We start from the raw sequence: 144179 nt of genomic DNA, 5'->3' as shown, positions 1-144179 counted from the left end.
AACCTTTAACAGAAAATCCACCCATGAAAACTGAACAAAGCTCAAGGCTGGCCCCTGAACAGAAGCTAAAAAAAAACCAGTTCATCTCCATCACCGTCAAAAGGTCACTACTCAGCAAAAATGCCGCAAGACCACAGGCTTGCATCAATCTCAAATCTCAAGCAAAGAAATCGTCATTTCATCTGTCACTACTGTTGTAAACTTGGGCACACCAAACCCTTCTGCTAAAAACTCAGAAATGACTATCTCAGGTAGCATTCAAATCGGGTGTTGCGTAAGGTGTTGTCCAACACCACGTCCAACCCTGCAGTAAAAACTTCTTACACTAAGAAAATTTGGGTACCAAAAACTGATACACGATGAAATGTAGTATATACCTCGTCAAAAACTAACATTTCATGTGCATGGTACTTTGACAGTGGGTGTTCTCGGCACATGACTGGTCCAAAAGAACACCTCATTGATTATCTTGAAGTAAAAAGTTGACGTGTGACCTATGTAGGTGGTGCTAAAGGGAGAATCGTAGGCAAAGTACCCTGAATGTTGATGGGCTTCCTGAACTCCACAATGTGTTACATGTTGAAGGACTTAACTCAAACTTAATCAGCATAAGTCAACTTTGCGATGATGATTTACATGTTAGGTTCAAAAAAAATAATTGTGAAGTTTTTACTAACGAAAATGTTTGTGTAATTTCAGGAACACGGTCTGCTGATAATTGCTATCTGTTGGGAAAAGGTGATGATTGCCGAAGTGCCAAGATAAGTGATCTGGACCTATGGCATCAGAAACTTGGACATGTGAACTTTAAGACCTTGAAGAATCTGATTAAGTTTGAAGTTGTAAGAGGTATGACTAATTTGTGCTCAGGTAATGCATATGTCTGTGGACCATGTCAGAAAGGTAAACAAACTCGTGTTGCACATCTTGTGCTGCCACACTTTGGGACAACACGGTGCCTGGAACTCTTGCACATGGATCTAATGTGTCCAATGGATGTTGAAAGTCTGGGTGGTAAGAAATATTCGTTTGTATGCGTTGATGATTTTTCGCGTTTTACGTGCGTAAGTTTCCTTAGAGAAAAATCTGATACATTCGATATTTTTAAAAAATTGTATGCTAAGATAACCAATCTGTATGATATGAAGGTGGTTAAAATCAGAACTGATCATGGTAAAGAGTTCGAAAATGCTCATTTTATTTCTTTATGTGACAAAAAGGGTATCACCCATGAATTCTCAGCTCCGAAGACGCCCCAACAGAACAGGATAGCTGAAAGGAAAAATAGAATACTTCAACAAATGGCTCGGGTCATGCTAAGTTCCAAGAATGTGTCAAAACGTTTTTGGCCAGAAGCATTAAATACAGCCTGACATATTTCTAACCGAGTATTCCTAAGGAATGGATCCACTATGACCTCCTATGAAATCATCATGGGGAGAAAACCAAATCTAAAATACTTTCATGTCTTTGGCTGTGTTTTCTATGTGTTAAATGATCGAGACCATCTTGCAAAATTCGACTCTAAAAGTGATAAGTGTCTATTATTGACCAACAGCCGAACGACCAGTTTAAGCTCGGGAAATTTCCAGCAAGGCGAATTTGATCGTTTCAATTTCAGAATCAGTACAATAACTTTCCAAACGATCATATTCTTGTGTTTAACGTATATATCATTGTTATGGCCTATGAATACAACATCTTGAAGATCAAACAAGGGCTTTTGAAGTGGATTAAAAGCATGGGCAGTTAGCATGAAGAAATTTGCTAATTGAGAGAACAAGCCCTTGTGTGAGGATACATTTGTGAAGTACACTGTAAAGGATAAATTTCTCAAACGCAATCACTCACACATATACAAGAGAGTTGAACTTCAAATATTAGATGAGTGAGTCTTCACACAAAGATATTAAAGATTATGTTTGTAGTCTTGGCATAAGTGACGTTAAACATTATCCGGATTATGAAGTTGCGGCCTACAATCGAGAGTGTGTTAGGAGTTTCAATTAGGCAAGACATAAGTCTAAGTTGAAATAGGTTTGTACAAGGTGTTGTATAAATCAAAGTCTTCTAATGGATCATTCCCAAGGGAAAGAAGGGGTGATGTAGGAGTTGTTAATTTCTGAACATCCATAAATAAATTCGTGTCTATTTATTTATTGTATTTACTTATCATTTTCATTATTTTAAAGATGCATTGTTCAAGCATTTTATGTGTTCTTCAAATACCAAAATATTGTATACCAAGTGTTTGATAAAATGCTTCAACAAAATATTTTTACTAGTTCAATTTGCATATATTATAAATGATTTACAAAATCTTTAATTAGTTTCTACGAAGGATTATTTCGAGTGTATTCCGCTCGGTTTGAAAACCAAACTCGATTTAATTAATTGGTGTTCAAATTTTCAAGAACAAGCTATAGTAGCTTTTAAAAACAACTATTTTTGAAAGAGTCAATTCACCCACCTTCTTGGAAGGGGATCGGTTACGTGCCCAGAAGAGCAACAAAAGTTTCAAAATTTTGTTTTTAACAAGCAAACCGAGCACCTCTAGTTGTGTATAGCAAATAACATAAAACACAAAAATATCATACATAGTGTGTTAAGAAATGTACCTATCAATCACAAAAATTGATCATTGGCTCCAACTAAATTGTAAACAACCTAGCTCTTGAAGGTAGACAATCTACAAGCTTCTCCTTGCTCTTGGACTCCTTCTTTCAAAATTAGGTCCACCACCAACTATGAAGATCCCCTCTAATTTTGCGCTAGAAAAATTAGGGAATTTTTCTTTTGAGAAGAGTATGCATTCCTCAACAATTGAAGAAGCAAAAATGTAAAGGAGAATGAATAAAAAAATTCAGCCAAAGCCTGAAAGGAAAGAAGGAAGGAAATTTTCTTGGTGCTTGAAAAAGTGATAAAGTGCATGAGCATGCCATGCATTGTTTAATGAAAAAATTGCCTTCAACCCTTCACCTCCCTTGCATGCTTTTTATTTGGGCTTTTAGCAATTACGAAGCTCATGGACTTTTGTTTAAATATCTCAAACATATTTGAGACCATTTAAACTTTACTTGATTTTTAGTTGAATAATAATTTCCAATTGGGCTCTACAATGCCCAATGTTATTTCATTAATTCAACACTTGAATTAATTTAATTATTTTGACTCTACTAGGTCCACTAGTGTTTAATTAATTCAACACTTGAATTAATTTAATTTAGTCCATAATAATATTTATGAAGAATCACAATTTCAAATACATTATTTACTTGAGCCATATTTTAATTTAAGAACACTTCCACAAAATTAAAAGTTACATTCCTCATAATCCTCTTATAGAAGTCATACTTCTATTTTTCTTTGCGCTTATAAACTCCTTTATAAGTCGTTCAATACATTGAACTATTTTCCTTATCAACGGGATCTAAAAAGTTAGCACTTGTGAGACCCTCAAAGGTTAAATGATACAACTAGTCGTGGATTCACATATCAACGTGATTTGGACTAAACATGTCCTTATATGAACACACTCCAGTTGCTTCATTCTTATTTATCAACTCCTTGATAATAAGAACGTCAGAACTCAAGTCTGATAGTACCCAACCAATCATGTTTAACGCCTAGTAGCATCGCTTACATGTTTCTCTAGGTATCAAATAATAGTGCCTGCAAGAACCAATCCATTATGGTTAACGTACAGTACGGTCCCTTCATCTCATATATCCCGACCGATTCGACAACTATTGTTATATCTAGAGTTGCCAAGGAATCAATACTATGTGTCATGTCGTAGTTGCATCGATGATGTAATCTAAGAAACCCCTTTTTTAATTACCACCAATACTCTGATCAGAGATTTCAAACTACATGCACATGAGATCACATAGGATATCCATACCCTAAGGTAAGCGGTGAATCCCCGACTACAATGCATCGACTCAAATATGTTTCGACAAACATCCAACCTTGCCACCTGATGACCCCATAAGAGTCGGTAAACATGTCAAAGTATAATGCTATAATGTAGAGTCTCGATGTTGTCTCGGGTCATAAGGACTAATGATGTACAACCATAAGCTAGGACGTTTCCACTCGATAAGTAAGAACCACTTGGAAAGTCCTTTATGGAGGGTTGTTCAATGCACTCTACAAAGAGCACCTATCTGCATGTTCGGACATCACAATGTCCACTACCAATGAAATATGGTACTCACATCGCAGATATTAGTCTCAAACTCGAGCGGCCTTTATCCTTCTTAGCGTCGGCTGAATCGACTAGGAACAGTTTAGAATATACAGTATTGTAAATATGAGTTTCATGATACTCATCATATGAGCATTTCATATTTTTTCTACTATTTGTATATTCAAGGACTTTATCTATGTAACTAGCATGGGTATACAGATAAAAATGTGCCAAAACAATAATTTCAAATATTATTAAAATAAAGATTGTTTATACATAGAGTTTCAACATGGACCATCGGCCAACACTTGGCTCGACGGGCACCTACTCTAACACTTCTAAAATCTTTCCTGATCCCAACAAGTGGTATCAGAGTAGGTTGTTCTTGAAAAGAACATTTAAACCGAATTTTATGCATAAAATTCGTATTTCCAGATTTTTCTAATATATGTGTACGAGTTGAATTTTCGGACAGCTTGCAGCAACCTTGGGAAAAATGGCATAACTCTTTGCTCGGGTGTCCAAATGACAAACCGTTTTTTGCATTGGAAACTAGAATCCTAGAGGTTAGCAGCGGTATTAAATTTTCATTTATGTCATGTTCGAGGAAAATCAGTTTATTCTTCAAAGGCAGACCATGTGTAATGTGGCAAAAAACAAGGCATGGACCAAAGTTGATGCTTTTGTCAAAAAAAAAAAAGGCTCAAAGATGTTGCACTCATCAAGAAAAAGGCAATTACATTCAAATTTCAGTCACACTTCTTCAAGAAAACTCGGTACTCTCTCTCCAAGTTTTATTTATTCTCCGAGTAAAATGCCGATTAAATATTCTATATTATGCTAGCTTGGTTAGATATTCTATATTATCCATGGGTTTAAGGGGCCTTGATGGTTCGGTGAAGGGGGCAGCCACAACAGTGCTTGGGTAGAGGCCTTGACTTGCCATGAATCGACGCTAAGAAGAGATCACGACATGCTGGAGTCATGGCTCGATGAGGAAAAGCAAAGCACGAGCCCTAGGAAACCATGTGGTGCAAGCGCGCGGCTTGATGATAAAAGGAAGGCGTGTGCAGGCTGTAAGCTTGAACTAGGGGGCTCGGTAGGGTCCTAGACAAGGGCTAGAGGATTGGCTCAGGGAGGGTTAGACGCTGGTGGTCCAGTGGTTCTGCGAACCGTGGGAAGGGAGGCTAGGGCGCACGGCTTTGATTAGGGTTGGGGGTTGGTGCGCTGGTCAAGGATGGTTCAGGTAGGGTCCAAGAGGGTCTAGGCAAGGTCTGGTCCATGTTGCTCAAGTTTTTGGGAAAGCACGGTTTAGGAATATAGGATGTGTTCGAAAAAGGCTAGGGGAAGGAAGGTGGTTCGAACCATGATTCACAGGGGTTGGTTCATGATTCAAGGGGTAGTTTAGGAATGAAAAGCGTATGTTTAAAATTTGGGAAAAAATGTTAAGTTTTTAATTTATTCAAGTTTAAAATGCTTTACGGTTTAGTTATTAAGTCAATAAATCGAAAAACTCGGGTTTACGTGTAAGAAAAATATTAGAAGTCAAATTTAAGCTTATATGATGCTATGTGATAGGTTCAAGTCAATAAAAGTAAGAAAAAGTCAAATTTGGAAAGTTCGAGGTCCTGGGATAAAATGGTCATTTTATGTCCCGGGTAGTAGGGAAGGTCTGGCAGTGTCTCGAAGAATCATAATACATGCTAAATGATATTTTAAATATTAACGGTTAAGATATGATATTTTCTGCTATATGCAAAGGCTATACGATTTTTCCTGAAAAATGATATTTTACGAGTTTGAAGGATAAGATATTTTATGAATAAAAAGAAAGAAAAATATTTTGAAGAATGTGAATTGACTGTGACAAATATGATATGATATGCTTGGGATATCGTGACGTAAAAGGCCCCAGAGAGAGCCTGGCGATTGTATTTCCATATTTGGAAACGATCCAGTGACGAGAATTACTGGCGCTCCGCCCCATGTACTTGTTGAGCTAAAACTGATCAGTCGACCAGATGATGATACGATTATAGCTAATCTTTTTTAAGGATCAAACATCACCCAAAATTATATACGATGTTGGAAAGTTTTACAATTTAATGATTTATTATTTATTTACTCTTATAAATTTATGCTAGCTTATTTTAAATAAAAATATGATTTTAAGTCATGTGCCTATATATGTATTATTTGCTACGTATGATTATAACGTGCTGAATTATTAGACTCGTTAGGTTTGTATGGTTGCAGGTGAGGACGATTTTGAGGGAGGTACTGACGTTTGAGTGGATCGAGTCCGACAGTACACTCCCGAGGGACTTCATTTTACGCACTTACTAGTATTTAAAGTTTTTACGTAAATATTTTGAGGATTATTTATTTAGAGATTTATACTTTATTTTGAAGTCTAGTTTTGGATTATTTTAAAAATTGGCATATGATTTTGGTGGTTGACGATTTATGAAATTTCATGCATTTAGGATTTTTAATGATCGAGTTATTTAAATGAGTGTCTCTAATTTTATGATTGCAAAAAAAAATAGTAAGATTTTAAAGTTAAAAAGTAAGGACTTTTCAAAACTGTTTTAAAATTTTAATCAGATTTGAAACGGTTTGATATTTGAATAGTAGAAAGATTACTGCTCGAGCTTTTCTTGCACACTAAATCTCCTATAAAAATAAAATAAAATTTTATGCTCGAATAAATCGTAAGTGCACAAGTCAAGTTACAATATAATATACAAATTACGACTATCGTTCCCACAAAGATTGATTAGACAAATTCAATTTAAACACAATTCTTTAGTTAACTAAAACGGAAATTGGATTAATTAATATATTAAATAGAAGGTCAAATAAAATAATTTAACAAACATAATATAAATAAAATTAATAAACAAACAATTGTTAAGATCTTGGTTCACATGTCCTTAAATCTTTTCTAATGATTGAATTTCAATTATTAAGTCATGCTTTTGACAAATTCCCTAGTCTATCAATATACTTTATCAAGCTATATTGATCTAATTAATAAAATACAATAACCAAGTGTCTTGGTGTTATTTAACAATTTCAATCGCATTGACGAACCATGTAATTCTCTAGCTTTCGACCTATTAGACTATGAGCATCAACATGTATCCAACCTCATATGTCTATGCAGTTTGTAGATCTATAAATTATTTTATTATATCATGTTATAAAATCTCCTCTCATTTTCAATAATATCACTTAAAATTCTTCGAAGTGATCATACTGCAAAGTTGCAAAAAACATCAACAACATAATCAAATATACTTAAACCAAATTCAATCTTCAAAAAGAATTCACAACATAAATGTTAGGGGATGGATCCCCTTAATCCCAACTAAAGAAAAGAGAAAAGAATAAAAATGCTTATTATGTTCTTGTTCTTCGATTAAGTCCTCTTGCTCTCCTCCTTCTTCTTGATTTTCCCGCTTTCTTCTGTGCCCATCTGATATCTCAAAATCCACCTCCAAAAACGTGTATAAAGGCTGATATCTTTTATTTCAATCCAAAAATCCATCACAGAAGAAAATAAATCGTCCAGCTTAATTTTCCATATTGCATCGCGCTGGGGCTGGAAAAAACACCCGTCCTAGCATGACCTACTTGCATTTTCTTTCATTGAGGCAATCTGGGGAGGTCAAAATCACCCACCCTAGCGTGAGCGAGGCGCACTGGAGAGGGTGAAAACATAAGCCCTAGCGCTAGGTCCTCGTGGATGCGCGCGGGGTCGTGTGTTTTTACCTGCCTTAGTACGCCCTTCTCGTACTTTTGCCAATAATTTCCTTCTTTTTAGCAAGTCCACCTACCAATTAGCCGAAACATGTGATGGGCAAGCAATATGCATAAATAATGATTATAACAGATAAAAATTTAGACTCGGTACCCTAAACTTATTGGATAATGGATTAAATAACATAATAAAATATGCAAAAACAACACCTATCAATTACCCAAGTGTATTGAGAGTAGTCATCTACTATTATTAAACTTGTACCTCATTCCCCCATGATCTTCACTGTTGTTGGCCCAAATAGGTCCATATGCAGTAAATGCAAACATTTGGTGGAGGAGTTACACCCTTTGCTTTTAAGATGGATCTTACTTGCTTGCCTAATTGACATTCAGTGCAAATATTTTGTTTAATGAAAATACATTTGGGCGAATCGGGGACCAGGCCTTGGTTACATAGATTTGCAATAAATTAAAAAATTTAGATGATTCGACATTTTGTGCCACATTCAATGCTTATCATTATTAATAGCAACAAAACATATGAGGGAGGGAAGATTATCTTTCCAACTTATTTTGTAAGTGTTTTGTTCTCTTAATCCAGTTAACATAATATTACCACCAATAGATTTTACAGTGCAAGGTGTCGGTGAAATTCAATAGAGTAACTATTATCAAATAACCAGCTAATGCTAATTAAATTCGATCACAAATTTTCAACTAATAGTACATCTTTAATAACGACTTTACTACGGAAAATCTTAACATTACCTAAGGTTTTACCTTTAGAATTATCACCAAATGTGAATTTTGGTTCTTACATTCAGTGACTTATGACAGTAGTTTTTGTTGTCGATCATGTGCTTTAGGAATTCATTGTATAGGTAATAGGTTGACTCTTCAACCATTTTGTCTTGTGTGCATGTTAACAGACATAAAATACTTTTGGTACCCATATATATATATATATATATATATATATATATATATATATATATATATATATATATATATATATATATATATTTTATGATGAAACAAGGGTTTTTAAACAGTCATAGTTTGTTTTAAGAAGTTATCACTAAGATTTTAGATTTAAGCAGTGATAAGTCCTAATCGAAGTAGATTTGTACAAGGGTTGTACCAATCAAAATCTTTAGTACTCTTCTTCCTACATGAATGAAGAGGTGAACATTTAGTTGTTATCTCCAAACATCCATAAAATTGTGTTCCCTTTACTTGCGCATTTACTTATGTCGACCTGTCTATTTATCTAGCCGTTTTGTTAATCAAATGCTTGGAATGAATATATATGCTATATCACTAGTCTAGTCGGACTGTTTCCACACTCATAATTCTTTTTAACATTTCAGTTCAATCTAGTCGTTCAAGAAAAATTTTTAAAAACTAAAATCTATTAATGCTTGCTCAAACTAAGTTATGCGATCAGCTAAAAAGAATTAAAGTGTGGAAAGAGCTCAAGACAAAAAGTGAACAAATAAACATAATGTAAAATAATATAAGTAAATGACAAAAGGTATAAAGAGCCGAGAGTTTGTTTCTAGAATTTTGCAGACAAAGGTTATAAATCTATCTTTCTTCTATTTCTAGAAGGATTCAACTAGAAGATTTTAATATTACAATCATTGTACAAAATTCACTTCAACTCGTTTCAACAACCCTGTTGAGCTTAAACTCCTAGTTATTATACAAAAACTTCGATGTGTTTGTTAGGATCGATTGATATGAGTAACGTGTTTAGAAGGGGGGGTTGAATAAATATTTTTAGATTTTGAATTTTTTGAGTATGAGTCAGTTTTACGAGGAACTGATCTTGAGATTTTGTATGTCTATTTCGATTAGTTAACTAATAATAGTGCAAAATTGAACTGAAGGATGAATTGAATATTTTGGTTAGTGTACTGTAATAACTGAATGAACCATAGATTTTAACACACGGATTTTTATGGATGTTCAGAGACTTTAAATACTCCTCCGACACCCATTATATCTCAATGATAAGTTTTTCAGTAAAAGGTTTTGATTGATTACAACAAGCTAATACCATTTCATTTGGACTTATATAATGACAACAATTGTCAGTGGATTACTAAGTAGCTCTAATAAGTAGCCAGAGTGCTAAGAATAAATACAATGAAGTAAGAGCTAAATTGTGGGATTTGTAAATTGAATAAACTTGAGAGTGAATCACAACTGACTGATAGTTGTTCGTTCACGGTGTGTTAATCTCTTCTTCAATATAATTTATCAGCTATATACAGTCTTCGATTCAAACGGTCACATTGAATTCATTTAATGATTAATATCAGTTGAATCGTCATTTAGTCCATATAGATGACTTTTTCTGACAGATGTACGATGTATCATACTGGTATGCTTCATCTATTCTGCTTTGGTACGAACTGTCAGTTTGTCTGCTGAGATTTAAATTTTTACTAATGACGTGACTTAACTGATCAGGATTTAAACTGGTCGACTGATTAGTTTAGCCGGACCACATCAACTCTAACTGATGTCTTATTTCAGTTCCAGTTTAGTTTTGCAAAGTCTTTAGTTCTGATCTTCAGTCTGTTTAAAGCATTCGAATCATCAGTTTTACGACTTATTTATACTGAAAGGACTTAAGTCTATTTAATCCAGTTCTTAATTCATTTCAGTCCGATAAGTCTTCTACTTTTGGAATAAGCATGGTAGAAAAGTTAAACTTATTTCTTGGATTGCAAATTATGCAAATACATTATGGTATTTTTCCATGTCAAAGCAAATATTCGAAAATTTTGATTAAGAAATTTGCAAATGAAAGCACTAAACAACTGAAGACGCCTATAGGTTCAAGTGAAAAACTGTGTAAGGATGATGTTGCTGAAGGTGTTGACAGCACCCTCTACCACATAATTATTGTTAGCCTTTTTGTATTTGACAGCTAGTCATCACGATATCATATTTAGTGTTTGTTTGTGTGCTGGGTACCAAGAAAATCCGAAGATCTCGCACTTAAAATCTGTTAAGTGTATCCTATGATACATAGCCAGAACCACAAATTTACTTTTGTGGTACACTCAAGAAACCAACACCAACTTAGTGGGATTTTCTGATGCTGATTGGGCTAGATATTTAGATGATATAAACTGCCCTATGGGAAGATGTTTCTATCTTGTAAAAAAATTAGTTTCATGGTATAGTAACAAGCAAAGTTGGGTGTCACTTTCAATTGTTGAATCTGAATATGTGGTAGTTGGAAATTGTTGTTCTCAACTTCTACGGATAAATCAAATGGTAGAAGTCTGTGGCCTTAAGAGTGAGACTCCCATTATGTACTGTGACAATTCAAGCGCAATTGACATTTCAAAATATCCTGTACGAAAATCTCGAACAAAAAACATTGATATAAGATATCATTTTATTCGAGATTTAGTAGATAAATATTTGATTTGTATGGAATTTGTTGGGACTAATAACCAATTGACAGACATATTCATAGAAGCATTAGACTTCGATACATTCTCAAATCTTAGAAATTCTCTCAGTATGTGTGCATTCTAAATCACTCACAGATGTTTCCTTGGATGTTACAACATCTAAGACAACATCTAGCATGCATGTCCATTTTTAGTAAATTAGGCATTCTGCGTTTTAATTCATTTTGTTATATGTGATATTTGCACTATGCTGGCTAATTTTTTGATGTGCTTCCAATTTCTTTGTTCTATTTGAAACGACATACATGGTCATGATATGTGCTCTGACTAAGCTGCTAAGTAGTTGAGGGATGTTTGTGTAGTGCCTAAATTCAGTACACATATAACTCATGCATTTATATAATTGTAAATAAATTATTTAAGTTAAATGGAGTTTTAGCCATGCATGATTTATTTAAATGCATTATTTTAAATTAATTATGTTTATGTGATGCACGTTAAAATGTTTTTCGAGTTTCATGTTTCAGGCGATTACTCGAAGCGGGATCGAGGAAAAGAGATCGGTGACGATTTTGGCGATTTTAAAGGTGGCATTTTATTTTAAGTAGAGGTTGGGGCATTTTAACCAATCTATTTAGTTGTTAGTAATTTAAAGCCTAATTTATTTATTTAGTAAATTAAGAGTTTGAAACTGATAGGATAGGTTCTCGTAATAATAGTGTTTAGAAGGGGGGGTTGAATAAAGACTCACACTTAAAAATGTTCTTTAACAATATTTGAGTTCAGTTTGGTGACAAACTGAATCTCGGAATCTTGTTGTCAATAACAATCAGTTAAACTAGAATTGTTGCGGAAAGTAACTGATTGAAAGATAGAATACGAAACTGAAATAAATATGCAAGAGTTGTTTCTGGATGTTCGGAGAATTTAATTACTCCTATGTCACCCCTTTTATCACAAGGATAGGATATTCACTAAAAGACTTTGATCAAGTACAACACTTGTACAGACCCACTTCAGTTTGAACTTACAACTGCCAAAACTGAAACTCTTAGTTCTACACAATATTTTCAGTACGTAACTGATATTAGCACAATTGAGTCTAACAACTTTTAGAGAGTGCTAATAAGCTCAGATTGTAGCCTTGATTGCTACGAATAATTCAAATGAGAGTGAGCTGAGATTTTGACAGAGTAACAGCAAGCTTTAATATTGAATGATCGTCTCTGCTTTATCTGCTGTTCTTCAGTTATATTTATACTTTTTTTTCAACGGTAACTTTGATATGTATTTAAATTCTAGTATCCGTTGATTGCCACTTCATCATTCCTTGGGCAATGTTCTCTTCATTGATTGTGATATGGCGTCTTAATTTCAATAGCCGAAACACATTGTTCTATGCTGTAATGATTGAAGTGCGAAGTTCTTGTAATCTGTTATGTCTCCTTTGTTCTTTCCCAAGACGTCTTCAGTTGAGAAACTGATCAGTTGATCAGTTTGCCTTATATCATTGTATCAACTTGCTTCAGTTGCCGAATTTGCTTGTGCGCATCAGTTGATTCATATTTTGTTAATCGATTGATTTATGTTTTGTCAAACTCCAGAATCTAGTTTCCAACAATTTCCCTCTTTATAATGTTTGACAAAACCAAGTGATTTAAGATCAAATAACTGAGCTCTTTGTAGATTACACAACTGAATTATTAAATAACTGGGTTCCTTGTAGATAACATAACATCTGAGAATATAATATCTGGATTCCTTGTAGATAAATAAAATCTGAGAATATAATATCTGGATTCCTTGTAGATAATATAAAATCTGATCATATAAATATTCTGATTAAATCTTCTTCAGCTGCTTTGTCCTTCCCCCTTTTTGTCAAACATCTCCATTTTGTCTGACAGCTTTCGAACGTCAATGGATAGAAGTTTTACATCTGCTGAGAGACTTGAGGCGACATTGTGAAGGAAGTTTGAAGCGATGCTATTCGATTAGAAACAGAGGTTTCCAGTCGCTCAACTCTCTGACTGATTACATTCTGAGTTGTACAGAATGAGCTAACTAGCCCATTCTTCATTTCTTGCACAGTCCTACTAAGAGAGTCCATGTTGGCTTGAAGATTGTTTAGTTTTGCTGAGTCTAATTCAATCTAAGAATCCAATTTGACAGTATGCGACAGCTGTTCGAGTTGAATTTTCTTGATTTCAGCTAGCATCTGCTGCATACTGTACTGTATGTTCTGAATTTCTTCAAGAACAGTATCCATTTCTGTGGATTGAATTGGATGTTGCTGACTGGGCGTTTCTGAATGCTTGGATGATTGTCCAAAAAGAACTAATGCTTGATTAGTTTCCATTGTTCCAACCGTAGACTGAGCTGGAATGTTTTCTTGAATTTGAGATGATGATGGTTGATTTTGATCAAATATGTGTCTGTCTGGCTGAATGATGGATATGGGTTGTTCATGCATAGATACTTCCTGTGTAGGATTAACTGAACTTTGTTCTTGCTCTTTTGATTTAGTGAGCAACTGACTTTCTTCATGTTCAGCAGTTTCTTGGTCTGATGGTTTTGCTTGTTCGTCAGTTTGAACAACTTGTTCAGCAGAACTTTCTGACTGAACTGGTGCTTCAGTTTGAGCTTTGTCCGCTGTAGTTATTTCTTTTTCTGATTTTTGGGTTGGTACTTCAGTTTGAGCAGATATAAATGTTTCATCAACGAGTGATTCAGTTGGTGCTTCAGACGATATCTTAATATCTTGCTGTGTTTGTTCAGCTGAATGAGTAACTGAGTCATACTGAGCTTCTAAGGCAACAGCTTGAATGATTTCATCGATGTTTGCCAAGGATAGTTCTTCTTCAGAATATAACTGTGTTCTGTCTGAGAGGATTTAGGTATTTCCTGAACTGGCTTTTCAGTTGACTGTTGTGGAGATGGTTCTTTTTGTGGAGAGAAAGATAAATCTTTTTCAGTATTTGAGTTGAAGGGTTTTTCATGAATAACTAGTTCCTGATCTTCTTCCCAAAATCTTATTTCCCTTTGCAGGCTACTAAGATCTGCGTCCAGTTGAGTGAACACAGCTCTATCATTGTATGCAATTGGACGGTAGTTGGACTTCAGCTGTGCTATCATTCTTGCTAGCTTTTTGACGCGAATCTGATCAAAGAAGTATTTCTGCCTTTCTAATGCTTATGAAATTGTAGCAGCTTTGACTACTTTCATCACGATTGTTTCTAGTTTGATGAACTTTTTCATTTGAGATCTATGCTTCAGTTCTTTGGCAAAGATTTCTGTTCTGAAACTTTTCCAACAATCAAAAGATTTTAATTGTGATGTGGCAAATGCATTGACCTGTTCCCAAACAAGGTCAATGTGTGTTTGAATGGCATTGGATGGCCGGGGTTCTTCAACTAGCTGTCATTTTCCTTTGTCAGTTGAAAGAGTGTGAAGAAGATCCATTCCTGAGTGTGTTGAATGCACTGGTTCCCTTAATATTATACCTTTAGATCTGGCCCTAGGCAAGATGGTAGGGTGATTTACAAGGGTTAATGGGGCTTTAACCTTAGCTGTTGTCTTGGCTTTGGTAACTGGTTCATCAGGTGAGAGTATCTGCAAAGGTATGGCTTGAATGGGTTGTTGATCAGCTGATTGGATAACTTCCATTGTTGTTGTTGTTTTGGTTCTTTTAGTCCTTGGTCTTTTGACAAGCCTAGGTGAAGGAGTTTTCTCTGCGTCTGATTCACTGAGAATCAGTTTCCTTTTTGCTGTTTTGACCTTCTTGACTGGTGATGGCTCAACTTCCAGTTTGGCTTTTGATTGCAAGATGTTTTTGGCAGTAAAGACTTTGAATTTTGATGATATTTCAGCATTTTCAGCTACTAAACCCTTTAGTTTTAACAGATAACTGATTTGGATAGCAAAGCCACATGATTGTTTGGATGACTTGAGCATATTCTTCAAGATGTTAAACAGAATATATCTCCAATTTACTTTCTTTTCACTCATGATTATGGTCATTACCTGGAATTTTTCGAGTGTAAGAGCAGCATAAGAACCGGCTTTTGCTAATATTCCCTTTGCTACGATATCAGCTAGCAACTGAATTTCTGGTTTCAGTACCTTCTTTGGATCGGAAACCTTGATTTTTCGTCCATCAGCAGATAATCGAGACTGCATTTCTTCAATGTCCTGAGTTTTTATTTCAGAAAAATTTACATATCCTTCAGTTGGTAAAGAAAAGATTTCTCCGAAAGATTCCTCAGAAAGACGTAGTAGCTGATCATTGATAGTCACAGATATAGTGTCATTATTAGTGATAAATCCTTTCCTGTAGAAATCATTGACCTCTTTGAGATATATCTTCTGGGAAGATTGTCCTAAGAACATCCTGAGATCTGTCGACTCAAGCTTTAGAAATACATTCTTAACATCTGCTTCTTGAATCGATAGAGCCGAGTTAAAATCGATGACCATTGTATTTAATATGTGAGCAGGAGTTTGAGTCGCCATTGAAAGCTGAATGATTTCCTGTAGAAACGAAAAATATAGATTTCCTTTGAAAAGTGAGGATAATCGTGATTGTAAGGAAGACGAACTGAATCAAAGCGGGTAAAGTACTTTTGTTTGTGACTGTTTGAATTATCGGACACGTGTCAGTCCAGGAAAATTTTGAGTAAAAAAAATGTGTGTACGTGTGCTGTAAGCGTGTGTACAATTTTGAGCGGTTAAAAATGTGTCCACGTTATAAACTGAAATTCATCATGATTTGGCAGACAGTCACGTCATTTGATTTGGAATATGATAGGTTTAATTAGGTAACTTATATGAGAAGATTAGTGGAATTAGCAACTGAACGATCAGTTAGTGAGGCTGAGTCCTTTCAGTTGAGAATACACTAACAACTGTCTTCTCAGTTAACCTCTTAAACCACCATTCCCCCTAAATAGATGCGTTAAAAAAAATAAAGTCGATTAAACCAAGAATATTTATAAAATAAGAAAACTTAGCCTCAGGTAATGGTTTTGTGAAGATGTCAGCTGCTTGCTGTTCAGTTGAGATATATTCTAGCCAAATATCCTTTTTTAATGCATGATCCCTGATGAAGTGATGCCTGACATCTATATGTTTGGTCCTTGAGTGAAGAACTGGATTGTAGGTGATGGCAATTGTGCTGGTATTATCACAAAATATGGGTGATTCTGTTGATGTTACTCCATAATCCTTCAGTTGTTGCTGAATCCAGATCAGTTGTGTACAACAGCTACCAGCAGCAAGATATTCTGCTTCTGTTGTTGAGGTAGCTATGGATGTCTGCTTCTTGCTGAACCAAGAGTTCAGTCTATCTCCTAAGAATTGACAAGATCCACTTGTACTTTTACGATCAAGCTTACATCCTGCATAATCTGCATCTGAGTATCCAACTAAATTGAAGGTGGAGTCTTTGGAATACCATAGTCCAACATTTTGTGTATCCTTAAGATATCTCAAAATTCTTTTGGCAGCTGAGAAATGTGATTGCTTAGGGTTTGCTTGAAATCTGGCACACATACAGACAGCAAAAACAATATCAGGGCGACTGACTGTTAGGTATAGCAGTGAACCTATTAACCCTCTGTATAATGTCGCCTCTACTGATATTCCTCCTTCGTCAGTGTCTAATTTAACTGATGAGCTCATGAGAGTTGTTGCGGCTGAACATGATTCCATACCAAATTTCTTTAGCAGCTCCTTTGTATATTTTGTTTGACTAATGAATATGCCAGTTTCCAGTTGCTTGACTTGCAGTCCAAGAAAGAATGTCAGTTCACCCATCATACTCGTTTCAAACTTATCCTGTATTAACTTAGCAAACTTTTCACACAATTTGGGGTTAGTTGACCCAAAAATTATATCATCAACATAAATCTGAACTAATAAGATATGATTATTTTTAGTAAATTTGAACAAGGTCTTATCAACTGATCCAACTAAAAAGTCATGATCAGTTAGGAATTTTGAAAGAGTTTCGTACCAAGCCCTGGGAGCTTGTTTAAGACCATATAATGCTTTGTTCAAATAGTACACATGATCAGGAAATTTGTGGTTTACAAAACCTGGAGGTTGTTCGACATATACTTCTTCTTGTAATTGACCGTTTAGGAATGCACTTTTCACATCCATCTGATAAACTTTGAAGTTTTTGTAAGATGCATAAGCAAGAAATATTCTGATTGCTTCCAATCTTGCAACTGGAGCATATGTCTCATCATAGTCAATTCCTTCTTCTTGCCTATATCCTTGTGCTACTAGTCTAGCTTTGTTGCATATAACTGAGCCATCCTCATTTAGCTTATTCCTGTACACCCATTTTGTTCCTATAATGGTTTTTGAATTTGGTCTTGGAACTAAGTTCCAGACGTTATTGTGAGTGAACTTATTCAGCTCTTCTTGCATAGCATTTACCCAGTTAGGATCAGCAAGAGCTTCATCAGTTTTCTTTGGTTCCAGTTGTGAGACAAAGGCTGAGTGAAGAAATAAATTTAACATTTGATTGCGAGTTCTTACAGGATCAGATGGATTTCCTATTACTAGATGAGGTGGATGTGACTTTTTCCATCTGTATTCTGTATTTGTTGCATCAGCAACTTCTTCAGTTGGCATCTGAGTGCAATTTTCAGCTTCAGTTAATGTCTCAACAGCTGGTATTTGAATGCTATCAGTTTCCTTTAATAACTGATTGTTGTCATTGACTTCCTACTCATTTAATTGATCTAAAATCTCTGGTTCTGGTGTTTGGAAGATGTCTTGATTGTTATGACTTTCATCTTTATCATCATCGTCCAAACTTATATCTGTCAATCGATCAGCTAGCTCAACTTGATCAGTTGGCTTATCAGTTAGTACAGTTTCATCAAAATTAACATGCGCAGATTCTTCAACATTTAAAGTTTTCTTATTAAAGACTCTCTAAGCTATACTAACTGATGAATATCCAAGGAAAATTCCTTCTGCGGATTTGGCATCAAATGCCTTTAAGTAATTTTTACCATTATCATGAATAAAGCATCTACAGCCAAATATTTTGAAATATGTGATTATACTTTTTCTTCCTTGCCAGATCTCATATGGTGTTTTCATATGATTCTTATTAATCATCGATCTGTTCTGAGTATAACACGCAGTGTTTACTGCCTCTGCCCAAAATCTTTGATAAATCCCAGAATCAGCAAGCATTGTTCTAGCAGCTTCTTTTAGGGTCCGATTTCTTCTCTCAGCTACACCGTTTTGCTGAGGAGTTCTTGCTGCTGAGAGCTCATGCTTGATTCCAGCATTTTCTAGAAAACTTGAAAGTGTTTGATTGATGAATTCAGTTCCTCGATCAGATCTGATTCGATCAATTCCAACTGATTTTTCATTTAAAAGTCTTTTGAAGAGTTTAATCAGTTGTGCAGCCGTATGGTCTTTGGATTTTAGAAATATAACCCAAGTAAATCTTGAAAAATCATCTACGACCACCAGGGTGTATTTAATTCTCCCTAAGCTCATGACTGGAATTGGACCGAAGAGATCCATGTGCAATAGTTCTAAGCATCGGGATGAAGATTTACAGCCCTTGTTTTTGAAAGAAGATCGTACTTGTTTTCCATACTGACATGCTGAGCAAAGTTTTTCTTTTGAAAAATTTATTTTGGGCAAACCAGTTACAAGTTCATGTTTACTCAGATAAGCAATGGATTTAAAGTTTAAATGATTTAATCTTTTATGCCATAACCAGTTTTGAGATGAATTTGAAGCAATGAAGCAAACTGGTGCATGAGGCTGTTCATTCCAACTGACTTTATATGTGTTTCCACATCGTTTGCCAGTTAGTATGATTTCATCAGTTGATGTTTTAACTGAGCATGAGTTTTTATCAAATTGTACCAAAAATCCATTGTCGCATAACTGACTTATACTAATCAAGTTATACTTTAGATTTTCTACCAATAAAACATCTTTAATAGTAAAGTTACCATGGATAATCTTACCCTTACCCACGGTTTTACCTTTGGAATTATCTCCGAAACTGATGTTTAGACCACTATATTTGGTCAGTTGAGATAGCATACTTGCATCTCCTGTCATATGTCGTGAGCAACCGCTGTCCAAATACCATATTGAATTTTTATTTGTACCTGTTACCTGCAAGCACATACATAATATTATTTGGTACCCATATCTATTTGGGTCCACGACTTATTAGTCCCTTTGGAATCCATACTTGGATTAGTCTAACTGTCTTTCCAGTAGCTGTGTTCCAAATTGTTTTTCTCGGCTTCTGTGTGTTAGGTGTGTGTTGTACAGATGACACAATATGCATTTTGGCTTGGTTCGACTGACTGTTTAGTCTGTATCTTTTTTGGACTGGTTTGCAGTTGTGATAATTCGAATAGTTATTTGAACGATTCCTTCCAAACCTTTTTGATGACTGACTTACTGAGTCAGTAGAGATTTTTGGACTGTAACCAACTCCATGTCTTTTGCCCTTATACATATTCTCAATGGATTGTTCATTCATTTTGCTAGGCTCAAATTTTTCTTGATCTACTGTTGATCTGACAAATTGAATGTACTTTCCTTTGTTTATTGTCAACTGTGGTTGTGTATCTTTTGAAAATGTTTCTCCTTGAATACTAAACCCTAAACCAGTTTTGTCAGAAACTGATTTTTGAGAATTATGCATCTCATTCAATGCAGTAGACGACTTATTCCAAGATTGAATGAGTTCAGTCTGTTTTGAATTTTCAAGGATCAATTTCTGGATCAGTGACTGATCTTTCTTTCTCTCCGCTTTTAGCTCAGCAATTTCCCTTCTTAGACTCAACTCATCAACTGATTCATCAGTTTTGGTTTTGTTGTCTATGGGATCATTTTTCTTTGATTTCATTTCCTCAAATGATGATGCAAGTTTCTGGTACTCATTTACCATATCATGCAATGTCAAAATGAGTTCTTCTCTTGTAAAATCAATTGAACTAAAATCAAATACCTGTTGACTTGTAGATTCTGCTTCATCGTCATTTGCCATTAGACATTTGACTTCCTCTTCATCACTTGAGCTATATGAGCTTTCTGGTTCTGATTCGTCACTATCAGTTTCTGCCCATTTGGATTTGTTCTCTTCAGCTAATAGAACTTCGTATTTCTTTCTGTTGGTTTTCTTATCATCTCTGGGCCTTCTCTTATGCTCATATGGTTTCTTTATTCTGTCAGTTGATCCTTGACTATCCTTTTTAGGTTTAGGACAGTCTGCAATGTAATGACCTGTTTTTTCACAATTGTAGCAAGCATTTGTTTCTTCTTTTGAATTATTTTTCTGGTATTGCTTCTGAAAGTTTCCTAGGTTCTTTCTCATGAACCTCCCGAACTTTTTGATGAATAATGACATTGCATCATTGCTTAACTGATCAGCAGATTTCTCAGCTGAACTGTTTGATTCAGTTCTGACAGCTGCTAAAGCAGTTGTAGTTGTAGGAGTAGATGGTTCTCCTTCTTTGTTCTGCAATTCAGATTCATAAGCTTTTAAATCAGCAAACAGTTCATGAATTTCGATCTGGTTCAAGTCTTTTGATTCTCTCATAGCCATAGTTTTGACTTCCCATTCCTTTGGAAGACCTCTCATTACTTTTAATGCAACCTCTTTGTTAGTATGCACTTTTCCGAGTGCATTTAATTCATTTACAATACTGTTCACCCTTTCATCATACTCATTCATTGACTCTCCAACCTTCATTTTGATATTGTCAAATTTCTGGACAGCAACAGATAGTTTATTTTCTTTTGTTTGGTCATTTCCTTCATATAACTGAATCAACTTCTCCCAAATTTCTTTTGTTGTTTTGCACATCTTTATTTTGTTGAAGGTTGCTTTATCCAGTGTTTTGTATAGAGTATCTTTGTCCATGTCAAGATTGGCTTTTCTTTTGTCCTCAGTTGTCCACTCTTCTCTGGGTTTCTGAATTCTCTGTGGCGCCCCTTCAGTTATGGCTATTGCTGTGTTTGTTTTCAGAATCTTCATGGGTCCATCTGTTATGACAAACCACATATCATCATCTTGTGCAGCTAAGTGAGCCTGCATTCTGATTTTCTAGTCATCAAAATCTTCTCTTGAGAACATAAGAATTTTATTGAAAGAAGTCATGCTAACAGATTTATAGATCAGAAGTATTCAAAAACAAGATTCAACTGCTCTGATACCACTTGATAGGATCGGTTCTCGTAATAAGAGTGTTTAGAAGGGGGGTTGAATAAACACTCACACTTAAAAATTTTCTTTAACAATATTTGAGTTCAGTTTGGTGACAAACTGAATCTCGGAATCTTGTTGGTCAATAACAATCAGTTAAACTAGAATAGTTTCGGAAAGTAACTGATTGAAAGATAGAATACGAAACTGAAAGAAATATGCAAGAGTTGTTTCTGGATGTTCAGAGAATTTAATTACTCCTACGTCACCCCTTCTATCACAAGGATATGATATTCACTAAATGACTTTGATCAAGTACAACACTTGTACAGACCCACTTCAGTTTGGACTTACAACTGCCAAAACTGAAACTCTTAGTTCTACACAATATTTTCAGTACGTAACTGATATTAGCACAATTGAGTCTAACAACTTTTAGAGAGTGCTAATAAGCTCAGATTGTAGCCTTGATTGCTACGAATAATTCAAATGAGAGTGAGCTGAGATTTTGACAGAGTAACAGCAAGCTTTAAGATTGAATGATCGTCTCTGTTTTATCTGTTGTTCTTCAGTTATATTTATACTTCTTTTTCAACGGTAACTTTGATATGTATTTAAATTCTAGTATCCGTTGATTGCCACTTCATCATTCCTTGGGCAATGTTCTCTTCATTGATTGTGATACGGCGTCTTAATTTCAATAGCCGAAACACATTGTTCTATGCTGTAATGATTGAAGTGCGAAGTTCTTGTAATCTGTTATGTCTCCTTTGTTCTTTCCCAAGACGTCTTCAGTTGAGAAACTGATCAGTTGATCAGTTTGCCTTATATCATTGTATCAACTTGCTTCAGTTGCCGAATTTGCTTGTGCGCATCAGTTGATTCATATTTTGTTAATCGATTGATTTATATTTTGTCAAACTCCAAAATCTAGTTTCGAACAGAAACTTTTAAAATTAGCACTTTTGTGTGTTTTAATTTAAATTAGAGATTTTGTTAAAGTTGAGGGAGAGTTAGTATTTTTTTTTAAAATTTGTTGCTAATTAATAATTAAGCAAATTTTACTCTCCCTAATTTACTAATCACACGCACACACACTTTTACACACACTAAAAAGCGCCTAAACACACACACACTCACCTTACCATTCAGATTTTTATTTTGAGAGAGCAAAAACTAGGGTTCTTACTCCTAGAAGCAGCCGCCCACTTCCCCATTAAATTCCCAGCAATTTTCGTGTGTTTTCTTCAAAGATTTTAGCGCCACGTTCGTCCCAGATCAATCCTCACGTCATCTCCGTTTCGGTATCGTCGTCACGGTATTTCTAATCATCAAAAGTACGTATATTCTGTTATTTCTGCATCGATCTCTTCATATTATGTGTCGTGTTATTTTTATGCGTAAAATTTTATGTATGACGTTCGTCGTTTGAGCAGAAAATAGTTTGGATTAGTTTTGAAATATTTTTAGATCTGAAAACTCATTTTTACTGTCTTTTTAAACACTGTGATTTTTCGGTCGTGATTCTGGGAAAAAGTTGAACTCGAAAATTGTAGAACTTTTTGATACCTTCGATTTGACAGTAAATTCAAAATATTTGGATTACAATTGAGTGAGTTTTGGCGTTTTTCGTGGGACTGCTCAAACTACGTTTTCAGAATATTATGCATTGATGTGTTCTTGAGATTTTATGGTTGCAGGCTTCGTTGGAGATCGACGGGTGATCGTTGCTGTGTCTAGGTATGCTTAGTATGATGTTGGGATGTTATTTAATATGTCATTTAGTGTCGATAGGCACTCGAATGCATTAGAGGTCGTAGGAAACAAGTTGGTGTCAATTGCCACGTTTTTGAATTGTATGTGTCGTAGGTTGGACGTCGTTGCTTTGGGTGTTGTGCGAAGTGGGTTCGATGTTATGGCATGCTAGAATGGGTCTCGGGATGTGTGTTCATGGTCCGTACAATTGAGTCTAGAATGATAAGTATTGCATGTATTGAAATTTCGTGAGTTTGTACTTCCCGCAGGTACATGGACCTTGGCACGGGGTCCGTGCCTTCGTTTTCTTGTTGGTGCCATTTTTGCGAGCCTACACGGATCCCCACGCGGACCAGGGCACGGGGTCCGTGCCTTTCCCCTTTTTCTGCATGACAAGTTTTACCGAGTCTACACGGACCCGGAGCCTGACCTGGGCACGAGGTCCGTGTCCCTTCTTCTTCCCGAGTATTCGTTTTTGCGCCCCTACCCGGACCCCTACCCGGACCCATGCACGGGGTCCGTGTACTCCATATTTTTGGGAAAATCTTATTTTGTCTTGGAGTTTCATGTCTTGGGTTAGTACGATGATTTAAATGAGGTCAAGTCCCGAGTGTTATAGAATTTCTTAAGTTATTTATTGAATTCGGTGGTGAGTACGAATACCTACATCTAAGTTATGCACGGGGTCCGTGTACTCCATATTTTTGGGAAAATCTTATTTTGTCTTGGAGTTTCATGTCTTGGGTTAGTGCGATGATTTAAATGAGGTCAAGTCCCGAGTGTTATAGAATTTCTTAAGTTATTTATTGAATTCGGTGGTGAGTACGAATACCTACGTCTAAGTTATGCAAGTTAAGTGTTGAGTTCATGATTAGTATGTTGCAGCAGCGACCCCAAGCGAGATCCAACGAATCCCTCAACGCCAAGTAAATATGTTGACGTGCAAAAGAAAATATTTCAAGTTTTTGAGGTATGCTAATTTTCTTGTGACCAAATTATGAATGAGTTTGGAAGTCGGTGAACATGGCCAAGGACCTCTCCACCCCATTAAATTATGAACGGGTTTAGATCAGGATTGGAAAGCATTAAATTATGAACGGGGATCAATCCGCTCGTTAAATTATGAACGGGGATCCCATGTATGTGGCAGTGGATACGGCCCTGTCAGGACAGTACTGTTGTTTAGTCTGATCAGGCGAATTATGTTATGGGTCACTTGCTTTGAAATATCCTCTACGCAAAATGATGAAGCTATGTATGGTTAAGTATGTTCAAGTATGCAAGCATATTTAAGAAAAGTTTATGTTGATGGCACGTCTAAGTATGTATGTACGATGTTCAGTTTTTAATATGCAAGTTCAAGTTTAAGTATGTACGTTCTATTTTAAAGTTGTATGTGGATTTATTACGTGGTACTAGTTATCTCCAGTTTATACGTGTTGAGTCTTTAGACTCACTAGACTTGATCGATGCAGGTGAGGATGTTTATGAGGAGACGGGAGGTAGGGACCAAGGAACAGGCTTGGACTGAGCGGAAGGCTAAACCCGAGGATCGCCATGTTTTTTTTAGTCTTTATGAAAATGTTCAAATACTGTTGTCAAACTCTATTTTAGATCTTTGTTGACAGGTATAATTCATTTTATCGAATTTTGAATGCTCACGTTTTTATTTAAGAAAATTTTTAATTCTTCCTCAAATTTTAGTAGTAAAAAGTACTGTACGTTATAGTTTGTGTACCCCATGATCTTGTCTCATGTGAAAAGTGACTTGAGTAGATTGAGCAATTAAATAAAAAATAATAAGAAAGAAACGATTTTGGTTTGTATCAGAAGAAAAAGAGTGAAAAATCTTTACTAAAAGAGTCCAATGAAGACAATTATTTTAGTGTAGGAGCTACCTCTTATAAATAAATAAAAAACAGTAATCATAACAGAATATTAAACGTCCACTACTCGTTTTTCTTGAAAAGTACTAGAATTATTTTATTTTAAAGCTTCGGCCGAACATATATATGTATGTACATATATATATTTATATATATATATATATATATATATATATATATATATATATATATATATATATATATATATATATATATATATATATATATATATATACATACATACATAAATAACTTTGCACCATTTTACAAATAAAACAACCAACTATATTTGAAAATTCAAAACAAAGAACTTCAAAACATAAAATCGTAAATCGTCAACCAAACCTAAACTTAGCGATATTTCAAAATAACCTATCTCTAGCATCCTCTCCAAAACCACTCACAAGCATCATAAAAGTCGTAAAATCTTTATCGTAAACATAAATTATAAACTTAATATAAATGCGGAAAACTAGCGCTGGTCCTTGGGTTGTGTGCACTTTCAGTCCAGTAAGATAACCATCAAGTTCCTCAACAACATCAATATCATGCTTACATGCATCGATCACGTCTAGTGAGTCTAATGACTCAGCAAACCATAATCTTGGTAACAAGTAATATATATACATCCGCATGCAACAACGAAAATATTTTTACTGAAAATAACTTTCATTAACATGCATAAACATAAACATTTTCTTTTCACCATAAACATTTCTTTTTCATCATATACGTCTATGTTTTCCTTTTTATTGAATTCGGATCGTTAATAGTAACTTTCCTATCAGCTGAATGTCGATGGATCCATCTACGTGTAATAACAGTACTGGGTGGCGGGGTGTAATGCCCGAGACTTAATTATTGAAATCAGACGTGATTAATTGACATGATTAAGGTTATAAGAACTCAAATGACGAGGCTGGGCGTCGTTGCATGGTTAGCCAAGAATTTGGACAGAACCTTCGGCGCTCGAGCGGTAGAAAAAGACCGCCCGAGCGCCAATGCACCATAATTACAGAATTTGGGCAGAATGTATGGCGCCCGAGCGGTAGAATGTTACCGCCCGAGCGCCATTGGATAACAAGCTAAGCATCCGGACAGAAAGTGCCGCGCTCGAGCGGTACTTTCTTACCGCCCGAGCGCGAGACGTGGAATGCAAAGAGTGTGCCATTTGCTTTCATGCATATAACGGTTATATATATATATATATATATATATATATATATATATATATATATATATATATATATATACACACATGCAAAAACAAATCCTTCAGAAGAAAAAGGAAATCGAGGGAAACGCTTTGAAGTTCTGAGGTTCGAAATTAATTTGCGAAGAATCCGTTCGTCTGATTTTGAATCCGACTTCGGTACTGTGTTCCTATCAACGCAGACTACAACTGGACGAGTTTTGTTACGTTTAGACAAGATTTGAATTTATGATATTGTCAGAATTGAATATGATTCAGATATGGTGTTTCTGTTACCGTAGACACTGTATAATTGAAGTCAGATTGAAGAACAGACTGTTTCTGTAATTGTTATGATTTTTGAAAGATATTGACTGAGATTCTATATCAGAATTGTGTTAGTATTCAGATTAAGAATTGTATTGACACAGATTATGAGTTCCAGTAGTATATTTGTGATGTTCAGATTGACGGGGTTATTCAGATTGTATTGTTATGCCGTCGAAACATCAGTAGATTGATATTGATCAGATTCAGATATGATTTCGATTAGATTGTGATATTATTGATATGACTCAGATTGTATCTTGTTCAGACATTGATCAGATTGTATACTAAATTGAGTATTGATCAGAACATATTGTATATTGAGTTATTCACTGATGCAATGTATTCGATATTGTCATTTCAGATTCGAGATGGACAGACTTGAATACAGGTCATCGTCTTCGTCAGACAGGGACGATAAAGGTATAATTCATGTGATATTTGGAAAGACATAACTCAAATCAGATCTCATTTGAGTTTTTCAATAAAATCACATACTTGATTATTGTTTGTCTTCTGATATGATTATGATTTGTTTATAGAATTTATATTCAAATCTTTTGAAATGAGCATGCTTTGTTTACAGATTGTTATAGATTGCATTTGAGATAGGAAAGTTTGACAGATAGTCAGACTTCTAGACGTTCGGTGTATCGTACGTAGGAGCAGACACCCTCCTATTGTAGATTACTCGATACAGCTCAGACCGAAGTCTAGGAATAAGACGTACAGTCACCCCGATTGGGAGGGTAGGTGACAGCCATTGACGTCTTATTCACACCGGGATCCCTAGAGTTATAGTGGAGTCGAGTCTAGACATGATTTGACTAGAATTGCATGCGTTTATGGATGTGGTTTCATAGACTATGAAACCCATTGTTATTGCTTTCAGTTATGATAGCATGTTTTTATGATTTGATTTGAGTAGCATGTTTAACTGATTTGTGTTGCATGCTTATTTTGAGTTGATTTCATATATTATAAAATCTATTGTTTTTAAGTTTATTCATGATAGAATATTTTGTGATTTACTTTATGTATATGCATGTTTACCATGTTTTATACTGGGATTTATTCTCACCGGAGTTATCCGGCTGTTGTCTTGTTTTGTATGTGTGCATGACAACAGGTGGGACAAGATCGGGGTCGGAAGATGATGAGAGGAGATGAGTTTAGCGTGGTGATTCCAGACTTGGATATAGATAGGTTTTATTACTAGAACTTTAGTAGTTGAACCTTAGATTAATTAAAAGACTGTTGTACATTATTGTACTTTTATACAGATATGTATATTATTTAGATGCCGTTACCTTCCGCATTTATATTTTAAAAGAAAAATTTTTAGACCCTGTTTATCAGAACTGATAATTAAATCCCAACAATGATTAAGAAAAAGATCAGCGTTCGGGTCCCCACAACAGGTGGTATCAGAGCGGATAGATCCTTTAGATTGAGATAGTCAGAACTGATAGATCCTTTAGACTGGGATAGATTGAAATAAAAGAGAATGAGCGAGGTAGATTGAGTTTTCTTTCCTTGTATGTGATTGCTAACATGAGAATTATTTCAATGTTGACTTACATTGTGTGTGCTAGCATGATTTACTGCTTTCCCTATTACATGTTTGTTGTTATCTGAGTTGATTGCAGCATGTAATTGTTAAGTCTGGATCAGAACCGAGTCTGAAAAAGAGGTATATGATCAGAGGAGGGCTGAGACAGATTGTATAGATTGTGTACTAATCTGTTTGATATTCAGATATACCGCCTCGAAGAATTTCAGAAAAGGGCAGTACTTCGTCTGAACAGAGAGATGTATCAGAAACTCAGTTAGAAGAAAAGATGAAAGAATTTGAGTTATTACAGCCGCCGGTTCTGAATGGTACCGAGACATCTGAAGATTGTCAGAACTGGTTTGATGATATAGAAATCTTGTTCGAATTACTTGACTGTATAGATGAACAGAGGGTTAAAATGGTGCCTTATCAGTTACGAGAAGCCGCCAGGAGTTGGTGGATTACCAGTAGAAGAATGTGGGCATAGAGAGGTACAGTGATGTCGTGGGAAATATTCAGAACTGAATTCTATCGAATATTTTTCTCAGCTTCGTACCGAGAGGACAAGAAATTAGAGTTTGAGAATTTGAGCCAAGGGCAGCTGAATATTGACCAATATATTGCTAAATTCTCTACTCTACTGCATTTTGCTCCTTATTTAGCTGGAAATGATGAAGCTGTAGTGAATCAGTTCATCAGAGGGCTGAATTCGGAGATAGTTGCATTTATGAATTTGCAACGACCTTACCATTTTTCTGACATCCTGAGTAGAGCAAAGAGAGCTGAGGCGAGTCTGATTAGACAATTGACAAGGTTGTGTGTGAAGCCACTTCAGGCACAGCAATCCCCTCTTCGTTATGATCGCGGCAGTACGAGTAGGAAGCAAGATTTGCTGAAAGCTCGGAAGAAGCCATTCAAGAAGTTAGGAAGTGGTTCCTCGAGTTCCAGTAGTTCTAGTCCGAGCTATACTGGAGTGTATTGCAGGAGTTGCGGAGGGAGACATTTCACCGAGCAATGCCAGGGAGTGACTGGTAGATGTAATATTTGAGGACATCCGGGACTCTTTGCTAAAGTCTGTCCCCAGAAGCGTTCCCGAAGATTGTAGGGAACAGAGTTCAACTGAAAACACAAATCCAGAATTCACAATAGGTACTATTCTTTATGATCTATTGCATATGTATTGATATATACTAATGCATTTGTTAAGAATACCTTTGACTGAGTTGCATGGAAATATGCTGTATCTGTGGGATTTATATGTACTGTAGTATTGATGTCCTTACTTGTAAGGAAACTGTTACTATCAGAGATTTCTGATATGTTGTATGCTACAGTAAGATGAGAATGAAATCGAGATAGAGTATAGTGTACTGGTGTTTTTTGATTTGAACGCATTATTGATATTTGTATGCTAAACCAGTACAGACATATGGTAGAATTTGTTCCAGAAATGGTAAGATTCGGATCAGAGATGACTGATCAGTGGAGATACCACAGTAAGGATTATAGATTTTAATTCCTTTGATATCTGTATTGTATATGACTCGATTAATACAGAAAGGAGCAGATTGCATCCTTATGTATTCAGTAGACCCACTGAAATCGAGCCTAGCATTGGCAGATTTGCCAGGGATAGACGAGTTGGCTAATGTTTGCCTAGATAAGATTTCAGATCTGTAAATAGATTTCAGAATTGAAAGGAGATCAGGTATGGATTGTATACAGAAATTATTCAGATAAGAATTCCGTTTGAAGCAGATTGTATTCAGAGTAGGGGATATCTGAAATTAGTATACAGATTGATTTTGATACAATTGATATTGTGATCAGTGACTGATCAGATACCGATATCAGAAAGATCAGAAAGTCAGAAATGTCAGAATTGTCAGAGCTTGATATTATATGAGTTGACAGATTATCTGATACAATTGTGTCTTAAACTGCTTGAGAATTATTGCTTCTAGATCAGTATTTTATACATATTGTATTGTTTGGGGAGCATATAATATTTGCAGATGAGATATAGCAGTTGATCAGAATGGCATGAAGATCTGCTTGATTTGCCAGAATCGATAGTATTGTTAGAACTTACAATCCTATATATTTACTAGATTAGTATAGATTATTTTTATTCTGAATCAGTATTGATACAGATTTTATGAACCGTTGAGAGTATAAACAGTTCAGCTTGTATCAGAAATGAATTCGAGAATTTCAGCAGTTCAGAAACGTGATCAGAGTGGTCAGAACAGTATTTCGATAATCAGAGCAGAGTATCGGTCATAGAAACAGATATGTGATTTTGTATTTTGTATTAGACTAATTGTGTTATGATATCAGAATGTTTCAGAGTTGTATAACAGAATTGATATTTATAATCAGAGTCGAATACCAAGTAGATATTTTTCTTTAAATTTTATTATTAACTGATTTGTTTATATCGAATAGTTTGAATCTGAAATTACAGATAGTGTCAGAAATGCATTGTAGTGGATTCAGTGTTCATTTTGCTGACTGAGAATGTATGAGATTCGAACAGACATGTATGATATAGACAGATTAGATCAGTCGTGACAGAATTTGTACAGAAATGTTGGCAGAAATTGTACTGATATGTCTGAATCGCTAACAGAGAAAACAGAAAGAAAGAAATCAGAAGATTTATTACAGACTTAGTATATTTTTGATTCGACATGGGGAGTATATTTCGATGAATTTCGTAATAAGATTATCCCAATATTTTCCAGATTGTGATATAATATGATTATGATTGACAGATTGTTCAATCTATATCTATTAGTTTGTACAAGATGATGTACAAACAGAACCAAATGACACAGATTGATGTCAGAACATAGTCAGAGTGACTAGAATGTAGAAGTAGACTATATCAGATTGTGATTTTGATTAAGTTTACAATTATGGCAGATCATACCATAAGTTATTTTGCAGATTATTTACAGATTGACAGACAGTCAGAGTGTATTATTCAGATATTGGAAGATATCCAAAGAAATGAAGTGCTGGATGTTAGCACTAGATGATATGACATATTGTCATTATGTGAATTATTGTATAATTATAGCTATCAGATTATCAGATGAGTAATGAGATAGTTACAGACAAGATATTATACAGTGAATACTACAGAATTCTTTTGCAGAGAAGGCAGAAAAGAATGAATATAGATCAGATTTGACAGATTTATTATGCCAACGTCGGATGATGACGGTTGGTAGGGGAATGATATCCTTGATTTGAGGATAATAGATTGATAATAGCTGATAGTACTGATATGTCGTGAGCTATAGATTGGTCTATACGGATGTTGTATAGCCAGTATTACAAGATTGATTTTGTCAGAGTTATTTCGAGAGATAGAATCTAATATAAGATTAAGATTTCAGAAGAAAGTTATTGAGATGAGTTCTGATTTAAACTCTGTTATCCATTTCTTCTGATATATCTGAATTGATTACTTGCGAGTTCGAGGACGAACTCAGACCTAAGAGGGGGAGAAATGTAATGCCCGAGACTTAATTATTGAAATCAAACGTGATTAATTGACATGATTAAGGTTATAAGAACTCACATGACGAGGCCGGGCGTCGTTGCATGGTTAGCCAAGAATTTGGACAGAACCTTCGGCACTCGAGCGGTAGAAAAAGACCGCCCGAGCGCCAATGCACCATAATTACAGAATTTGGGCAGAATGTATGGCGCCCGAGCGGTAGAATGTTACCGCCCGAGCGCCATTGGATAACAAGCTAAGCATCCGAACAGAAAGTGCCGCGCTCGAGCGGTACTTTCTTACCGCCCGAGCGCGAGACGTGGAATGCAAAGAGTGTGCCATTTGCTTTCATGCATGTCACGGTTATATATATATATATATATATATATATATATATATATATATATAGACTATGAAACCCATTGTTATTGCTTTCAGTTATGATAGCATGTTTTTATGATTTGATTTGAGTAGCATGTTTAACTGATTTGTGTTGCATGCTTATTTTGAGTTGATTTCATAGATTATAAAATCTATTGTTTTTAAGTTTATTCATGATAGAATATTTTGTGATTTATTTATGTATATGCATGTTTACCATGTTTTATACTGGGATTTATTCTCACCGAAGTTATCCGGCTGTTGTCTTGTTTTGTATGTGTTCATGACAATAGGTGGGACAAGATCGGGGTCAGAAGATGATGAGAGGAGATGAGTTTAGCGTGGTGATTCCGGACTTGGATATAGATAGGTTTTATTACTAGAACTTTAGTAGTTGAACCTTAGATTAATTAAAAGACTGTTGTACATTATTGTACTTTTATACAGATATGTATATTATTTAGATACTGTTACCTTCCGCATTTATATTTTAAAAGAAAAATTTTTAGACCCTGTTTATCAGAACTGATAATTAAATCCCAACAATGATTAAGAAAAAGATCAGCGTCCGGGTCCCCACACGGGGACATAATAGCTCCTTGCCCTTACATATCATCATAAAAATCGTATCATCATAATCATCGTATTAATCACAATTATGTCACCTCCTCCAACGTTTGATATTTTCATCACTTATAAAAATTCGTGCACATATATCATTTTTCTTTTAAACCAAGCACACAACCCATCTTTTAGCTTTAACGTTTCATCCTAAAATTTCATAAACATTTAAAATAAAAATTACAGCATTCAGGACACTGTCATGACTTCTACTATTTTTAGGTGTAAAATGATCGTTTTATCCCTAGACTTAGAATTTCTCGACTTTGACTTTTCTTACTTTCATTGACTCTAAATCATCCCAAATAATTATTTAAGATTAAATTAAATTTCTAATATTTTTATTTAGTTTAAATTTGAGGCTTTATATTTAATTTCATATTTATTAATTCGCAAGACGTTTAATTCTCAAATTAATTCAAACTTTAATATTAAATCCCAAATTTTAAACATTGACTTTTTATACCAAAATTACACCCTCGTGAACCATGAATCGACCCCCGTAGACCATGGTTCGACCCCTTAGCGAAATAACTTAAGCAACCGAACCCTAGCTCTAATTTCCTCAAGCCGTCTCGCGATTTCCTCGAGCCATGCCCGAGCCACCTCGAGCCAAACTCTGACCAGACCAACTATGGACCCAAGTGACCAGCCCTGACCCCTTGAAACAGCCCCTAGCCCACACCACAATTTCCTGCATGTGAGTCGCGATCGATAGTGAAATAACAACATCTAACTCGACGAGGACTACTCACCCGAGCCCGAACCCTCATGACCCTCACTGGACCACCTTGGGACCTAGTTTGGACCCCCTGGCCAAGTCGTGGCCCTTCAAACAGCTATTGTCATGGGAACGCATGGGTGAGATTCCTAACTCGCTCGGACTCTTCCTTAGACACTGTGCGTGAGTCCTAGCCATGCTAGGACTCTTCCTCACACCCAACCACGTCCAGCCTGAGCCTTGGTCAAGCACTAGTCGAGCCACACGTTAAGTTTCCCCCTAGCTGACCCTAACTCATGAATCTTCAATAATTTCATGCAAGCTTCCTCCCAACCCGTGCAGCCCTTGTCTAAGCTTGTCTAGGTCCTTAAACCATCTTAAACTCGACCCTTTTTATTGTCCTAGGATGGCAGCCCCTTTATGCAACACATACATGAGTTTTGAATCATCAAAGCATGAGTTATATGCATGTATGTCCATAAAAATGAAAATAAAACTTGTGCAACATATTTTTCATGCAAAGTTAAAAGAATATACATAATATGGTGTGACAGATGTTTGAAAGAAAGTTAAGGCGTGACTTTGCGTAATTACGCACGAAAACGTTTTGGTGATGGGAAGAATGGAGACGTAGAAACCCTAGGCTGATTTTTCTCTTCAAACCTCATGAGTTTTTCCTTCAAATTTTCATGTTGTGTGTGCTTGGTGTGGCCAAAGAGTCTTGCAATTTTAAGAGAGGAGGGGCGTGTATTGTGTGGGGATAGGAGTAAGGTTTAGGATATTTATTTTAATTAAAACCCATGGTGCAAGTTTGGGCCCATTAACCTATTATACTAGGCCCATTAAGCCCATTGAGTAATAATTAAAATATTTTGTTTAGGAAAGTTTGTGAAATTATTAGCCAAGTTATCAAAAATTCATTTTTTCGTCAAAAATCGAATATCGTTTAAAACACGTCTTGGCGTATTAAATCACCTCAAAACACCTCATTTTCAAAAATATCATATACCATAAACCATATTTTAAATAATTAAAAACAATTATTTAATTAAAATATTTTTCATTTTTCAGCCATCGGTCTCCGTTCTTCGATCGCGTCTCGAATAATCTTTAAAAATATAGTTTTATGCATTCTAACATTAAACCCTATTTTTAACTTGTAATCATGCATATCACAATTAATTCATGTCATTAAAACCATTTAAATATTCATTTCACATTTTCCCTAAATTTGCATGCAGTTGGATTATATTATCTTATTTTTAGATCTTACAGAAGAAAATGGAAAAATCTGCCTAGAAGAGTTCAAAGAAGATTGTTCTTTAGTGTGGGAGCTACCATTTTTGTATATACATGGTTGAATAGTCTTGAGTCAGCAGGAAAATCAAAAATATTTTTGAGAATTGGAAGAATTGTTAGGAAATGTTGCCAACATCAGTGAAAACATGTCCTTTTTACGTGTGCAAATATTTTCCTAACAACTTCGAATTTTCACCCTTTAGCTTTTTATCATTGGAAACTACTGCCTTATCCTTTAGGATTTGAAGTATAGTTTTTGATTTTGTTACCGTTGAGCAAATTGTAACTATCTCATTGTTTATTAATTCTCACTATTCCATATTTCCTTCACAGAATTCTTGAAATTTTTCTTTCGAATTGCATTTGTTTATTCTTTGCTAAATTTCTTGTGATTTTCGTAAAATGTTTCTAAATTCAACAATGACAGGAAAGGGATTTGACTCCCATAATATTCGAAGTGAAATGAGCTATAAGGAGGATGTTGCCCCCAGTGTGACAACATCAGAAGAAGAAACCCATATATCAGGTTTGGAAATTGTTCAAGTACCGGAGATGCCTACTACCCTTGAAACAATTGCCCCAGGTGAACCTGTGAATGAGATTGATGTTGAAAATCTATCTGATTTTCTGTAGTAAACTAGGTGTTTCCACCACCTCCCGCAATTCGTTGATCAAATTGTTAAGCATGGTACAATCTTGTTTTCACTCCATTCAAGAGACTTCGACACAAGGGCGAATAATCTACAAGACCATCATTGATTAACTAAGAATACATGTCTGGTGATGATTCAGATGACGTTGACTATGAGTTCTTGGTGCGCAAGAATCCCTCACCTAATACTGTAAGCAATTCCTCAGGTGATGAATTCCCAATTTCTCATACTGCAGGTGCATGATCTGATTCCATGGAACCAACTTCTTTGGATAAGGACGAGGTCTCCCTGGCCCAATATCTCGTCAACTTAAAGAAAGACAAGGGAACTGCCTATGTATCTGCCCCTACAGACTCCGATGATGAACTTGATCCAGAGATGTACACTACAACAAAAACGACATACGACAACGGATTTTATCCGTTGTCGTAGCCTTTTTAAAACTGTTGTAACTGAGGGTGTTGTTGAAAGTCCGTTCAACAACAACGGTTTTTGCCCGTTGTGGTAGGTAGAATTTGCGATGGTTTTTGAAAACCGTCCCTAATAATTTTAGCGACAGTTTTATCCCCAACCGTCACTACGTAGAGACAGTTATTTAAACCGTCGCTAACTTAGCGATGGTCTTTATATGCTAACCGTCGCTAATATTAGCGACGGTCTTCTATCATTATTTTCGTCGCTAAAATTTTTCGAAAAAAAAAATCTTTTAATAATTTAATAAATATAAAAAAAACTAACAATCGAAACTAAAATCGTGTAAGAGAAATAAATTTTAAGTGTTATGAAGAAGTGAGAAAAATTTTATGTGTTATGAAGTAGTGAGAAAAATTTTAAGTGTTGTGTAAAGTGATAAAAATTGTGTAAGAGAGAAAAATTTTATGTGTTATAAAGTAGTGAGAAAAATTTTAAGTGTTGTGTAAAGTGATAAAATTTTGTAAAAGAGAAAAATTTTAAATGTTATGAAGTAGTGAGAAAAAATTTAAGTGTTGTGTGAAGTGATAAAATTGTGTAAGAGAGAAAATTTTTAAGTATTGTAGGGGAAAATGGAAAGAAAATGAAGATATTTATAGAGAATTTGCGCGGTATTTGGTTAAACCGTCGCTAATTTCAAATTAGCGACGGACCATTTAAACCGTTGCTAAAAGTAGCAACGGTTATTACCAAACCGTCGCTATATTGAGTGACGGATGTTTTAAAAATGTCGCTAATTTTAAACATGCGACGAATGTACTGAAAACCGTCGCTATCACGAGATAAAGCAGTCGCAGTATGTAGCGACGGTTGTGTAAAAACAGTGGCTAATTTGAACAACTGTCGCTATATTTAGCGACGGCTTTAGAAAAGCCGTCGTTAAATATGGCAAAGTTTGTTTTTAAAAACCGTTGTCGTTTGTCCAAAAAAACACGCTAAAAGACAACGGTTTTTAAAAACTGTTGTTGTTTTTTAAAAAAAACGCTAATCGACAACGGTTTTGAAAAACCGTTGTCGTTGACACCCTAAAAGACAACAGTTTTCAAAAACCGTTGTCTTTTGCCCTAAAAAAACGCTGAAAGACAATAGTTTTTAGAAAACCGTTGTCGTTGACACCCTAAAAGACAACGGTTTTTATAGAACCGTTGTCTTTGACCCCCTAAAAGACAACGGTTTTTAGAAAACCGTTGTCAAAACGCACATACGACAACGGTTTTCACTAAAACCGTTGTTAAAACTATAAGACAACGGTTTTTCAAAAAAACCGTTGTCGTAGGTGCGTTGTCGTTGGGCGTTTTTCTTGTAGTGGTAGTATGAATTTACAGACAATAGGCTTGAGCCTTCAGCAATTCATCTTCCAATTTTATTGATGAATAATTTGATGATGGTGCTGATAATGCAGCTGATAGTGAAGATGTTGACGATGATATTGATGACATCTCGAGCAACACTGACTGTGAAGATTATGATTTGGATAAAGCCTTCTCAAATAAGTTTACATTGAAAAATATCTGGATCAGTGGTCTGTGTATGCTAACCGATATTTTGTTATTGAGAAGAATATGGACACAGATGCCTTTTCTAAGCAGAATCTGGTAGTCTTTCTACAACTCCGTGAACTATTTTCGACAGCTTCTGCAGTGGTGCCGTATTTCCGTAAACATGTTCTTGAGTTCAACACAAATCTTTCACCAAGTATTGGCGATGAAAGGTTAGGCAAATTTGGGAAAGTTTATATTCAGCAGGTCTCCAACTGGATATTCATGAGGTTACTTCAATACTAACTGGGGGCTTGATCAATCAATTTCAGGCACATCCAAACCGTCTTTCTGCCTCAAATCTTACATATTTTTTTCTCAATTATTCACAAGATCGGAATACACAATTGGACTTCATCAACAAACTCTACAGTCATCACGAGACAACAAGTCTTGACTCTATTTTCCATTAGTACACATGGTACCTTTAATTTTGGAAATGTGGTATTCAAAAATGTACTCCAAATTGCAGAGAGAAGACTCAAATCTTCCAGATTGCCTCTTGCCTCAGTGATTTTCGGGATCTTAAAGTCTCATGGATTCATTAGAGATATTGATGACCAACTATTTGATGTAAGTGATCTGATGAAAATTTTCCCTCCCTTGTTCATAGGCAATCGCAAGATAGACCTACATTGGCCTATCTCTGGTGTGGTACTTGATGTTTCCAACATGACCCAAGCTTCTCACAACACCGCCTCCTCCACTGATTATGTCATGATCTCTACAACCTCCATCCAAGCTCTGACTGATCATGCTCTAGACAAAATCATTCAAACAACAGTTAATCTGGTTACTATGAAAATCTTGTTGCTGATTACAGACTGATGTGGAAGTGGATGTCCATTCTTGACAAAAAAAAAAGAGAAGATCAAACCATTGGTGCACAAACTAATGAAGGTGCACCATCGGGAACAAAAGATGATAGTGCTGAAGAAAAAGAAACTTGATTGCATTTGTTATATAGTTTGTGTAATGCCCGAGAATTAATCACTGTTAATCAAGGATTATTGACTTATAATTTAACGTGATTACAAAAGAGCCAACTGAGACACGAGTTAAGAGAATGTGCAGCTATTTATTTTGAATTTCAGCATGTGTTGTCGAAGCAACACCGCACCTGCGCTCAGGAATATACCACACCCGCGGTGCAATTCCAGTAGGGTAGCAATTTTTGAAAAACTGAGACCGCACCCGCGGTGAGAACAAGACCGCACCCGCGGTCTCGACATGTACCGCACCTGCGGTAGTGCAATTTCGGAAAATGGAAATGCTACCGAACCAAGAGCGCACCAGCGGTGCATCAAGGACCGCACCCGCGGTGTGACGTGCAGTGCAAAGAGCTATGCCAGGTCTCATGTTATTGCATGGATATATATATATATGTTGAGCCATTCGTTTCCTTCATATTTTAGCAGCAAGGAATCGAGAAAAGGGTTCTGGAAAAGAGTTGAAAATCTTTACGCCTTTTGTGAGAAATCCGTCCGTCTGATTTTGAATCTGACTTCGGTATTGAGTTCCTGACAACGTAGGCTACAACTGGACGTAAGTTTTACTACGTTTTGACATGTTTTAGAATTATGATATTGTCAGAATTGAATGGAATTCATATATGATGTTCTTGACATATTAGACATCATAGAATCGAAGTCAGATTAAGAAACGGATTGATTATGGAATTGTTATGAATTTTTAGGGTATATTGATTTATACCAGACAGATTTGAATTGTGATTGGATTACGGATTGTATTGGATATGGGTTATGGATTGTAACTGTTATCTGGTGATATGGTATTGACGGTGATACTGAGTTTGTACCGTTATACCGTTGATTTTGAATTAAATCAAGATTGATCAGATTGTTATTGATTTGAAAGGTATATTGACATGAGATTATTGATATTGTCATTGCCAGACAGACTGTGAATTCAGGACTTCGACTGAACCGGAACCGGCGAAAGAAATGTATAAGTCAATGTGATATTGGGAGATCGACTTGAGTCGGTTAGACTTGAGTTTCCCTAAATCACATACTTTACTTTATTGCATTGATTGGATTGATATACTTGTTCTCTTGATTATAGATGGCAGGTATTAGACGAGTAGTTTTATGACAGAAGTGCCTGATAGTGGTGGGATCACCACGGGCACATTGCACGATGTCATGAGATATTGTGTTGGCGGAAGTGCCATAGTCTGCTACTGGATAATTGGCTATCGATGTGGATAGAATTATAGCTCATTCTATTGCTGGTGATCAGTATTGTATCGATGTGAATAGAATTATAACTTCTTCTATTATTGTTGATCGATGTTATATCGATGTGGATAGAATCGGAGTTTCTTTTATTACTGGTGATCGATACTATACTGATGTGGATAGAACCAGAGCTTCTCTATTACTGGTGATCGATACTATATCGACGTGGATAGAACTGGAGTCTTTTCTATTACTGTTGGTCGATATGGAATGCCAATGTCTGGAAACCGGGATCCCTAGGCTAGGATTGAGTCTAGTCTGAGTCGTGGAGTCACGAGCATTGTCGACAGTTTGATATTGATTATGTTTCAGATATTGATACATATCTTTGTTACCTGATTACATGCTTTATATTTGTTTATATGATTGCATGTTTCGTTGATTTATACTGGGATTATATTCTCACCGGAATTATCCGGCTGTTGTCTTGTCTGTATGTGTACATGACAACAGGTGGGACAGGTTCAGGGTTGAGGAGATGAAGAAAGATCGTGATTAGAGTGGAGATTCCGGACTTTGATTATGATGTATAATAAGGTTGGAACACTTGACATTAGTTGTTAAACCTTAGTTTAGTTTGAATGCATGCAGTACAGGACTTGTATTGTATTTTATATACTGAGATGTATATATGTTTGATTTCACTACGTTCCGCATTTTAAAAAAAAAATTAGACCCTGTTTTTAATTGATTAATTAGTCTCAATTATGATTAAGAACTTGATTAGCGTCCGGGTCCCCACAATACCTATTATTTTTATGCTTTTGATGTTCTAGGTCTTAAGTACTTGTTATTAATGATATGCTCTTATATAAACTGATTAATATTTCTTTTTTATATTGACAACACTGCTAACAACACTCATGCTAATATTATCAAATTCACGAGGAGTTACGTTCTCAAATTCAGGGTAGCTAAATGGAGTTAACATGGAAAGACATGTTTGTGCATGTTTTATCCAGAAAGGCAAAAAGATGAATATTGAAATAGAAAATAATTTTTGAGTTCCAAGATATAATTTATTCCTTAAAGTTATCATTTTCTTATTGATAAGATTTTGTTAACTAATTGATTAAGAGTTTTGTCTCTCTAGACTTTTATAAAGATTGACTCAAGATTTAATTTGATATGGTTAAAAGTGTATATTTCCTTATAAACTCTATCTTACCAAGATTTTTAGGTATCTAATCAAGGAAATAAGTCTAGGGAAAAACATTTCTATAAATATAATGATCATATGCTAGTGAAAAAGGGAGGCAAAAATAAGAAGATATAGACGCAGAGATATAAAGAGAAAAATCAAGTCACAGAGCGTCGTTATTTGAAGATTGTCGTTGTTTTAACTTGTTGTCGTGGTTGTTAGAGACATCTGAAAACAACACTTGTTAAAGTGTTGAATGAAGATTCTATTTTGTTGCTCCAGTTTTTCGGCACTTCGTTTTTCGTTTCTTGATTTCGTTTTAAGTCTAATTATTTGTTTTAAGATGCAATTTGTTTCCTTAACGTGTTAACGTGTTAAGGAAGATAGTATTTCATAAAATCACTAGTATTTATTTTGTAAACTCAATTTGTTTTTGTAATGATTTTTTTGTCTCGAAGCATCACATAAGTATTTATACTTGTGTATAATTATCTCTGAGTTATCTTTATTTAAGTTATTTATTTGTGTGATATATTATTTCGATGTGTGTTATCACTATGTGTTACAACATATAGGACAATATTGATATCTGATACACAAAACATTTTTATCGTTTATGTTAAATAGAAATTCCGACAAGATCTTAGTAGAATTTGTACCCACCAAAATTTGTGTTTCAAACAACTTTACAAAATTCAAACAGTTTGAATAGTTCATCATGGTTGCATTTATTTCTCTACAATTTCGAAGCTTTCTGCCTGTGATGGTTTATCGTTTATTCGATCTTTTAGACATCATTTGATTCGTAGGATGAGAAAATAAATAATGTATAATATATGAATGATATTTTAATATATATAGATAATAAAATGAAGTATTATTCTAATAATTTGTAGAACTTGAATCAATTTTTTATTAAAATAAGTATGTTGATAATTTGATGTTGTCATTCATACCAAATAATAAGATGTTGAAGCCCTTGAGGGGGTGTTTAAGTTTGTGGAGTAAGTGTACTTATGACCAATTGATCATATATTCTATTTCCCTATCAAGATTTTCTTGGACGAGTCTGTCATACAACTTTTCTAGTGTGATTTACCTGGTTGACATTATTTATAGACTAATGTGTTCCACCGAAGATTTATTCACTATTCTATCTACGATAATACTTAAAACGATACATGGGCCTAAGCCTGACTTTATAATATGAACTATAATTAAAATGAAGATACTATTACAATATGACATGTTTAATGCTTAAAACTCTTTTTTTTTAACACATTACAGCTATCTTCAAAATCACTAACTGTTTCATATCCATTCGTTTTTAAAAATAATATGTTTTCAGTGAATGGTTTTTATAAATATTATACAATTACGGACTATTATTTCTTGAAACATATATTTACATTTATTGCAAAATAATCATAAAAGAATTATTAATATATTATTTTTTAAGTAGTCGAAAAATAATATTTTTGAAATGAGAGGATCCAAGTGATCAAATCATCCCGGCGTACAGCCAATCTGGATGGACAACCGGTTTGGGAGGATAGCCGATTTGGGCGAGCAACCAATCCGCATGGCCAACAAATTTGGGGGAACGACCGATTCCGGTAGACAGTCTATCTAGTTGATCAATCAATGTGGTGATCAACTTTCACTAAAAAAATTCCCAAGAAACAAGTTTTGTTGTTCGTCGCCTGCAACACAAACAAGTGTGAGGTGCCTGAGTTACCAGCAACTTAAATCATCGATGACCCGATGAAATTCTCCTGATAGTGTTTGAAATGTAAAATAAGAAATCGTACGTGCTTGGACCTTATATGGGTCTAGTTCAAATTTTGTCCATCTCAATTTTATTTTTTAAGTTAGATTTAATAATTAAACCGACGGCAAATAATTGGGCTTAAATTAAAATTGGTTTAATACACAACATTTTTAAAAGCCATATTTTTATACTTATTTTCCTAATAATGAATTTTTAAATCAGACGACAATGGTTTACTTTTTAAAATATTTGACAAACAATAGAAGAAAATTTAAATATAGACATTTTCCGATGGATCACTCCGTATCTTAGCAACTAGATTTTCTGAATTAGCTTTTTCTATTTATGGTGTTTAATGATATTTCCGGAATAACAGCACAAGTATAATAGATTGCAAATATCATGGTTTAGTAATAATAATAATAATTAATTCAATAAACAAAATCCAAGTTATAATCTTATTTTCCCGCGAATTAATGAAAAAAAAAATCTGATAATCAGATTCTTTCCAAAAAGCAGGCACCAAATTTACGTACTCCTCCTAATTGCAAACGGTATTATGAACTCGAATTATGAACAATCTCATTCCCTATATAAACATAGGATACGGATCACCTACTGTGCACAGCATGATGCTGTGCACACATTGATTTTTTTTTAAATTTTTCTTTTTTTTTTTCACTCCCCCCCTCTTTTCCTCTTTTGTTTTTCTTCCAATTTTTTCCATCTTTCACAAATTCCTCTCTTTTCCTCTTTTGTTTTTCTTCCATTTTCCTCCAATTTTTTCCATCTTTCACAAACATTATCGGACAATTTTGATATTGCATGATGGAAATGTTCTAAATTTTAATTTAAGCATTAACATGTTAATAGTTTTATATTGTTAAAAATTTTGTTCATTGGAAAAAAAAATTAATAATACTCATCAAATTCGAAAAAAATAATATGGTTTATTAGTTTTTAATATTGCATGATGGAAATGTTCTAAATTTTAATTTAAGAATTAACATGTTAATAGTTTTATATTGTTAAAAATTTTGTTCATTGGAAAAAAAATTAATAATACTCATCAAATTCGAAAAAAATAATACGGTTTATTAGTTTTTAATTTTGCATGATGGAAATGTTCTAAATTTTAATTTAAGCATTAACATGTTAATAGTTTTATATTGTTAAAAATTTTGTTCATTGGAAAAAAAAATTAAAATACTCATCAAATTCGAAAAAAATAATACTGTTTTCACATGTAAAAATTTAATATAGTAATTTTTAATTGTAAAATTATGGAGGAAAATTGAAGGAAACAAAAGATAAAAAGAGGGTGAAAAAAGTGAAAAAACAAAAAACAAAAATAAAAAAAATTCAATGTGTGCACAGCATGATGCTGTGCACAGTAGGTGATCCGTGTCCATAAAGATATTAATATATTTATTTTCCTTGCTCGTAGTTACGTAGGAATCTAGTACTCTACGAAAGAAATCTCTCTCTCTCTCTCTCGTGCAGAACGTTCAATTTCTTCTGTTTCCGTAATAGATGGCAAAGAGGGAAATACATCATCAAGATTTTGAAGGGAGAAGCATGATGCCGCCATTCATGCGAAGTTATTTAAAAACCAGTATGTAATTTTCTATTAGTTACTCCTTTTCTCTTTGTTGATATTAATTACTCCTTTTCTATTTTCTTGAATATCTGTACGTGGATTCTTGTAATTTAGAATCAATAATTCAATCAAGAAACTTATAATACTAGTGGGAATAATGAAAGAATATAATAAAGATTAAAAAATCGAACATGCATGTCAGTTGCATGTGATTGATTATTCATGGATCAATATGACAAAATCTTGGAGACGTACGTAAACTGATTTTGGAACAAAGTTGTTAATGTACCAAAAAACCCAATTGATGGATTATTTCGTATTATCTGTATTAGCCTCATTTGATCGATCGATATTTTTTGAAACAAGTAATTAGCTGATCGATCGATGTATACAATTTTGTAGCGACACCGGACTCGTGGGAAGAAGAATTCTGCCTGGAAGTTAGTTCGATTTTATTGACATATATCCTGGAAGCCAAGCAGCGCACGAAGGACGATTACAAACTCGTGCTTTGGAATGATTCAGCAGCTGAGGAAGCATTCCATGCTGCCAAAAACAGGTATTTCGCCCGAATCAACGGCCTTTCATATGCCGACATCGGACCACTGATAGATCCTGATATGTTCGTTAGTGAAATCCAATGGGATTTTAGTGATGTTTTGTCTACAAAGCTGTCACTGTTACGTAAGAAAGTCAGGGACAAACTTGAAAGAGATGGCGAGGAAGAAGATTATCGCTATTATAGTCATTTGATCGAACAAATACGTTTAGATCACCGGCAAAGTGAAGTTTGATTCTTGATTAAATAGTGATCAGATTGTATTGGAGACGCATTAGAAAATTAGTAGTTAGGTTCGATTTGTTACACGAATGCATGCATCTTTATGTTTTTGATACCGAGCTAACAAGACTGGATCGTTTTTTGTTTGATTAGTATTTTTACAATGCAAAAACCAAGAAGTTTTCTGGCTCTCTTTTTTGGGTTTAATGATGTGAAATGATATGATATATTATATATAGTTATCTAACTAGATAGAGATTACGCATAATAAGATGTTGTTTTGGACAAGTCATGTATTGTGCATTTATAATTTGGTTTCTAATATTAAACTGACAATTTATGTTTAATCGGATTTTTTAATTTGTATTGTTTAAGCATTCCGAAGTTAGAGAAGTATCCTCTCCCTTATTAGGAAAAAGACACTACAAAAAAAGGGTCAACATAGCGACGGTTTTTGTAAAATTGTCGACATTATAGCGACGAGTTTTGATAAACCGTCGCTTATCATATTCGGCGATAGTTTAAATTCAACCATCTCTATAATAGCGACGAGTTTTGATAAACCGTCGTTATAATAACGACGGTGGCTAAAAAACTGTCGCTTATCAAATTCAGCGACGGTTTAATAAAAACCGTCATTATAATAACGACGGTTTAAAGTCAACCGTCTCTATAACAGCGACGATATTTAAAAATCGTCGCTATAACAAACGACGGTTTTTATTAAACCGTCGCTTAATTTATTAAGCGACGGTTTACTGAAACCTGTCGCTACAATAGCGACGGTCGAAAAGCAGACCATAGCTATCATTACCGACGGTTTACTTAAACCGTTGCTAAAATTTAAAACAGCAACGGTTTAAAAAAATTGTCGTTACATTTAGCGACAGTAAAAGTTAAACCGTCGCCGATTTAGATCGGAGACTGTTGAAATGAAACCGTCGCTAATAGCGACAGTTTATTAAAACCGTCGCTATTAGCAAACTGTCTATAAATTGTCGCGTTTTTGGCGAATTTTCTCCACAACACTTCCTTCAATCACATTTGCGCGCGATAAAAATCTTCTCTCGTGGACATTGTTTGTTTTTTCTTAGGTACGTTTTTTTGCAATTCAATTCTTAGTAAATTTCTATCTTGTATATATATATATATATATATATATATATATATATATATATATATATATATATATATATATATTAATGTATAATATAATGTTATTATCTAATAAATTTTTCAAAAACTTGTTATAAATCCTGGGAGGATGTTAAGACGACATCCCACACTCCCGGTAAGGGATATGACAAGTGTAAAAGGCGAAGAGTTTTTTAAACAAAATACCTGATGACACCTCATTATAAAGTAAACTACATCTTATTTATTATTTTGTAGGATAAAATGGATAACGATACAAATTGGATGTATCGTCGGTTGGAGAATGGATTTCTAACGGCTGAATATTGTGTTGGTGTAGAGTCGTTTGTAACATTTGCACTTAGTCATCCGGAATGTTTATTAAATGGAAATATCTGTTGTCCTTGCAATCGAAAAAAATGTCAGAACCAAACATATTTAGATGAAGATACTGTCAAGGTTCATCTCGGTCGTTATGGATTTGTACTGGATTACTACAATTGGTATTTTCATGGAGAGGAATATATTCGCCCGTTCTATCCTAATTTTAATATGGAAGCTCCTTCGTCATCTTCCTCTCGTAGGGCACCACCAATTGCTCAAACTACATTTCCGGATTTTTTTGATACTATTGAAGAAAATGTTAACTTTGAAGAGAACCCTGAAAATGAGAATGAGAATTTTGGTGAAGAAAATCCTACAATAAATATTGGTCCTGAAGTTCCTGAAAGTCCAAACAGTTATATTAAATCATTGTATGAATGCATTAAATCAACCGAGAAAGAAATTTGGGATAGAAATCCACACGGTCATTCTGTGTTGTCTGTGCTCGCTCGGTTACTGAAGATGAAACATGAACACAGCATGTCCAAGCGCAATTACAATGACATGTGTCAACTCATGTCAGAGTTATGTCTGTCTGATAACTACGTCCCTGATAGTTTTTACGCGACCAAGAAAATTATCAAAGATCTAGGGCTTCCGGTTGAAAAGATTGATGCATGCAAGAATAATTGTATGATATACTGGGGTGTTGACGATGTTTTAACAGAGTGTAAGATATGTGAACATCCTCGATACAAACGTAGTAGAAGTCGATCTCAAAATCCTCAGAAGAAGGGAATTCCATACAAGTTGATGTATTATTTTCCGATCACTCCACGTTTGCAAAGACTGTATGCTTCAAAAGCTACAGCGTCACATAAGCGTTGGCATAATGATCATCATTTTGACGGTGACACTATGACACACCCTTCTGATTGTACAGTGTGGCGTCATTTTGACGCTTTGCATCCATCTTTTTCATCCGAAATCCGAAATGTGAGATTAGGATTGTCAACAGATGGATTTCAACCTTTTGGACAAAGTGGGCAGCATTATTCGTCATGGCCAGTCATTTTTACTCCATATAATTTACCACCTTGGATGTGTATGAAAGATGAATACATGTTCTTGTCTGTGATTGCACCTGGACCGAGTAACCCGAAAGACAAATTGGACATATTCCTTCATCCGTTAATCGTCGAGCTACAATCCTTGTGGTCTAATGGTGTTCCCACGTACGATATTCACGCCCAACAAAATTTTAATATGCGTGCGGCTTTGATGTGGACGATAAGTGATTTTCCCGCATGCGCAATGTTGTCTGGTTGGAGCACTTCCGGAAAACAAGCATGTCCTCACTGCATGTCTGATTCAGAAGCCTTTACCTTGCCATGTAGTGGCAAGACATCATGGTTTGACAATCATCGGAAGTTTTTACCTGAAGATCATCCATTGCGTCGTAATAGGACAATGTTTCTAAAAGGTAAACAAGTGTTACATTCGGCTCCTATCTCTAAACATGTGGACGAATTACTCAATGAGTTGGACGAGTTTGGTTTCAGACCTTCGTATGAGATTGAATCCGACACAATCAATAAGAAAATTTGTAACTTGACTAGATGTGGTTGGAGAAGACAGAGTATTTTTTGGGAGCTTCCATATTGGAGTACGAACCTTATAAGACATAACTTGGATGTCATGCACATTGAGAAAAACGTCTTCGACAATGTCTTTATTACGGTTTGTAATATACAAGGGCATACGAAGGATAATTCCAAATCATGAGTTGATCTTGTTCAGATGGGTATTAGAACCGAGTTGCATCCATCTACAACAGACGAAAAATTTCCGAAAGCAAATTACACACTTGACAAGCATTCCCGACAAGTTCTTTTTAGATGGCTCAAAGAAGTTAGATTCTCTGATGGGTATGTTTCTAAAATGTCGCGTTGCATAGACATGAACAAGTTGAGGATGTTTGGTATGAAGAGTCATGTATTCATGCACCGACTAATTACTGTGGTATTCAAAGAGTTGTTACCACGAGATGTTTGGGAGGCTCTTACTGAGTTGAGTATATTCTTTGCAGATTTAACAGCGCAGAATGTTAAACAAAGTGATATGATCCGTTTAAACGAACAAATTCCCATCATAATGTGCAAGTTAGAAAAGATTTTCCCCCCAAGTTTTTTCGACTCGATGGAGCATTTGTGCATACACATACCATATGAAGCACGCATCATGGGTCTTGTACAATTTAGGTGGATGTATCCCTTTGAAAGATATCTACGTAAATTGAAAAATACGGTGCGTAACAAGGCACGAGTAGAGGGTTCCATATGCAATGCATATTTGGTTAAGGAGGCTGTTATATTCTGTCACCATTACTTCAGTGATTCGACGGGCAGCAAAACGCGTAAAACTAGGAAAGCTCATGAAAGCACATATGTTGACACTAATGACTCAGAACTTCTTTCCATATTCCTCAATCGTGGTAAGAAGATTGGAGCTACAAAATCACGATGGCTAACAAATGAAGAATATCATGCAGTTTCAACATATGTTTTGCACAATTGCAATGAAATAAAGCCATTTCTCAGGTATTATATATATTTAGTTCATTATTTTATATAATAACTCGTCTCATATTTTTAATTGTATTCAATGTATTGCAGGATGTACGAGAACAACATCCGTATGGCAAATCCACACATGGATGACTCTTCAGTCGAGGCGTACGTCCAAACCAATTTGTTTCAGTGGTTTCGTCAATATGTATAAATGAAAAATTATAATTTTGTTTACGTATTTCAATAAATTGTTAAATAATGTGATTTAAAGTTTAAATTTTTTTATCGTAGGCTACCTTGTCGGATGCTCAAATTGAAAATCCAATTATTAAACAAGTTGCTGGAGGTCCTTTGATGAAAGTGAAGACTTACCGAGGTTATTGCATTAATGAATTTAACTTTCATACAGTGCATGACACTTCGTTCAAAGGTACAAACAACTCGGGGCTTCAAGTCAGTGGTCATATGAGTAGTGGAAATGTCATTGAGTTTTATGGGCAAATTGAAGAAATAGTAAAAATTGAATACCCAGGTCTATCATCGAAACAAGTTGTACTTTTTAAGTGTCGCTGGTTTGATACTCATCCTCGGTTGGGCACACGCATACACAAAAAGTACAAAATTGTTGATGTCAATCGAAAAAAGAATCTGTGATACTACGAACCATTTGTGTTTCCTACACAAGCCTCGCAAGTTGTGTATTTGACTTATCCAACAACGAAGCGAGCAGAATCAGATTGGATGCATGTGAGTACTCTACGTAGGCGAGCTTATGTCACTGATGTTGAGCCACATATTGAGCAGAATCAAATTGATGCGACCGATGCGTTTCAAAACAACGAAAGTGGATCTCATGACATCTCAACTCAATTTCTTTTGACGTCTCAAAATCTAGTCGATGTTAATGTTATGTACGACAACGAAATTGATTTGAACAGCACTGAAAGTGAAACAGAAGAGGTTCAATATTCGAGCGACGATGCTTGTGACATTTACGACGAAAGTGAATAAGGTTGAGTTTAATTATATTGAATTGTAATCTGAAAAAAAAAATATATTTTATTTTGTGCACATAATTAACCAATTGTTTGCATACCTATATTTTGTACGTACGTATATATATGACAGAGCAGCAACATGTTACTGCAGACCAACGACAGTTGTATTGAGATGAGTTCATTGTAAGTTTTGTTATATTAGATTTTATTTCAATTACTTAATTAACATTGTAAATTATTGTTATAAAATTTTAATTTTACTTCATAATAACAACAAAACTAAACCGAAACTATATAAAACTAAATTTTATTTCAATTGTTTTTTCATATATTATTTAAAACTAAATTTTTTTTATTTAATTTTAAATTTATTCTTATAAAAATTAACACATTTTTTTAAAAGAAAAAACAATTAGCGACGGTTTTAAAGAACCGTTGCGAATGGCAACAATTTTTAAAAAACGTCGCCGATCTAGATCGGCGACAGTTTGACAAATACCGTTGCTATTAGCGACGGTTTTACCAACATCTGTCGCTAATGACGACGGGTTTGTATAAATCGTCGCTATGATTTCTATATATACCGAGGTTCACACACATTTTCTTCAGCGATTATCGCCTTTCTTCTCTGGTAGTGTCGACACTCTTATCTTTTTTTTCGCATGCAGTTTCGTTTTTATTATTTGTACTAACATCTTTTCGTTTTCATTCCTTAGATTTGCTCGTTCGTGTGATCTTCCAGCGTTACGTGGATTTGCATATCTTCAAGCACGTCAGATTTTTAAAGCGTTTTCTTTATTGAAAATTTAATATTTACGTGTTATTTTTGCGTAGTAGTGTAGTTATGAATTTTAGCATAATACTTTATTTAAAAAGTTTAGCGTACTAGATAATTTATTTTTGCATAGTAGTTTAGTTATGAATTTTAGCGTTATTAATATGTTGTTTATGAATTTTATGCATGTTATTTATCAAATTTAGCGTAATATTATTAATAAATCATACATGATTTTTTTTAATTGTAACATTAATTTTCTGTTAGAATTGTAGATACTTATTTAATTTTTCGTTGTATAATTTTTGATAATATAGTTAAATTAAATATAAATATTTAAGCACTTGTAGGCTTCAAAATATAACACATGAAATAGAAGTTGGATGTATCGTATGTTGTAAGCACTTGTAGGCTTCAAAATATAACACATAAATATTTAAGCACTTGTAGGCTTCAAAATATAGTGCTGAATATGTTGGTGTTGAGACATTTGTAATAACAAAATTTTTGGATTTGCAGTTTACGTACTATGTCTGGACATACGCCTCCTCCACCGCCTGATGACATGCTTGAGCTTACCATCTTGGATGTGATGTAAGTAAAATTTTTTAATCTTAAAGTAATTGTTCGACAAAATTTTGTTCTACTTATTTAATATTTTTAGGAAAAAGATTACAATAACATGTATTCTTGGTTATAGATTTTACCCATATAATAGCAGTGTATCGAGATACATATCGAGACAGTTCAAACTGCAGACATGTGATCCCGGCTGGTCGTGGAGGTATGTGACACCTGACCAGCGGCAGTGGTACTGGGAGAAGTTCTGTGTAAGTCTTTATTAAAACAATCAATTTTTACAATAACATGTTTCAATTTTTATTAAACTATTAACTTACTTAAATATTAAATATTGCAGTTGAGGTATAGATGGGCAGCTAACATTGATACTCAGGTACGAGAGTTGTGGTTACGTAACACTGCTACCTGCAGGGACGTCGTAATCACAACTCTCGTACCTGAATATCAATGTCGGCTGCCCATCTATACCTCAACTGCAATATTTAATATTTAAGTAAGTTAATAGTTTAATAAAAATTGAAACATGTTATTGTAAAAATTGATTGTTTTAATAAAGACTTACACAGAACTTCTCCCAATACCACTGCCGCTGGTCAGGTGTCACATACCTCCACGACCAGCCGGGATCACATGTCTGCAGTTTGAACTGTCTCGATATGTATCTCGATACACTGCTATTATCTAGGTAAAATCTATAACCAAGAATACATATTATTGTAATCTTTTTCTTAAAAATATTAAATAAGTAGAACGAAATTTTGTCAAACAATTACTTTAAGATTAAAAAAAATTTACTTACATCCATCCAAGATGGTAAGCTTAAGCCTGTGATCATAAGCTCGCCTACGTAGAGTACTCACATGTATCCAATCTGATTCTGCTCGCTTCGTTGTTGGATAAGTCAAATACACAACTTGCGAGGCTTGTGTAGGAAACACAAATGGTTCGTAGTATCCCAGATTCTTTTTTCGATTGACATCAACAATTTTGTACTTTTTGTGTATGCGTGTGCCCGACCGAGGATGAGTATCAAACCAGCGACACTTAAAAAGTACAACTTGTTTCGATGATAGACCTGGGTATTCAATTTCTATTATTTCTTCAATTTGCCCATAAAACTCAGTGACATTTCCACTACTCATGTGACCACTGACTTGATGCCCCGAGTTGTTTGTACCTTTGAACGAAGTTTCATGCACTGTATGAAAGTTAAATCCATTAATGCAATAACATCGGTAAGTCTTCACTTTCATCAAAGGACCTCCTGCAACTTGTTTAATAATTGGATTTTCAATTTGAGCATCCGGCAAGGTAGCCTACGATAAAATAATTTATAACTTTAAATCACATTATTTAACAGTTTATTGAAATATGTAAACAAAATTATAATTTGTCATTTATACATATTGACGAAACCACTGAAACAAATTGGTTTGGATGTACGCCTCGACTGAAGAGTCATCCATGTGTGGATTTGCCATACAGATGTTGTTCTCATACATGCTGCAATACATTGAATACAATTAAAAATATGAGACGAGTTATTATATAAAATAATGAATTAAATATATATAATACCTGAGAAATGGCTTTATTTCATTGCAATTGTGCAAAATATATGTTGAAACTGCATGATATTCTTCATTTGTTAGCCATCGTGATTTTGCAGCTCCAATCTTCTTACCACGATTGAGGAATATGGAAAGAAGTTCTGAGTCATTAGTGTCAACATATGTGCTTTCATGAGCTTTCCTAGTTTTACGCGTTTTGCTGCCCGTCGAATCACTGAAGTAATGCTGACAGAATATAGCAGCCTCCTTAACCAAATATGCATTTCATATGGAACCCCCTACTCGTGCCTTGTTACGCACCGTGTTTTTCAATTTACGTAGATATCTTTCAAAGGGATACATCCACCTAAATTGTACAAGACCCATGATGCGTGCTTCATATGGTATGTGTATGCACAAATGCTCCATCGAGTCGAAAAAACTTGGGGGAAATCTTTTCTAACTTGCACATTATGATGGGAATTTGTTCGTTTAAACGGATCATATCACTTTGTTTAACATTCCGTGCTGTTAAATCTGCAAAGAATATACTCAACTCAGTAAGTTTACATCAGAGTTTTGGAAAAGTTTACATCGAGCTTTGGGCACGAAGTTAGCCTTTAGCACCGCCTACCATCCTCAAAGCGACGGGCAATCAGAAAGGGTTATTCAAATTCTTGAGGATATGTTAAGAGCTTGCACAATTGATTTCCCTGGGAGCTGGGATTCCAAATTGCCATTGGTTGAATTAACGTATAATAATAGTTACCAGTCTTCTATTGGCTTAGCACCTTATGAAGCCTTATATGGAAGAAATTGTAGATCTCCTCTGTATTGGGAAGAGATAGGTGAAAGAAAGATGTTGGGCCCTGAGTTGGTTCAACAAACAGCAGAAGTTGTGGCGTTAATTCAAGAAAGAATGAAGACAGCTCAGTCTAGACAGAAAAGTTATGCCGATGTGAGAAGACGGCCTTTGGTTCGAGGTTGGTGATCAGGTTTTTATCAAGATAGCTCCTCTAAAAGGAGTTGTGAGATTTGGCAAGAAAGGTAAGTTAAGTCCTCGATACATTGGACCATTTGAAATTCTAGATAAGATTGGAGACCGAGCCTATCGTCTTGCATTGCCACCGGACTTGGACCGAGTTCATAATGTATTTCATGTATCTATGCTTCGTAAGTATATTGCTAATCCATCTCATGTTCTTCGGTACGAGTCATTGGAGCTTTTGCCTAACCTAAGTTATGATGAAATGCCGGTTCAAATTCTTGATCGTAAGGTTAAAGTATTAAGGAACAAAGAAATTGGCATTGTTAAAGTTCTATGGAGAAATCAAGTGATTGAAGAGGCCACGTGGGAACCGGAAGAGGAGATGAAGCATTGTTATCCTAATCTATTCGACAATAGGTAATTTCGGGGACGAAATTTTATTAAGGAGGGGAGATTGTAATATCCCAAGTTTTTATTGTGCTATGATCAATGATTTCATGTGTTATGGTTAAAGGATATTCATAAATTGATATGGTCAAGTTTTGGGAGATGGTTTTATGCTTGATTTTAGAAGGAGTTTGGTTGTTATAATTCATAAGAATTTAGTGGTATAAGAAAAGGTTGGATATTAAGTCAAGAAAAGTTATTTTTAGGAGTTCACGGCGGAGTAGTAGCGCTTGGGTGCAGCAGCGCCGCACCTGCGCTGCCTAGGGGCGCTGCCTGGCCGAGAGCAGGCCGCACATGCGCTGCCAGAGGCAGCGCAGGGGCGCGGCCTGTGCGGCAGCAGGCCGCCCCCGCACTGCCTGTGCAGGGCAGCGCCGCGCCAGCGCTGCCATAGGCAGCGCGGGTGCGCTGCCCTGCGTTATTTATGCGAAAGTGCTATTCCAAAATGCGATTTTAAGGTTGGGAATGAATTTATATTGCATTGTTTACAGATCTATCTTCATTTCTTCCCTTCTCCTTCTCTTTCATACGTTTCCTTCTCATTTTCTTCCCCAAAATTCTCTTCTCCAAATCTTCATTCAAGTTCAAGAATTTTTGAGGAATTCTTAGCATCTCCTAGTCTAGGTGCAAGCTACAAGGTAAGAGCTTAGTTATTCTTTGGTTTTGCAAGGAATTGTTGGGTTGAAGGGTTGCGTTGACTTTATGGATCTATGTAAATATGATGTTAATTCATAGTTTTTATGGTGTTTATTGTTGTAGGGATTCTTTTGAGGTCATCTTTGCAACCAAGTATTGATTGGGTTGTAAGTAGAGGCTATTCCTTGTGCTCACATGATATATATGTATCCAAGCCATTTTTATTGATGTCTAGCTTCTTTCATGGTTTCGTTATTGCCATATTTGTTGTTATATATTCATTGATCCAAAAAAATTATTTATTTCATTGATAAAGAAGCTAGCAAGTTATTGTGCTTATCAAGTGTTTGTTCAATTGTCCCAATGAATTTCATATGTTTCAATCCAAGGAATGATAGTAATTCATGCATGTCATTGGCCAATCACATGAAGAGTTTCTCTCACAGTCTGGTATATATTTTCATATATCACAGAGATACTATCCATAGGTTATCTCTCACAGTCCGATATATATTTATATATATTAACAGAGATAACACTCACAGGTCACAGATTACAAATTACAGACTATCATTTTCTTTCATGGTTATCTCTCACAGTCCGATATATATTTATATATATTAACAGAGATAACATTCACAGATTACAGATCATTGAGCTATTGTTTCATTTCCTTTAATTCATGTTATGATATACCATCTATATAGATTCTTTCATTATGGTTCATTGAAGATGGTATTGGTTAATGTTTATTGCCATTGCGATGTTCCAAGCCAAGCCATATAAATATGTATTTGTTATGTAAAGTTCTCTACTTACTGAGTTTTATCTCATTTCAGTTAATGTCATGTGATGCAGGTAATAAAAAGATTTGAAGCAGATTGTCCAAGGAGGAGAAGTCATATAGCTATTGTAATGGAAAAGTTTTGTTTGATTATGTTAATGATTTTATTGGGGTGTGTTGAACAATTAAAGTTTTAAAAATATCATGTATTTTATTATATGTAATATTGGTATTTGAATTAGATGTTTGAGATTATGTATTGTTTGTATTGTAAGATAATATTTGCAATGTATATACAGTATAATTATTTTTATTTTAAAGTTAAATGCTTCCGTTGATGTCAAGTTATTTTTGGATTTAAAATGTTTTAAGTGGGGTGTTTCAGAAGCTCCCAAAAAATACTCCGTCTTCTCCAACCACATCTAGTCAAGTTACAAATTTTCTTATTGATTGTGTCAGAGCCAATCTCATACGAAGGTCTGACACCAAACTCGTCCAACTCATTGAGTAATTCGTCCCCAGGTTTAGAGATAGGATCCGACTGTAACACTTGTTTACCTCTTAGAAACATTGTCCTATTACGACGCAATGGATGATCTTCAGGTAAAAACTTCCGATGATTGTCAAACCATGATGTCTTGCCACTACATGGCAAGGTAAAGGCGTCTGAATCAGACATGCAGTGAGGACATGCTTGTTTTCCGGAAGTGCTCCAACAAGACAACATTGCGTATGCGGGAAAATCACTTATCGTCCACATCAAAGCCGCACGCATATTAAAATTTTGTTGGGCGTGAATATCGTATGTGGGAACACCATTAGACCACAAGGATTGTAGCTCGACGATTAACGGATGAAGGAATACGTCCAATTTGTCTTTCGGGTTACTCGGTCCAGGTGCAATCACAGACAAGAACATGTATTCATCTTTCATACACATCCAAGATGGTAAATTATATGGATTAACAATGATAGGCCATGATGAATACTGCTGCCCACTTTGTCCAAAAGGTTGAAATCCATCTGTTGACAATCCTAATCTCACATTTCGGATTTTTGATGAAAAAGATGGATGCAAAGCGTCAAAATGACGCCACGTTGCACAATCAGAAGGGTGTGTCATAGTGTCACCGTCAAAATGATGATCATTATGCCAACACATATGTGACGCTGTTGCGTTCGAAGCATACAGTCTTTGCAAACGTGGAATGATCGGAAAATAATACATGAACTTGTATGGAATTCCCTTCTTCTGAGGATTTTGAGATCGACTTCTACTACGTTTGTATCGAGGATGTTCACATTGAAAGGGATCGATTTTAGGGTGCCCGAATGCGCAAAGGAAGTAACAAAAATGTTTCAAGCAAGAAAACCGAAAATTTTATAAGAAAATTCGAGCACCACATGTACTAGGATGTAGCATATACAAAAACACAAAATGACATTCATAGTGTGTTTAGAAATGTACCTATCAATCTTAAAAGATTGATGATGGCTCCAACTAAGGTGTAAACACCTTAGCTCTTCAAAGGCAAGACAATCTACAAGCTTCATTCCTTCAAAATTAGGTCCACCACCAACTAGGTAGATACCCTCATATTTTGTACTAGAAAAATAGGAGGATTTTTCTTTGATAAATGATTTCTTTCCTCAACTCTTGAAGAAGAAAAAATGAGAGAAAATTTTGAAAAAAAATTGCTTTCAAGTTTCGGCCATGCTCCTTGAAAAATGGGAGAGGAATACTTGTCTAGATTGTGGGAAAAGCTAAAACACTTTTAGCATCCCAAGCCTTGATAATAGAAAAAGTTGTCTCCCAACCTTTCACATCCAATGCATGCAATATTATATGGTTTTTAACAATTAAAAACCCATGGACTTAATTTAATTATCTCAAACATATTTGAGACTAATTAAACATTACTTGAATTTACTCAAGTCACTAGTTGAATAATTATTTTACTATTGGGCTCTATAAGACCCAATGTGATTTAATTAATTCAACACTTGAATTAATTTAATTATTTGGACTCTACTAGGCCCACTAGTGTTAAATTAATTCAACATTTGAATTAATTTAATTTAGTCCATAATAATGTTTATGAAAATCACAATTTTCAAACACATTATTTATTTGGCCAACTTTTTAAATTTAGGAACACATTCATAAATTAAAAATTACATTTCTCTCATAGAAGTCATACTTCTATTTTTCCTTACACTTATAAGCTCTTTTATAAGCCGTTCAACACATTGAACTATTTCAACTTCTCAACGGGATCTAGAAAGCTAGCACTTGTGTGACCCTCAATGGTTCATTGATACAACTAGTCGTGGGTTCACATCTCTATGTGATTCGGACTAAACATGTCCTTATACGAGCATACCCCAATTGCTCCATTCTTATTTATCAACTCCTTGATAACAAGAACGTCAGAATTCAAGTCTGATAGTACCCAACCAATCATTTTAAACGCCTAGCAGCATCACTTACATGATTCCCTAGGTATCAAATGATAGTGCCTGCAAGAACCATTCAATTATGGTTAGCGTACAGTAAGGTCCCTTCAACTCATATATCCCGACCGATTCGACAACCATTGGTTTATCGAGAGTTGTCAATGAATCGATACTATGTGTCATGTTGTAGTTGCATCGATGGTGTAATCTATGAAACCCTTTTCATAATTACCACCATACTCTGATCAGAGATTTCATACTACATACACATAAGATATCCATACCCGAAGGTAAGCGGTGAATCCCCGACTACAATGCATCGACTCCTATATGTTTCGACAAAACACCCAACCTTGCCACCTGATGACCCCTTGAGAGTCGGTAAACAAGTCAAAGTGCAATGCTAGCACATAGAGTCTCAATGTTGTCCCGGGTCATAAGGACTAATGGTGTACAACCATAAACTAGGACTTTTCCAATCGATAAGTGAGAACCAATTGGAAAGTCCTTTATGGAGGGTTGTTCAGTGCACTCTACCAGGAGCACCTATCTGCATGCTCGGACATCACAATGTCCCCTACCAATGAAACATGGTACTCACATCGCAGATACTAGTCTCGAACTCGAGCGGCCTATATCCTTCTTAGCGGCGGCTGAATCGACTAGGAACTGTTTAGAATATACAGTATTTCAAATATGAGTTTCATGATACTCATCATATGAGCATTTCATATTCTTTCTACTATTTGTATATTCAAGGGCTTTATCTATGCAACCAGCATGGGTATACAGATAAAGATGTGCCAAAATAATAATTTCAAATATTATTAAAATAAAGACTGTTTATACATAGAGTTTTATTGTGAACAATCGGCCAACACTTGGCTCGACGTGCACCTACTCTAACACACATATCTTACACTCTGTTAAAACATCGTCAACACCCCAGTATATCATACAATTATTCTTGCATGCATCAATCTTTTCAACCGGAAACCCTAGATCTTTGATAATTTTCTTGGTCACGTAAAAACTATCAGGGACGTAGTTATCAGACAGACATAACTCTAACATGAGTTGACACATGTCATTGTAATTGCGCTCGGACATGCTGTGTTTATCTTTCATCTTCAGTAACCGAGCGAGCACAAACAACACATAATGACCGTGTGGATTTTCATCCCAAATTTCTTTCTCGGCTGATTTAATGCATTCATACAATGATTTAATATAACTGTTTGGACTTTCAGGAACTTCAGGACCAATATTTATTGTAGGATTTTCTTCACCAAAATTCTCATTCTCATTTTCAGGGTTCTCTTCAAAGTTAACATTTTCTTCAATAGTATCAAAAAAATCCGGAAATGTAGTTTGAGCAATTGGTGGTGCCCTACGAGAGGAAGATGACGAAGGAGCTTCCATATTAAAATTAGGATAGAACAGGCGAATATATTCCTCTCCATGAAAATACCAATTGTAGGAATCCGGTACAAATCCATAACGACCGAGATGAACCTTGACAGTATCTTCATCTAAATATGTTTGGTTCTGACATTTTTTCGATTGCAAGGACAACGGATATTTCCATTTAATAAACATTCAGGATGACTAAGTGCAAATGTTACAAACGACTCTACACCAACACAATATTCAGCCGTTAGAAATCCATTCTCCAACCGAAGATACATCCAATTTGTATCGTTATCCATTTTATCCTACAAAATAATAAATAAGATGTATTTTACTTTATAATGAGGTGTCATCAGGTATTTTGTTTAAAAAACTTTTCGCCTTTTACACTTGTCGTATCCCTTACCGGGAGTATGGGATGTCGTCTTAACATCCTCCCAGGATTTATAACAAGTTTTTGAAAAATTTATTAGATAATAACATTATATTATACATTAATATATATACAAGATAGAAATTTACTAAGAATTGAATTGCAAAAAAACGTACTTAAGAAAAAACAAACAATGTCCACGAGAGAATATTTTTATCGTGCGCAAATGTGATTGAAGGAAGTGCTGTGGAGAAAATTCGCCGAAAACACGACAATTTATAGACAGTTTGCTAATAGCGACGTTTTTAATAAACTGTCGCTATTAGCGACGGTTTCATTTCAACCGTCGCCGATTGTAACGACGGGTTTTTTTAAACTAACGATTTAAGTAAACCGTCGGTAATGATAGTTACGGTCTGCTTTTCGACCGTCGTTATTGTAGCAACAGGTTTTCGTAAACCGTCGCTTAATAAATTAAGTGATGGTTTAATAAAAACCGTCGTTAATTATAGCGACGAATTTTTAAAAATCGTCGATGTTCTAGAGACGGTTGACTTTAAACCGTCGTTATTATAACGACGGTCTTTATTAAACCGTCGTCGAATTTGATAAGCGTCGATTTTTTAGCCACCGTCGTTATTATAACGAGGTTTTAGTTTTGATTAACGACGGTTTATCAAAACTCGTCACTATTATAGAGACGGTTGAATTTAAACCGTCGTTATTATAGCGACGGTTTATCTTAAACCGTCGCCGAATATGATAAGCGACGGTTTTTAAAAAACCATCGTTATAATGGCGACAATTTACAAAAACCGTCGCTATGTTGACCGTTTTTTTGTAGTGTATGTCATTTTGTTTTTTGGTGAGTTTATATGTAAGAAAGATTGAGTTATTTTTAATGATAATGTAAAAAGTAAAAAACACTACAATTTTTTTCCCGATTGAATGAGGCAGCTAACATAAAGAGAAAAAGATGTTAATGGAATTTGCACCCACCACATTTTGTGTTTCATCAAACAAAAGAAGAGGACATCTTCGTTGAATTGGAATTAAAGGGGCATAAACGAGAATAAAAGATATGCCACTTTCTCATGTTAGTGAGTTTAAATTAAAAGCCAATGGCTTATAATGGACCACACATTTTGGATATATCACCGATTGCAACGACACAACAAAGGAAGCCCAAATTGCCACGTGTCGCATCTGGATTGAATCTTTTTTCCCCTCATAATTTAACAAAAGAAGGAAAAAATAACTGAAACTGAAAGCCCATTACCCAAAATTATGATCTTGCCTTGTTTATATATGGTAGCAATCACAAGACGCCTTGTTAAACAGAAACACAGCCATTAGCTTCAGCCTAAGCAGACACGACTTAAACAGTTTTTCCTTAATTATAGAAATGGCAGATCACTTCTTGCAAAGCCATAGACGACTATTCTCTTTATCCGACATTGATCCAAGCATTGAATTCTTGCACCATTTTTCAGGGATAAATCCAAGTCATCAAGAATCCTTTGCCTTGAACTTTCAGAGCTTGATTGGTTATCCCAATCATGATTATTTCCCACGTCTAGCAGATTGCACCGGGAAATTGGAAACTTTCCCTGGATTATATATGCAAGATGATAGCTCTGTGGTGGTGAACACAGCAACTGCTCATCAAACTATCTCGAACGATAAAGATCGAAGAGAAAAGAAAAGGAAAGCAACAGTCGCAAATCCATCCCCTCAAGTGTCTGCAAATGGAAAAATAGTGAAAAATGTAAGCTTTCTAGTAATTCTTGATTATGTGAATTCAAATTCTTGATTAAGTCTACAGTGTGTTATTTGATTAAATATTTTCTTATGTTTTAAGAATTCAAGAAAAGGGAAGAAAGTGAAAAGCTCTGAAAATGAAGAGGAAAATGAAAAGCAAGGGAAGTGGTACACGTTAGAGCCAAAAGGGGCCTAGCTACTGATAGCCACAGTTTAGCAGAAAGAGTGAGTAGTTTCCTATAGCTCTTTTTATTAACTTTTCCTCTCCAAACAATCTAACAACACAACAAATTAAGTTTAAATTCTGTACCAGGTCAGAAGAGAAAAAATCAACGAGAGATTAAGATGTCTGCAAGACATTGTTCCAGGATGTTATAAGGTGATGAATCTTTCAGTTTAAATAGATCTCTGGAGAATTTTCTTCAATTATTTTGATAATTTTCTAACTTTATTAATATAAATCAACCCACTGAACAGACAATGGGAATGGCAGTGATGTTGGATGAGATTATCAACTATGTTCAGTCTCTACAGAATCAGGTAGAGGTGAGTAAGTATTTAATTGATCCATGAACTAATTTTTTTTTTTTCATCTTGGTCAAAATATTCAAATCTTGATACAATTTTTTCGAATCTCGCAATTCAGTTCCTGTCGATGAAGCTCACGGCAGCAAGCACAGCAAATGACTTCAATTCAGACATAGATATCATGCAGGCCATGCTAAGGACTTCCTCTGTATATATTGCAGAAAGCAAAGGCACCATTTGAAGCACTCAAGATTCAAGATGTAGCAAGCCAGGGACTTTCCCCTGCCCACTTTGCTCCCTGACATCCCAACTTTGAGGCTTACCCACAATTGCCACATAGGAACAGTTGAAGATTACAAGATTTTTTCCCATTTTTTTCTGAGTTTAATCTGTATAACTCAAATCCAAAAGTCAAGAATTATACTCGTTTGTAATTTGTGTCCATCGTTGACACATGGTTGAATTAAAAAGTGTTATTAATAAAGTTTATATCAATTTTTTCCATCTTATTTTCTTGGATTGTCTTGCATTTAATTGCAATCAGATGTCTGATTAAACCTGTAATGACTTGGATTTATTCAGCAAGACTTGATGTTTGGTGACATATATGTTGATTGCACAACAGACAGAAGCTAACTATGTCTTTGTCTTCTAATAGTTAAAACATGATGCGAATCAAATTCGCGAACAGTCTCACTCATATTCCAAAAATTTTAAATAAAAAAATAAGGACTCAAATTGCATCATTAACTCCACATTTCACATTAAATTTATACAACAGAGTGAAGAAAATCTAAATTTTTAAGAGGAGAAACGACTAAATTCTTAGAAATAGAAAGTTCAGCCCAATTATTAATTAGAATCCTGCCTGGAAATGTCGATAATATTTTCAGTGAAAGTTTCTCTGTCATTATAGTTTCTTCATCGGCTCTTTTTGTTTTGTTTTTTTTTTTTTCTGGAGAAGACGTATTAATGTTCTTGGCCTCGCCAATTATTAACAGTTGATAAATAGCAATCACCAAAACAGACATTCAATTAAGAGAAGTAGGGCCCTTTAGTGAACCTTCAGTTGCCGGTCTTCTGCTTTTGATTTGCAGACATGTCCTGAGGAAACCTATACAGAAACGCAATGGATTAGCATCAGGATTGAGAAAACGTTCTGATTATTATCAATGAAACTGTAAACGTCAACGAGTCGAATGTCAAATAATATTCGTACACAAGCAAATCATTGGATAAAATTTAACAGACGAGGTAAATTTGAACAGTGATTATAGGATGAGTATCATTAGGCTGAGCTATCAAATAAAAAAGTACGATAAACTTGCTCGTATCCCAGAGATTAAGAAAGATTTATAATCCGCTTTTTCCACCTTCCACCAAGAATATCACAAGCAAAAAATTTATGTACCTCAGAGGGACCCAGGGGCACGATGCCGATTCTAAAAACTTTTCACACTTTTATGGAACACACTAATTATTTCAGAATTTACCCAAGTTATGGTAAATTTAGATATTCCTAAATCTCTATCCCCCAAAAGTCGTTCGATATAGCTTGAAATCAAACCTCAAAGCAGTAATTTTTTTATTATTTTATGACTTTTCTCATGGTAAAAAGATATAAACATGGAGGTCATACTTTTAAAAACATTTTCACGGGAGAGTCAGTCAATCACCAAATTTTCCTGGACACAGGGAGCCGAGAATGACACAAGCTCGAGTTGAGCTTGTGAAATTTCACTGGTTAGCTTGAGATAATCGGAAAATACTGAGCTGAGCTCCAGCTAATAGAATCCAAAAGAAATAAGCTCATGCTTAAATTCGCGTGCTTGAGAATTGGGCTTGTACTTCGTAGGCTCATGAGTTGTCTCAACTTAACTTACAACCCTAGTTTCATTCAATGTCAGGTGTTGAAATGAATTACCAACAATCTGTTCAAATGATGTGTACGTTTACAACAATGTCAACCATCAAATATAACATGAGTACATGTTCATTGAATCTTGACCAACAAACCAAGCAATGCAGAACAAGATATTTACGAAACCTTAATTATACACCACAAGGCTCACAAGCATGTGAATCTACAATGAGAGAACCAAAATTTCTAACATCCAGAAAACCAGATAGAGCCTTAACATGAATAACTGTAACCCCAATCTTCATTGCTTGACAAATAACTAGAGCTGTTTCTTAGAACATGAAAACGAGTTTTTAGGAACTGGTGACCTTGGTATTACGACATTGTTCGACATGACATTATGCTGAATGCTCCTCAGAAAAATAACTTACATATCAGCAATTCTTTTCCTCTTATCATAACTGATGAATGGATATAACTCCTCGATGGTCATACTACCAAAATCATCACTGATATTATGATTCAATATATTAGAACCAAAACCTGTAGGGCCCAGTAAATCCTTAAGCCGCCCTTCCAAATTTTCCATGAAATAGAAACCTGTAAATATTCCAAATATCAGCAGAAGTCGATCAATGAAGTGTTACCAAACATAAAAGAAAAATGAATAAATCATCAAAGAAATGGTATAAAAAAATCGTAGCCAAAATATATAGGGCGAAAGTACTTCTAGACAAGAAAGACTACTAATATGGTCACATATATATTATTAAAAACATAAAAGTCTGTAATGCACAAGAATCCAGGTTCAGATTTTGGGCAGGACAACGGGGAATATAAAAGTTTTATCAAATCTTTCATCTTTAGTTCTTTACCCAATGAATAATTAGCATAAAGTGCTATCATTCAGTCCTTAGGTGCATAATATTCACCCTTTTCAAATTACAAATTACCGAAAGTCTCAGACCAGTAGGGTATAAACTGAGTTTGCGAGCTCAAAAGAGCAACCCAATTCTTTTAATAACACAAATTCATCTAACACATGCATTAGCATCTAGGCATAATAAATAATATATATATATATATATATATAATATAAAGTGTGAATGTTCCATGAAACCAAGGTTTCAGTCGCAGTTGCGGTGTGTGCCTTGTCAAAGTGATGAGAACTAACGATAAGATATTAAATTTAGATGCTTGAAATAGATTACTCTATATAAAATATAACAGTTGATCTATTTCACTAGAACTACACAATTCTTCCATTCGAGATGAGCCTAAAATATGGCTTAAGATGTCGCACCAAGACACAATGTCCTCGCAATGTCTTGAAGTCAGGCGCAAGCCTCATGGCCTTTTGATAACTACTTAATAAACAAGATATATTCGACTATGAATGTTCCACGAAACCAAGGTTTCAGTCGCAGTTGTGGCGCGTGCCTTGTCAAAGTGATGAGCACTAACGATAAGATTTTAAATTTAGATGTTAGAAATAGATTACTCTTTACAAAATATAACAGTTGATCTATTTCACTAGAACTACAAAATTCTTCCATTCGAGGTGAGCCTAAAATATGGCTTAAGATGTCGCACCAAGACACAATGTCCTCGCAATGTCTTGAGGTCAGGCGCAAGCCTCATGGCCTTTTGCTAACTACGTAATAAACAAGATATATTCGACTGCTCATGGGAATTCTGAAAGTATAACATCTGAAGAAAATCCACTTATCTTAATGATAAGTTTTTGCATATAATAAGAGGTTCTGAAAAATGATATTGATGATATTAAAAGCATACATACATTAAAATAAATAATAAGTGACATAAAAAATAAAAAGGTTCCATTTTTCTATATAAATTAGAAATTCAAACACAAAGGTTTAACAAGAGAGCATACTGAGGGTTCGAAGCATCTGTAGGTCGAATTTCTCCGATAAATCCTCATGACCGATCTTCTTCGCGCGCAGATGGACCAAATTCTTTAAACCCATCAATAAATCCTGATGAACAAAAACAACGAAATTCAAACCGCATAGCTTCTCATCAAATCCTCACAAGAGAAGATTATGCACCAGTAGAGGAAAAAAATCACGAAACTAGAAAACACAATTGAATTTACCAGTTCAGATTCCGTTAAAGAGCAAAGCCAGCGGACATCGTCTATATCATTATTCCCTAGCACGCTTTGCTTGTCCATTGGCTCAAATCGATGAACTACTACAACCTTCCCAGTCGAAATTCAGAAACAAAACTGGATTCAAGGAGCTCTCTGCTTGCAAGAGAGTGAAGCGGCGCCGACTATCTCATCTGGGATTCAAGTAGGAATTACAAAACTCCTCAAAAAAGGGTTTTAAAATAAGAAATATCAGACGTAAATAATTATAATCATAAATATAAAACTAATACAACTGTAAAAATTGTTCACGGAATGTTTGTTAATATAATAAAAATTTGTGAGACCATCTCACTGAATTTTGAATTTTTATTTATAAGATGCATCCAGTCCAATCGATATTCACAATAAAAAGTAATAATCTTAGAATAAAAACTAATATTTTTTGATTGATGGTCCAAATAAAATATCCAAAGAAATTCGAGTACTAGAAAAATATAAAACGCCTACTAAATTCATCAAAAAATTCTAAATCTAAATACAAAAAAAAAAAATATTACAGTCACCCAACATCGAAAATTTCGATGGATTCTCAAAAAATAACAATCACGACGAATTGAAAACAATTGGACCTCCGCTCGGCTCGCCGGGGATGCTGGAACGGAAACGAAAAATGGAGAAGAGCGGAATAGGACCCAGTGCAAGAGATGTTTTTTACTTTATATATACGCTGACGGCTCACTTAGCCCTATTCCAGTGTCATTTATTTTGGAAAATTACTAATTTGGCCCTCGTATTTTCCATAATTTTAGCAATGCTCCCAAAACGTGTACACCATTCATCAAATGGAACTTTACAAAGATTTTCTTGCATTATCAAATGCTGCGATCCACCTTACGTAATTAATTTATCACATCTTATCTAATTAATTTATTATTATAATAAAATATAAAATTTATTAAATTTAAATTCAAATAAAAAATAAATTTTTATATGTTAAAAAAAATTCATATATTAATATAAATTACAACAAAATTAATATTATGTATATTTTATATCAAATAGCAGCGTGAGAGTTGAAACTCAAGTTCAATAATTTGAAAAACAGATAACTTTAAATTGTGAGTAAGTTAATCAATTTTTGTTTAAAAAGCTATTTATTTGTAAAATATTAATTAATTCATCTTTAAAAAAATTGATTTTTTTTAAATTATTTATTTAAATATGTGTTGTTTTAGTTTTAGGGAAAATGTATATGTGTAATCATCCACTTGTTCTTTATTTTATTATTACTAATAATATGATTAATAAAAACAATAATAATAATAGTTTGAGTATGAAATTCATGAATTTTCGTACCCATTATTTTTGAATTTGTATTCTTTTTATTTTTAAAACAAAATCTTTTATTTATTTAAGTATATCTTCATTTAGTTTTAAAAAAATTAAAAAAGTTTTGTATGTATGTCGACCTACTTATTTTGTATTTTTTTAAATTAATGAATTTGAGCCAATCAACGATTTTTTTAGAAAATTCTTATTTAATTTTCTAAAATTTGCACATTTTCAAATTTTTCTCATGAAAAAAATTAAAAAGTGATTTATTTTTCAAATTAGTTTATATATAAAAAATGGAAGTTAGAGCTCAAATTCATAAATTTTAAAAAGTAAAAAATAAGTAGATCGATATACATACGTAACTTTTTTTTTTTGAAAACTAAATCAAAATTTATTTAAATAAAAAAAAAATTGTTCAGAAAAACTAAAAAAAAAGTACAAATTAAAAATTTTGCGTACGAAAATTCAAAAGTTTCATATTTCATCTATTATTATTATTTTTTTATTAATCATATTACTAGTAATAATAAAATTAAAATAAGTTGATGGATACACATAAACATTTTTTTCGAAAACAAAACCAGCACATATTTAAATAAATAAATAATTTTCTAAAAACAAAAAAAAATTAAAAGATAAATTAATTAATATTTTACAAATAATTTTAAAAAAAAATTGGTGAATTACAACATTTAATGTGATTTATTTTTTAAATTATTGAACTTGAGTTTCAACTCTTATTTTTTAAATGTAGTCTTCTTATTTTAATAATAAGATATATGTCCAAATTCAATCAAAATAATAATAATAATAATAATGGAAAAATAAAGAAGCGGACACTGCCATGTTGGCAGCTGTACGAATGGCAATTTGGACGATGCAATACATTTTGCAATTTCTGCTACTTATTGCAATGTCTAAGCGGTCATGTATGATAGTGTTTTGCCTTAATTTTGCAAAACCGCACCATCTATTTTATTTTTAAAATTAAATTTAAAAAACCCCCAAATTTTAGTATGTAAATATTTTCCAGTTATTTTTACAAAAATATATAGATTATTGGGATGTAAAAAAATTGATATACCAAAATTTTATTAAGTTTGGGATAAAGTACAAAATATTTGAAATTTTCGATTCGAGGAATTGATAGTAGAACGTGGAGAATCCAAAATGATTTTTTTATGACATGAGAACACGCAATCACAATCTTTTGGTGCGCATTAAGTAAATCCTAGACTAATGCAATGATATGCCAATTACGCTAGCTATGTAAACAATAATGGACAAACTCTATGTGACAACCTCGTCCGAAAAAATATTGCAAAAGGAATGAAACTCAACATCATATGTTAAGAGCTCATCCTACTCACCCACATATGAACCTAATCACACATGAAATCTTCTTTGCTAGTCGATATTTGACTTCTGATATATCTAATTTATTTGCTTTAGAGTTCAAAAATTACCGTGATACCATTGAAATCTTGTCGTCTATTTTAACTATTTGTTCATCGATCAATTTAGACAAAAAATAAAAAATCCATGATGGGATTTTGGTTGCATCAAAATGACTTGACAATCTTTCTCAAAAAAATAACAAATGATTTAATAATCACAATTCAATTTAAGACAATCCCTTGGATATGCAATTAATAGCACAACACGCTTCTTTGCGGAGGCAAATGCGTGCATTCTATTAAACTTTCATTTTCAAATATAACACCAAAAATGTATTGGTTAGTTTTCAAAGAATCGACCGCAAATAATTAGAGTAAAAACTTCACATTATATTACAATTCTCAACTCATGTCACAAACACTGATATACACTTGAACCCAAGTCTCTTGAGAGATTATTGAAACGAGTCACCAAATTTATCGAGTAGTAAACATGTCTCAGGCAGCTTTGACGTGCAAGGGCTTCTTATAGTATTGCAGTAAAAGAGATGAACAAACCACACTTACTGATGAAGCGGCCATGCAAGCACCAGCAAGCCATGGGGGCAGACGAATTCCAGTGAACGGGTATAAAATTCCAGCAGCAATAGGCATTCCAAGGATGTTGTATCCAAGTGCCCATACATAATTGATTTGGATCCGGGACATTGTCTTTCGCGAGAGATCAATGGCGGTAACAACGTCCTCTAAGTTGCTCTTCATTAGCACGACATCAGCAGCTTCTATTGCTACATCAGTACCTGCTCCAATTGCCATGCCAACATCAGCTGCGGCTAAGGCAGGTGAGTCATTTATCCCATCTCCTACCATTGCCACAGTAACACCTCTCAACTGTATCATATTAGGCTAGATAAATTACCAGGAACGTGGCAGACATCAAAGCAGAAGATATATATACATATATATATATAATATCCTGGCATGTGTCTATATCTAGATATATTTAGTTTGCCGCTTTTGCTATTCGTATTTCACCACATAAGCTAATGATACAGCAGTACACACAACCTTAAGTTCTACATATGATTCACGTGAAAAAAATGAAGGAAGAAAGCATAATTGCTTGCATCAATCAGCTTTGTTGCCAGGATAATTTGTACATTTATGCGGTGCAACAAGAATAGGTTGGTTCAATCAATTCAATCATATTAGCATATGATTATTTAAACACATATATTAAGTCAAATTGGGCAACTGTCAAGAAAATGTAACTCACTGGTGATATGAGGATAGAAGTTGAGCAATGGAAGCTGCATAAATTAATGTTACCTGCAACTCCTTTATTTTATCAGCTTTCCCAAGTGGATCTGTCTCAGCAAACACGTTCTGAATGCCCACCTCAAGGGCTATTGCATTTGCTGTTGCCCAGTTATCGCCTGTAACCATGACACTTGAGATACTCATTGAGTGAAGATAAGATATGACAACAGCTGCCTCTGGCTTCACTGGGTCAGTTACTGCATAAGCTCCCGCAGCTCTTCCATCAATGGCGACAAGCACACAAGTACGAGCCAGTTGCTCGTTCTCAGAAATGTATTTATTGACCTCAGAAGTAAGTGTTACATTGAAAAGGTGCATAAGCCTCTTGTTTCCAACCAATATTGTTCTCTCTCCATTTTTTACACTCACTCCAGCACCAGGATGCACCTCAAATCCTTTCGCCTCAAATTCAATAATATGTTCATTCAGGTGCCCAAACTTCTGAGATAGTTTTTTAGCATGATCCACAACTGCTTTGGCCAATGGGTGCTCGCTATTTGCCTGAAAGAGATGGGAATATACAAGTCAGAATTTGCTATATCTGACATATTTGAAAGCACGTAGTCAGCAGAGAGAAATTTTGAAATAATCCTCTAAACTTATATTCTTAACTATATCATGCATTCCAACCAAATGAACAGATGTTGCTTGTACTGCAATAGTGCAATCAGTTTGAACTAATAATATATTTTGATCATGGAAAATTGCAATTATTATCTGTGCCCTAGCCCGTAGCTTAGTTTGAATACAATTTGTATGTCAAACTCCAAAACAACCACACAGACGTATATAGGGAACGTAATTCACCTCTGCAGCAATCGTCACATCGCAAAAATCTTCCAATGAAATTTCAGAGAAGAGCACCGAACTAACTACTGCTGGTTTTCCAACTGTTAGTGTTCCAGTTTTGTCAAAAACAACAGTTTTCACCTGAAAGATGGAAGTTAAAATATATTGTAGCAGACTGATTCCAAGGTGACGAGTTCATCCAACAAAACATTATGGCAGTAAATGTGATTCCTGGTGAGATTCACACACATAGTCATTGAATAATGTGTTTCTTTTCTGTGCTTGCTAAAATTTGAAGCAGATAAAGTCGAACATATTTCTCATATACTTGATATTGATACCATATACACCTCATCTAGGGTTCTCACGTGGCAAGGTGCAGTGGTCAAGATGGGACAGTGACACAAAGTAGAGATGCTAATATGAAAAACATGAATCAATAAAGGATGTAACTTTTGGAAAAGATCATGTTGTGATAAAAACAAAATGTGAAACCAGCTCTTGGTATTAATTAACTGTAGTGAATAGGTAACAATGGCACAATCAAGTCTTCATCTAATAGAACTCCACCATGGTAGAATGACAATACCACTTAAATGTAAAATCACTTTCACTCCACATAAGGGTACAAGTTTGTTCTTCATATGCTTATTAAGACAGGTATAATAAAACATGCTATGCCAATACATCGTTGGTATGAAAGTAAATTTTTAAATTGTACTTAATTTCTATTGGAGAATATTTTTGTTAAAAATAAATTTATTTTGAGTTATGGGCTTGTTAGCTTTAGGCTTGATATTTGTAAGCCCATGAATTTTCTGTTTGTACAGTATGTCTCTTCCATGGAGAGGACAACCCTATTCTAAATATCCTCTCATTTCTTCATCTCACACATAATAAAAATAAAAAAACTGGTATTGTGTGAAACTAGACAGTCGTGTAAATGAGAAGAAAACACTAGGAGTCAAAAGGTTCCTATTACTATAAAGCATAAAAAGCTATCAATCAAAACTCCACATTGTTCATTCAACAAAAAAATTTACAAGTTTGCTTGGCAAACACATTTAATAGAAAAACTTATAAGAACAGCGAACGAAACTTACAGTAGGAACAAAAAACTTTGAAATTTGGTCAGCCAACTTCTGAACAGGTGCTTTGGCAAGCTGAGCAGCTTCAACCAGTTGGACTATCTGTGAAAGCGCTGTGTCTCAACCGATATGAGTTGCCTGGATAATTACACACCCATTTTCATTCACTGTCCCACCAATCACCTGTTAATGAACTATTACGCATTAAAACACAGAGGTTAAATTTCTATCAATTGAGGAGAAGCAGGTAGTTGTCACAACAATCACAACTTAGATAAAGTGCAAGGAAACACAGAGTTAAGCATGAACTGTTTTATCGAACCTTATCACCTGGCTTTTTAGCAACTGGCACAGCTTCTCCTGTAATCATGCTTTCATTTACGTGACTTTGACCGTCAATAACAAGACCATCAACAGGAACTTTCGCCCCAGGAACAATTTTGAGCATGTCATTCTTTTGTATAAGTTGAGTGTTCATTTCAATTTCTGAGATAACAATTCCATCAGCATCCAAAGTTACAAGATAAGCTGTGTCAGGAGATAGATCTGTTAGCTTAACTAAAGCATCTGACATCTTTCCCTTTGCCATAACTTCCAAGTATTTCCCCAGAAGAATGAAAGATATCAACATGGAACTAGTCTCGAAAAAATCATTTCCCTCAAATGAAGCTAAAGTCAAGGCTTTTATCATAATGTATATTGAATAGAAGTAAGCAGCATTAGTACCCAAAGCAACCAGTACGTCCATATTTGCAGATTTACATTTCAGAGCATGATATGATCCGGTATCACAATATTCCTTGCCTATGTATCATTCAAAAACTTCAAAGTCTACCAGATGGATGTAAAGAGTGCATTCCTGAATGGCCAGTTGTAAGAAGAAGTCTACGTTGAACAACCTACAGGTTTTGTCAATCATCATTTTCCTGATCATGTCTACCATTTGAACAAAGCCTTATATGGACTTAAACAAGCTCCAAGAGCTTAGTATGAAACTCTTTCAAAATTCCTAACTAATCACGATTTTTCTGTTGGATCAGTTGATAAGACATTGTTCAAATTTTCAAAGAATGGTCACATTTTACTCGTTCAAATTTATGTTGATGACATCATGTTTGGGTCAATTAACCCCAAATTATGCGAGAAATTTGCTAAGTTGATGCAGGAGAAATTTGAAATGAGCATGATGGGTGAACTGACATTCTTTCTTGGACTACAAGTGAAGCAACTGGAGACAGGCATTTTATTGGTCAAACAAAATATATGAAGGAGTTGCTGAAGAAATTTGGCATGGAATCGTGTTTAGCTGCAAGTATTCTCATGAGCTCATCAGTAAAACTGGACACTGATCAAGGGGGAATACCAGTCGAGACGACACTTTATAGAGGTCTAATAGGTTCATTATTGTACCTAATTGCCAGTCGTCCTGATATTGTATTTGATGTCTGTATGTGTGCTAAATTTCAGGCAAACCCTAAGCAATCACATTTTTCAGCTGCCAAACGTATTTTAAAATATCTTGAAGGCACACAAAATGTTGGGTTATGGTATTCGAAAGACCCCGCTTTCAATTTAGTTGGATATTCAGATGCAGATTATGCAGGATGTAAGCTTGATCATAAAAGTACAAGTGGATCGTGTCAGTTTCTAGGAGACAGACTGATCGCTTGGTTCAGCAAGAAGCAAACATCCAAAGCAACTTCCACAACTAAAGCAGAATACCTTGCTGCTGGAAGCTGCTGTGCTCAACTGCTCTGGATTCAGCAACAACTGAGAGATTATAGAGTTGACGCTAAAGAATCACCCATATTTTGTGACAATACAAGCACGATTGCTATTACCTACAATCCAGTTCTTCACTCGAGGACCAAGCATATAGATGTCAGGCATCACTTCATCAGAGATCATGCCTTGAAGAAGGACATACGACTGGAATATGTCTCAACTGAGCAGCAAGCAGCTGATATCTTCACCAAACCATTGCCCGAGACTAATTTTTCTCACTTTCGCAATATACTTGGATTAATTGATTTATCCTAATCAGTTTTACTATTGATATATCAGTTGTTAATTATTTTATGACATCTATCAGTTCTATTGTAATTTATTGCTCATTCAGTTCGTTCTTTTATCCATTTGAATTTCAACTGTTGTCAGTTAATCATTTGTCAGTTATTATGTTCATTTTATGAATTACTTCTCAACTGATGAGATTAAATATTGCAGGAAAATAAAAGACAAAGATAAACGAAATAAACATTTATTCATTTAAAGAAATTGGTGCGAATTACATCATACAACTCTTCCTGAACAAAAACCTCCACTTGTTCAACCAACGGTTTAAATCACCGGTGGAAGTCTTAAGGAAGCTATCAGAGTCAGCTATACGCTCTAGGATCCTCCTTTCCTTGTAGAGCATCAGCTGGTAGACATTGTCTTCGTCGAAGATGTCATCGTGTTAGCAACGTGCAAGCGTTCTCGATATTTCTCCAGTTTTGCCATCAGTCTGGGAATGGTAGCCATCCCACACTCCTGGAGAAACTGGAGTCCTTGCAGCTCCTCCCAGTAGCGAAGGATTTTATGGAAGACTTCATCTTTTTTCGTTTTTCCAGAGATGAGCTCATAAAGTCTTCAGCCATGTCTGGAGTCTTTGAGCTACCTGCACCTACCATTCTAGCTGTTGAATATTATTTGCTGATATGTTTGCGACTAACTGAGCTACTCTTATTTATAGCCCAGGATCAAGGAAGATGAAAGGACAAAGTCATTACGGAAGACGATTAACCTTCTAAGCATAAGATTTTATTTAATTCCTCTTGCTTAAATTCTCATAATGTTTATATGCATTTATTGAGGGGGAATATTGGTTTAAAATGTTAACTGAGAAGACAACAGTTAGTAAATCTTCAACTGAAAAGACACAGTTTCACCACTGATCGTTCAGTTGATTATTTCACTAATCTTCTCACATAAGTTAACAAATTAACCATTTTCTTATTCCAAATTTAGTGGCGTGACTAATATCAAGAATTAAATGCTATCTTTCAACAAATGATAGGTTGAAACGTTGACCCTTTTAATCCATGTATTTTCAACACACGATTTTACCACACGAACACACGTCCTTTATTCAAAATTTCCTGGACTGACACGTGTCCAATAATTCGAACAGTCACATACATTAGTACTTTACCCGCTTCATTTCAGTTCTTCTTCATTACGCTTACATAAAATTTCCAGAGCAAAAGCAAATTCAAGCTTTATTTTTCGCAGGAAATCATTCAGTACAAATGGCAAATCAGATTCCCGCTCACATGTTGAATGCTATGGCTATCAACTTTGGATCAATTCTATCAGTCGGAGAAGCCAGTGTCAAAAACGTATTTCTGAAGCTAGAATCAGCTAGGCTGAGGACATTTTGCGGCATTCTTCGCAGAAGATCTATCCAAAGGAACTTCTTGAATTCTACTCTAATGGGAATATCAATTATTATGGAAGCATCATCTCCACTGTCAATGGTCAGTTGTTGACCATCTCTGAAGATTCTTTTGGATAATTGTTCTTGTTGCCTTCTGATGGGCTGACACACCTTGCTGAAGTCAAAGCATCCGATGTCGAAGAGATGCAAACTCTCCTCTCTGCTGATGGATGGAAAATCAAGGTTTCTAATCCAAAGAAGGAACTGAAGCTTGAAGTTCAGTTGCTGGCTGATATAGTAGCCAAGGGGTTATTGGCGAAGGCAGGATCATTTGCTGCCCTTACCTTAGAGAAATTTCAAGACATCACTGTTATCATGGCTGGACGAAGACTTAACTGGAAGCACCTTATCTTCAATATCTTGAAGAACATGTTTCAGTCCACCAAATAGTCCAAAGGATTTGTCGTTCAGCTGAGTTACTTGATGAAAGTCAAAGGGCTGGTGGCTGATGATTCAGAGAGATCATCGAAATTCAAAGTTTTCAATGCCAAGAATGTTCAGCCACCAAAAACTAAGCTAGACATCTCTCCTGATCAGTATGTGAATATCAATAAGGAGATTGGGACTCAACAGCCTGTTTCCAAATCAGTTAACAAGGCCAAGACTCTAGCTCAACTAAAAACTACCAAGAGAAAACTGATCCTCAGTGGATCAGATTTTGAGGAAACATCCCTTCAGTTGATTACAAAGAAGCAAAGGACTCAGAAGACAAAGCCAGTGGCTAAGTTGGCATCTATACCAGCTGAGATATTGAAGAAATCAGATGCTCAACAGCCTATTCAGGCTATTCCTTTGAAAGCCATTCCAGCTGATGTTTCAGCGAAAGATCAGTTACCTCCACCAACTGATTCATCCAAGAAGGCTATCTCTACAGCTGATAAGAAGAAGGAATCAGCAAAAGATTCAGCTCTTTTGATCCAAATCAAACGACCTACAATTCTTGCTCCTACTCGTCCAAAAGGAATCCTAATTCAGGAACGAGTGGACACTACTCACTCAGGACTGAAAATTCCACATATTCTTTCTGATGAGAAAGGAAAGTGCAAGTTGATCGAAGAGCCCAGGCCATCAAATTCCATTCAGACTCAAATTGACCTCATATGGGAACAGGTCTATGCATTTGCTGAGTCCAAACTGAAGGTTTATTATGGTTGGACAAGGTTCAGAACTCACACATTTGCCAAGCAGTTGAAAAAGAAGTCCAAACTGAATACATTCCTCAAGTTGGAAGCAAATGTTCTCAGAATGGTCAAGGCTGCTACAATAGTTCAGGCATTGGGGAGAAAGAACTATTTCTTTGATCAAATCAGAGCCAAGAAGTTGGGCCAACTGATTGAAAAGCTAAAAAGAAACTACATTACCACATGTCCAACTGCTTACAATGATCGAGCTGTGCTCACTCAGCTGGACAATGATCTTATTGCTCTGCAATCGCAGATAAAATTTTGGGAAATGGATCAAGAGCTAATCAATCATGAAGGCACTTCTGAAGATGAATCGCCATCGTAGCACAGAGAGCAATCCCCTGTACAAGCTGCTGCTATATCAGTAGAGCCAACTCATGATGTGCCACCATCTTCTTCTGTTGATCCTCAACTTTACTCGGACGCTGACTTAACACTTGACAATATTGATGAGATCATTCAGTCAGTCGCCCGAGAATTTCAAGCAAATGTGCCTACAATGGAATCAGTTGATATTACAACAGAAGAAGAAGCTACAGATGCACAAACTGATGTGCCAATTCAATCAACTGTTGAGCCCATTGTAGAAAATGTTGTCACTGAGGAGGCTCAGTTGCATGTTGACGACTTGCAACAAGTTTCAGTTGACCAACCATCAGTATCACCAATCACTGACCATCAAACTGAAACTACTGCAGATCTACAACTGAATCAGCAGGACAGTCCATCTGCTGCTCCTAATCTATCTTCTTCTCCTCGAGTTCAACAAGAAGTCAGTGTGCAAGACGTGCCAGAGCTGACACATGAGGAAACAGAGGTTTCTGGCCGAACTTTGGTGATATTTGATCAATCTACCAAGGAACAGGAACCAGGGCCGTCTGGACCAGTATCTCTTCATCCATCATCAGTTATGGATTTGGTCCTTGAAGAAATTCAGGACATTCAACTCAACATGTCCAAAATAATGCAAGAAATAAAGGAGATTCAAAGCACTCAGCTTTCTCATTCTTTGAAGTTGAACTCCTCTAATGAATTTAATTCAAGCAAACTGAAGTCTATTCAAACAGCTGTGACTTCCATCTCCTTTGCAATCGACGAGCTTAAAAAGAACAGAGGCCTAGCTGAAAGTCTTTCTCTTACTCAAGACTCAATCAGCAAGAGAGTTGAATCCATGGAGCTATCTGTCTCAAAGAAAATCGATTTGCTGCAGACTACTGTATTGACTGCTGTCAAAGACATTGCAGCTGATGTTAGGATTCTATCTCTCAAGGTCGATGTGCTTGACAAAAAAGGGGAAGCAGCTAGGTTGATGAAAGAATATGTGGGGACCCGGACGCTAATCATCTTCTTAATCATCTTTGGGATTTAATTATCAATTAAGATAATACAGGGTCTAAAAATTTTTCTTTTTAGAATAACGTGCGGAAGGTAATGGCGATCTACAAAATATACATATCTGTATACACTACAATTCAATATAAAGATACAACAATCTTTTAACTAATTTAAGGTTCAACTACTATAGTTCAAGTAATAAAACCCAAATCTATCCAAGTCCGGAACCACCACGCTAACTCGTCTCCTCTCGTCATCTTCTCGACCCCGATCTTGCCCCACCTGTTGTCATGCACACATACAAAACAAGACAACAGCCGGATAACTCCGGTGAGAATAAATCCCAGTATAAAACATGGTAAGTACGTATAAAACAATCTAAATCATAAAACATGCTATCATGTTCATATTCAAAAGTAATAGATTTCATAATCTATGAAGTCAAATCAAAATAAGCATGCAACTCAATTCAGATAAACATGCAATTCAACTCAATTCATATAAACATGCTATCATGACTGAAAGCAATAACCCTGGGTTTCATAATCTATGAAACCACATCTCTAAACACATGCAGTTCTAGTCAAATCATTTCTAGACTCGACTCGACTCGACTATAACTCTAGGGATCTCGGGGTGAATAAGACGGCACTGTCTGTCACCTACCCTCCCAATCGAGGTGCTGTCCGTCTTATTCCTAGACTTCGGCCTGATCTGTATCCACGTCTACAATAGGGGCGATGATCTTCCCCTAAGCTGTGATATCGCCGAACGTCTAGAAGTCTGGATGATCTCGCAGACTTTCCTATCTTAATGCATGAATACACAATCTGTAAACAAGCATAATCATCTTAATGCAATGCAACATGATCTGTAAACAAAGCATAGCAAGATTTGCATACAAGTTCTATAAAAAAATCTATAAACAAGAATATAGTATGTGATTTATTGGGCAACTCAAATGGTGATCTCAATTGAGTTGTTTCTTCCCGAATATCACATGAATTATACCTTTGTCGTCCCCGTCTGAGGAAGACGAAGTCTCGAAGTTCAGTCTGTCCATATCCGATCTGACATGACAATATAAATACACTGTATCAATGAATAACTCAATACACAATCTGTTCTGATCAATACACAAATCAGTATACAATCTGATCAATATCTGAACAAGATACAATCTGAATAATTACGGAGTCTGATCAATTTCAATCAATACTGAATCTGATCAATCTAAATCAAGTGATGTTTCTACGGCATAGCCATACAATCTGAATACCCCGTCAATCTGAACATCACATATATACTACCAGAACTCATAATCTGAATATCGGTATATTCAAAATCAGTAATACACAATTCTGATATCAAAATCTCAATCAATATCTTTCACAATTCATAACAATCACAGAAATAGTGTATTCTGAAATCTGACTTCGATTATACAATATCTACGGTAGTATAAACGCCATATCTGAATCACATACAGTTCTGACAATATGATATTTATAAAACATCTCAAAACGTAATAAAACTTACGTCCTTGCGTAGCTCCAATCGAGAGGAACACGATACTGCGTTCGGATTCGAATTCTGATAGACGGATTCTTTGTAAATCAATTCTAACTTAAGAAACCAACTTCTCTCCCAAAGCTCTCGATTTCCTTTCTGAAATTCTGAAGAAAACGAGGCAATCATCTATATATATACTGCATGCAAATCTGGAAACGTGGCATCATTTTCCATGCAACACGCATGACCGCGGGTGCGGTCATGTCTTGTACCGCGAGTGCGGTGACCCCACCGCGGGTGCGCTCCTGTTAGCACCGCGGGTGCGGTCTGGCCATTTCCAAAAACTCCCAACTTTCTGCCACTCAACCGCGGGTGCGGTCTTGATTGCACCGCGGGTGCGGTGTGGCTTCGGCCTTTCTTGCAAAAATTCATCATTGCATGACCGCGGGTGCACTCCTGTTCTGGGCGCGGGTGCGGTCTTGCAAACCCTATTTTCTCATGTCTTTTCTTCCCTCATTGCATGTCATGCATTCTCATATCTTCCGAGTCTCTAGTTAATGAAACTTGATAATCTTAGTTTATCAATTCTATAACTCTCGGGCATTACATTTCTCCCCCTCTTAGATCTGAGTTCGTCCTCGAACTCTCAAGTAATCAATTCAGCTGTACGAGAAGAAATGTATACTAGAGTTAAACTCGAACTCAACTCTCTGATTCCAGTCTGGAACAAGAATTCATGAAGTATCCTATCATAATATTTCTTAAACCAACTCTGACCGAATCAATCTTGCCATGCTGGTTATACAACATCTGTATAAACCAATTACAGTTCAGTAATCAATACCAACAGTCATGGTTCAACCTGTTTATCCCAATCAAGGGTATATTCAATCTTCCACTCTCAATACCAAGCATCATCATCTGATGTTGGTTTATCAAATCTGTCATTTCTGAGTTATCTTTATTCCTGTCTGAATCTTCTTTATACGGACTCTGTAGCACTTACTGTACAATGTGTCATTTGTAACAATCTCCGTACTCTTTGGATAGCTATCACCCATAAGGTAACAAAACTTTATGTCAACTAGTGCTAGCATCCAGCACTACCACTCTCTGGATATCTTCCAATATCTGGCTAGTACATTCTGACTGTCTGTCAATCTCTCTAACTACCTGCCAATCTGTAATAAATCTGCACAAGAGAGCTTTTGATATAGTTTATCATAAGTACAACTCCATCAAAATCACAATCTGATATCATCTTATTCAATATTCTAATCTATCTGATTATTTCTTTGACATCGATCTATGTCATCTAGTTCTGTTTGTACGTAATCTGGTACAAACTGATAGATATAGATTGAGAAATCTGTCAATCATAATCATATCATATCATAATCTAAAGAAAATAACGGTAATTTCATTACGAAAGCCATAGAAATGTACTTCCATTTCTATTCAGAAATATACAAATTCTGTAATAATCTTCTGATTTCTATCTTTTTGTCTTCTTCTGTTAGCAATTCAGACTTGTCAGTACAATTTCTGCCAACATTTCTGTATACATTCTGTTATAACCGATCTAATCTGTTTATATCACGAATGTCTGTTCAAATATCATACATTCTCAACTATCTGAATGAAAATTGAATCCACTACTATGCGGTTCTGACACTATCTGTGAGTTCAGATTCGGACTATCCTGTATAAACAAATCAGTTAATAACATAAAATAAAGAAGAAATACCTACCTGGTATTCGGCTCTGACTATCAATATCAAAATATGTAACCAATTCTGAAACATTCTGATATCATAACATAATCAGTCCCATTAACACAAAATCAAATATCTGTTATTCTGACTGATGCTCTGTTCTGATTATTACAAACAAATTCTGACATTCTGATCACATGTCTGACTGTTTACACTAATCTGTCTCAAACACTGATTCACAATAACAGGAATATTACATCAGATTCAGATTAGAAAGAACCTATACAGATCTAGTGAGTTTAAACAAACTCATAAAACAAAAATTACGGCAACACTGATGATTCTGACTACTGATCAATCTTCACAGTGCCTAAATCATCTGCCATATCTCATCTGCAAATAGAATATGCTCTCAAACAATATCAGATGTCTCAAATACTGATTTAGAGCAATCACAATACGCAAGCAGATATAACAAGCATAGCTCTTCAAAATACCTCTGCATACCCAAAATCTGTCAATCTATAAACAGAATTGAAGTATCTTCGAAAGAAATACTCAATCAACTGTGATTCTCAGCCAATATTCTAATCTGTCAATTTTTTTTTCAACTCATTCTGTATCTTCAATATCATTCTGTACTGAATTCTAATCAAATAAACAGTACCTGATCTCGATTCAATTCTGATATAAAGCAAATCTGCAATCTTATCTAAAAATCATCAGTCAACTCATACATCATTGGCAAATCTGCCAATGCCAGACTCGATTCCAGTACATCTACTGAATACATAAGGATACCATCTGTTCCTTTCGGTATAAATTGAGTCATAGACAATCTAAATATTACAGGAGTTCTAACTCTAGAATCCTTATCGTGAAATCTTCACGCATCAGCCCTATCTGGTCTAAATCTTATAATCGAGTTCTGTACTTGTTTAGCATATTATTATCAATAATGCAATCAGATCTGAAACACAAGTACATCCTAATCTAACTCGATCTCATTCTTATCTTACTGTAGTTTATGATATTTCACAGAAATCTCTGATATCTATCTTTCTTTTCCCCGAATACAGGAATCAATACTACAGTACAACCAGACTTAACAGGTACAGCATATATCAATGCAGTTCTTTCAAAGATACTCATAATGAATGCATTAGTATACATCAATGCATATGCAACATAATCATAGAGTAACAGTACCTGTCACTATATCATCAAGTGTCTCCTGGGGCTGTTCTTCGATCACCATATCCAGATGGCCCTACTCCCTGAAATCTTCGGGAACCTCTCTGGGGACAAACTCTAGCAAAGTGCCCCGGCTGTCGACAGATACGACAACTACCAGTAACTCCCTGGCATAGCTCCGTGGGATGTCTCCCTCCGCAACTCCTGCAATACACTCCAGTATAGCTCGGACTAGAACTACTGGAACTCGAGGAATCACCCCCTAACTTCTTGAATGGCTTCTTGCGGGCTTTCAGCAAATCTTGCTTCCCACTCGTACTGCCGTGATCATATCGGAGAGGGGATTGCTGTGTCTGGGGTTGCTTCACACACAACCTTGTCAATTGTCTAATCAGACTCGCCTCCGCTCTCTTTGCTCTACTCAAGATGTCAGCAAAATGGTAAGGTCGCTGCAAATTCATAAATGCAACTACCTCCGAGTTCAATCCTCTGATGAATTGATTTACTATAGCTTCATCATTTCCAGCTAAATGAGGAGCAAAATGCATTAGAGTCGAGAATTTAGCAATATATTCGTCAATATTTAGCTGCCATTGGCTCAAATTCTCAAACTCTAATTTCTTGTCCTCTCGGTACGAGGCTGAGAAAAATCGTCGATAAAATTCAGTTCTGAATATTTCCCACGAAATCACTGTACCTCTCTGTTCCCACATTCTTCTACTGGTGATCCACCAATTCCTGGCGGCTTCTCGTAACTGATAAGGTACCATTTTAACTCTTTGTTCATCTGTACAATCAAGTAAATCGAACAAGATTTCTATATCATCAAACCAGTTCTGACAATCTTCAGATGTCTCGGTACCACTCAGAATCGGCGGCTGTAATAACTCAAATTCTTTGATCTTTTCTTCTAGCTGAGTTTCTGCTGCCTCTATCTGTTCCGACGAAGTACTACCCCTTTCTGGAAATCTCCGAGGCGGTATATCTGAATATCAAACAAATCAATACACAATCTGTATAATCTGTCTCAGCCCTCCTCTGATCATATACCTCTGATCCAGACTCGGTTCTGATTCAGTCTTAGTAATTACATGCTGTAATCAACTCAGATAACAAACAACATGTAATAGGGAAAGCAATAAATCATGCTAGCACACATAATGTAAATCAACATTGCAATCAATCTCATGCTAGCAATCACATGCAAGGAAGAAAATTCAATCTACCCCGCTCATCTCTTCTATCTCAATCTAAGTCAGTCTAAAAGATCTATCAGTTCTTACTATCTCAATCTAAAGGATCTATCTCTAAAAGATCTATCGCTAGAGGAACTATCAGCTCTGATACCACCTGTTGTGGGGACCCGATGTCACTCCTCGAAACTCGGAGTTGACACCGGCGTCGTTTACAATCACACAATTTAAAACGACAAGCCTTTCGTAGCACAGTTTAAACCGAACCAGTTTATATATCATAACCTCAAATTAAATAACCAATGTTTTACAATCACCAAAATAACTAAACGACAGAGTTTACAATGCGGAAACGTAAGACTGAAATAAAATAGCTTAAACATATTAAATCTTTCTCGAGCATTCACCATCCCCAAAACTGCTCGGATTCTTCGTCATCGATCTGTTCTTCGGACTTATCTGGGGAGGGTCGTAAGGGGGTGAGTATTTGGGAATACTCAGTAAATGGGGGAAAATCGAGCACAATAAATACAACATGCAAAATTTCGAAACATAATTCATGAGTTCATCCGTATTTCATAACACATGCATAAACTTTGACACAGCACTGCGACTCATCTACTTTCTACGGTTTACTGATGTCAGTCCCTAATTTTTACTCCTCTAAGGGGGCGAGGCCGTATAGCGGTTATGTCCCCCACCGCGTAAGGGTACGTCGTGGTTGGGATTCCCTCCCGTATACAGTTGACTCCTCACAGTGCGTTTAAAATCGTATGACAATACAAGAAAGGTAGGAAGAAGATTGTACTCGACTATTTATTTTTTTCGTTTAAAAATCAAAAACATGCATACTCAATTCCGAAATTTTAAAGTCTTAAAACAAGCCCACTTACCGTGTATTGGGATGCTAAAAACGTAGGTTGCTAGGCTTTAAAAGTGGATCGCTTCGTGCTCCTCACTCGGCAGCGCTTCGGCTTGGTTCCTTGGACGGTTTTGAGACGATATTTGGGCAGAGCTTCGCTAAGGAAAAGTTGCTGGAATTTCGAGGTTTAGCTAGGAGAATTTCGAAATTATAGTGTAGGAAATTCTAAGCTTTGATGTGGTATTTATAGGGGAGAAGGGTGGAGATAATTTTGGCACTAAAATCTTACCAAAACTATTGCAAAATCTCACAATTTTGATTCCAATCCCCTTGCCCTTTTTCGAAAATTTGATTACTAAAATGGTGAGATTAAATCCTTGATTCCCACTCATTGCATAATTCGAAAATATGGTGTAGGAGGGAGGAAGGATTTGTTTCCCATTTTTGGTTCAATCTAGCATGATATCAATATCTAGGCACCACCATCTTTAGGCAAACTAATATGGGAGGATTTCGAATTTTTCTCTAGCAATATTCCCCTAAAATTGTATGATATTTCCAACCTTGTAGATCCATTCCTCAGATTTTCGAAAATAATTATGCTTAAACACAATATATCCATACCATATTGTATGTCCCATAGTATCTCCACATATCCCATAAAAATATTCTCTACTATGCAAGTCTTATTCTTATACAATACCAAAAACTTTATGTTAAGATTTCCCTTGCAACTATTTAATTAAATGGTGGAAGAATCGGATCTTCACATCCCTCCCTCCTTATGAGAAGTTTCGTCCTCGAAACTTGAGTTGGCTTGGTCTCCAAACAGATAAGGATATTCCTTTCGCATCTTCTCTTCAACTTCCCAAGTTGCTTCGCGCTCTGTGTGGTTGGACCACTGCACCTTGACATAGGGAATGATGCGCTGCCTAAGAACCTGCTCTTTGGTGTCCACAATTCTGATAGGAACCTCTTCGTATTTCAGTTCATCTCCCAAGTTTCCTTCAATTATGAGTGGTTCTACTTCCAGAACGTGGCTTGGGTCTGGAACGTATCTCCTTAGTTGAGAAACATGGAACACGTTGTGGATCCTTGACATGTTCGGTGGCAATGCCAGTCTGCATGCTAGTGTGCCCACTTTTTCCAAGATTTCAAAGGGTCCCACATAGCGAGGGTTCAGTTTCCCGGCTTTGCTGAATCGGACAACCCCTCTCATAGGCGAGACTTTCACATAAGCCTTCTCGCCCACGTTGAACTCTACAGGCCTTCTCATAAGATCTGCCCAGCTTTTCTGTCGATCCTGAGCTGCTTTGAGTTTCTCTCGGACAATTTTAACCTTGTCTACTGTCATCTGTACTAGCTCGGGTCCCACTATAGCTTTCTCTCCCACTTCCTCCCAATAAAGTGGTGATCGACATTTTCTTCCATAAAGGGCTTCGTATGGAGCCATTCCGAGGCTGCTGTGATAGCTGTTGTTGTAAGCAAACTCAATTAGGGGTAAATGAGTGCTCCAGTTGCTACTGAATTCCAGAGCGCATGCTCGCAGCATATCCTCTAAAGTTTGTATGGTCCTCTCCGTTTGCCCATCGGTTTGAGGATGGTAGGCAGTGCTTAGGGTTACTTTCGTTCCCATGGCCTCTTGAAAGCTCTTCCAAAAACGCGAAACGAACCTCGGGTCTCTATCAGATAAGATGCTCACTGGCACTCCATGAAGTCTGACAATGTTGTCCATGTATAGTGAAGCCAACTTGTCAAGATTGTAGTTCATGCGGACGGGTAGGAAATGCGCAGTCTTCGTGAGTCTGTCTACTATCACCCATATACCGTCGTGGCTTTGCCTAGACTTTGGCAATCCTACCACAAAGTCCATGGAAATATGCTCCCACTTCCATTCGGGAATTTCCAAAGGTTGCAGTAATCCTCCAGGTCGCTGGTGTTCTGCTTTGAACTGCTGACATATCTGGCACCTGGAGACGAATTCGGCTACATCTCTTTTCATGCCATTCCACCAGAAGCTACTCTTGAGATCTCTGTACATTTTTGTACTGCCTGGATGGACTGAGAACTTTGACTTGTGCGCCTCTGCCATTATCTCTTGGCGAAGGTTATCATTGTCGGGCACACACAGTCTCCCTTTCATCCACAAAATTCCCTTGTCATCAATCTGATGCTCCTGAGATTTCCCTTCTCTGACTTGGTCCTTAGGTTTAGTCAGTGCCGGGTCTCGATCTTGGTTTAACTTGACGGTCTCTTGCAGACATGGCTGGGCCGAGAGGGAAGCTAGAGTTACCTTGCCTGGGCCTTTCCGACTTAGCGCATCAGCCACTTTGTTTGCTTTACCCGGATGGTAGCTTATGGTCAAATCATAGTCCTTCAGAAGTTCGATCCATCGCCTCTGCCTCATGTTAAGTTCCTTCTGGGTGAACAAGTACTTGAGGCTCTGATGGTCTGTGAAGATTTCACATTTAGCACCATAGAGATAGTGCCTCCAAATCTTTAAGGCGAAGACAACCGCTGCTAGTTCCAGGTCATGAGTAGGATAATTCTGCTCGTGCGGTTTCAACTGTCTTGACGCATAGGCGATCACTCTTCCTTCTTGCATTAGTACGCATCCTAGACCGTCCTTAGAGGCGTCACTGTAAATCGTGAAATCTTTATTCTATGCTGGCAAGATCAGCACTGGTGTGGATGCGAGTTTCTCTTTCAGCGTCTGGAAACTTTTCTCGCAATCCTCACTCCAGGTGAATTTTGAATTTTTCTGTGTGAGCTTCGTCAGTGGCACGGCTATCGAGGAGAACCCTTCGACGAATTTTCGGTAATATCCTGCCAATCCAAGAAAGCTTCTGATATCGGTGGCGTTCTTCGGTCTCGGCCACTCTGTAATCGCCTCTACTTTCCTTGGATCCACTGACACTCCTGTTCTCGAGATCACGTGTCCTAGAAATGACACACTTCTTAGCCAGAATTCACACTTGCTAAACTTAGCATAGAGCTTATTCTCTCTTAAGATTTGCAGAGCAAGGTGAAGGTGCTCTTCGTGGCTTGCCTCGTCAGGAGAATAGACGAGAATGTCGTCGATGAATACCACTATGAACTGATCCAGAAATGGCTTGAATACTCTGTTCATAAGGTCCATGAATGCTGCTGGTGCGTTGGTCAGACCAAAGGGCATCACTGTGAATTCATAGTGCCCGTATCTGGTTCGAAAGGCTGTCTTGGGAATATCTTCAGCCCTGACCTTTAACTGATGATAACCGGTCCTCAGGTCCAGTTTAGAAAAGACGGCGGCTCCTTTAAGCTGATCGAACAGATCGTCTATCCGAGGTAGAGGGTACCTGTTCTTGATTGTGATCTTGTTCAATTCCCTGTAGTCGATGCATAATCTCATACTACCGTCCTTCTTCTTTACGAAGAGTACTGGAGCTCCCCACGGGGACACACTTGGTCGAATCTGCCTTTTATCTAGCAATTCTTGGAGTTGTTCCTTCAGCTCCTTGAGTTCGGCTGGTGCCATTCTGTATGGTGCCTTAGAGATTGGTGCCGCACCGGGAACCAGGTTGATCTCGAACTCCACCTCGCGGTCCGGGACTGTCCCTGAGAGTTCTTCTGGAAAAACATCGGGGAACTCTCTCACTATCGGGATGTCTTCCAGTTTCAGCTCGACTTCTTCTGTTACCTCACTGACCATTGCTAGGTAGATATCTTCTCCGGATTTCATGGCTTTCCAAGCTTGAGATGCGGACAATAGTGATTTCCGCCCCTTGGATTTACCGTGAAACACGACTTCTTCCTGATTCGGGGTTCGGAGTTTGACTTCCTTTCCCTTACAATCTACTACTGCATTGTTTTTCGCTAACCAATCCATCCCTAAGATGATGTCGAAATCGACCATGATCAACTGTATCAAGTCGGCGCTAAAAGTCTGATTATTGATACTGATTTCACACTCTCTGTAAATCTCCTCAGTTTCTATAGCTCTACTCGTAGGTGTGGCTATTCAGGAAAGGTTCAGTTAGCTTATCAGGCCTACGTCCTAACTTCTTAGCAAATCTCTTAGACATAAAGGAATGGGTAGCACCGCAGTCAAATAATGCATAGGCAGGTACTGATTGAATTAGAATGGTACCTGACACGACTTCAGTTGCGTCATCAGCCTCTTCCTGAGTCATGGCAAAGATCCTAGCATTGGGTTTATCCTCTTTTGGTTTACTAGGGCCGGCTCCCAGATTTGGCCCAGTTCCCCTGTTTGGCCCTGCTGGTCGGTTGGCAGCGGTAGGACATTCTGCAATTCGGTGCCCCGCTTTCCCACATCCAAAACACACACCGCTTGCCCTTCGGCATTCCCCAGAGTGCTTGAAGCCACATGTTGAGCATGGCTTGAGTCCTTGGTAGTTATTGGCGGGGAATTTCCCTGAGGGAGGTCCACCTGACTGATTGGGCCTCTTGAACACTGGTTTTCCCTGGGAAGGCTGGCTGACAGGGGGTCACTTGTTCCTGTTTCTCCCCTTCTCTCCGACGAATATCAGCTTCGGCTCGGATAGCCGCACCCATCAAGTCTGAAAAGTTGGTAGGTTGGTAGACTGCCAGAGCGGATTGGATTCTGCTGTTCAACCCCTTTTTAAATCGGTGTAATTTCAGAACTTCATCCGCCATAATTGCAGGAGCATAAGAACCAAGGGCATTGAACTGAGAGGTGTATTCCACTACTGACATGTCCGGGGCCTGACTGAGATTCTCAAACTCACTTAACTTCTGCAGTCTGACTTCCGCCGGGTAGTACTGTTTCAGAAATGTTTCTCGGAAGATACGCCATGTGATTGGCCCAGCAGCGGTCATGGCTGGAGAGACTGCTTCCCACCATTTAGCTACCTTGTCTTCCAGGAAAGGCACTATTACGTTCACTTTTAGTGCATCTGGGACTTCCAATAGTCTTAACTGAGTTTCCACACTCTTTAGCCAGCTCTGGCTAACTTCAGGGTCGGCAGCGCCACTGAAAGTTGGGCACCTGTTCTTGCGCAAAGACTCGTAATGAAACTTGACCCCATGCTGTGGTGGAGGTGGGGGCTGCTGATTAGCATTGGGGTTCACTAACCCCTGAAGTGTAGTCGCCACGATCGTGGCTATAGCCATTAAGTCTGCTTGATTGAGACTGAACTGAGGTGGAGGCCCGTTGCCTTCTTCATTAGTGTTGTTGTTGTTGTTGTTAGCGTAACGGGGGTTGCGATTCTGCCTTGGTGGTCTACCGGCCATTTCCTACAAGTTAAACGCTTCTAAGAATTCGTTGTATAAATCGACAAGATTGAATATGCAAGTTATGCTGGAACAACTGGGTAGATAAATAAGCATAATTTGAATATAAATGCACGACTGAGATAAATAATAATCATACTTTATTAATTTTCGAATTCAAAGAAACAACTGACTGAACAAATTGTACTGAATGGAAATAAGTAATGCTGACTGAAAATAAAATAGCAACAATGGAAGGATAAACTCCTAGCAATAAGGAAAAGTCACTAAGATGATCTAATCGTCTATCTCTCCATCTCTTACTGCAGCTATCGGCTCATCTATCTCAATAGGCTCCTCTTCTTCTGGCTCTTCCTCCGGCTCTTCCTCCTGCAGTACCTCAACCATGAGGGTAAGATTGGCGTTTTCGGTACTGAACTGTGCGTTTGCTGCGTTAAGCTGGGCCACCTGCATCTTCCACTCATGAGCATTTGCCTCTGCCTCGTCCAACAGATCTACGGTACTCTGGTAGCGTAAGCTCGTACCTCTCCTTATTTTCCTTGATCTTATTCTTTAGGGCTTCAGCTTGCTGGACCAGGCGTTGGTTCACATATGCTAGACTGTTCATGGCCTCACAAGAATTTTCTAGCCTTCTCTTACCTCTGGCATTCTGCTGTTTCTCCTCTTCAAGTTCCTTGCGGCAGCGATCCGCATCCTCTTGTAGCTTCCCATTTTGATACTTACACATTTCTATGACATCCCGTAGGTCCATGTTATCTCCCCTAACTAGTTCCCCCTGATAGATAGACTGATTAAGGCGGACCTGAATCTCTTCTTTCTCGGCTGTTAAGGCTTCGACCTCACTCCTCCTCTCGCTTAATCGGGCTCTAAGTCGCCGAATCTGGCGTGACTGGTAGTGAAGGGCAAGCTCCTTCAGACGAAGGGCAGCTTGGAAACGAGTACGGGGTCGCAGGGGAGTAGATGGAGCCATTTCCTGAAATCAAAAACGGAAATGCTCAGAATCCGAAATAAACAGTATATAACAAGTGAAAATATGCAATACATATGAAATTTTCGAAATTTAAATAAATATATATAATTTTTTTTTCCAAAAATGGAAAGTTTGGAATTAGACATATGGGTTCGAAGCATATGTCGAGAGGATTCCAGAACAGTTGACGGAATCGAATTTGGAGTTTCCTACGAAAAGTTCTAGGGGTTACAAAACTTTCCTAAAACGGCAAAATCGAGGTTTCGGAGGCCTAAACGAAGGAATTTCGCGATTTTTCGCTGGGGCTCCCGGTTAGGGTGGGGAGTCTTGATCGTTGGGCCGTTTCGGAGGGGATAGCATCGGCCTCGAGTTAAAATTCCACCGAAATTTTTTTGCTTTTTTTTTTTTTTTGAAAATCGATTTTTCCCAACCGGACTATGAACCTGGCGGCTCTGATACCACTTAAATGTCACGCCCCGAAACTCGGAGTTGACACCGGCGTCGTTTACAATCACACAATTTAAAACGACAAGCCTTTCGTAGCACAGTTTAAACCGAACCAGTTTATATATCATAACCTCAAATTAAATAACCAATGTTTTACAATCACCAAAATAACTAAACGACAGAGTTTACAATGCGGAAACGTAAGACTGAAATAAAATAGCTTAAACATATTAAATCTTTCTCGAGCATTCACCATCCCCAAAACTGCTCGGATTCTTCGTCATCGATCTGTTCTTCGGACTTATCTGGGGAGGGTCGTAAGGGGGTGAGTATTTGGGAATACTCAGTAAATGGGGGAAAATCGAGCACAATAAATACAACATGCAAAATTTCGAAACATAATTCATGAGTTCATCCGTATTTCATAACACATGCATAAACTTTGACACAGCACTGCGACTCATCTACTTTCTACGGTTTACTGACGTCAGTCCCTAATTTTTACTCCTCTAAGGGGGCGAGGCCGTATAGCGGTTATGTCCCCCACCGCGTAAGGGTACGTCGTGGTTGGGATTCCCTCCCATATACAGTTGACTCCTCACAGTGCGTTTAAAATCGTATGACAATACAAGAAAGGTAGGAAGAAGATTGTACTCGACTATTTATTTTTTTCGTTTAAAAATCAAAAACATGCATACTCAATTCCGAAATTTTAAAGTCTTAAAACAAGCCCACTTACCGTGTATTGGGATGCTAAAAACGTAGGTTGCTAGGCTTTAAAAGTGGATCGCTTCGTGCTCCTCACTCGGCAGCGCTTCGGCTTGGTTCCTTGGACGGTTTTGAGACGATATTTGGGCAGAGCTTCGCTAAGGAAAAGTTGCTGGAATTTCGAGGTTTAGCTAGGAGAATTTCGAAATTATAGTGTAGGAAATTCTAAGCTTTGATGTGGTATTTATAGGGGAGAAGGGTGGAGATAATTTTGGCACTAAAATCTTACCAAAACTATTGCAAAATCTCACAATTTTGATTCCAATCCCCTTGCCCTTTTTCGAAAATTTGATTACTAAAATGGTGAGATTAAATCCTTGATTCCCACTCATTGCATAATTCGAAAATATGGTGTAGGAGGGAGGAAGGATTTGTTTCCCATTTTTGGTTCAATCTAGCATGATATCAATATCTAGGCACCACCATCTTTAGGCAAACTAATATGGGAGGATTTCGAATTTCTCTCTAGCAATATTCCCCTAAAATTGTATGATATTTCCAACCTTGTAGATCCCTTCCTCAGATTTTCGAAAATAATTATGCTTAAACACAATATATCCATACCATATTGTATGTCCCATAGTATCTCCACATATCCCATAAAAATATTCTCTACTATGCAAGTCTTATTCTTATACAATACCAAAAACTTTATGTTAAGATTTCCCTTGCAACTATTTAATTAAATGGTGGAAGAATCGGATCTTCACACCCGGACGCTAATCATCTTTGGGAATTAATTATCAATTAAGATAATACAGGGTCTAAAAATTTTTCTTTTTAGAATAACGTGCGGAAGGTAATGGCGATCTACAAAATATACATATCTGTATACACTACAATTCAGTATAAAGATACAACAATCTTTTAACTAATTTAAGGTTCAACTACTATAGTTCAAGTAATAAAACCCAAATCTATCCAAGTCCGGAACCACCACGCTAACTCGTCTCCTCTCGTCATCTTCTCGACCCCGATCTTGCCCCACCTGTTGTCATGCACACATACAAAACAAGACAACAGCCGGATAACTCCGGTGAGGATAAATCCCAGTATAAAACATGGTAAGCACGTATAAAACAATCTAAATCATAAAACATGCTATCATGTTCATATTCAAAAGTAATAGATTTCATAATCTATGAAGTCAAATCAAAATAAGCATGCAACTCAATTCAGATAAACATGCAATTCAACTCAATTCATATAAACATGCTATCATGACTGAAAGCAATAACCCTGGGTTTCATAATCTATGAAACCACATCTCTAAACACATGCAGTTCTAGTCAAATCATGTCTAGACTCGACTCGACTCGACTATAACTCTAGGGATCTCGGGATGAATAAGACGGCACTGTCTGTCACCTACCCTCCCAATCGAGGTGCTGTCCGTCTTATTCCTAGACTTCGGCCTGATCTGTATCCACGTCTACAATAGGGGCGATGATCTTCCCCTAGCTGTGATATCGCCGAACGTCTAGAAGTCTGGATGATCTCGCAGACTTTCCTATCTTAATGCATGAATACACAATCTGTAAACAAGCATAATCATCTTAATGCAATGCAACATGATCTGTAAACAAAGCATAGCAAGATTTGCATACAAGTTCTATAAACAAATCTATAAACAAGAATATAGTATGTGATTTATTGGGCAACTCAAATGGTGATCTCAATTGAGTTGTTTCTTCCCGAATATCACATGAATTATACCTTTGTCGTCCCCGTCTGAGGAAGACGAAGTCTCGAAGTTCAGTCTGTCCATATCCGATCTGACATGACAATATAAATACACTGTATCAATGAATAACTCAATACACAATCTGTTCTGATCAATACACAAATCAGTATACGATCTGATCAATATCTGAACAAGATACAATCTGAATAATTACGGAGTCTGATCAATTTCAATCAATACTGAATCTGATCAATCTAAATCAAGTGATGTTTCTACGGCATAGCCATACAATCTGAATACCCCGTCAATCTGAACATCACATATATACTACCAGAACTCATAATCTGAATATCGGTATATTCAAAATCAGTAATACACAATTCTGATATCAAAATCTCAATCAATATCTTTCACAATTCATAACAATCACAGAAATAGTGTATTCTGAAATCTGACTTCGATTATACAATATCTACGGTAGTATAAACGCCATATCTGAATCACATACAGTTCTGACAATATGATATTTCTAAAACATCTCAAAACGTAATAAAACTTACGTCCTTGCGTAGCTCCAATCGAGAGGAACACGATACTGCGTTCGGATTCGAATTCTGATAGACGGATTCTTTGTAAATCAATTCTAACTTAAGAAACCAACTTCTCTCCCAAAGCTCTCGATTTCCTTTCTGAAATTCTGAAGAAAACGTGGCAATCATCTATATATATACTGCATGCAAATCTGGAAACGTGGCATCATTTTCCATGCAACACGCATGACCGCGGGTGCGGTCATGTCTTGTACCACGGGTGCGGTGACCCCACCGCGGGTGCTCTCCTGTTAGCACCGCGGGTGCGGTCTGGCCATTTCCAAAAACTCCCAACTTTCTGCCACTCAACCGCGGGTGCGGTCTTGGTTGCACCGCGGGTGCGGTGTGGCTTCGGCCTTTCTTGCAAAAATTCATCATTGCATGACCGCGGGTGCACTCCTGTTCTGGGCGCGGGTGCGGTCTTGCAAACCCTATTTTCTCATGTCTTTTCTTCCCTCATTGCATGTCATGCATTCTCATATCTTCCGAGTCTCTAGTTAATGAAACTTGATAATCTTAGTTTATCAATTCTATAATTCTCGGGCATTACAGAATAAGAGAGGATACAGCCGAAGAGACATTTTTGTCAGTTATTTGTTGAAGATTATTTGTTTTCTTTGTACGAATCTGTACACTAGAAATTATTTTATCTACAATGATTAAAAAAATTCTTTTACTTCAAGGGATCAGTTTATTATATTCTGAGTTTTGTCAAACACCAAAAATGGTGAAATTGTTGGAAACTAAATTTCAGTGATTTGACAAACTAAGCTTCGAAACGTATTAGAATAACTGATCAAAGGCAACGAGCTTAACTGACTCAAATATTACAACTGATAGTTGTCATTAGCTTAAGATTAATGTGTACCAGCTAAATATTATCCACATCATCAATTGAAGCAAAATCTAACTGACTGATCAGTTGGGAACTGATCAATAGAAAACAACCAGTTATGAGTTTTCCAGCAAAGTATCTTTGAGTTGATCTCTCAGTTGAACACGTTGAGAACGACAACCGACAAATAGTACAACAGACTGCAACTATTAGTGGAAAATCGCATTTCAGAGATTTTAGTGTACGATTGTCAGATAATATCGACGTGCAAATCAACAGATATAAAGATTCAAATGTTATTTAATATTACGGTTGAGAGGGAAGCCTATAAATAGGTGAAGAAGGCAGCTGACAAAACAACACGCGATCTACTATTCTAATCAAGCTTGCTGTTACTTTGCTAAATTCACAACTCGTATTCAGATATCAAGAGCTCACTCTTATCAAATTTATCAGTAGAAATCAAGGCTACATTTACGAGATTGTTAGCACTTGAAATCTTTATTAGATTTATTCACTTGTGTTATATTCAGTCACACTGTAAAATTTATTGTGAACTAAGAGTTTCAGCTTGGCAGTGTTAAGTCCAAACTGAAGTGGGTCAGTATAACGTGTGTATTCGATCAAAGTCTTTTAGTGAAAATCATATTTTCGTGATAGAAGAGGTGACGTAGGAGTTATTCTATTCTCCGAACATCCAAAAACATATTGTGTGCTTTTTATTTCAGTTACTTTCAGTTATTCTATCTTTCATTCAGTTTACTTCCGCAACTGTTTTTCAATTAAATTGATTGTTATCGACAGACGAGATACCGAGTGTCAGTTTGTCATTAAACTGAACCCTTTATTCGAAAAGAATTTATTAATCAGTGAGTGTTTATTCAACCCCCCTTCTAAACACTTATCACCTACTAACCGATCCTTTCAACGTGTATTCATTTAACATTTCTATGTAAATTATAAATCCACGGATTATGTTACTCGTCCTATTGCAAAATATTCTCTCGAATTCAATAACAATATTATAGATTAAAGAAGTTATCTAGACTAAAATTCAAAGAAAAACAGTATCAAAAATCAAACATAAAGCAAGAGTCGTGAATTAATCGAATTTATACCAACAACTTGGGGTAGGATCATCTAAATCCTAATAAATAATGAAAATTAGCTTCCAGTTTTCATCGCAAAACATTAATTAAATAAATGTTCTTCACCAAAGATAGGAGAAGAAAATAAAGAGAATAACGAGAAAACATTGTGCGAAATCTTGTCTTCTTGCTTGTCTCCTTGACTCTGGTTGTCGTTCTTCACGTGCAGAGGCTCTCCGAAGTCAAAGTGATTTGTAAAAAGTGATGGATGATGATCAGATCTCATGTATTATGTCTACTCATGTAGCAAAGAGTCCAGAAAATCATAAACAAATCGAGCAAAATCTTGTTTCCTTATCGCACCGCGCTAAGGCGGTCAAATTCTACAGCCTCAGCGCAAACTACTCCCAGATTTATTTTTTTCTCTTCACTCAAGTGTGCTCGGGTAGCCAAAGTTCACCGCCCTAGCGTGCACTCCTCATAGATCTGGATCATTTTCTTCTTTTGCGTGCTGCCCTAGTGTGGTCTCTCGCACATTTCGTTGTATATGCTTTCATGAATTAGCAAAATATCATTTTGTTTCTTGGTGAGTTTAGATGCAAGAAAAATGAGTTATTTTTAATGATGATTTACAAAGCTAAAATATTAATTTTTTTATACGACTAATGCTGTTAACACGAAGGAAAAAAGATATTAATCGAATTTTCACCCACCAAAGTTTGTGTTACATAAAAAAAAGAGGAGGAAATCTTCATTGAATTTGGAATTGAAGGGGGCATAATTGAGAAAAAAATATGTGTCACATTATTATAAAAGTATCTCTAGTTTTTTTCAATTAATCACTACCAAACAATAAAAGAAACTAACAAAATTAAAATACATCAATGATGCTTACTCGTTCCTCAAATTCATTCAACAATTCACCAGATTTCATTATTTGTCGAATTTCTGTTCAGCAACTTAAAGTTTATTTTCCTTGGTTTGCTCATTGTTTTTCGCATAGCTGAATCAGTTTCTCCCAAATTTCTTTGGTAGATTTACACATCTTTATTTTGCTGAATGTGTTCATATGCAGCGTCTTGTATAATATATAATTGGAAACATTATCCAACTTAGATTTTATTTTGTCTCCGCTTGTCCAGTCATCACGTGGTTTCTCAATAAGATGAGGTGCTCCATCAGTTAGAGCAACTTTCATTATATGCATTGGTACATCAGCTATGACATATCACATATCATCATCTTGTCAATCTAAATGAGCCTGCATTCTAATTTTTCAATCATCAAATTCTTCTCTGGAGAACATATGAATCTTGTTGAATGAAGTCATGGTTATTAGATGTTAGGATCGGTTAATATGGGTAAAGTTTTTAGAAGGAGGGTTGAATAAATACTTATATGTTTTTTGGATTTTTTTCGAATGTGAATCAGTTCTTTGAGGAACTGATCTCGAAATATTGTACGTCAATATAGATCGGTTAAATAAAATAGTGCAGAAATAAATTGAAAGATAGATTTAAATAGCTTGGCTAGGGTACTGTAAAAACTAAAGATAAGGATAAATGAATACACCGATTTTTATGGATATTCGGAGACTTCAAATGCTCCTATGTGACCTTTTCTATCTCAAAGATAGGTTTTCGCTAAAAAATTTTGATTAATTACAACAGATGTATTAACTCATTTCAATTTGGACTTAAATACTATCAAACTAAAACTTTTAGCTTTTCTTACACTTATCAGTTGATAATTTAATTTTTCAAATGAGTGGCCTGATTGCTACGAATAAATCAGTGAAGTGTGAGATTTAATTTGAGATTTACAAACTAGCTGTAAACTTAAGAATGAATCGCAACTGACTAATAACTGATTGTTCTTTTTGTAGTTGTGTAATTGATATTTGCGTAAAAAATCGTGTCTTATCCACAACTGGATTTCTCAGCTATTTATAGTCTTTGATTCTAACGGTCACATTGAATGCATTAATTAATTATGTACGTTGAGTCGTCTTTTTGTCCATGTAGACATCCTTTTTAACAATAGTACGATGTATCAGACTGTTGCGCGCCGACTGATATGCTCAGCTGGTTTATTTTTGATAATATGTTCTAACTGATGTCCTTTCATTTTGAACGCTCTGTTAGCTTTAGTTTCATTTTAGCTATATCAATTCTGTGAATAGTACATTCAGTTTTGATCTTTAACTATGATATCCAATCTGTTTGTCAATATCTGATTCATCAATTTTGAGACTTATTATATTTTTGAGAACTTTTGTTTATTAACCTCAGTTCTACTTAGTCTATTTCAGTTCGATAAGTCTTCTTCAGTTATGAGATAATTTATGTGTTACCAGTTCAGTCTCTATTCAGTTCGGGTTTTCAGTTTGGTTGCTGATTGGTTTGTCCAACTTCGAAACATATTATTTCCCAACATTTTCTTTTGTTGATGAATAAAGAGAAGCTTTCATACATGTTATTTTAAATATTTCTCTTTATATGTCATTTTCATGCAAGACTCTTGCACCGACAAGTTCTTTGGACGGGTGGTAAATGATTTATAAAATAAGGATAAAAAATAGAAAGATAAGAATAAAGTGTTTATTTTTAATATAAATTATCACAAAACTTGAATCAAGGTTGGATCAAGATCAAGAGTTTCGTACCAACTATCTATACAATGTATAAGTTGTAAACATTGTAATGATGAGTGATTATCATGATTTTTTAATGTATTAATTTTCTTGTTTATGGATGAGGATGGTGACTTAAAGCTACTATAAACATTTGAATTAAGATGGAAACAACAATCTAACACACTTTCAAAGGGTATTATTATTTACATCTTATTTTATGTTATTTTCACTCTACTTCTAAATAAATTTTACATGTTATAAGCAGAGTGTATATAACATAAAATAGAGTGTAAATATAATTATCTGCAATAAATTATGATGTATAATCATATGTTTCTCTCGGTAGGTGAGCGATCCAGATCGAAATTTGTGATCTTTAATCTGTAAAAATAAGTTTCATTTTAACATAATTTTTTTCTAAAAATACAAAATTTGTCTTGTAAATTTGTGTAGTTTGGGCTTTGATTATATAAGTCATCGAAGTTTGTTCTTAATTTGTTAAGAGAATATTAGTCAAAATGATCTTTTTAAGTTTGCATATTTTGTGTTTTGATTCTATAAATATTCAAATTTGGGTTTCTGTCATTTTAGTTAGGTTATGTTTTGGTTTTTTTTCTTTTTTTTTAATACTTACATGGAGACAGAAAAATATCAATTTTGGCTATTTTCCTTTTGTTAAGTTTATTTGTTTCACTTTGAGACATTTTTACCAATGCTCTAACATAACGTTATTACGTCACATATTAACGATATGTCTGCCTCCACATCAGCATCCCGAGTAAAAAAGACTAAAAGTTTAAAAAGACCAACTTACTGGACTAAAACCAAACTTTGACGATTTACAAAAATAAATAAATAATAATACAAATTTAGAAGATGAAATTTGTAATTTCTCATTTTCTTAGATATGTCAACTTCTTATTTTTTAAGATTATAACTTTTTTATGAATACATTTTATTTTGTATTGGTTAGCTATAATAGGAGTTGTATGTTAGGTTCTGATTCACCCACCTATAATCCAAACTAGAACCATTGGTTTTAAAAGAGAACCGGAGTACTTACCCTAAATACTAAAGAGGGAGTGTTAATTTGGTATGCTCTGTTTTGCATTGCATGAACTTAAAATGTCTCCAATTCTTTTAAGAGTGAGTTTCATTTGAGACCGTCTCACGGATCCTAATATTTGAGACAGATCAATCATATCTATATTTACAATAAAAAATTAGTATTTTTAGCATAAAAAATAATACTTTAGTAAGAGGTTCAATTCTACATTTAATTTAACTATTGGGGTGGGCCAGTACTTATATTAATATAATAACAATTTATATTATCAACTCATACTTTATCAATCGAGTTTATAACATAGAGTTCGTCCAATAAAGTTTAATTGATTGACATGATTTATATGCTATTGCATATTTGTATTAGTCCAAAAGTTTACCTAGTGCATATAAAAATATAACGATGGTGGATTCCATCGTCATCAATTTTTTTTTTTTATCATTATTAACATAATAACAGTTTAAATGGGTCACAGATTTGGGTGCCGGCCCGATACCATGGAGAGCAAACTGGCCTATATTTTAAAATATGAAATCAAATAAAATCTAGCCGTTACACAGCAAGACTTTTCCGCAGATTCTGCAACGGTCAACATTTTAATTTGAATTAATTCATATGATATATAACCTAACTGAGGGCATTTTTATTCATCGTGCTCTATTCACTCCGTATCTCTCCGCCGTTGGCTAATCTAAGAAGAACAGGATCCATCCATTCTTCTTCTTCTTCGATTTAGTCGAAATCTTGCAGTTCCAACACTTTAATTTTCAAATCTTGGACTCGATTTTTGGGATTTAAAACGAGTGAGAATTGAAGATGTCCGATGTAAACAACTCCTACAGCCAAGACAGAAACCCCAACACAAACACCCCAGTGGCTGATGCTCCGGCGGCGGTGCCATCAAAGCAGCCTTTGCCCACCGCGAAAACAGTGGATACGCAGTCTGTTTTGAGAAGGTATGAGACGATGAATTCTGGAATTTTCTAATTGCCCTAATTTTCTTGATATTTCTGTTGACCCTGTAGACTCTTATTATATGATGATCCATGTGTTGTATTTTAGGGTTTTTATGATCCCTCGTCCTGATTTTTTATCCTGAGAGGGCGAGGGCGAGGGCGAGGGCGATTTAAATTTGTGGGTGTGAATTTCGTGTGATTTTTATCTACGCAAACACGGGCCAATCCCCGATCTCTTTGAGTTATTCATAGAATTTTTTTAATAGCGATATATATTGATTTGTTTTTATTTTTTTCAATTGTTTCCTTTGTCTCTAATGGAACCAAAAATGTTGTGGTAATAATGCCCTTGCTACTCTGACGTTACGGCAAAGTCTAACTCTTGTCGATCCAATGAACAGGTTACAATCTGAGCTCATGGCACTTATGGTGAGTGACTATGAAATTCCACCAAGTATTTTATTTGAGGGCCTTAAATGTAAAATTTATATGAACTTTCTTGTTGTCTTGAAATTATCTTTAGATGGGTGGTGATGCTGGCATATCAGCATTTCCAGAGGAGGACAACATTTTCTGCTGGAAAGGAACAATTACGGGGAGCAAAGATACGGTTTTCCAAGGAACGGAGTACAAACTATCCCTTTCCTTCCCAGCTGATTATCCTTTTAAACCTCCGAAGGTTAAGTTTGAGACCAGTTGCTTCCATCCCAATGTGGATTTGCACGGGAACATATGCCTGGATATATTACAGGTTGCTAGTGAATTGCAGCTACTGTGTTCTTGAATGCATTAGCCATTGTTTTCATGTAATTTGATTATTTTTTCCCGTAATTTTCACAGGATAAATGGTCGTCTGCTTATGATGTGAGGACTATCTTGCTATCAATTCAGAGTTTACTTGGAGGTAAAATACATTTTCCTTCCTTCATTGGCCTAAAATTCGAGAAATTAACCCTTTGGATGCCTTCCGTGACTGTCTCTGATCTTATTTTCCTGCTTCTGATGGTATTATAGAGCCAAATACAAGCTCACCTCTTAACAACGTGGCGGCTACACTTTGGGAAAACCAAGAAGGTAATATCACACGCTATCTTACTTGAGATCTGTTAGTCGCCTTGACAAATTCATGGTATGCTATCTTTCAGTTTTATAAATCCCTGAAAAGCTATGGGTATATGTCTGATTTGGGTTTTGTTGCTTTGTCAATTGCAGAATATAGGAAGATGGTCGAGAAATTGTACAAGCAATCCGCCTAATATTTTTTGCTGTGAAATGTTGATCCAAGTACTACTTCTCAATTTCTTCTCTATAAAGGAAGAGATTGGTTTTTTACATGTTAGCATAGCTCTTTGCTTGTGGGAAAAATTGATGTCTGTTGATTGTTTTTTATTGTTCTTTTACGTTAATAGAAATCTTGGCTCAGAATGTTAGATTTTCGAACTTTCCATGAATGGCCCAATGACCAAATATGTAAAACAAACAAAATTCAAAAATAAGAATGTTAACGGTTCTCCTACTACGATACAATTGCATCATTGAGGATCACACAGTCATCGATTGTGTATTATATCAAGGAGATTTTTAAATTAAAGAGATTGAATAATTTAATAATGATCAAACTTAAAATAAGATTATAAATTAATTTCATGTTGTGATACAAATTTAGGGAATGTTCCATTTTCCAGTTCTAAATTGATTTGATGTTGTGATACAAATTTAGGATACTTAATATATAGAAATATTTCATATGCTATAATATTTTTAATTTTATATGGAGACATTGTGCATGATTTGTGTTTTAAGTAAAGATAATAATAATATATGATAATACTATTTTACATGTAAAAAAATATATTTTATTAAAATATGTTTTAACTTCTTATTTCAGTTAAAATACTACTTGCGGTGAGTCGCTATCAGGGAGAATGTACGAACTCTACATTCCACAAGAAAATTTTCCGCACTTTTTGGGCTCACATATGCTCTCCGATATGAAATATAGATACAAATAATTGAATATATATGAATTTTCGATACCAGCTATTTTAAATCTGATACAATAACAGGTCTTTGTTGTGATAAAATATTCTACATATATGTGTTTTACATTTTATTTATCTAAACTAAAATTGTTAATAATTATTTTGTACACAATTTTAGAAAATTGATACCATAAATATATAAATCATATACTGATTAATATTTGTGTGCCTAAAATTTCTTAAATTTGTATTCAAGCATGTATAGTAAGTGTTGGTATCAATAACATGTTTTAATTTTGTACTCAATTTTTTTTTTTATCATATTCGAATTAGTTGATATTCAAATATATATTTTCAATCTTTTATACCTAAATTCATCCGTGAAAAAATATGTGAGCAATAAGAGTACATTTTTGTGAATAAGATAGTACAAAAACATTTTCTCCATGACAGAAGTTGGGGTTTAAAAACAATTTACCTCTAGATTAAACTAATAATTTTTTTACCTCTATATATATATATATATATATATATATATATATATATATATATATATATATATATATATATATATATATATATATATAACGTTGATGTGATGTTAATATATGAATTGTCATATTTAGTATTTATGATATAATATAATTTAAACTGTAAAAAAGTTGAAAGATATATTAAAAATTGAATATGACAATGCATACATTAACATCACATCATCATTAAATTCACAAAAAACAAAAACATAAAACGCAAAAATTTGTGTGAGACTGTCTCAAGGGTCATATTTTGTGAAACAGATTTTTTTAACCTGATTCATCATCCATGTTTTATTACTATTTGATTTTCTTTTTGTTCCTTGATTATTAATCAATTTATTTATTGTACAAGTTTAGGGAGCACATGAGACTTTGCTTTTGCTGAAGAGGGACATTTCAGTGGTTTCAAACTATCACATGATGAATTTGTTGAAACAAATGAAGACAATGGAAAAGAAGGATGTTGGAAGTTCTCAATCACATGTTTTGTCAGATAGTCAAAACTTATTTTCTGATCCTAGAGTTGAGAAATATATTGATGAAGTATTTGAAAATTTTGAGATTGTTAAAAAGTTGACTCAAGAGACGCCCACATTTGATCTCCTGACACTGGATCATGGACAAGATGTTGAAGTTGAATATGGAAATGGTGTTGGAGAAGAGGAAATTATCGATGGATTTTATAATTAAAGGGGTGAAACAAATTCATTTGATGTTGGAACTGAAAATTTTTGGCTTAATAATGAAGAGATTGGTTATCTTTCAAAATTCATTAATAACAACAAAAATTTCCAATCTGGTTTTGATCAACAACAGAAAGAATTGGTTGATCATTGTCTCTTTGTTGATGAGACATTGAGTAAAGAGTAAGTTATTAATGAAGCTATAATTCGAGTATTTTATGCAAAATATTACTTTTTGTGAAAAACGTATTATTTTATAAGCAAAAAATATTCTGATTTTCTTATATATTTTCAATTTCCAGGGAGATGATGTTTCGTTGTGGAAGTATTTGTACTATTTCAAAAGAGAACATCCTATCATTGAATCCATTGAACGAAATATTTTTTACTCATTGAAAAGAAACACAGACGTTTTTGCTTCAACCTCATCCAAAGCGTAAGATTTAAAATTTTATCATGTGATTTTTTTTTTTGAGATTTATTCTTATTGTTGAAATCTGAATTGTATTTGATTCTATGGAAAAGCTTGTTTATGTGGATATTGATATCGACATTGCTAAAATTGGTATGAGGAGTTGTTGGAATAGTTGGTTGAGCCAAAATAGTTATGATTTGAGCTTGGTGAAGATGGTAAGAAACTTTGGAAATATTTATTATTCTTGTTTTAGATTTTATTTGAAATTTATTGCTATTAAATAGTAATATTTCACTAACAATTATCTTTATTTTGAAATACAGATTTTCCTGCCATTTCGTTTCAATAACCATGTCGCCGCAGTTGTTATCAACTTTCGTGAACAAAAAATTCAGTATCTAGACAGCCGGAAGTTTGATGAATCTGAAAATTCCTTCTTTCAGACTGCACGCATAGTGGTAAACTGCCTAACATACTTGAATTTTCATTATTTTGGCATGTGTTTGAAAAGTACAACGCTATAGCAATTGTTTCTTAATTTGGTGGATGGATATACTCTTTTGGGTGTGATGCAGTATTATTATTATTATTATTATTATTATTATTATTTGTTTTTAAATGATGCATTCTTATTTCCTGTTTTTCAATTTGTAGTATAATGAAATGGTTATGTTCTTGAAAGCAAACAATCATTTTAAAGGATCTACTGGAATTTTGAAATATAAAATTGAAAATGTGGCCTCCAGTTGGCAAACAAAAAAGAGCGATGTTGATAGTTGTGTATAATTGATGCATCACATGAAGTATTTTGAAGGTGTAGTATACTCATCTACAAATATACTCATCTCCAAATTTGTTCAAGGTATGGTATATTTGGTGCCCCCACTTCTAAACAATGCCGCAATTTCTTATCTCTCGTCCACTACCAAGGAAAAGTTGGTTCATGTGCATTTGTAAACGCTGTTACATGTGTCGAATGCTTTATAGGATTTTGAATATCACCATCAAGAATTCAGACTGTTATTCTTTCGACGTAGTTGACGTATACGACAACTTGTATTTGCTGCCCCCATTACCCGACGATGCCGCAATTTCTTATCTCTCGTCCGCTACCAAAGAAAATTTGTCTCGTGTGCATTAGAAAGCGCCGTTGCATGTGTTGGAATGCATTATAGGGTTTTGAATATCACCATAAAAAATTCAGAATGTTATTGTTTCGACGTAGTTTACATATACAACAACTTGTATTCGGTGCCCAAACTCCTAAACGATACTGTAATTTTTTTAACTCACGTCTGCTACCAAAAAAATGTTGGCGTATGCATTTGTGAGCGCTGTTGCATGTGTCGAATTCTTTATAAGATTTTGAATATCACCATCAAGAATTCAAATTGTTATTGTTTCGACGTAGTTGACGTATACGACAACTTATATTCGGTGCCCCCACTCCTCAACGATGCCGAAACGCTCAGACAGGAGGTCATGTATGAACTAGGTGCTCAAGTATCACACATTCTATGATATATCAAGACTTAATATTAAATTTGTTCGTCATATACACTAACCCGCTCGAGCAGAATCTACTTTTACTTTTTGAGCGAAGAGTAAAAAGTTATTGTCATATGCGTACACATAGGTTGATTTTGTTATCAATTGCTTTTCTTTTTGTGTTTAATAGGAAAGACATACAATCCAATCATTCAGGACTTTGACATCAACTGAGGCAATCAACCATTTGCGTTCTCGTCCTGTCATTTGTCGAACGGTTTCTTATCCGAGATTTTTTTGACTTAGAAAAGTATATCAAATTATTCTCTATAGTTGTTACGAGGCTAATACTCAATAATACTATGTTTTAATATTTATATTGTTTTAGGCCTTCTACAAAGGGCTAAACATTAGAGATATCACCTCAATTCACAGCCAAATGAATGACATTGGTAACCATTATGTGGTGATAGTTGGACTTGTTAAAATCAAAATTGGTGGTGTACTGCGCAATTTCGTCATTGTGCAAGTGGCGTAGTGAAATTCGGATTTAAATGCTTTGTGGTCACGCCATTTGACTGCAGTAACATATTTGATGATCCATTTTAGCTACCATATGTCTACGGTGGGGGCTCAACGATGATCAAGAGAAAAAAAGAGTGATATATGGATGAAGAAAGTTTTTTTTTCTGGAGCAGCAAGGTGAACCTGCTCAGGAGTGTGGGATGGCTGGAACTTGGGGAGGATGGTCCATTGCAAAGAAATCATGAACTTTCTTATTTAAATCCTAAAAAAAGGTTGGCTCAATTTCCGGGGAGATGATGTTTCGTTGTGGAAGTATTTGTACTATTTCAAAAGAGAACATCCTATCATTGAATCCATTGAACGAAATATTTTTTTTCTCATTGATGCATGGTCTCTGTCAATCCATGATAAAGAAGCAATTGGAAAGAAACACAGTCGTTTTTGCTTCAACTCATCCAAAGCGTAAGATTTAAAATTTTATCATGTGATTTTTTTTTGAGATTTATTCTTATTGTTGTTGAAATCTGAATTGTATTTGATTCTTTGGAAAGCTTGTTTATATGGATAATGATATCGACATTGCTAAAATTGGTATGAGGAGTTGTTGGAATAGTTGGTTGAGCCAAAATAGTTATGATTTGAGCTTGGTGAAGATGGTAAGAAACATTGGAAATATTTATTATTCTTGTTTTAGATTTTATTTGAAATTTATTGCTATTAAATAGTAATATTTCACTAACAATTATCTTTATTTTGAAATACAGATTTTCCTGCCATTTCGTTTCAATTACCATGTCGCTGCAATTGTTATCAACTTTCGTGAACAAAAAATTCAGTATCTAGACAACCGGAAGTTTGATTGATAGGTGTGGTTTTTACGTGTTTTATTGCATTAGTTTTAGGTGTGTTTGCATTGTGCATGCGTACATTTCATTTATATTTTGTTTATTTTTGAGTAATCATTTGCATAGTATCATGTCTCACTGGTGTGTGACGAATTTTCAGGTAAAATGGCCGAAAAACTGAAAGTGGAGAAAAGTGTACAGAATCAGAAGGAAATGGACAGAAGAAGCGGCGCCCGAGCGGTAATTTTCTGCCGCCTGGGCGCGAGAATTAGCATCCGAAGGCCAACTTACAGAAGACATGGCGCTCGAGCGGTATATTTCTACCGCCCGAGCGCGAATGCCGCATGTGCCAAGGAGAATTACAGAGGGTGTGGCGCTCGAGCGGTACTTTTCTACCGCCCGAGCGCCAGCTATTTTTGGAAAGATTTTGAAGATGATTTCTTCCCTTATTTGCTGGCCAAGGCTGATATGGTAGGAAGGGAGACGACTTCTGAGGTCTTGGGGGGGAGGAAGATTCAGCAGCAAAAGAGGTCTTGGGGAGGAGAAGGCGCGACGCACGAGGACAGAGCATCACTGTAGCAAGCGCATATCAATTCAACCGGAACAAAGACCCGACAGCGTTTTCTCTTTACTCTTTTATTGTAGTTAGGATTTAGGGGATCCGACCCCGAACCGTTGTTTGATTATTTAATTCTCGACTTTTGATTTATTCTTGATTATGCTATTATTTTACATTGAATTGTTAAAGCCTAGCCAACTTTAATAATATCTAATATTGTGGGTGAGTTCGAGAGAGGAACTTGCGTTGGAACGAGTAGCATAATCCGTGGATCTACAATTTACATAGAGATATGAAGTTGGATACACGTTGGTAGTCATAGTCCAGTAGAGAGAAAGCTAAGGGATTTCACAGATCGACATGCAATTCACCGTTAGTAAATAATAAAAGAGATTTTATTATTCTTTCGTGTAGAATTAGTTTAGCATAGCTCGAGAGAGTATGTTAATTGCTTAGGAAATCCTGTCAAAAGCGTAAATCAGTGTCGAGATTAAGTAATTAAATTAACGACGGGTAGGTGAACCGAGATCCTAACACTCGTTTATTTATTATTTCAGTTTATGGTATTTTTAATGTGTTTGTTTCAATTTATTGTTCTAGTATTAATTATTTAATAAGTAATTCAATTGTCGTTTTAATTAATTAAAGAATTTAATTTAAAGTAAATTTGTCTAATCAATCTCTGTGGAATCGATACTCGTACTCTCATACGTTTTACTATAACTTGACATCGTGCACTTGCGATTATTTCGAGCCTGAATTTTTATTTATTTTTATTGGAGATTTTACTGTGCAAGTTTTGCTCGATCAAGTTTTTGGCGCAGTTGCCGGGGATTGAAATTGACAAATTTTTCTTTTTGTTATTTTCTTTAGTTAATTTAATTTTTTTTTTGTTATTTATTTTATTTTATTCCTGTGTGATCTACCGTTTTCTATTTTCTTTTTGCAGGAAATTTTCTTGTGCAATACTTTGAGATGTTTCATCGAAAAGTATTCACAAGATTTGCCCAACAACGCGGAGAGCCTTTTTACGCAGCATGGGAGAGATTCAATTATTTAGGAAACAATTTCCTGTATCATGATTTTTCTAACTATTCTCTTCTTAAATTTTTCCTTAATGGTTTGGATGCAGTAACACGAAGATGGGTGATCGACGGAGCACTAACAACAGGCAGTCCACTATTTTGCCGAGATGATGAGGAAATGATACTTTTGTTGGGTGATATGGCGGACTTTGACTACCATAGGTATTGGGATCTTTCACCACAGTGTTGGAGTCATCAATACACACAAGATCATTACCCAGAGTTTATAGACCAACCATTTGAGTTTCAAAATGATGAGAGAGATAGCCATGAACTGATCACGACTCAACTAGAAGATACCGTGAATAGGTATGTGGCACTGACTGAAGCAGCCATAGAAAAGCAAATTAATTCTCTGCGCAACCTTGAGGAGCAAATAGAGAATATCAAGAAATCCATCTTTCAGAGTCGCCGAGAGCATGAAGTGAAGCGAGATACTCAACCGGTGATCGATCCGGTTTGGTTTGATGATGATGACTCAAACAACCAAGATAGTGAGAATGATTTGGATAAGACTGAAAATCTAGAGTTGTTCGAGCCTTCGCTGGTATGTGAGCCTCGGTCGGAAGAGATTTTTGAAGAATTTTCTGATAAAGGAGTGCCGACACTGTTTTTCTCATCTCATGCCGATTATTCAGAGTTGTGTGTTGTTGAGGTGACGAGCTTAATGTGTCTATATCTAGCCAGACTTGAGGGCATATGGAATCCAGACCCAGATGTGGTGTCACATGACACTTACTTTGGGCATCAGCCGCTCTTTGATAAGGGCTTCTGAGGGTCAAACCGACGACTAGAAATCATGCGCTACTTGGGAGGCAACCCAAGCGTTTTATATTTAGTTATTTATTTTAATTTTAGCTGTTGCATTGAGTCTTGTTTCTTTGTGATTTGATTTTGCTCAATTTTTTTTGTGCAGGGTGAGCATATTGGAGACGTGGAAGATTGATGGCCTCGGGAGCTCATACAGTAGGAAAAGATTGATGGCCAACTGCAACTACTACATTATAATCAACCAGGGGAGTTTTTATTTTCATTTTTTTATTTTTTTTATTATTTTTATTATTATTATTATTATTATTATTATTTTTTTTGTATGCATGCATTTAGTTGTTGGTGTTTGGTCGATTTTTTTTTCTCTTTTCTTATGTGTCGTTTAATGCATTGGGGACAATGCATGACTTTAGTATAAGGGGGTTGGGTGGTTATATTCTTTTAGTTATTTGGTATCTTAAAAAAAAAAAAATTTGGATGATGACATTTGGCCAATGATGAATGCGAACTGGTGTTAGACATATGCATTGATCTTGATTTTTCATTAGTTTTAGACACCCCTGTTGTTGAATAATGAAATTTTTGCATGAATGTTGAATATTTTTTAAACACATGTTGTAACTAGTGAATTGTGTGAACAGTAGTGAAATTTTGAATTTTTGTGGGGAATTTGAGAAACATGAGTTGTCGGGTGAACTTGAGTGCATGTCTGTGAAATAAATTACTAACCAGTGGCACAATAATGAATTAGGCAATTTTTTTGTTAGGGATTTGAATATGGAATACATAGTGAAAATTGTGCACAAAAAAAAAAAAAAGAAAAAAGTTTCTTGTAAAAAGGAACTATTGAAAAAAGGAGATGTAAGGTGAGGGGGAGCCAAATAAAAGAATGAAATCCTATTCTTGGGCTAAAAAGTTGGAGATGTAAGGAGACGAGGAATGTCAGATGAAAAATCTGACAAGTGCATAATGAAAATGAACTGTGTACTCCCAAGCTATTTAATCAATTGACATTACTCTAAAAATAATCTCCTGGATCCGAATGTGCAAATATGAAATCCTAATAAGTTGCACTTACTGGTTGGTAATGAGTGGAGACTGATGCATGAGAGTGGACCTGCACTAATATGTAGATCGAGTTATCTTGCAAATTTTGAGAATGAATCTACTGGAAATACATGAGACTGGAAACAACATTGCACTCACACACATTCACGTTCATTGCAGAAAAATGTAGTGTGAAAATTTCAAGGGGTGTGCGATAACTTGTGTTGAACATGGATCGATGAAAAATATGACAAAAATTTGCTGATGCATGAGTTGAGCAATGATATCATCATTTGAACTAGTTGTATTTTATTTTTATTCATTTTTATTATTTTTGTTTTTGTTTTTGTTTTGTTTTTGTTTTGCCTTGTAACCTATTTTGCTCGAGGGCGAGCAAAAGGTTAGTATGAGGGGGTTGATAGGTGTGGTTTTTACGTGTTTTATTGCATTAGTTTTAGGTGTGTTTGCATTGTGCATGCGTACATTTCATTTACATTTTGTTTATTTTTGAGTAATCATTTGCATAGTATCATGTCTCACTGGTGTGTGACGAATTTGCAGGTAAAATGGCCGAAAAACTGAAAGTGGAGAAAAGTGTACAGAATCAGAAGGAAATGGACAGAAGAAGCGGCGCCCGAGCGGTAATTTTCTGCCGCCCGGGCGCGAGAATTAGCATCCGAAGGCCACCTTACAGAAGACATGGCGCTCGAGCGGTATATTTCTACCGCCCGAGCGCGAATGCCGCATGTGCCAAGGAGAATTACAGAGGGTGTGGCGCTCGAGCGGTACTTTTCTACCGCCCGAGCGCCAGCTATTTTTGGAAAGATTTTGAAGATGATTTCTTCCCTTATTTGCTGGCCAAGGCTGATATGGTAGGAAGGGGGACGACTTCTGAGGTCTTGGGGGGGAGGAAGATTCAGCAGCAAAAGAGGTCTTGGGGAAGAGAAGGCGCGACGCACGAGGACAGAGCATCACTGTAGCAAGCGCATATCAATTCAACCGGAACAAAGACCCGACAGCGTTTTCTCTTTACTCTTTTATTGTAGTTAGGATTTAGGGGATCCGACCCCGAACCGTTGTTTGATTATTTAATTCTCGACTTTTGATTTATTCTTGATTATGCTATTATTTTACATTGAATTGTTAAAGCCTAGCTAACTTTAATAATATCTAATATTGTGGGTGAGTTCGAGAGAGCAACTTGCGATAGGAACGAGTAGCATAATCCGTGGATCTACAATTTACATAGAGATATGAAGTTGGATACACGTTGGTAGTCATAGTCCAGTAGAGAGAAAGCTAAGGGATTTCACAGATCGACATGCAATTCACCGTTAGTAAATAATAAAAGAGATTTTATTATTCTTTCGTGTAGAATTAGTTTAGCATAGCTCGAGAGAGTATGTTAATTGCTTAGGAAATCCTGTCAAAAGCGTAAATCAGTGTCGAGATTAAGTAATTAAATTAACGACGGGTAGGTGAACCGAGATCCTAACACTCGTTTATTTATTATTTCAGTTTATGGTATTTTTAATGTGTTTGTTTCAATTTATTGTTCTAGTATTAATTATTTAATAAGTAATTCAATTGTCGTTTTAATTAATTAAAGAATTTAATTTAAAGTAAATTTGTCTAATCAATCTCTGTGGAATCGATACTCGTACTCTCATACGTTTTACTATAACTTGACATCGTGCACTTGCGATTATTTCGAGCCTGAATTTTTATTTATTTTTATTGAAGATTTTACTGTGCAAGTTTTGCTCGATCATTGATGAATCTGAAAATTCCTTCTTTCAGGCTGCACACACAGTGGTAAACTGCCTAACATACTTGAATTTTCATTATTTTGACATGTGTTTGAAAAGTACAACGCTATTGCAATTGTTTCTGAATTTGGTGGATGGATATAGTCTTTTGGGTGTGATGCATTATTATTATTATTATTATTATTATTATTATTATTATTATTATTATTATTATTATTATAACAATAATAATAATTATTATTATTATTATAATTATTATTATTATTATTATTATTATTATTATTATTATTTGGTTTTAGATGATGCATTCTTATTTCCTGTTTTTCAATTCGTAGTATAATGAAATAGTTATGTTCTTGAAAGCAAACAATCATGTTAAAGGATCTACTGGAATTTTGAAATATAAAATTGAAAATGTGGCCTTCAGTTGGCAAACAAAAAAGAGGGATGTTGATAGTTGTGTATAATTGATGCATCACATGAAGTATTTTGAAGGTGTAGTATAATCATCTACAAATATACTCATCTCCAAATTTTTTCAAAGTATGGTATATTCGGTGCCCCCACTCCTAAACGATGCCGCAATTTCTTATCTCGTCCACTACCAAGGAAAAGTTGGTTCATGTGCATTTGTAAGCGCTGTTACATGTGACGAATGCTTTATAGGATTTTGAATATCACCATCAAGAATTCAGACTGTTATTCTTTCGACGTAGTTGACGTATACGACAACTTGTATTTGATGCCCCAACTACCCAACGATGCCGCAATTTCTTATCCCTTGTCCGCTACCAAGGCAAATTTGTCTCGTGTGCATTAGAAAGCGCCGTTGCATATGTAGAAATGCATTATAAGGTTTTGAATATCTCCATAAAAAATTCAGAATGTTATTGTTTCTACGTAGATTACGTATACAACAACTTGTATTCGGTGCCCAAACTCCTAAACGATACTGTAATTTTTTTAACTCACGTCTGCTACCAAAAAAATGTTGGCATATGCATTTGTGAGCGCTGTTGCATGTGTCGAATTCTTTATAAGATTTTGAATATCACCATCAAGAATTCAGATTGTTATAGTTTCGACGTAGTTGACGTATACAAAAACTTATATTCGGTGCCCCCACTCCTCAACGATGCCGAACGCTCAGAAAGGAGGTCATTTATGAACTAGGTGCTCAAGTATCACACATTCTATGGTATATCAAGACTTAAGATTAAATTTGTTCGCCATATACACTAACTCGCTCGAGCAGAATCTACTTTTACTTTTTGAGGGAAGAGTAAAAAGTTATTGTCATATGCGTACACATAGGTTGATTTTGTTATCAATTGCTTTTCTTTTTGTGTTTAATAGGAAAGACATACAATCCAATCATTCAGGACCTTGACATCAACTGAGGCAATCAACCATTTGCATTCTCGTCCTGTCAATTGTCGAAAAGTTTCTTATCCGAGATTTTTTTGACTTAGAAAAGTATATCAAATTATTCTCTATAGTTGTTACGAGGCTAATACTCAATAATACTATGTTTTAATATTTATATTGTTTTAGGCCTTCTACAAAGGGCTAAACATTAGAGATATCAACTCAATTCACAGCCAAATGGATGACATTGGTAACCATTATGTGGTGATAGTTGGACTTGTTAAAATCAAAATTGGTGGTGTACTGCGCAATTTCGTCATTGTGCAAAGTAGTGGCGGAGTGAAATTCGGATTTAAATGCTTTGTGGTCACGCCATTTGACTGCAATAACATATTTGATGATCCATTTTAGCAACCATATGTCCACGGTGGGGGCTCAACGATGATCAATAAAAAAAAGAGTGATATATGGATGAAGAAAGAGGAAATTGTGGAGCAGCAAGGTGAACCTGCTCAGTAGTGTGGGATGGCTGGAACTTGGAGAGGATGGTTCATTGCAAAGAAATCATGAACTTTCTTATTTAAATCCTAAAAAAAGGTTCGCTGAATTTCCAGGGAGATGATGTTTCGTTGTGGAAGTATTTGTCCTATTTCAAAAGAGAACATCCTATCATTGAATCCATTGAACGAAATATTTTTTTTCATTAATGCATGGTCTCTGTCAATACATGATAAAGAAGCTATTGAAAAAAAACACAGACGTTTTTGCTTCAACCTCATCCAAAGCGTAAGATTTAAAATTTTATCATGTGATTTTTTTTTTGAGATTTATTCTTAGTGTTGTTGAAATCTGAATTGTATTTGATTCTTTGGAAAAGCTTGTTTATGTGGATAATGATATCGACATTGCTAAAATTGGTATGAGGAGTTGTTGGAATAGTTGGTTGAGCCAAAATAGTTATGATTTGAGCTTGGTGAAGATGGTAAGAAACTTCGGAAATATTTATTATTCTTGTTTTAGATTTTATTTGAAATTTATTGCTATTAAATAGTAATATTTCACTAACAATTATCTTTATTTTGAAATACAGATTTTCCTGCCATTTCGTTTCAATAACCATGTCGCTGCAGTTGTTATCAACTTTCGCGAACAAAAAATTCAGTATCTAGACAGCCGGAAGTTTGATGAATCTGAAAATTCCTTCTTTCAGGCTGCACACATAGTGGTAAACTGCCTAACATACTTGAATTTTCATTATTTTGACATGTGTTTGAAAAGTACAACGCTATAGCAATTGTTTCTTAATTTGGTGGATGGATATAGTCTTTTGGCAGTGATGCAGTATTATTATTATTATTATTATTATTATTATTATTATTATTTGTTTTTAAATGATGCAGTCTTATTTCCCGTTTTTCAATTTATAGCATAATGAAATGGTTATGTTTTGAAAGCAAACAATCATGTTAAAGGATCTGCTGGAATTTTGAAATATAAAATTGAAAATGTGGCCTTCAGTTGGCAAACAAAAAAGAGCGATGTTGATAGTTGTGTATACTTGATGCATCACATGAAGTATTTTGAAGGTGTAGTATACTCATCTACAAATATACTCATCTCCAAATTTGTTCAAGGTATGGTATATTCGGTGCCCCTACTCCTAAACGATGCCGCAATTTCTTATCTCTCGTCCACTACCAAAGAAAAGTTGTTTCATGTGCATTTGTAAGCGCTGTTACATGTGTCGAATGCTTTATAGGATTTTGAATATCATCATCAAGAATTCAGACTGTTATTCTTTCGACGTAGTTGACGTATACGACAACTTGTATTTGCTGCCCCCACTACCCAACGATGCCGCAATTTCTTATCTCTCTTCCGCTACCAAGGAAAATTTGTCTCGTGTGCATTAGAAAGCGCTGTTGCATGTGTCGAAATGCATTATAGGGTTTTGAATATCTCCATAAAAAATTCAGAATGCTATTGTTTCGACGTAGTTTACGTATAAAACAAATTGTATTCGGTGCCCAAACTCCTAAACGATACTGTAATTTTTTTAACTCACGTCTGCTACCACAAAACGTTGACATATGCATTTGTGAGCGCTGTTACATGTGTCGAATGCTTTATAAGATTTTGAATATCACCATCAAGAATTCAGATTGTTATTGTTTCGACGTAGTTGACGTATACGACAACTTATAACTTATATTCGGTGCCCCCACTCCTCAACGATGGCGAAACGCTCAGACAGGAGGTCATGTATGAACTAGGTGCTCAAGTATCACACATTCTATGGTATATCAAGACTTAAGATTGAATTTGTTCGCCATATACACTAACCCGCTCGAGCAGAATCTACTTTTACTTTTTGAGCGAAGAGTAAAAAGTTATTGTCATATGCGTACACATAGGTTGATTTTTTTATCAATTGCTTTTCTTTTGTGTTTAATAGGAAAGACATACAATCCAATCATTCAGGACCTTGACATCAACTGAGGCAATCAACCATTTGCATTCTCGTCCTGTCAATTGTCGAAAAGTTTCTTATCCGAGATTTTTTTGACTTAGAAAAGTATATCAAATTATTCTCTATAGTTGTTACGAGGCTAATACTCAATAATACTATGTTTTAATATTTATATTGTTTTAGGCCTTCTACAAAGGGCTAAACATTAGAGATATCAACTCGATTCACAGCCAAATGGATGACATTGGTAACCATTATGTGGTGATAGTTGGACTTGTTAAAATCAAAATTGGTGGTGTACTGCGCAATTTCGTCATTGTGCAAAGTAGTGGCAGAGTGAAATTCGGATTTAATGCTTTGTGGTCACGCCATTTGACTGCAATAACATATTTGATGATCCATTTTAGCAACCATATGTCCACGGTGGGGGCTCAACGATGATTAAGAAAAAAAAAGAGTGATATATGAATGAAGAAAGAGGAAATTGTGGAGCAGCAAGGTGAACCTGCTCAGTAGTGTGGGATGGCTGGAACTTGGAGAGGATGGTTCATTGCAAAGAAATCATGAACTTTCTTATTTAAATTCTAAAAAAAGGTTGGCTCATCTGCATTTGTGAGCGTCGTTGCATGTGTCCAATGCTCTATACGATTTTGAATATCACCATCAAGAATTCAGACTGTGATTGTTTCGACGTAGTGGACGTATACGACAACTTCTATTCGATGCCCCCACTCTTCAACGATGCTGCAATTTCTTATCTCTCGTCCGCTACCAAGGAAAATTTGTCTCGTGTGCATTTGTAAGCGCCGTTTCATGTGTCGAAATGCATTATAGGGTTTTGAATATCTCCATAAAAAATTCAGAATGTTATTGTTTCGACGTAGTTTAAAAATATAACAACTTGTATTCGGTGCCCACAATCCTCAACGATGCCGTAAATTTTTTAACTCTAGTCTGCTACCAAAAAAAATGTTGTCTCCTGTGCATTTGTGGGCGTCGTTACATGTGTCGAATGCTTTATAGGATTTTGAATATCACCATCAACAATTCAGACTCTTATTGTTTCGACGTAGTTGATGTATACGACAACTTATATTCGGTGCCCCCACTCTTCAACGATCCCGAAACGCTCAGATAGGAGGTCATGTGTGAACTAGGTGCTCAAGTATCACATTCTATGGTATATCAAGACTTAAGATTTTTTTCTTCACCATATACACTAACCCGCTCGAGCAGAATCTACTTTCACTTTTTGAGCGAAGAGTAAAAAGTTATTTTCATATGCGTACCCATAGGTTGATTTTGATATCAATTGCTTTTCTTTTTGTGTTTAATAGGAAAGACATACAATCCAATCATTCAGGACCTTGACATCAACTGAGGCAATCAACCATTTGCGTTCTTGTCCTGTCATTTGTCGAACGGTTTCTTATCCGAGATATTTTTAGACTTAGAAAAGTATATCAAATTATTCTCTATAGTTGTTACGAGGCTAATACTCAATAATACTATGTTTTAATATTTATATTGTTTTAGGCCTTCTACAAAAAGCCAAACATTAGAGATATCAACTCAGTTCACTACCAAATGGATGACATTGGTCACCATTATGTGGTGATAGTTGGACTTGTTACAATCAAAATTGGTGGTGTACTGCGCAATTTCGTCATTGTGCAAAGTAGTGGCGGAGTGAAATTCAGATTTAAATGCTTTTTCGTCACGCCATTTGACTGCAATAACATATTTGATGATCCATTTTAGCTACCAGATGTCCACGGTGGGGGCTCAACGATGATCAAGAAAAAAAAAGAGTGATATATGGACGAAGAAAGAGGAAATTGTGGAGCAGCAAGGTGAACCTGCTCAGTAGTGTGGGATGGCTAGAACTTGGAGAGGATGATTCATTGCAAAGAAATCATGAACTTTCTTATTTTAATCTAAAAAAAGGTTGGATCATCTGCATTTGTGAGCGTCGTTGCATGTGTCCAATGCTCTATACGATTTTGAATATCACCATCAAGAATTCAGACTATTATTGTTTCGCCGTAGTGGACGTATACGACAACTTCTATTCGATGCCCCCACTCTTCCACGATGCCGCAATTTCTTATCTCTCGTCCGCTACGAAGAAAAATTTGTCTCGTGTGCATTTGTAAGCGTCGTTGTATGTGTCGAAATACATTATTGGGTTTTGAATATCACCATAAAAATTCATAATGTTATAGATTCGACATAGCTTATGTATACAACAACTTGTATTCGGTGCCCACACTCCTCAACGATAACGTAATTTTTTTAACTTTTGTCTGCTCCAAAAAAAATGTTGGCTCGTGTGCATTTGTGAGCGCCGTTGCATATGTCCAATGCTTTATAGGATTTTGAATATCACCATCAAGAATTCAGACTGTTATTGTTTCGACATAGTTGACGTATACGACATCTTATATTCGGTTCCCCCACTCCTAAACGATGCCCTAATTTCTTATCTCTCGTCCACCACCAAGCAAAATTTTGCTCGTGTGCATTTGTCAGCGCCGTTCCATCAGTTATTATTTCGACGTAGTAGACGTATACGACAACTTGTATACCCTGCCCCCACTCCTCAACGATGCCGCAATTTCTTATCTCTCGTCCGCTACCAAGAATAATGTTGGCTTGTGTGCATTTGCGACCGCCGTTGCATGGGTCGAATGCTTTATAAGATTTTGAATATCACTATGAAAATTCAGACTGTTATTGTTTCGACGTAGTTGACGTATACGACAACTTATATTATTTGCCCCCACTCATCAACGATGCCGCAATTCCTTATCTATCGTCCGCTACCAAGAAAAATTTGGCTCGCGTCCATTCGTGACCGCCGTTTTATGTGTCAAATGATTTATAGGATTTTTCATAACACCATCAAGAATTCAGACTGTTATTGTTTCGACTTAGTTCATGTACAGGACAACTTGTATTCGGAGCCCCCACTCCTCAACGATGCCACAATTTCTTCTCTCTCGTCCGCTACCAAGGAAAATTTGTCTCGTGTGCATTTGTCAGCGCCGTTGCATTGTCGAAATGCATTATAGGGTTTTGAATATCACCATCAAGAATTCAGAATGTTATTTTTTCGACGTAGTAGACGTATACGACAACTTGTATTCTCTTCCCCCACTCCTTAACGATGCCGCAATTTCTTATCTCTCGTCCGCTACAAAGAAAAATGTTGGCTCATGTGCATTTGTGACCGCCGTTGCATGGGTCGAATACTTTATAAGATTTGAATATCACCATGAAAATTCAGACTGTTATTGTTTCGACATAGTTGATGTATACGACAACTTATATTCCTTGCCCCCACTCATCAACGATGCCGCAATTCCTTATCTATCGTCCGCTACCAAGAAAAATTTGGCTCGCGTCCATTTGTGACCGCCGTTTTATGTGTCAAATGATTTATAGGATTTTTATTAACACCATCAAGAATTCAGACTGTTATTGTTTCGACGTAGTTCACGTATAGGACAACTTGTATTCGGTGCCCCCACTCCTCAACGATGCCACAATTTCTTCTCTCTCGTCCGCTACCAAGGAAAATTTGTCTCGTGTGCATTTGTCAGCGCCGTTGCATTGTCGAAATGCATTATAGGGTTTTGAATATCGCCATGAAAATTCATAATGTTATTGTTTCGACGTAGTTCACGTATAGGACAACTTGTATTCCCTTCCCCCACTCCTTAACGATGCCGCAATTTCTCATCTCTCGTCTGCTACCAAGAATAATGTTGGCTCGTGTGCGTTTGTGACCGCCGTTGCATGGGTCGAATGCTTTATAAGATTTTGAATATCACCATCAAAATTCAGACTGTAATTGTTTCGACGTAGTTGACGTATATGACAACTTATATTCCTTGCCCCCACTATCAACGATGCCGCAATTCCTTATCTATCGTCCGCTACCAAGAAACATTTGGCTCGCGTCCATTTGTGAGCGCCGTTTTATGTGTCAAATGATTTATAGGATTTTTATTAACACCATCAAGAATTCAGACTGTTATTGTTTCGACGTAGTTCACGTATAGGACAACTTGTATTCGGTGCCCCCACTCCTCAACGATGCCACAATTTCTTCTCTCTCGTCCGCTACCAAGGAAAATTTGTCTCGTGTGCATTTGTCAGCGCCGTTGCATTGTCGAAATGCATTATAGGGTTTTGAATATCGCCATGAAAAATTCATAATGTTATTGTTTCGACGTAGTTGACGTATACAACAACTTGTATTCCCTTCCCCCACTCCTTAACGATGCCGCAATTTCTCATCTCTCGTCTGCTACCAAGAATAATGTTGGCTCGTGTGCGTTTGTGAACGCCGTTGCATGGGTCGAATGCTTTATAAGATTTTGAATATCACCATCAAAATTCAGACTGTAATTGTTTCGACGTAGTTGACGTATATGACAACTTATATTCCTTGCCCCCACTATCAACGATGCCGCAATTCCTTATCTATCGTCCGCTACCAAGAAACATTTGGCTCGCGTCCATTTGTGAGCGCCGTTTTATGTGTCAAATGATTTATAGGATTTTTATTAACACCATCAAGAATTCAGACTGTTATTGTTTCGACGTAATTCACGTATAGGACAACTTGTATTCGGTGCCCCCACTCCTCAACGATGCCACAATTTCTTCTCTCTCGTCCGCTACCAAGGAAAATTTGTCTCGTGTGCATTTGTCAGCGCCGTTGCATTGTCGAAATGCATTATAGGGTTTTGAATATCGCCATGAAAAATTCATAATGTTATTGTTTCGACGTAGTTGACGTATACAACAACTTGTATTCCCTTCCCCCACTCCTTAACGATGCCGCAATTTCTCATCTCTCGTCTGCTACCAAGAATAATGTTGGCTCGTGTGCGTTTGTGACCGCCGTTGCATGGGTCGAATGCTTTATAAGATTTTGAATATCACCATCAAGAATTCAGACTGTTATTATTTCGACGTAGTTGACGTATACGACAACTTGTATTCGGTGCCCCACTACCCAACGATCCCGCAATTTCTTATCTCTCGTCTGCTACCAAGGAAAATTTGGCTCGTCTGTATTTGTATGCGCCGTTGCATGTGTCCAAATGCATTATAGGGTTTTGAATATCACCATAAAAAATTCAGAATATTATTGTTCCGACGTAGTTTACGTATAGAACAACTTGTATTTGCTGCCCACACTCCTCAACGATATCGTTATTTTTTTAAATCACATCTGTTACCAAAAAAATGTTGGTTCGTGTGCATTTGTGAGCGCTGTTGCATGTGTCGAATGCTTTATTGGATTTTGAATAACACCATCAAGAATTCAGACTGTTATTGTTTCGACGTAGTTGACGTATACGAAAACTTATATTCGGTGCCCCCACTCCTCAACGCTCAGACAGGAGGTCATGTGTGAACTAGGTGCTCAAGTATCAGACATTCTATGGTATATCAAGACTTAATATTAAATTTGTTCGCCATATACACTAACCCGCTCGAGCAGAATCTATTTTTACTTTTTGAGCGAAGAGTAAAAAGTTATTGTCATATACGTACACATAGGTTGATTTTGTTATCAATTGCTTTTGTTTTTGTGTTTCATAGGAAAGACATACAATCCTATCATTCAGGACCTTGACATCAACTGAGGCAATCAACCATTTGCGTTCTCGTCCCATCATTGGTCGAACGATTTCTTATCCGAGCTTTTTTAGACTTAGAAAAGTATATCAAATTATTCTCTATAGTTGTTACGAGGCTAATACTCAATAATACTATGTTTCAACATTTATATTGTTTTAGGCCTTCTACAAGGGGCCAAACATTAGAGATATCAACTCAATTTACACCCAAATCGATGACATTGGTCACCATTATCTGGTGATAGTTGGACATGTTAAAATCAAATTTGGTGGTGTACTGCGCAATTTCGTCATTGTGAAAAGTAGTGACGGAGTGAAATTCGGTTTTAAATGCTTTTCGATCATGCCATTTGACTGCAATAACATATTTGATGATCTGTTTTAGCTACTAGATGTCCACGGTGGTGGCACAACGATGATCAAGAAAGAAAAAGAGTGATATAAGGGCGAAAAAAGAATTCAGACTGTTATTGTTTCGATGTAGTTGACGTATACGACAACTTGTATTCGGTGCCCCCACTCATAAAAGTTGCCGCAATTTCTTATCTGTCGTCCGTTACCAAAGAAAAGTTGGCTCGTGTGTATTTGTAAGCGTCGTTGCATGTGTCGAAATGCATTATAGGGTTTTGAATATTACCATCAATAATGCAGACTGTTATTGTTGCGATATAGTTGACGTATAAGACAACTTGTATTCGGTTCCCCCTCTCCACAACGATGCCGCAATTTCTTATCTCTCGTCTGCTACCAAGGAAAAATTGGCTCATATGCATTTGTGAGCGCCGTTGCATGTGTCAAATGCTTTATAGGATTTTGAATATCTCCATCAAGAATTAAGATTGTTATTGTTTCGACGTAGTTGACATATACGACAACTTGTATTCGGTGCCCCCACTCCTCAACGATGCCGTAAATTCTTATCTCTCGTCCGCTACCAAGGAAAAATTGGCTCGTGTGCATTTGTAAGCGCTGTTGCATGTGCCGAATGCTTTATATAATTTTGAATATGACCATCAAGAATTATACTGTTATTATTTCGACGTAGTTGACTTATACGACAACTTTTATTTGGTGCCCACACTTCTCAACGATGCCGCAATTTCTTATCTCTCGTCTACTACCAAGGAAAAGTTGGCTTGTGTGCATTTGTAAGCGTCGTTGCATGTGTCGAAATACATTGTAGGGTTTTGAATATCACCATAAAGAATTTAGACTGTTATTGTTTCGACGTTGTTTACGTATACAACAACTTATATTCGGTTCTCACACTCCTCAACGATACCGTAATTTTTTATCTCTCGTCCTCTGCCAAGGAAAAGTTGGCTCATGTGAATTTTTGAGCACCGTTGAATATTTCTAAATGCATTATAGGATTTTGATTATCACCATCTAGAATTCAGATTGTTATTGTTTCATCGTAGTTGACGTATACGACAACTTATATTCGGTGCCCCCGCTCCTCAACGATGCCGAAACACTCAGACGGGATGTCATTTGTGAACTAAGTGCTAAAGTATCGCACATTCTATGTTCTATCATGACTTACGGAGTAAAATCGTTCACCATATGCACTAACTCACTCGAGCGTAATCTTATTCATTTTTTTATCGAAGGGTAAGAACTTACTGTCATATGTCTACACATATGTTGATTTTTTTTTATAATTGCTTTTTTTTTGTGTTTTTAATAGAAAAGACATACAATTCAATCATCCAGGACCTTGACATCCGCTGAGGCAATCAACCATCTGCATTCTTGTTTTGTCATTTGTCAAATGGTTTCTTATCCGAGTTTTTTTAAACTTACAAAGGTATACCAAATTATTATTTATAGTTGTTACGAGCTTTATAGATATGGTTTAGTTCGTTTTGATTACGGTTTGAGTTGATTGACCAAAATTTGTTTAATTGAATTCTAATTTTCAAAATAAATATATTCGAGTTCAATCATTTTGTTTTCTTCCTCTGTATTGCCTCTATTTTTGCATCATATATACTTCTTCCCCAACACCAATCCTTCAATTCCTTCCCACTCTCAATCTTTTATGCAGACACGTGTTTTCAGACACCAAATTCAAAAATATTACATGATACGGGTATGTGTATTTGTCTCATTTTAATGGATAAAAATATTTCTAATCTTTATTAATCGACACTTTAAGCCTATATATACAAAAAAAAAAAAAACAAGTATGCTGTAAAAATTCATGATTACTACTTCTGAAAATGGAAAAAAAAAAGAAATCGAAAAAGATTGAAACCTTTATCAATTGTACTGTAAGGGAATCAATATTACAAGTGTCCAAACCAGAATCAATATGATAAGTGTGTCATAGAAATGTGTGTGCTTGTGAGATAGAATGTAGATGAATAGTTAAATGTCATATTTTTTTTGTTAATAGGGCACTCGACCGTAAATTATATTATCACGCCCAACATGAATGTTTCACACATATAGTGGATTGAAACATCTTAAGCAATTTTTTATCCCCCTTCGCTACCAAGGAAAAAGTTTGTCTCATGTGCATTCGCGAGCGCCGTTGCATGTGTCGAAATGCATTATTAGATTTTGAATATCACCATAAAAAATTCGACTATTATTGTTTTGATATAGTTGATGTATACGACAACTTTTATTCGATTCCCCACTCCTCAACGATGCCGAAACGCTCAGACAGGATGTCATGTGTGAACTAGGTGCTCAAGTATCACACATTTTGTAGAGCCCAAATTCAGTACACGTAAAACCCATACATTTATTAAATTGTCAAATTGTTTATTTAAGTTTAAAATTTTTATAGCGATGCATGATCTGTTTAATTTAATTATTTTATATTATTATGTTTATGTGATGCAAGTTAAATTTTTTCTCGAGTTACATGTTTCAAGCGAATACTCAATGCAGGATCGAGAAAAAGAGACCGGGGACGATTTTGGCAATTTTAAAGCGTGGTATTTTATTTTAAGTCTAGAATGGGGTATTTTAAATGATTTACTTAGCTTTAGTATTTTAAAAGTCTAATTTAATTATTTAATGATTTAGGATTTTTAAAACTTTTATGGCTTAGCAAGTGTGCATTTTGATTTTAAATTAGGGGACTTGACTTAACAGTGAGAATTAACATTTTTAATTAGCATTTTTATTAGAATATTTAATTAATATTGTTAATGGTATAATTAAGCCATTTAATCCCTTAATTAAGCCTAAAACTCACGCACACACACACTTTTCACACACTCAAAACCATTCAACACACACATATTTCAATTCAGATTTTTTTTTATTTTTGAGAGCAAAACCTAGGGTTTTAAAAGAAAGATCAACCGCCCCTTTCCCTTCATTTTCCAGCAAGTTTTCGTGGATTTTATTACAAGAAAAATAGTGCCACGTTCGTCCCGGATCAAGCCTCGCACCGTTTCCGCTTCAATATCGTCGTATCATGAGTTTTAAACATCAAAATGCATGTATATTCTTTTGTTTATGCATAGATCTCGTCATAGTAATTGTTTTTATGTTTATTCTGCGTAAAAATCTATGTATGTTGTAAAACGTTTGAGAAAAATTTGTTGCATCAGTTTTGAAACGATTTTAGATCTGAAAACTCAAAATTTTCTGTCATTTTAATTACTGCGACTTTTCGGTCAATTTTCTGGAGAAATTTTCAACATATAAAACGTAGAACTTTTTGATACCTTCGATTTGACAGTAAATTCGAATTATTTGGATAAGAAATGAGTGAGTTATGATCGTTTTTGTGGGACTGCTCAAACTGTGTTTTTCTGAAAATGTGTTTTTGATGTGTTCCTGAAGTTTTATTGTTGCAGGTTTCGTTGGAGATCGACGGGTGATCGCTGCTGCATTTAGGTATATTGAGAATGATGTTGAGATGATTTTTGGTGTTTCTTTTCGTGTCGTTAGGCACTTGTTTGAATTAGAAGTCGTAGGAATTGTTTTGGTGTCACAGGTCGTGATCACGGATTGGGTTGCATTGTTTGTGATGCGTAGTTGTTTTGGGGCGTTTGTTTGAGTTTGAATAAGTGTCATAGCATCCTAGGATGGGTCTCGAGGCATTGTTTCACGGTCTGTATGATCGAGTTAGGAGGAATAAGCCTTAAGTGTAGTGTTTCTTCGTTGGTTCGTGATTCCAGCACCTACACGGACCTGTAGACGGACCCTGGCACGGGGTTCATGCACTTTTTCCTCAAAAATCGTGTCCTTTATATATAAAAAAAAATTCGCTTTCTTTTAGTTATTGTTTTGGGGTTTGATGTTATGATATAGTACGATGATTAAACGAGGTCGAGTCCCGAGAGATTTAGAATGTCATAAGGAAATTTGTCATTTTTGGGTGTGAGCATGACTATACGTTTAAGCTATGAAAGATAAGTATTGGAACTCATGTTAGTATGAGCAGCAGTGACCCCAAGCGAGATCCAACGAATCCCTCAACGCCAAGTAAGTATGTCCGACATGCAAAAGAAAATATTTTATGTTTTTTAGGTATACTAAATGTCTTGTGACCAAATTATGTATAGGATTGAAAAGCGGTAAAGTATGACCAGTGACCAATCCAACCCGTTAAATTATGAACGTGTTTAGATCAAGATTGGAAAGCGGTAAAGTATGATCAGAGACCAATCCACCCGTTAAATTATGAACGGGGATCTCATGTTTGTGGCATTGGATCTTCCCTATCAGCTCAATACTGTGGTTTAGTCTGATCAAGCGTATTTATGTATGGGTCACTTGCTTTGAAACATGCCTCTACGCAACATGATATTATGTATGCTCAAGTATATATGAAGCAAGCATGTTTACGAAAAGTTTATGTTGATGGCACGTCTAAGTATGTATGTAGGTATGTTCAATCTTATGTATGCATGTTCAAGTTCAAAGTATGTACGCTCTATTTTAAAGTTGCATGTGATTTTATTACGTAGTACTCGTTACTTCCAGTTTATACATGTTGAGTCTTCAGACTCACTAGACCTGGTCGATGCAGGTGAGGATGAGTTTGATGAGTCGAGAGGTGAGGACCAGTGAGCTAGGCTTGGACTGAGCAGGAGGATAAACCCGAGGACCGCCATATTTTAAGTTTCTTTTTACAAAGTGTTCAAAATACTCTGATTTCACGTTTTGATTACAATGTTTAAACAAGTATTTTTCCTTAGCAACTTTAATTGTGTATACTCTTTTGCAAATACTTTTGGTTAGACAGTTCATTTATGATCACAGTTTGAAAGTTTATTGGTGAAAATTTTTATTTTTCCGCAAATTTTAAGTAGTCAAAAGTACGGTACGTTACACATTTTATGGTATATCAAGACTTAAGATTAAATTTGTCCACCATATACACTAACTCGCTCGAGCGGAATCTACTTTCACTTTTTGAGCGAAGGGTGAAAAGTTATTGTCATATCCGCACACGTAGGTTGATTTTTTTATCAATTGATTTTGTTTTTGTGTTTTTAATAGGAAAGACGTACAATCCAATCATTCAGGACCTTGACATCAATTGAGGCAATCAACTATTTTCGTTCTCGTTCTATCATTGGTCGAACGGTTTCTTATCCGAGCTTTTTTAGACTTAAAAAAGTATATCAAATTATTCTCTATAGTTGTTACGAGGCTAATCTCAATAATACTATGTTTTAACATTTATATTGTTTCAGGCCTTCTACAAGGGCCCACATTAGAGATATCAACTTAATGCACAACCAAATCGATGACATTGGTCACCATTATGTGGTTATAGTTGGACTTGTTAAAATCAAAATTGGTAGTGTAATGCGCAATTTCGTCATTGTGCAAAGTAGTGACGGGGTGAAATTCGGTTTTAAATGTTTTGCGGTCATTGCATTTGACTGCAATAACATATTTGGTGATCTGTTTTAGCTACCAGATGTCCACGGTGGTGGCTCAACGATGATCAAGAAAAAATAAAGAAGAGTGATATAAGGACGAAGAAAGAGGAAGTTGTGGAGCAGCACGGTGAACCTGCTCAGTAGTGTGGGATGGCTGGAAGTTGGAGAGGATGGTTCATTGCAAAGAAATCATGAACTTTCTGATGTAAATCCAAATACTAAAATGGGAGTACTGAGGTTTCTGAATGTGGGAACACCCTTCTGGAACACTTTTTGTGAGAAATGTAATTACAGTGATGTTGAAAATTTATATATCAGATTTTTTTTCCATTTAAAGCCCCTGTCTATTTGTACTATATTCATTATGATTATTGTTAAGAGAACAAGTGACTTTTTTATCCAAATTCCAACTACCCATATCCATGCCTCCTTATTAATTATGTTAACTTCTTGTTATAGTATCTGAAGCCTTAAGCCTAATACACATATATATAAGCTTATGGGTCATTAATTAAATTAAATACTAAATGAGTTTAATCAATTCATTATGCTAGTCCAACTAGTTTAATTAAGTAATTAATCTTTTTAAAGTCCAATTAAGAACTTTAATAATATGTATGTTGGCATTGTACTCCTACAAACTCATTATACATACACTCATTACATGTAATTTGAATTTAATATTTAAATTATAAATCAAACTCCTTGAATTTATCACCTCCAAATTTAATAGTCATAAATTCAACTCCTTGAATTTATTGTCTCATTTTTTTCTATAAATTCAACTCCTTGAATTTATTATCTCAATATTTTATAAATTCAACTCCTTGAATTTATTTTCTATAAATTCAACTCCTTGAATTTATAATCTCATTTTTTTTATAAATTCAACTACTTGAATTTATTATCTCAATGAGGACAAAATAATCCAGTACTTGTGTGACCATTAATGATTCAGGGATACAACTAGTCGTGAGTTCACAACTCTTTGTGATTCAGGACATAATCCTGTCTTCGGGCTTACCCTAATTTGTCACATTCTATGTATCAACAATTGATCATAAGAATGTCAGAAATTATATTTCTGATTAAACCTATCGAATCATGGTAAGAGCATCTAGTAGCATCGCCCCATGATTTCTTAGGTATCACTGATAGTGTCTGCAAGAACCAGCCGGTTATAATTAACGTACAGCAAGGTCCCTTCGTCTCATATATCCTGATCGAATCTGTAACCATTGGTTCATCGAGGGTTGCATAAAAATTCGATAAATATGTGACACATATTTGAGAATAGATAGTCGCATCATGTGTACAGTTGAAGAATTTCTTCTCTAACGTACATCTCATTCTCTGGCCAGAGACTTCATGCACTATTATTTCATCAGATCATACAGGATATCCACACCCGTATGTGAGCGGTGAATTCCCGACTACAATGCACTAATTCCTAAATATGTCGCAACTGTACCCAATCTCGCCACCTAATGACTCTCCTGGAGTCGGTAAACGAGTCAAAGTACAGCCCTAACATATAGAGTCTCAGTGTTGTCCCGGGTCGTAAGGACTAATTGTGTACAATCATAACCAAGAAACACGGTACACAACATCACAGATGCTAGTCTCGAGCTCAAGCGACATTTATCCATGTTTTAGGCGGTTAAATCGACTAGGAACGAAATTAGATTATACAGTACTTACAAATGAGTTTCAACATCGAATTACAATTCATTTGTATTAAAGTATAATCAAGGTCTTTATCTATGTTAATCACATGGGTATACAGATAGAGAAATAACAAATCGTGAAATAATGAATTATATTAAAATAAATAGTGTTTATTACAACTGAGTCAATAAATTTTCTAACCAACAGTTAGCTTACAGAACATCTACTCTAACAGTTTTAGTAGCCACGGATGTGGTTTCCAAAGGTCTCGATTTTCCCGAAATTTAGCATGTCACCAACTATGATATGCCTGCAGAAATATAAAACTATGTCCATAGAATCAGAAGAACGGGCAGATGTGGGAAAACAGGAATTGCCACAACGTTTGTTATCAAGAACCAAATCGAAACAACCCTTCTGGATTTGAAGCACCTCTTACAGGAAGCAAAGCAGAGGATACCGCCTGTTCTTGCTGAGCTTAACCATCCAATGGAAGATGTGGAAGAGATAGCTAATGCAAGTGGAGTGAAGGGTTGTGCTTACTGCATGGGCTTGGTCATCGTATCCGTGATTGCCCCAAGTTGGAGCATCAAAAGAGCATGCAAATTGCCAGTTTAGGAAAGGACTATTTCGGATCAAGGGGTTATCGAGGGGAGATTTGACTTGTACTCTTTTTTACTTATCTTGATTGTGTCATCCATTTTCTCCTTTCTTGTTTTTGTTTTATACCTTTGTTCTTTCAGTATGGGATCCTTGTCTGCTTTTATGCCCTTTATTGCTTCCTCGATAACTTAATTATTTGAATCCACTTGCTTTATATGAATATAAATACCAAACAGCTTCTTTCAAATTATAGTTCCACATCATCAGACATACTAAAATATTTTACACAATGATATCATGATATGAATTTATAAATTATACCACTGAAGGAAAAGCATACTTTTTTTGTCCAATAATCTGTTACTACTATAAAAATGTGAAGAAAAAGCAGGGTTTTCCACTATCAAATTGTATAGGGACATTCTAGCTCCAAGAAACACAAAGTAGCCATAGGGCCTGTTAATTTATTACATAAGAATGGATGCATTTAGCTATGTGATAGGCACGCGTATTGGACGGGATCCCTTCGGTGCAACGCATCAAACTCTTGAGATGTTAGAATGCAACTCTTCTCGTCTGGTATCGGCCTAGCGAATAATACAAGAGGACCGACAGAACTTGAGAAACTATGCCTTTAGGTTCGTTTCATTCAGATTCTGTAGCTGATGTTTCAAGTAATCATTTACACAGAAAATAATAGTTCTTTTTAACATAAGTATGTGAAGGTTTTATTGATCTTGATTGTTAATATCCCATAGGTATGATGTAACACACCAGGGAAATAGTCTGCTCCTGTGAATTTGTAAACATCAATCAAATGTTCACTTTATTTTTGCCTTTGCATTGCAAGTTTACAAAAGTGCTTGCGTGTTCTTCAGACAAAACGAACTTAATCGAATGATCTGAAGATCATACAAGTCCTGTTAATTCATAATTTCTCTGAATCTACAACGTGCTCATTCTGAACTAAGGTCGAGGAAAGTTCCCGAAATTCTTCAAGAAGACGATTGGTGGTCAATATTTTACCCCTCTTAAGGATTTGTTTATTTTCTTTTTTACTGGTCAATCATTCAATATTACTTGCAGTTATTCTTCAAAGGCTGATAATGCGTGCCAAGTGAATAAAAGAAACTCCAAACGTTTTATTATATTTTGTACCGATATATAGGATCTAAAGTGATCCCCGTGGGATGTAGTTAAAATTGATAAATATATCCATGAGTTATTCTTGATACATTATCAGATATGGAGAGAGTCATTTCGAATAATTTTATTCTCTCTAGTATTTATTTATTGGTTTCATATGAATCTTTTATATTAACAATGTACAAAAATAAAAGGAATGGAATCCTAGTACTCTATGTCTGTCCTAAGAACCAACGTCTTTTGAGTCAAGACCAGAGCACATCCAATTTCGAGACTACCATGGCAAAAACATGGATTTTCATCATCATCCTTACCCTCACAGTCATAGTAATAATAATCATATAAAAAAGAACTGGACAGCTATGAGCCAACTTAAAACCTGCCATAAATAAAGTGGTGAAGAAGGGAGCAAACACGAGTGACTCAACAGCCATGAGTTTGATAAGGATGTTGAGTGAGGGCCCTGAAGTGTCTTTTAGAGGGTCTCCGATCGTGTCACCAATGACAGCTGCGTTGTGAGGTTCTGATCCTTTGGGGCCAAGGGTTCTTGCATGCTCCGAAGCACCAGCCTATACAATGTGTGGAGGTAAGAAATCAACGACCCTAAAATGTTATAATGGTACAAATAAAGCCATTTACGCTTACTTCAATGTATTTCTTAGCATTGTCCCATGCACTGCCAGTGTTAGATGCAGATATCGCAATCTGTAAGAATAGAAATAGGGGTTCTTAGAACTGTTGGTAGTTGACAATCGAAAAACATTAGTTCAACAGAGTAAATATAATCCCTTAAGGCACATGCCCGCCGCTGCACTTTAGAAAAGGGCATGCCTCAAATGCGCAAGTGCTTTAAGCTTGCCATCAACGCAAATGTAATTTATTCTCCATTGTCATTCATTAGTTGAAAAGTAACTATAAAATACTGTAACAGAATTCCTTTCGTATACCTAGAGTTTACAAAGAATATGACTTGGTCTAACTCACTCTGATAAGGTTTGCACCTAGCTTTATAACAAGGCAAAAGGACGTGCAAGCTCCATACGCATCTAAATAACTGAGTTTTGACAAGAATTGAAAAATCATACATGGACACCAGAAACAAGAGAACCAGCCAAGAACGCCAGAAAGGGTCTCAACACCAAAAAAAATTCCAACGATCAAAGGGGTGAGCGAGCACCAGGTGGTATCATCTCCTTAATAGCTGCATCAGTGGAAATCTAACACAAGTAGCATAATCGGGCTTGGCACGACCCTCCATGATACCAGGAATTTCGTTAAACTGACTACGAACTGCCTCAACCATATTCAAAGCAGCACTGCCAACACTCTTCATGGTCATGGCAGAGAACTAGTATGGAAGCATGGCACCCACTATTAAACCAATGAAAACTTTAGGAGTCAAAACATTGATAGTAGTAATTTCAGCCCGGCTAACAAATGCACCAAAAGTGCCAATGAAAAAAGTGCAGCTGATCCAATGGCAAACCCCTGAGATAAAAGGCATCAAGTTGGTCTAAAGTTAAAGTGTCCAATAAATTCATGTCTTAGGGTATAACACAGAAAACCTGAGTCTATGTGAGTTGACAAAAAAGGCAGATAGTTTTCCCCCCACATAGCAGTAGCCAGACGAGACCAAACAATGGTCAGTTTAGGAAGTGATTAGAGAGTTTTTAAAATAAACTGAAAGATATTCTACTTCTATTGAGTAATCTATTGGTTAACAGAAAAAAAAAATGTTTACTATTATTTTAAATATGTAAATATCTTGAGATCTGAGAATGTTTAAAATGAAGTAAGAAGCATTGAAATCAATCAACTGATAAATACAAAGCAATCTCTTGCCTCTCTTGAACATAAAAATTCTTGGGTGTGTAGAGTTTTTACACAGAAATATACTTGATAAATGGATTAAATCGTGCAATCCAATAGAGCAGCAAAAGAAAGATATAAATACCTTCCCGATTGCAGCAGTGGTGTTACCAGCAGCATCAAGGGCATCAGTTCTCTCACGTATTCTATGGCTCATGCCAGCCATCTCAGCTATTCCTCCAGCATTATCACTGATCGAACCATAAGCATCAATGGCCAACCCCGTGGCAATTGTGCTCAGCATTCCCAGGGCAGCTACCGCAATACCATACATCGCAGCAAACGTGAAACTTACGAATATACTTATAGCAATCGCAAAAATGGGAATTATAACTGATTTGTATCCCAAGGCAAGGCCAAATATAACATTGGTGGCAGCACCAGTTATACAGGAATCAGCAACATCTTGCACAGGGCTGAAAAATATTTTTAGAAAACCAAGTTATAACAATAAAAGAACCAACCAGTAAGATGAAAAATAATGATCAATCTGCTATATGTCAAACAAGTAAAAGGAAAGGAATTCATATGTGCACCTGTAAGCATTGCTGGTGTAATATTCAGTCACAAACCCAATAATAAGTCCAGCCCATAGCCCAACGCAAACACAGAGGAACCGTTGCCTGGAAACAATGTAACGTCAGAAAAATTTGAAGCATACTATTATCAAAGTGATGATAAACAAAGTACCAGATCCACAAGTAGAAATTATGGGACAAAATCACGTTCTTCAAACGTGTTTTGACACTCTAGGAAACTAAATGGACCCCCAATTTGATTGCAACAAAAAGAAAATTTGCAACTATGAAGGAGAAAGGGATTCCATGTCCATTAAACACCCATACAAGATTGCTCATTCAAGTGAGAATTTGAAGATAGAAATATAAGATAGAAGTATAACTAGTTTCCTTTTTTCAACAGCTGAATCAGTCCTTACCAGTTCTTCACAACTTTTTGGGCACCAAACTTGAAGATTGTGAAGGATTACGGCAGGCAAGTCCAGGTGACAACTGCAATTCCCACATTCATAAGAAGAGTGGAGATGATAAGCTGCTTCTTCAGTGCTAGTTCGATTCCTCGACAGCCTTGATTTCAAAAAAGTCAGTAGCAAAAAGGGTTGTGATTAAGCAAACAAGGATTCCCATGGAACTTATAAGCAAAGGATAGCACATTGCAGTGAAGTCATGAGTTATTCCAAAGGAGGATATTGAGGCCACAACCAGAGCATCACCTGATGATTCAGCATATGAACCAAAAAGATCAGACCCCATTCCAGCAATATCTCCAACATTATCACCAACATAATCAGCAATCACCTGACAAAGGAAAATTAAGCTGTTCACTATATGTTGCTTTTGAAATAGTAATTTCAAATAAATACAGTAACTTACAGCAGGATTTCTGGGGTCATCTTCAGGTATGTTCCTTTCAACCTTTCCGACTAGGTCAGCACCAACATCGGCAGCCTTTGTGTAGATACCACCTCCAACTCGCCCAAACAAAGCCAGGGATAATCCTCCAAGACCATATCCAGTAATTGCCTCAAAAAGGCCTTCCCAATCATCCCCATAGTAGAGCTTGAAAATATTTATAGCAATATAAAGAACCAATAAACCATTCCAAACGCCTTTCCTAGCTTCCAATGTTGTCCTCACATTTGCATAGGTTGCAATTTTCATCCCAAGAAAACCAGAAGCGATGGAGGTGAGAGCACCAAGCAAGAAGGATACAGTACTGAAGACGGCAGTTGCAAGAGCTGGCTTGCATAACTTCTCCTTGTCATAAGTGCAAGACTGGTACTTTGTGCTGAAGCCCTCAACTGAGCCCAGGAAGAGGAAAATGAGGATTGCAAAAGCAACCATGAAAATTCCGACATATCGATACTCGGTAAGGAGGAAAGATGTTGCACTTGTTAAACAAGAATAATATCTGTCTCAGCTATAACAAGCAATATGTTAAATAGGACAATGACATTGAATGCAAAACCATAGTTATTTGGGGCGCAAAGCGCACTAAAATGCTAGGGTGTCTTAGAGTCTGAGGTGCAAGGCGAAGAGTATGTTTTATCGAAATAAAGCGCATTTGATACAAATTTTAAATTCAACATATATAAAGTATTTTATACTATTTAAATTAAATATTTTTCACAAAAATAACAAATAAATAAATAAAAATCAATTAACAGATAATGTAGCATAAATCATAATAAAAAACAATATCCAATCATCTAAAATTCATTATTAAGTCGTAAGTGCATCATGGTATATTAAGAAAAAAATTCAAAAATCTAAATCATCAAATCCATCTTTATCCTTCCCAACTGTATCATCATCATCATCTCCAGAAACTGAAGTTTCAGATTTGTATCCTTCTGATTCCTCATCGTTTTCACCAAAATCAATTTTTTCATCCTCTTCATTGTTATAACGATAGATAATGGATCTTCTTTTATACGTATTTAATGTACTTGTACTAGCCGCTGCTTCTTTTGTAGAGGATGGAACTAGAGATCTAAAATTATAGGCATCTTCATCAACTCCAGAAGCTCGTCCAATTTCACCCCAAGTCAAACTATCATCATCAAACACGAGATCATTTTCGTCACCACTATTATGATGTAGTTCCCCCGTCAACCATTCATTACTATAATCTATATCGGCCAAAGAAATAGGATCAATCGTATCACGCATATCATATCGGCGCCTCAAAGCCCTATTATACTTGACATAAACCAAATCATTCAATTTTTTTTGCTCCAATCTGTTTCTTCTTTTGGAATGAAGCTGCATATATTTGATACAAATTAATTTTAGCTTTAAAATAATAAATTTATTTAATATTTCATTAAATACTAATACTTAGTACTCACATGTTCAAACACACTCCAATTTCGTTCACAAGCAGATGAGCTACAAGTGAGGCTTAGAACTTTAACCGCGAACACTTGCAATTCGGGTGTTGAACACCCATAAGCCAACCACCATTCCGCTGGTTATTTTGCAACAAAATAAAAAAATTGAACATTAAAACTACATATCAATTATCATATAATAATAATAATAAAATATTGATTACCTGGTGATTTTTTGTTTCTTTGTCTCACTGCCATGGGCATCCCAAAAAGTCCTTCGGTCCTTTTGTACAATGGCAATTGGTCCATGATCTTATCCTGTAGCTCCTCTGTTTCACACATCCTAGCGATACATTTATATAAACCCGTTACTACTTCATTATCATTTTCTATATTAGAATCCGAATAGAATAACTCCGGGTTTAAGAAATGCCCAGTAGCATGTAAAGGTCGATGGAGTTGTATCGCCCACCTATGATCAATTATAGCAAAAATATCTTTATATTTATCCTCTTTGTGATCAAATGAGGCAGCAATAGATTCTTTAGCTCGATCCATTGCCTCATAAATATAGCCCATTGGAGGTTTTTTTTCCTCATCAACCAATCGAAGAACTTTCACAACATGACCACCCACTTTAACAGCATAAACGACCGCATTCCAAAATGAAGGCATCAGTATAACCTCTGTTGCCCGTTTACCCGGCACCTCCTTTGCAAATCTACTAGTGGTCCATTTCTCAAATGTAAACATTTTTCTCAAACTCGCCTTATGATTTCGAAAACACTTTAAAGTCAAAAAAGCAGTAGCAAAACGAGTTTTTCCTGCTCTAACCATATCTTTCTGTCTTGTGAATTCTCTCATCATGTTCAAAACTTGGGGCCTGTTATATATATATATCCATTAACCATCATTGCCCTTTCATATACCTTCTTCAAGTGAGGAAGCTTAAAGAAATCTTCAAGAATCTAATCTAAACAGTGAGCAGCGCATGGAGACCAATATAAGTGAGGATATTGTGCTTCCAAATGACGTCATGTTGATTAAAATTTAAATACAATATACAAATTACACATTAGAAGTTAGAACTTTAATTTAAATAGTATAATAATTTTATATAAAGTGATATAACTAATATAAAAATTCAAAAGTTAAAACCATACCAGCTAAAACATTTGCGCTGGCACTATCAGTAACATAGTTATTTGGGGCGCAAAACAATGTGTGACACCTCTGACCGGTTTTAATAAAATAGCAGCGGAAATTAAAATTTTCTTTGAAGGCAAGGAAGGATTAAAAATTTCTTGACATAAAAACATTTAGTATCAAAATGTATATACATGATCAATGAAATGATACAATAAAAATACAAAATATCATTTGTATGATCATGTCCAAAATGCTTGCAAAAATAATCTTCTTCCTTCCATCTTGGTATGCATATGACTCCGACCTACAATCAACGTCCCGGCCCATTGCTCTTATCTGCATCACATGAAATAACTGAAATGAGTATAAAACTCAGCAAGTGGAACTCTTACAAAACAATGTACATATCATACTCTGAAAATATAGCTTTGAAATCAATAAATACCATCAACTCTTGGAACATGAATAACCTAGCAATATAACAATAAGATGGTATTTCTCTTTTCTCTGTTGAATTGATATCTATATAGTATCTCTGTCTCTGTATCTATATCCCATCGATATAAATCGATAACTCTGAGGGATATAAGCCTATGGTCGTTGATCAACTAATTGCATGCAATCTGTGACGAACCGTACTTTTAACTACTTAAAATTTGCGGAAAAATTAAAAATTTTCTTAACTACGAAAATAAAGTTAATACCGTCGTCACTACATCATCCATTCACAATAAAAATCTTGTGAAAAGAAAAGTTTTCTCAAAGCATCTCGCATCAAACATAAAATCAGAGTATTTTAAGCTTGCATAAAAACGTTAGAATAACGTGGGCGGTCCTCGGGTCTAGCCTCCCGCTCAGTCCAAGCCTGCCCCTTGGTCACCACCTCCAGTCTCCTCAGCAACATACTCACCTGCATCGATCAAATCTAGTGAGTCTAAAGACTCAACACGTATAAACTGAGAAATAGCGAGTACTACATAATAAAACCGCATGCAACTTTATAATAGAACGTACATACTAAAACTTGAACTTGCGTACATAAAACTTGAACATACGTACATAACATAGACGTGCCATAACGTGAAAACTTGTCATAAACATACTGCATACTAGAACATACGTAACTTCAACAGTTTGCGTAGAGTCATGTTTCAAAGCAAGTGACCCATAACATAATAAATGTCTGATCAGACAAACCACAGTACTGGGCTGACAGGGACGTATCCACTGCCACATACATGAGATCTTTGTTCATAATTTAACGGGCTGGTTGGTCCCCGTTAATATTTTAACGCTTTCCAACCTCGATCTAACCCGTTCATAATTTAACGGACGGATTGGTCCCCGTTCATAATTTAACGCTTTCCAATCCTAAACATAATTTGGTCACAAGACATTTAGCATACCTCAAAAACTTAAAATATTTTCTTGCGCGTCATACATACTTACTTGGCGTTGAGGGATTCGTTGGACTTCGATCGGGGCCGTTACTGCACATACTAACATGAATTCGAATGATTAACTGATATACTTAGACATAATAATCAAGCTTACTCACGAGCTCATTTAATCCCTTAGGACGTTCTACAATTCCCATGACTCGACCTTGTACCCCATTGTACTAAACCAAGACATCGAACCTCCAAGCATAGTATAAGATTTCTCCCAAAATAGTGAAGGACATGGACCCCGTGCCTACATCTGTGTAGAGGTCCGTGTAGACTCTGGAAATAGACACCGAAAAGAAGCAAAGGCACGGTCCGTCTAGTCTTTGGAAAAAGACACTTCGGGTGGACAAAGGGCACGGACTCCGTGTGGAGGTCCGGCTAGACACTGGAAGTCGAAACCTGCGTGAAAGCTTGACATAATAGTTCATTCTTCTCAATCAACCCGAATGGCTATGAAACGATACTTCGAGACACCTCCTAAGACACCATATCATCGGCCTAAACTCGTACGAATACCCAAACAACGATGTTCCCCTACGACACATACAATTTGAGAAAACGCGGCGATTGACACCAATTGGCTCCTACGACTTCTTGTGTATTCTAGTGCCTATCAACACCGAACGACATGATAAATAACGACCCAACATCATACCGATCATACCTAGACGCAGCAACAATCACCCGTCGATTCCCAACGAAGCCTGCAACAAATAACTTCAAGAACACAATTTTCGTAAAAATTCGCAGTTTGAGCAGTCCCACGAAAAACGCCATAACTCACTAATTTTTCATCCAAAAATCTTGAATTTTATAGCAAATCGAAGGCATCAAAATTTCTACAATTTTGTAGTTGAAAGTTTTCTAAAAATCTCAACTGAAAAATCGCAGTTTCAACCAGAACAGTAAAAACGTAAATTTCATATCTAAAGAGGGTTTCAAAAGAGATTTAAACAAGATTGCTCAAACTTCTACACAACATACACATGGTTTTACGCATAAATAACAACGCACGCATAATATGACATGATCGATGCATCAAGAGCATAATATACGTGCCTTTTGATGATAAATTTTACCGAAACGGCGATATCGAAGCGGAGACGACGCGAGGCTTGATCCGGGACGACGGTGGCTCGATTTTCTTTGAAAGAAACCAACGAAAATTTGCTGGAGTTTCAGAGAGAGGGGGCGGCTGCTCTTATGGACTAAGAACCGTAATATTCTCTTCTCAAAAATATAAAAACTGAATTGAAAACTTGTGTGTGAGTGGTAGCCGCTATTTAGTGTGTGTAAAACTGTGTGTGCGTGAGTTTTTGTGTTTAATTAGGGAATTAAATGGCTTAATTACACAATTAAAAGTATTAATTAAAAGTGCTAATAAAAAAGCTAATTGGAATGTTAAACCTCACCACAAGCCAAGTCCCTAATTTAAAATAAAAAGCAGACTTGCTAAACTTTAAAAGTTTTAAAATTCTAAACTCACTGAAATAAATAACTTAGGCTTTAAAATGCTAAAAGCTATTACGTTATTTAAAATGCATCATCCTCAACTTAAAAGAAAATACCATCCTTTAAATTGCCGAAAATCGTCATCGGGTCTTTTCCTCACTCCCGCCTCGAATAATTGCCTGAAATATGAGACTCGAAAAATATTTTAACGTGCATCACTTAAACATAAATAATTTAAAATAATGCATTCAAACAAACCATGCATGGCTTAAAACTCATTTTAAAATTAATTAAATGATTTACTAATTAAATAAATGCATGAGTTATACGTGTACTGAATTTGGGCACTACACAATCTCTGACTATGTATCTATCAATCCAAAAATCATTTTGAACTCTCTCTTTGGCATTTCAACAAACATTTTGCATACTCTATCTTTTGTATTCCCTTTTAACACAATTGAGACATTCAATTGACTCCAATATACAATCAAGTGTATCAATATATAATATGAATCAAATGGAAGGGAATAACACATTAAAACCATTGAAACACAATACATATACTATCATGTGAGCACAAGGAATGAAATTCCACTTACAACACTTGGAACACTTGGTTCTAAACCTTTGGTTGAATTCCTACAACAATAAACCATATATTGTACCATCAACATCTCAATAATCATAAACCCATATCAATTAATCCATAAAACCAACACCATCAACAAACCCATATCATCTCTCCACACTAAACCAAGAATAAAATACACCACAAGCTTACCTTAGCTTTCTTGATCCCAAAAATAACCTTCTCCTCACTTCAATAATCCAACAAGAGGCTTGAATCAAGAGATGAAAAGAAAGAAAATGGAACCCTAGATCACCCCTTGAGAGAAGAACCCATAGAATGGAGAGAAATGAGAGAAATGAGAGTCTACACTTGCATTTAAACACTTAAAATCCGAAAACACGCTTTCACTATTCACAGACCGTGGGTGCGCTGCCTTCTGCACCGTGGGTGCGCTATGCCTTCGGCATCTCATCCAAAATTCCATGATTGACGACCGCGGGTGCGCTCTGGTCTCGGCCTATACACCGCGGGGGCGGTGCACTATGGACCGCGGCTGCGGTGAAGCTACGGGAAAACATCACAATTTCTGAAACCCGAGACCGCAGGTGCGGTGTCCTACATGACCGCGGGTGCGGTCCCCTCTGCATCCAACAACCAACTCTACGCAACAAAGATCGAATCGAAACTCTGATACAATACAACTACACATCAACTAATATCAACAACACCACAAAACAATAATAACCAACAATACTATAACCCATAATCACAACTCTTAACATCTAAACCAATAATCCATAAACATACGAAAACTTAAACCGTACTGTTCACCAGGCTTGGCTATTACACAATGTGAACAATTATGAACAAAAAATCTCATACGAGAATAAAGGTTCAAATACTAAATAAAAAGTACATGGCAAGCAAATCAAGTATGATCCCAAAATAGTAGTGTCAAAAAATTGTTGGGGATAGTGCCCTTAAAGCATTGTAATTAGATTATGGTTTTATTATTAATAAAAACGAAATTTATTATTGAACTTATTTGCATGAAATAATATTGTCGTGATATCATAGTAAAATCCCTAGTTTATTGGATGTAACCATGATTTTAGTATATATAAAAGTTATATATACATGAGGGTTAAAATTATGGATAATAAACTTAAATTAAGTCCGTGATGAAATTAATTAAAGTATGAGATCTTTACTTAAAACATCAGTAATGCGGCCCATGAACATTATGAATGTGACTGTCTTATCCGGAACGTCGATGTAGAGACATCTATATGGGGGCATTTATATATAATGAGATTATGTAGGACTAGGACCGATTTAATTAGATATTTCATAATAAATTCCGTTTTTAATATGAAACTTTATTTAAATCATAAGATGATCATATATGGACAAATCTTAATCCTGATGTGGTTATAAACTCCTGTTCATTTCAATATGATTCTTAATTTGCTTGTTTAAAATTTGCAATTGTGCATTTTTTCATTACTTGCATTTTAGATTTATATTTGAAATAAATGGCTGGGAATATGAATTCACAGACATGGAATCCATTCTTTCTTGCGAGAAGTAGAAAGACGATTCCCTCATTTGTGGATTCTGGAAATGAGTGGTGGGCCCAACTAATTTATAATTAAGTTATAAATTAAATCACTCACTAGTGAATTAATGGTAAATGAGGATAAAAAGTAATTGAAGAGGTAAACGGAAAATTCCTAACTTCGATTACGAATTGTCTATGGAGGATTAATCCATATGTAATGATTATATCAATGGACTGCTCAATTTTGTAGAGTAAGATATTTCATAATGATGAAGAGTGCAATTCCATGTTTTTAGTGGAGTAATTATGGAATTAATAAATTAGATAAATTAATTAAAGAGTTTAATTATTTATATTATTTATTAGAGCTTCTAATTATGAGTCCATGGTCCCCGGTACGCCTTTCAAATTAATGACGGATTAAAAATGTGATTTAGAAATCATGTATGAATATGGAAAAATGTTTCCTTAACTCCAAAAGTTTGGAGATAAATATAATTGATAATGAGATATTAATTATATTAAATAATAATTATGAGATAATTATATATATTGATTATTATGGTAATATCCAAAAGTTGATTATAATATCTTTAATTTATTGTGTCACGCCCCGAAACTCGGAGTTGACATCGGCGTCGTTTACAATCACACAATTTAAAACGACAAGCCTTCGTAGCACAGTTTAAACCGAATCCAGTTTATAAATCATAATCTCAATAAAATTGTCTTTACAATAACGAAATAACTTAAATGACAGAATTCAATGCGGAAGCGTAAACTGCATAACAACAATAATAAACTTAAACTCTATCTAGACTCTTGAGTCATCACCATCCCCAGAATTGTTCGGACTCCTCGTCCTCGACCTGTTCTTCGGGCTTATCTGGGAAGGGTTGTAAGGGGGGTGAGTATTTGGGAATACTCAGCAAATGGGGGAAAATCGAGCACAATAAAGGCAACATGCATAAAATTTCGAACATAAAACATGAGTTTCATACGTACTTCGTAAACATGCATAACATTGACACAGCACTGCGACTCATCTACTTTCTACGGTTTACTGACGTCAGTCCTTAATTTTTACTCCTCTAAGGGGGCGAGGCCGTATAGCGGTTATGTCTCCCACCACGTAAGGGTACGTCGTGGTTGGGATTCCCTCCCGTATACAGTCGACTCCTCACAGTGCTTTTAAAATCGTATGACAATACAAGAAAAGAGTAGAAAGAAGATTGCACTCGACTGTTTATTTTCTTGTAAAAATCGAAAACATGCATATACTGATTCGAGATTTTAAAGTTTTAAAAATAGCCCACTTACTGTGTATTGGATGCTAAAACGTAGGTACTTGGCTTCGGGATTTGGATCGCTACTCGTTCTTCGATCGGGCGGTGCTTCGGCTTGAATTTTTGGACGGTTTAGAGACGATTTTTTTTCAGCAGGGTTTCGCCTTGGTTTTCAGCTCAAATTTCGAGAATTTGAAGGGTGGAGAATGAGTAGGGTGATGGGGTATTTATAGGTGGAGGGAAGGGTGTTAAATATGGTGCTCAAATCATGCCATAAATTTGCATAATCTCTCAATATTTGACTTTCATTCCCTTGCCATAGATGTTGATTCATCTTCTAAATTTCGAAAATTTATCTACTTAAGTTAGGAGATTCACACTCTAATCCAATGGTCTAGATTAATTCAGATTTTAGGTTACCAGATCCAACGGTTGTGGTGCAAGGTTGAGGA

The 144179-nt window shown here is 35.7% G+C and overlaps 9 protein-coding genes, 3 long non-coding RNA genes and 2 pseudogenes across 16 annotated transcripts; 7 read left to right on the top strand and 7 right to left on the bottom strand.

Annotated features, from left to right (window-relative positions):
• The first annotated feature begins 46466 nt into the window (after positions 1-46466).
• Positions 46467-48311, top strand: LOC140807893 (uncharacterized). Its single transcript, XM_073164853.1, has one exon. It carries the CDS (start codon positions 46467-46469, stop codon positions 48309-48311), a length of 1845 nt encoding a protein of 614 aa, XP_073020954.1.
• A 211-nt stretch (positions 48312-48522) lies between these two features.
• Positions 48523-50104, top strand: LOC140812347 (uncharacterized). The gene is made up of 3 exons (XM_073170597.1): positions 48523-49126; positions 49202-49301; positions 49388-50104. Exons 1-3 carry the CDS (start codon positions 48528-48530, stop codon positions 49748-49750), a joined length of 1062 nt encoding a protein of 353 aa, XP_073026698.1. The 5' UTR covers positions 48523-48527; the 3' UTR covers positions 49751-50104.
• Positions 50105-51344: 1240 nt separating this feature from the next.
• LOC140812341 (uncharacterized) lies at positions 51345-51857 on the top strand. The gene is made up of 3 exons (XR_012113647.1): positions 51345-51463; positions 51570-51699; positions 51789-51857. It is a non-coding gene; the product is annotated as an uncharacterized lncRNA (long non-coding RNA).
• Positions 51858-52242: 385 nt separating this feature from the next.
• Positions 52243-53274, bottom strand: LOC140807886 (uncharacterized). The gene is made up of 3 exons (XM_073164845.1): positions 53030-53274; positions 52855-52954; positions 52243-52767 (listed from the first exon to the last, which is right to left on the bottom strand). The coding sequence occupies exons 2-3, from the start codon at positions 52951-52953 to the stop codon at positions 52243-52245; spliced, it is 624 nt and encodes a 207-aa protein (XP_073020946.1). The 5' UTR covers position 52954; positions 53030-53274.
• Positions 53275-53686: 412 nt separating this feature from the next.
• On the top strand, positions 53687-54410 carry LOC140807877 (uncharacterized). Its single transcript, XM_073164836.1, has 2 exons — positions 53687-53984; positions 54091-54410. The coding sequence occupies exons 1-2, from the start codon at positions 53687-53689 to the stop codon at positions 54408-54410; spliced, it is 618 nt and encodes a 205-aa protein (XP_073020937.1).
• A 7601-nt stretch (positions 54411-62011) lies between these two features.
• Positions 62012-62879, top strand: LOC140830551 (uncharacterized). The gene is made up of 4 exons (XR_012117646.1): positions 62012-62079; positions 62168-62233; positions 62332-62400; positions 62501-62879. It is a non-coding gene; the product is annotated as an uncharacterized lncRNA (long non-coding RNA).
• A 246-nt stretch (positions 62880-63125) lies between these two features.
• Positions 63126-67081, bottom strand: LOC140830526 (uncharacterized). Of its 4 annotated transcripts, none has more exons than XM_073193899.1 (5): positions 66989-67081; positions 66363-66550; positions 66141-66243; positions 64675-64843; positions 63126-63496 (listed from the first exon to the last, which is right to left on the bottom strand). In XM_073193899.1, exons 2-5 carry the CDS (start codon positions 66438-66440, stop codon positions 63448-63450), a joined length of 399 nt encoding a protein of 132 aa, XP_073050000.1. In that variant the 5' UTR covers positions 66441-66550; positions 66989-67081; the 3' UTR covers positions 63126-63447. The 4 variants fall into 4 exon arrangements, with proteins under 4 accessions (XP_073050000.1, XP_073050010.1, XP_073049993.1 ...); XM_073193909.1 differs by having other exon boundaries at positions 64787-64843; XM_073193892.1 differs by lacking the exon at positions 63126-63496 and adding an exon at positions 64088-64568 and having other exon boundaries at positions 66363-66545; positions 66989-67074.
• A 2376-nt stretch (positions 67082-69457) lies between these two features.
• LOC140807870 (copper-transporting ATPase HMA4-like) lies at positions 69458-74960 on the bottom strand (annotated as a pseudogene).
• A 10273-nt stretch (positions 74961-85233) lies between these two features.
• Positions 85234-87168, bottom strand: LOC140807859 (uncharacterized). The gene is made up of 3 exons (XM_073164822.1): positions 86732-87168; positions 85592-86185; positions 85234-85300 (listed from the first exon to the last, which is right to left on the bottom strand). The coding sequence occupies exons 1-3, from the start codon at positions 87166-87168 to the stop codon at positions 85234-85236; spliced, it is 1098 nt and encodes a 365-aa protein (XP_073020923.1).
• A 1573-nt stretch (positions 87169-88741) lies between these two features.
• On the bottom strand, positions 88742-90467 carry LOC140807840 (uncharacterized). The gene is made up of 3 exons (XM_073164803.1): positions 90318-90467; positions 89191-90017; positions 88742-89096 (listed from the first exon to the last, which is right to left on the bottom strand). The coding sequence occupies exons 1-3, from the start codon at positions 90465-90467 to the stop codon at positions 88742-88744; spliced, it is 1332 nt and encodes a 443-aa protein (XP_073020904.1).
• Positions 90468-100748: 10281 nt separating this feature from the next.
• Positions 100749-102489, top strand: LOC140812334 (ubiquitin-conjugating enzyme E2 19-like). The gene is made up of 6 exons (XM_073170583.1): positions 100749-101053; positions 101455-101482; positions 101577-101804; positions 101894-101957; positions 102068-102127; positions 102266-102489. The coding sequence occupies exons 1-6, from the start codon at positions 100914-100916 to the stop codon at positions 102307-102309; spliced, it is 564 nt and encodes a 187-aa protein (XP_073026684.1). The 5' UTR covers positions 100749-100913; the 3' UTR covers positions 102310-102489.
• A 12317-nt stretch (positions 102490-114806) lies between these two features.
• Positions 114807-115736, top strand: LOC140812327 (uncharacterized). 2 transcript variants are annotated; one of them, XR_012113645.1, is made up of 3 exons: positions 114807-114912; positions 115004-115108; positions 115217-115478. It is a non-coding gene; the product is annotated as an uncharacterized lncRNA (long non-coding RNA). The 2 variants fall into 2 exon arrangements; XR_012113646.1 differs by lacking the exon at positions 114807-114912 and adding an exon at positions 115554-115736 and having other exon boundaries at positions 114919-115108; positions 115217-115351.
• Positions 115737-131782: 16046 nt separating this feature from the next.
• On the bottom strand, positions 131783-135395 carry LOC140807831 (pyrophosphate-energized vacuolar membrane proton pump-like; annotated as a pseudogene).
• A 290-nt stretch (positions 135396-135685) lies between these two features.
• On the bottom strand, positions 135686-137437 carry LOC140807825 (uncharacterized). The gene is made up of 3 exons (XM_073164792.1): positions 136482-137437; positions 136276-136394; positions 135686-136189 (listed from the first exon to the last, which is right to left on the bottom strand). Exons 1-3 carry the CDS (start codon positions 137122-137124, stop codon positions 135686-135688), a joined length of 1266 nt encoding a protein of 421 aa, XP_073020893.1. The 5' UTR covers positions 137125-137437.
• Between the last annotated feature and the right edge of the window lie 6742 nt (positions 137438-144179).

This window comes from Primulina eburnea, chromosome 1, assembly GCF_022965805.1.
Source record: "Primulina eburnea isolate SZY01 chromosome 1, ASM2296580v1, whole genome shotgun sequence".
Taxonomy (NCBI): Eukaryota; Viridiplantae; Streptophyta; class Magnoliopsida; order Lamiales; family Gesneriaceae; genus Primulina; species Primulina eburnea.
This window is presented reverse-complemented; position numbering and strand designations above follow the sequence as displayed.

Coding starts and splice junctions, on each gene's coding strand:
- LOC140807859 (XM_073164822.1), bottom strand. CDS start 87,168: ATGAGGCAGAGGCGATGGATCGAACTTCTGAAGGACTATGATTTGACC. Junction 86,186..86,731: donor GTAGCCGAATTCGTCTCCAG/GTGCCAGATATG, acceptor CCTTTATGGAAG/AAAATGTCGATCACCACTTT. Junction 85,301..85,591: donor CGAAAGGAATATCCTTATCT/GTTTGGAGACCA, acceptor ATACAATTTTAG/GGGAATATTGCTAGAGAAAA.
- LOC140807840 (XM_073164803.1), bottom strand. CDS start 90,467: ATGCAGGTGGCCCAGCTTAACGCAGCAAACGCACAGTTCAGTACCGAA. Junction 90,018..90,317: donor TAGATGAGCCGATAGCTGCA/GTAAGAGATGGA, acceptor TTTAACTTGTAG/GAAATGGCCGGTAGACCACC. Junction 89,097..89,190: donor CAAGAGGCCCAATCAGTCAG/GTGGACCTCCCT, acceptor GGAATGCCGAAG/GGCAAGCGGTGTGTGTTTTG.
- LOC140807886 (XM_073164845.1), bottom strand. CDS start 52,953: ATGTATGAGAACAACATCTGTATGGCAAATCCACACATGGATGACTCT. Junction 52,768..52,854: donor TTCAGTGGTTTCGTCAATAT/GTATAAATGACA, acceptor ATTTTATCGTAG/GCTACCTTGCCGGATGCTCA.
- LOC140807893 (XM_073164853.1), top strand. CDS start 46,467: ATGGATAACGATACAAATTGGATGTATCGTCGGTTGGAGAATGGATTT.
- LOC140807825 (XM_073164792.1), bottom strand. CDS start 137,124: ATGATGAGAGAATTCACAAGACAGAAAGATATGGTTAGAGCAGGAAAA. Junction 136,395..136,481: donor AAGAAACAAAAAATCACCAG/GTAATCAATATT, acceptor CAAAATAACCAG/CGGAATGGTGGTTGGCTTAT. Junction 136,190..136,275: donor ATTGGAGTGTGTTTGAACAT/GTGAGTACTAAG, acceptor AAATATATGCAG/CTTCATTCCAAAAGAAGAAA.
- LOC140812334 (XM_073170583.1), top strand. CDS start 100,914: ATGTCCGATGTAAACAACTCCTACAGCCAAGACAGAAACCCCAACACA. Junction 101,054..101,454: donor ACGCAGTCTGTTTTGAGAAG/GTATGAGACGAT, acceptor TCCAATGAACAG/GTTACAATCTGAGCTCATGG. Junction 101,483..101,576: donor CTGAGCTCATGGCACTTATG/GTGAGTGACTAT, acceptor AATTATCTTTAG/ATGGGTGGTGATGCTGGCAT.
- LOC140807877 (XM_073164836.1), top strand. CDS start 53,687: ATGTTAAGAGCTTGCACAATTGATTTCCCTGGGAGCTGGGATTCCAAA. Junction 53,985..54,090: donor AAGACGGCCTTTGGTTCGAG/GTTGGTGATCAG, acceptor TTGAAATTCTAG/ATAAGATTGGAGACCGAGCC.
- LOC140830526 (XM_073193886.1), bottom strand. CDS start 66,440: ATGGACAAGCAAAGCGTGCTAGGGAATAATGATATAGACGATGTCCGC. Junction 64,844..66,140: donor ACAGATGCTTCGAACCCTCA/GTATGCTCTCTT, acceptor GAATATTTACAG/GTTTCTATTTCATGGAAAAT. Junction 64,569..64,674: donor AGGAAAAGAATTGCTGATAT/GTAAGTTATTTT, acceptor TCTAAGAAACAG/CTCTAGTTATTTGTCAAGCA.
- LOC140812347 (XM_073170597.1), top strand. CDS start 48,528: ATGCACCGACTAATTACTGTGGTATTCAAAGAGTTGTTACCACGAGAT. Junction 49,127..49,201: donor GAAATAAAGCCATTTCTCAG/GTATTATATATA, acceptor AATGTATTGCAG/GATGTACGAGAACAACATCC. Junction 49,302..49,387: donor TTCAGTGGTTTCGTCAATAT/GTATAAATGAAA, acceptor TTTTTATCGTAG/GCTACCTTGTCGGATGCTCA.